The 103,577-nt window shown below is 42.8% G+C and overlaps 2 protein-coding genes across 6 annotated transcripts; one reads left to right on the forward strand and one right to left on the reverse strand.

Annotated features, from left to right (window-relative positions):
- The first annotated feature begins 14,128 nt into the window (after positions 1-14,128).
- Positions 14,129-56,698, forward strand: LOC115470832. Of its 4 annotated transcripts, none has more exons than XM_030204399.1 (6): positions 14,129-14,338; positions 24,495-24,653; positions 31,203-33,143; positions 39,493-39,615; positions 49,073-49,186; positions 56,303-56,698. In XM_030204399.1, exons 2-6 carry the CDS (start codon positions 24,503-24,505, stop codon positions 56,338-56,340), a joined length of 2,367 nt encoding a protein of 788 aa, XP_030060259.1. In that variant the 5' UTR covers positions 14,129-14,338; positions 24,495-24,502; the 3' UTR covers positions 56,341-56,698. The 4 variants fall into 4 exon arrangements, with proteins under 4 accessions (XP_030060259.1, XP_030060267.1, XP_030060276.1 ...); XM_030204407.1 differs by lacking the exon at positions 14,129-14,338 and adding an exon at positions 14,379-14,418; XM_030204416.1 differs by lacking the exon at positions 14,129-14,338 and adding an exon at positions 14,557-14,649.
- A 19,218-nt stretch (positions 56,699-75,916) lies between these two features.
- On the reverse strand, positions 75,917-101,269 carry RP9 (RP9 pre-mRNA splicing factor). 2 transcript variants are annotated; one of them, XM_030204439.1, is made up of 6 exons: positions 100,970-101,269; positions 100,528-100,558; positions 93,456-93,585; positions 81,544-81,635; positions 80,094-80,155; positions 75,917-77,263 (listed from the first exon to the last, which is right to left on the reverse strand). In XM_030204439.1, the coding sequence occupies exons 1-6, from the start codon at positions 101,125-101,127 to the stop codon at positions 77,077-77,079; spliced, it is 660 nt and encodes a 219-aa protein (XP_030060299.1). In that variant the 5' UTR covers positions 101,128-101,269; the 3' UTR covers positions 75,917-77,076. The 2 variants fall into 2 exon arrangements, with proteins under 2 accessions (XP_030060299.1, XP_030060306.1); XM_030204446.1 differs by lacking the exon at positions 75,917-77,263 and adding an exon at positions 77,267-77,346 and having other exon boundaries at positions 100,970-101,267.
- Between the last annotated feature and the right edge of the window lie 2,308 nt (positions 101,270-103,577).

The raw sequence follows: 103,577 nt of genomic DNA on the forward strand, positions 1-103,577 counted from the left end.
GCCATATTGTTATTTTTATATCTATAATAAATAATATATTTCCATTTTTGTCTTTATTCCTTTTATTGGTGCAGCCTGTCAGCAGATCCTAAGGGCCAATTCGGTACTTTCATATTCCTTAGCAAACGAGTGCAGAGTAATTGCTATTTAGTGATCTGATATAGAAGTACGTACATTACCTTGCGGTGCTAAATGTGTCTTATGGAGGCAAATGGCAAATGTATTCTTTATCTATTGAAGCTGGTGATTTTCTCAACACTCTGAAGGCTTCAGAACCACCGCCTACTTGACCCTCCTGCCAATCCCACCTTCTGATTGAGGTTGCCTGTTTCTGCATGGGCAGGACTGGCAGAAGAAAGGACCTGACGCCGCCCACCCTCAAAAAACATCTTTCAAATTCTTTTGTGCCAGCCTCTATGCTGCCTCAAATGTCATACTCAGGTCCATCTCAGCAGTATGCAGGTCCCTGGAGCAGTTTTACTGAGTGCACTGCACTTCAGGCAGGCGGACCCAGGCCCATCCCCCCCCTACCTGTTACACTTGTGGTGATAAATGTGAGCCCTTCAAAACCCACCAGAAACCCACTGTACCCACATCTAGGTGCCCCCTTTCACCTGTAAGGGCTATGGTAGTGGTGTACAGTTGTGGGTAGTGGGTTTTGGGGGGCTCAGCACACAAGGTAAGGGAGCTATGTACCTGGGAGCTTTTTCTGAAGTCCATTGCAGTGCCCCCTAGGGTGCCCAGTTGGTGTCCTGGCATGTCAGGGGGACCAGTGCACTATGAATGCTGGCTCCTCCCACGACCAAAGGGCTTGCATTTGGTAATTTCTGAGATAGGCGTCCTTGGTTTCCATTATCGCCGAAAGTCAGAAACAACCAAGTCTAGGGACTACCATCTCTAAGGACGACCTAAATTTAAAGATTTGGGCATCCCCGACCGTATTATTGAAACGAAAGATGGACGTCCATCTTGTTTTGATAATACGGGTTTCCCCGCCCCTCCACCGGGATGTTTTGCGAGGATGTCCTCAGCAAAACTTGGGCGTCCCTTTCGATTATGCCCCTATTTGGGTTCTAAATTCAGCCCTTTAAGCTTATCCATGAGTCTTCTGTGAGGAACCTTATCAAAGGCTTTGCTGAAATCCAAGTAGATTACATCTAACCCATGTTGTTTCCCTATTCTCACTTTTGTGAAGAGGGACTACATCTGTTCATCTCCAATCCCTTGGAACCTCTCCTGTTTCTAAGGATCTATTAAATAAATCTGTAAGAGGACCCACCGGTATTTCTCTGAGCTCCCTCGTATTCTGGGGTGCATCCATCCGGCCCCATAGCTTTGTCCACGTTTATAAACATTTACTTCCGTGAATGGTGCAATATCCACTCCATTCCCAGATATACCCTCGGCAGCCGACTGTGGTCCTTCTCCAGGATTTTCCTCTGTGAACACCAAAGAGAAGTATTTGTTTACACGTTCACTTTAGCCTTAGCACTCTCCATTCCTAGCCTGTCTCATTGCCCCTCTGAAAAAGGTCTTTTCACCTCTTTTTACATGTTTAGCTATTTTTTTCTTTCGCCTGGGCTTGTGCTAGCTGTATTTCCCTCTTTGTTTCTTTCAGTTTAATCCAGTAATATTTTTTGTGATCCTCTTGTTGCGTTCTTCTGTGTTCTGCCCTTATTTTTTTTAGCCACCTGTCAATGTTGTATAGTAACTAAGTAAATGTAACTAGTTACTGTACTTAAGTAAAAGTTTTGTTACTTTTACTTTTAAAGAAGTATGGGGAAAATGTGTTACTCTATTTTACCAATTTTTACTACTTTTACCTAGTTACTTCTGATGCTTGCAGTTAAAACCATGATTTTCAACCTTTTTCATCTCGTGGCACACTTACAAGGTGCAAACCTTATTGAGGCACACCACTGTAATCTAACTCATACCTTCCTGTCTTTGCGAAGATTCATTCCATCCCCACCCATACCTGTAACCTTCAGAAGTAGTTATTTCAATTAAATATGCTACTGAAATACCATTATCATCAATACTCTTCAACATAATGATGATCCTGTTGGATTATTTGTAGTAAATAATTAGCAGATTTTTATACACACAGCTTCAGCTTTAGAAATGTTAATTTCTTTTCTTCATCTCTCTCACATACACCCCAGAATAATTCACTGCTGAGTCACTTTAAAGTTGAATTAACAAAACATCTGTTTACTCACAGTTTTAGTCAGATTGATATTCAGCAGGCTTATATATACATAATATAATACATTTGGATTATTTGCTCTTTCCATGTGCTTAGATGGTAATGGATGCTCACACCATAGATCCTCAGCTTAGGAGAGACCTTTTGAGCTCCATGTGCTGTTCCTGTTTCCCCACAGGAAGTTGCATGGGTGTGACCTCTCTAGACAATTCACATCAGAGGTCACAGAGTAATCACAGAGAAAAAAAAAAAAAAACATTGCTGACAGACAATGCATGTAAAACACAATACATTATTCCAACAGATCCCACTAGCAAAGTCCCTATCCAACCGAGGCCTCAACCCATTCATCTTTGCAGACGACATCACAATCTACATTCCCTTCAAGCAGGACTTGACAGAAATAACCAAAGAAATCAATGATGGCCTGAACATCATGGACTCCTGGGCAAACTCATTCCAACTAAACTTGAACACTGAAAAAAACACATTGCCTCATCCTCTCATTGCAACATAACAAGTACAAACCACAGCCATAAACACCCCAGAACACACCCTCCCCACCTCAGATAGCCTAAAAATACTCGGCGTCACAATCGACCGCAAACTTACCCTGGAGACACTCCGTAATAAAGAAAATGTTCCATTCAATGTGGAAACTTAAACGAATAAAACCTTTCTTCCCGAGGGAAACTTTCCGAAACCTAATACAGTCAATGGCCCTAAGCCACGCAGACTACTGTAATGGAATTGATGCGGGATGCAAAGAACAACTCGCAAAAAAGCTCCAGACTGCCCAAAACACAGCTGCTGGGCTGATATTTGGCAAAACACACTTCGAAAATGCCAAACCCCTCCGTGAAAAACTACACTGCCTCCCAATCAAAGAACGGATCATCTTCAAAGTCTGTACCTTGGTCCACAAAATCATCTACGGTGTAGTCCCAGGATACATGACAGACCTCATAGATCTACCAACCAGGAACAGAATCAGATCATCACGATCTTACCTGAACCTACATTACCCAAACTGCAAAGGACTCAAATACAAAACAACCCACGCATCCAGCTTCTCCTACATAAGCGCACAACTATGGAATGAACTCACAAAAGCCTTGAAAACAATCCATGACCATATAAACTTCAGGAAATCACTAAAAATCACCCTCTTCAAAAAGGCTTAACTCACCGATCCAATGAAAAGCCCTACACCCAGCAATACAACATAACCAATGATCGTACTGGACAATATACAATCTTCATTCCCTTCGATCCCCATGATGCCTGATACACAACCACTTCATTCGACCACAATATAACCTTGTATCTGTTATCAACCGATTGGCGAACGCCATTACGGTACAATGTAAGCCACATTGAGCCTGCAAATAGGTGGGAAAATGTGGGGTACAAATGAAATAAAATAAATAAATTCTTTTGCCGGCTTCTTGCTTTTAATATACCTAAAAAATTTTTTACTATGCGTTATTGCCTCCAACGCAATCTTTTTTTTCAAAGTCCCTCTTTGCCTTCCTTATCAGCGCATTGCATTTGACTTGACTTTATTTTCAGTCGGTTCCTCCTTCCATTTTCTGAAGGATTTTCTTTTAGCTCTAATAGCTTCCTTCACCTCACTTTTTAACCATACTGGCTGTTGTTTGGTCTTCCTTTCTCCTTTTTTAATACATGGAATATATTTGGCCTGGGCTTCTAGAATAGTATTTTTGAACAGCATCCACGCTTGATGTAAATTTTTGACCCTCGCAGCTGCTCCTCCAAGTTTTTTTTTCACTGTTCTTCTCATTTTATCATAGTCTCCTTTTTGAAAGTTAAATGCTAAGATATTGGATTTCCTGTGTATACTTACTCCAAAGCTAATATCAAATCTGTTCATATTGTGATCAGTTATCAAGTGGACCCAGCACCATTACTTCCCACACCAAATCATGCGCTTCAGTAAGGACTAGGTCTAGAATTTTTCCTTGTCGGCTCCTGTACCAGCTGCTCCATAAAGCAGTCCTTGATTTCATCAAGAAAGTTTACCTCCCTAGCATGCCCTGATGTTACATTTACCCAGTCAATATCAGGGTAATTGAAATCACCCATTATTATTGTGCTGCCTAGCTTGTTAGCCTTCATAATTTCTCATAACATTTCTACATCTGCCTGCACATGGAATTTCAGTCCATAGGGATTCCAAGATGTGTTTTGTTTCCTGCAGAATTTTCAATCTATTTGATTCAAGGCCCTCCTTAACATACAATGCTACCCCTCCACCGATTCGATCCACCCTATCACTACGATATAATTTGTACCCTGGTATGACAGTGTCCCACTGGTTATCCTCCTTCCACCAGGTCTCAGAGATGCCTATTATATCTAATTTTTCATTTAGGATTTTGGCATTCGCATATAGACATTTCAAACTATGTTTGTTGTTCCTATTTACATCATGCTCAGTACTTTACAGTATTAATTTGATGAAGCTGCAAACAAAAAAAAAAAAATCATGCAGTGTCACGAGGATTCCCAAACTCCTGTGGCACACCTTGGGAGCAGCCATGGCACATTGGTTGAAAAACCCTGAGTTAAAAGTAAAAGTGGCAGAGAGCCCTAAATGACGATTCCTCAGTAATCCAAATGAAACAGCTAAACCTGGAACAGGATTTTGCAATTGCAAACCTCCACACCCAAACAGTGGATCATCTCATTTTAAATTTGGGTGTTCAGTGAATACAGCCTATTAGATCAGTAGAGTTGCCTGTGCTTGTCAAACTGGTTTCTAGTCTCCAGCCAAACAGAACAGTGATGAGTTTGGTCACTTTGAAGCGAAGAAGAAGCGGAAGCTGGTTGCAATTCTTGGTGAACAGACATATCTCTCTATCACAACAGACTGCTGGACATCCCATGGAAATTTTTACATTGGCATGACAGTCTATTGGAATGATAGTCTGCTTGTCTGGCTTTAAGACTAAAGAGTTTCCATACATTTAACAATCTTGCATTAGTTCTTGAAGGTATTCAGAATTTGCCATCAGACGAAAAATAGGACAGCAGACAATGATTTAAACTTTGTGAAAGCCTTCTCTGTAATTGGACAGTATGAGAATGATAACAAAAGATGAAGATGAAAATTATGAATTAGCACTACTACTAATGCAGATGATAATGACAATCTAACTATATAAATGACAAGTGACCGACTCACCCGCAAACGCGCAGTAGAGACTTCCCTCTCTGTCCTGCCCTTGCGTCAAGATGTGATGATGTCAGAGGGCGGAACAGAGAGGTCAATGGATGCTGCCGCTGGAGCCTGGAGACGAAGCAACATTGCCGGCACACCAACCTCCACCCCCCTGATGCCGATGCCGCTCCTCCCCCTCCGTATCGGGCCCCCTGCACTGACATAACAGCTCCTCTCACCTCCATGTGGAAGCGCTGCAGCGCTTCCACACGGAGGTGAGAGGCGTTGTCATTTCAGTGCAGGGGGCCCGGCACGGAGGGGGAAGGAAGCGGCGGCGAGGAGGGTAGCTGGACATGGGGGGAGGGCAGGGGGGAGAGAGGAGGGTTGTTGGACATGGGGAGAGAGCAGGGCAGAGACGAGGGTTGCTGGACATGGGGGGAGGGCAGGGGAGAGAGCAGGGTTGGTGGCCGGGGGGGGGGGGGAGAGGCCAAGGGAAAGAGGAGGGTTGCTGGATATGGGGGGAGGCCAAGGGAAAGAGCAGAGCTGCTGGACATGGATCAGGGGAGGGGAGAATTATTACAATTTGCAAAACACAAATCTCGCCCGTTTTAACAGGCTTAACGGCTAGTGATGATAATAAAGCATTCTTTGCTATAAGGAAGTCAATTGTTTCAGACAGAGATTCCTTTGATCAATACCTACAGACCTAGTTAAAAGGCATCAGTCATATTGCTGCCTGGCCTGATTTGAAGGAACTTTTTATCAGACTGAACAATCCACTGCCTGATAGTGCAGTTGTTGAACACCTTTTTACATGTGGTGGATTAAAGAAGACTCACTAGTGCACTCTTTCAAATTTTAGTTTTACTAAGTAGATTGAATTGCAGAGCAATAACATTTTGGGGATAAAAATGTTAACAATAGTTGCATTCACTGTAGTTATGGTACCTTTACTTTTTACTCAAAAAGCATTATATTAGGCAGTAACATTTTTACTTCAGTACATTTTTTAATGTGTTCTTCTTTGCACTTTTTATTTTTACTCAAGTATTAAAATATACATGTATTTTTACTTTTACTTAAGTACTTTGACCTAGTACTTTGAATAACACTGACACTTGTTTGGAAAGTCATATAAGCTTCCTGTTTCTTACTTTCCTTGTATAAAGATCTGTTGCCATATTTATAGCAGTTTTCAACTTGGAACACTGCCCTTCCACTTCTCCTATACCTACCCATGCCATCAGTTCCTTCTTCATGTATTCCCCTATTTTACCAAAATCAGCATGTCTGAAATCCAGTACTTTGAGTTTTGTGCATCTGCAGCAGGGCCAGTTTTAGGCATGCTAGGACCCAGGGCAGAAATTAAGGAGGGGGCCTCTGATCCCCTATCCTCCCTGCCCCTTCCCTGATCTCTCCATCTGCCATTACTACCACACAAAACACAACTTTAAATGACTGTTTCACACACAAAACACAGACCGTCACCAAATACAGAACAAGGGATCACAAACAGAAATAGAAATTGATCTGGGAACCCCAAGAAATTAAACTCAGCAAGTACAACAACACTGGAGAAATAAAAACAGATATGCACTTTTTTTGTACTGAACACACAAGGACCCTGGGCCCAGAGCCCGTCAAAATTAGCCACCTCCCTTGCCGTGGCTGGTGGGGATCCCGAAGCCCTGCCAGCTGAAGACCTCCTCCTCCAGTCTGGCAGTCAGAAATCTCCAAGCTCTTCAGGTAATAACAGTGTCCCCAAGCTGCCACCAGCTGCAGAGTTCTGGCCACCAGACTAGAGGAAGAGGTCTTCAGCTAGTGGGGCTTGGGGATCCTCACCAGCTTAGGTATTTAAATTTTGCATTTGGGTAGGGGGCATGGGGGAGGACAGGGAGAAAATTTGGTGCCCACCCACCTTGGGAGCAAGTCCACTGCCCCCTCCCTCTCCCCTCCCCCTATCAGCTGTCTGACTAAGCCACTGACCACAAAACAAAGATCTGGGCAGAATCTTCTGTGATAATGTGACTAAGCTGGCTCTCCTTACCATCCTGCCTTGTGGCTGCTTTATATACTTTGACTTGCTGCTTTTTTCTCCTGCTGGAGTGTCTTCAGTTGTTATTGTATCTTTGGACTTATCTTCTACTTTTGACTTGGTTGATCACTCACTTCTTCTATGCTGTCTTCACTCGATTGGTATCTGTGACACTGTTCTTCAGTGGTTCCCGTAGTTATCTTTCTGACCGTTTATTCCAAGTTACACATCAGCAAACCTGTTCTCGTACTTTCCCTGTTTATTCCAGTGTTCCTCAATGTTCCACTCTCGCACCGATTCTTTTCAGTATCTTTTTCTTACCATACCTCACTGTTATCCAGTCAAATTACTGTTTGCCCCTTCTGCTATGCTGACGATATCCAAATTCTCTACCACATTCCTCCCTCACAAACAGATTTAACTGAACTTAATCTTTGTCTTTCCAAGGTATTGCACTGGCTCCAGAATCACCATCTGTTTCTTAATCCCCCAAAATATGATGCCATTCATTTTTCTAATCCATTCGCCCAGACTCCATCTTGCTGTGTTCTCACTTGTTGTCATTTTGTAAGTACTTAAGTGCATAAGTGTTGCCATACTGGGATAGACCAAAGGTCCATCAAGCCCAGCATCCTGTTTCCAACAGTGGCCAATCCAGGTTACAAGTACCTGGCAAGATTCCAAAACAGTGCAATACATGTTAAGCTGCTTATCCTAGAAATAAGCAGTGTATTTTCCCTAAGTCTATCTTAATAATGGCGTATGGACTTTTCTTTTAGGAAGATAGCCAAACCTTTTTTAAACCCCGCTAAACTAACTGCTTTTACCACATTCTCTGGCAACAGATTCCAGAGTTAATTACACATTGAGTGAAATAAAATAAAACATTGAAAAGAAAATAAGATGATACCTTTTTTATTGGACTGGCAATACATTTTTTTGATTAGGTTTTGAAGGTAACCTTTCTTCTTCAGATCAGAAGGGTTACCTTCAAAAGCTAATCAAAATATATATTGTTAGTCCAATAAAAAAGGTATCATCTTATTTTCTTTTCTATGTTTTATTTTATTTCTATTGATTACCTTTAAAAGTGGACTAACACACCCACTACATCACTCTACATTGAGTGAAGAAATATGTTCTCTGATTCGATAAATTTTACTACATTGTAGCTTCTTTGAGTACCCCCAAGTCCTAGTATTTTTGGAAAGAGTAAACAAGTGATTCATGTCTACCCGTTCCATTCCACTCATTATTTTATAGACCTCATAGGAGCCAACTTTTCAAAATTATTGGGGGTGCTAAGTCCAATGGAAATAACACTTCCCTGGACACATCCAAGGAATTTTCTTAATATTGGGGGTGCTCAAGCACCCACAGCACCCACAGAGTCGGCTCCAATGATAGACCTCTATCATATTTCCCCTCAGCCATCTTTTCTCCAACCTGAAAAACCCTTGCTGCTTTAGCCTTTCCTCATAGGAAAGTCGTCCCATCCCCTTTATCATTTCATCATCCTTCTCTGTTCCTTTTATAATTCCAGTATATCTTTTTTGAGATGCGGTGACCAGAATTGCACACAGCATTTGAGGTGTGCACCATGGAGTGATGCAAATGCATTATAATGTCCTCATTTTAATTTTTCATTCCTTTCCTAATAATACCTAACATTCTATTTGTTTTCTTAGCCACCGCCACACACTGAGCAGAGGGTTTCAATGTATCATCAACGATGATACCTAGATCCCTTTCCTGGGAGGTGATTCCTAATATGGAACCTTGAATCACGTAGCTATAGTTTGGGTTCCTCTTTCCCATATGCATCACTTTGCATGAATGGTGTCCAGCAAAGAACCCTACTGTAGCTGACTCAATAACTCGCTACACTACAAGAGCAGACTCCAACTTCCCTCCTGCTAGCGGCAAGCTTGCAGCAGCAAGTTGAGCCAATCTTGTTCGCTAAGCATAGAAATGTGACTGCAATATTATAGAATTAGGGGGTTAGTGTTGTATGTGCTTGCTTAGATAGAATCATACTTTCTAATACAACAGTTTATTTGCATATTTTGGTTATGCTAAAACCCAGAACTGTTTGGACCTAAAGGGCTGGAGTTAAGAATGCCTGTCTTCACTAGCGTTTACTAAAATTGGTCCTAAATATCTTGAACCAGGTCTAGCTTTCAGGTGACCCACAATAAATATGCATATAAGCTAATATATCTTTACAGGTGCTCTGGGAACATTGTTTATTTAGGCTTATTGGCTACCCTAAAAAGCAGGTTTGGATGACTGAGCTTGGGAACCACTACCTTAAGTGGAGGATGGGAAGAGGCCCCTAAACCTGTGCTATTGATTCCTACTACTACTACTTATCATTTCTAAAGCGCTACTAGACGTACGCAGCGCTGTACACTTGAACATGAAGAGACAGTCCCTGCTCGCCAGAGCTTATAATCTAATTAGGACAGACAAACAGGACAAACAAAAGATAAGGGAATATTAAAGTGAGGATGATAAAATAAGGGTTCTGAACAAGTGAATAAGGGTTAGGAGTTAAAAGCAGCATCAAAAAGGTGGGCTTTTAGCCTAGATTTGAAGATGGCCAGAGATGGAGCTTGACGTACCGGCTCAGGAAGTCTATTCCAGGCATATGGTGCAGCAAGATAAAAGGAATGGAGTCTGGAGTTAGCAGTGGAGGAGAAGGGTGCAGATAAGAAGATTTGCCCAGTGAACGGAGTTCCCGAGGAGGAATGTAGGGAGAGATGAGAGTAGAGAGGTACTGAGGAGCTGGAGAGTGAATGCACTTATAGGTCAATAAGAGGAGTTTGAATTGAATGCGGAAACGGATAGGAAGCCAGTGAAGTGACTTGAGGAGAGGGCTAATATGAGCATAACGACACTGGCGGAATATTAGTTGTGCAGCAGAATTTTGAACAGATTGAAGAGGAAAGAGATGGCTAAGTGGAAGACCTGTGAGAAGCAAGTTGCAATAGTCTAAGCGAGAGGTGATCAGAGTGTGAATGAGGGTTCTGGTAGTGTGCTCAGAAAGGAAAGGGCGAATTTTGCTGATATTATAGAGAAAGAAACAACATGTTTTAGCAGTCTGCTGAATATGTGCAGAGAAGGAGAAGGAGGAGTCAAAGTTGACCCCAAGGTTACGAGCTGATGAGACAGGAAGGATGAGAGTGTTGTCCACAGAAATAGAGAATGGAGGAGGAGGAGAGGTTGGTTTAGGGGCAGTGCCATAGCGAGGGCAGCTGACACCCAGGGTGGGTCGCCGCTGCGCACCCCCCCGGGTGCAGCACGGCGCACCCGCCCCCCTCCAAAGCGCACCCCCCCAGAGCGCGTACTTACATGGGAAAGCGACGAGGGACAGGTGGGAGGGCTGAACCACCCCAAGTCCATGTCGCTGGGAGCTGCGTCGGCTCCGCTGGTTCCCTGCTCTCTCTGCCCCGGAACAGGAAGTAACCTGTTCCAGGGCAGAGGGAGCAGGGAACCAGCAGACCTGACACCCCCCCCAGCGGCGTGCACCCGGGGCGGACTGCCCCACTGCCCCCCCCTTCCTACGCCACTGTTTAGGGGGAAAGATGAGAAGTTCAGTCTTGGTCATGTTTAGTTTCAGATGGTGCTGAGACATCCAGGCAGCAATGTCAGACAGGCAGGCTGATATTTTGGCCTGGATTACGGCTGAGATTTCTGGAGTGGAGAGGTAGATCTGGGAGTCATCAGCATAAAGATGATACTGAAAACCATGGGATGAGATCACAGTACCAAGGGAAGAAGTATAGATGGAGAAAAGAAGAGGTCCCATAGCCAGCTGACCTTTCAGGATTTCCATAATAAACATGCATGAAATTGAAAGAGTGAGAGCAAACTTGGAACACTGAATTGCGAGCACAGTATGTTAAAGAGCACAGTGAGATTGGCCATCCCCTGAAGAAGCCTTAGCGAAACAGCAGGCCTCAGTTGGAATTGCAGTGCCATGGAAGATAAGTGCTCATGGTGTTTTTAAAGGTGTTTAATGGGGATCACAACATATTAATACACATCTAAACAGGTGCAGCATTAAAGTGAAAATAAGAAAAACATTTGTAAAGAAGGGTTTTTGAGACCTATGAGAGAAAAACGGTCATTAAAGGCAGCTGATAAGAAAGGTCACAAGAAATTTCTAAGTGGCCATATATACAGTTGGCCATTGATTGCTGGGGTCTTTCTCCACCTATTTTAAATCACTCAAGTTTAAATTTATTTACAACAGGGCAACTTTTAACAGTTTTGCTGGTGCAATTGGGTGTTTGCCCTGTAGTTCCAATCCATTCTTTTTGGTGGTTGAAGAGGTCTGTAAACCTGTCCTATTGATTCCATAGCCAACTGGTCTTTCAGTATTGCCATAATAAACATGCATGAAATTATATTTCTATTCTGCCCTTTCACTCTACAATTCTGGTCGCTGTATCAAAAAAAATATAGTGGAATTAGAAAAGGTTCAAAGAGGAGCAACCAAAATGATAAAGGGGATGGAACTCCTGTCATATGAGGAAAGGCTACAGAGGTTAGGGCTCATCAGCTTGGAAAAGAGACAGCTAAGGGGAGATATGATTGAAGTCTACATAATCCTGAGTGGTGTAGAAGGAGTAGAAGTGAATTGATTTTTTACTCTTTCAAAAAGTATAAAGACTAGGGGACACTCAATGAAGTTACATTGAAATACTTTTAAACAAATAGGAGGAAATATTTTTTCACTCAACAAATAGTTAAGTTCTGGAACTCGTTGCCAGAGAATATGGTAATAGTGGTTAGCGTACATGGGTTTTTAAAAGTTTTGGATAAGTTCATGGAGGAAAAGTTCATAGTCTGCTATTGAGATAGACATAGGGAAGTCACTACTTTCCCTGGGATTGGTAGCATGGAATGTTGCTACTATTTGGGTTTCTACCAGGTACTTGTGACCTGGATTGGCCACTGTTAGATACTGGGCTAGATGGACCATTGGTCTGACCCTGTATGGCTTTTCTTATGCTCTTATAAAATATTACCGGGTCAATATTCAGCCCATAAAGGTCAGTGTTTTTTCATACATCAGCTGCCACAAGCTTTATATACCCAGATATTTAGCGCCAGGTCATATCCGGAAATGAGTGCTGAATGGATGCAGCTACCATCTAGGTGCCAGTGATATTCAGACCAGTACCTGGTTAGTTACCTGGATAAAGTTAGAGCAGTATTTTTGCAGTTCTAATGTTATCTGTATAGTTACCCATTGAGCAGACTGAATATTGCAGCTCACCGGGTAATTTCCAGCTCCACCAAGACTCAACTCCTGGTCCACCCCAGCACTGCCCAGATAGTGCCAAGGAGGTCTGACTACATTTTCAGTGGCACTATCTAGGTAAGTGCCACTGAAAGTCCAGGTATGACCTAGTGAGCCAGAGCTGCCAAGTTACAATCCAGGAGGGAGATGTTTAGCCTGTCCTGGTTTCCTACTTACATCCCAAATGAGTGTGATACTTGTAGTCCTTGTTTCTACCCACTGAAATCAGTAGAGTAGACCCATAAAGCATCATGCTACAGTTGACAGAAATCCAGAACTGGCCCAAAATCTCCCTCTTGGAACTGTATAATTTGGCAGCTTTGTGAGGAGGACTTACAAAGATGCCAATTTACATAGTTCCAGACTGGAGATTTTTGGACAGTCCTGGATATCTGACCATCATCCTGATGCATTATAGGACTTGTAGCACTGATGTCAATGGAGAAGATCAGGCACTACAAATCCCACAATGCTTTGGGATATATTTAAAACTAGGACTGGCCAAAAAGTCTCCACCCTCGAACTGGGTAACTTGGCATCTCTGTGACTTATCTGGGTTAGGGTTGCCAACTGGATCCAGATTCGCCCAACACAGTTAATCCAGTCCTGGACTTATCCCAATGCATGCAGGGACTTGTAGCATTGCTTTTCTTAGGGAATCCAGTGGTGAAAAATCAGAACCACAAGTCCCTGCATGCAATGGGGTAAGCCCAGGACTGAATTAACCCTGTCAGGTGAATCTGGATCTTGTTGGAAACCCTAATCTGGGTAGAAGCTGCTCCTACAAGGATAAGTCCCACTGAATATAGAGATGCCAAGTTAGCCAACCTGATTAGCTAACTGTGCCTTCAAGGGAGGGCTGAGTAACCGGGGGGGGGGGGGGGGGGGGGGGGGGAATGGGACTTAATATACTGCCTTTCTGTGTTTTTTCCCACTACATTCAAAGCGGTTTACATATTATATACAGGTACTTATTTGTACCTGGGACAATGGAGGGTTAAATGACTTGCCCAGAGTCACAAGGAGCTGCAGTGGGACTTGAACCCAGTTCCCGGGCCAGGATCAAAGCCCGCTGCACTAACCACTAGGCTACTCCTCCACTCCATTGCCTAATGCAGGTGTTCTCAACCGAGTCCTTGAGACACACCTAGCCAGTCAGGTTTTCAGGTTACCCACAATGAATATGTATGAGATAAATTTGCATACAATGGAGGTAGTGAATGTAAATCTATCTCATGTATATTCATTGTGGGTATCCTGAAAACTCAACTGGCTAGGTATCCCGAGGACTGGGTTGAGAATCACTGGCCTAATGGTTCTCAAGCCAGACCTGAAGCAACCTCTGTCGGATCTGGTTTTCAGGATCACTGCAATGAATGTGCATGACAGATTTGCATTCCAGAGGAGATACTCCATGACACGCTTGAGAAACAGTTCTGAAAATGCTGAAAATTGATGAGTGGAAGCGCCTTATTTTTTCCTCTTTCTCCCATTGGTCTGTTGCAGTGACTGGTAATGCTGAGCAGCTTCCTGCAGTAGTTATAAGTACTCTGCAGGTGGGAAGCCTTTGGAGGTCTGTAGTTGTGTTTCAGAAATAAGGTGAGAAAGTGGAAATAAAGTTGGGTGGGTGTTGGACAGGGTTTAATCAAAGTGAGCACCTGCAATCCAGAAGAAGAAGGGTAAAATGCTTTTCAGTTGATTCACTAAGAAAAGGGCAAAAATGAAAGCTTTAGCAGTCTTTTCCATTTAGTCCAAAGGAATACTGAGAGATGGGGGTGGTTTTCTTTAAGAGCCAGGAGATTTTATTATATTGAGAGAGAGAGAGAGAAAGAGAGAGTTAAATTTTAGGTTTAGGAACTAAAAAAAAAAAAAGAGAGAGAGATACTACAAAGTCATGGACTATTGATGAGGTAATTACTTTCTCTTGTGAGTATCTGGGGTTTCCATGCACTTTTTAGAGGAGGTGTTTCCCATGAAAAAAAAAGAAGATGCCTGTCCAGATCTTGATGCAGTCTGAAAGGGAAGTAAGAAACATTTATTTTTTAAATGTCACAGGTGATGGCATATGCAAGTGATAACCTTTCCTTTTATTTTCCTAGGTTTTAATCTTGAAATTGGCAATGGAAATAAAAATGAAAGGAGGGAGTTATTGTATGAAGCTGAAGAGTATACATTTTTATGGTTTATTTCCTTCTCTGTTTCTTAAGGTAGTGCTTCTCATCCCTCTCCTGGAGGCACACCTTGCCAGTCAGGTTTTCAATATCACCACAATGAATGGCAGAAATGTGTATATAGTAGAGAACCATTAAATGTAAATCTGGCTCCTGCATCTTCATTGTGGTGATATTGAAAACTTGACTGGCAAGGTGTGCCTCCAGGAGAGGGCTGAGAAGCACTAGTGGATAAAAGATGTATCCCAAAACACCAAATAACTTCTCTTAGGCCTATTTATATATCATCTTTGTAACACTTTAATGTTCCTCTGGTTTTTCCAAGGCTTTGGGTGTGGCTTGTTTTTGCTTATACCCTAAGGGAATGGAGAACTTTAGTCCCTCAAGTGCCTTCTGTGACTTTTTTTTTTTTTTTTAATGGAGTGGGGGGTTGAACAGACTGATTTATTCAGTGTTAATCTGGTTTTTATTTAAATGTTTTTTTTCTGTATAAAGCAGCAGTATTGAGATATATTATTCTCACCCATAAGTTTGTAGTGAAAATAACTGTTCATTTTTGTTGTGTTTCTGTGAAGATATTAGCACGTTAACAACCCAAGAGTAACTTTCCAAATCTTAACTCATAAACTGGGGTACTAATGTGTTCATCCTTATTAGCACCCCATGCACAGAGCTGCAAGTTCCCCAGTTCCAGGTGGGAGACTTTTTAGCTAGTCATGGTTTTTAAATCTACATACCAAAGCAGGATGGGATTTGTAGTCCCTAATTCTGCCCATCAAAATTAGTGCTGCAGGTACCATAATGCACTAGAATGAGGCTGTTGAAAATCCAGGACTAATACATCTTTACAGGTGCTCCAGTTCCAGGAGCGAGATCTTAAAAGTGCTGCATGCAAGCATCACACTGATCTATTTGAAATAGGAGCACAGTAATCTCAGCCAGAAGGAGACAGTCAAGGAAGAGGATTTTGTTTTTCCAAAAAGTTTAATCATAATAAAAGGTACTCACTTAATTCTTATAAATATAGATTTATTTAAAAAATAGACTCCAAAGAAGATTGTCAAAAGAAAAATGGGCAAGGTGTGTTGTGTAGCTTTAATTGCTGTGATCTGCCTCATCTCTTGTTCCTCTTGCTTATCTTGTCTTTCTTTACCTCAGACCACACGGACTGGCAGGAATTGGCAGAATATCCACTCCATGCCTATCTGAATGTAGGGATTTGAAGAAGTTGTTTTTTTGGTTTTTTTTTTTAATGTTCAAGTTAACAATCCTTTCTGCTTAGAAAGCTTCATGCTGCTCAGGGTGTATCTTCTGCTCTTGGAGATGGAATGTCCTCTTTCCAGCAGCTATTGCTGGCCAACCCCTCTGGCAAATTTTGAACTGTACTCTGGTTTTGCAGTAGCCTCTTCAGCAGGGGTGAGCAAACGTGGTTCTCTCCAGTTGGTTTTTTTTTTAAGATTTCTACAGTGAATATGCATCTCTTTATGTACAATGGAAGCAGTACATACAAATCAATTTTAGACATATTCATTGTGGAAATTTGAAAACCCAACTGGGCTGTGGCTCTCGAGGACCATGGTTGCCCACTCCTGGCTTTATTCTATAACTACTTTGATGTAGATACTACAACTACTGTAGCCAGTATGAACGCTCATATCGCCATGATCTCATGTGCTCCAGTTCTCCCAAGTAGGACTTCTGAAAGGGATCCTACTTGAGTTCCTCAGGTGTCTGAGACTGCTCTAGTTGCACTGGGCTGGGAAAACTGCTTTGGCAAAGGAAAATCTATGTTAACTGGTGGGTATTCTCCTTCTTGTTGATGTTAACGTAGTGATATTGGCAGCTCCATCTACTGGCACCAGTTTATTTTAGTCTATAGTTGATGCCTTCAGGTGTTGTGTCCTTCTGAATTGCTTCAGTTACCTTCAATTATCTTTTTTTGTGAAGAGGAAACTAGTCTTAGGTCTCTTCTAGTTCCTATTCCAGTTCTTTTGGAATAGCTTGCCAAATGAAGTATGGTTTGAGGGCTATTTGAAATCTAGGGAGTAAAGCCAGAATTGATTTAGGGAGTCTTTTCAGAGAAATGCGATAATTTTATATAGATTTATTACATTGTAAAATTGCTTGGGTTGCAATTGCAATCTGCCAAGTACTGTATAAGGTTTGTGGGATACATCTTTCTTTAATGTGTGTCACTATTTTGGACAAAGGACCTTACTAAGGATGTGGGCCACTGCCTTACACCTGTGTTTCTCAAACCTCTACTGAGACAATCAGTTTTTAAGGATTGCCATGATGATTGTGTGAAGCTTCCATAAAATAGATCTCCAGTATATGTAAATGTATCTCTTTGCATATTTATTGTGGTATCCCCAGTGCATTTTTTCAAGCAAAAAAAGGTGCCGGTACTCAAATGCTAGGACACTCTTCAGGGGTGGGGTGATCACTGAGGGACTCAGTCCACAATAACCAGGTCCCCTGCGACCAGTCACAGAATCTATGACAAGGCAGAATTGGGGTATGGAGCTTGGGGTCCATGGGTCAATTTTAGCAGATAATGGAAAAGGTTCCCGTACTCAGTACTTCCCCCCCCCCCCCCCCCCCCAAAAAAAAAAAAAAAAAAGCCCTGGGTAACCCTTAGAACCCAGCTGGCTAGGTTTGCCTCCAGGCAAGGGTTGAGAAGCACTCCATACACAAAAGACCTTCAGATTTTTAAAGTTCCAAAGTCCTAAAGAATGAGAGAGGAGAATCACTTGGAGCTTGTGAACCAGTAGTTGTCTTATTTTGAAATGCTGGTCTCCTTATTTCCATTTTAAAATTAGATTGCAAGAGACTGTGATGTGTTCTGCTATAATCAGATTCTGGACTAGCAAATGATCTACTGACCCACTTGGTGCCATTTCATATAGTAGCCAAATCGTTTTGACTACTTCACATAGATGAGCCCTCCTTGTGTTTTATAGCCTTAAAAAAAATTCCTATTGAAAATCTTAATACTTCAGAATGAGTTGGAAAAACTTGGCCTAACACAAACATGGTGACCACGTGATTGGTCTGGTTCACACTCAGTGTGTTCTTGCTTGTGTTGACACCCTTTCCCCCTTTAAAATACACCAAGATTTTCAGCAATAGTGGCCAAAATTTGTACAGCAGATGTGTTGGAATGGGTACCGGTGAAGTTGCTGAAGGGCTTCTTTCAGGAAAGAGTGGTTAATACAAATGTATATCCTCTTATTGCAAGGTACCTGTGGATCAAACCAAGGAGGCATTTTTGCAGAAAAGGAAAGGTGATTTAAAAAGGACTACGTTTTTTTTTTCCTTTTATCATATTGCCCAAGATCCTTCTATAACACTAAATGACTATTTTCTATTATATTTCCACTGATCATTATGTATTGTAAGCCACATTGAGCCTGCAAAGAGGTGGGAAAATGTGGGATACAAATGCAATAAATAAATAAATGAATGACAGCAAAAGCTTGAAGTCCTGAACAGCTTCAGTGGCAGCATCTCAGAGCTACCAGGCCTTTATCATGGTCTTTCAAAAGCCTGGTGCTAGCAGTCATTGAGTGTTTGAGACAGTTGTGCTTCCATCTAAAACATTGGACATGCTGTCTGTGCAAAGTACTTTTACTGAAGAGGATGTCTTAGCAGATATCCTTATTTCTGTTTTAGTGCACCAGTTCTGGTTATAGAACAAACTGCCTAATTTACTAAACCATATGGAAAGAGCTGGAACCCAGATTAATTGGAGCTTTTTTTGCACCACTAGGTGCCAATGCATATGGTAGAGTGAACCCATATGCATTGGCACCTAGTGGTGCTGGGGAGTTTTTGAAGCCCATTTGCATAGTCCTCCCAGGTTGTCCTTGAACCATGTGGGCCTCTGCTCCTGCTACAATGTGTGCCCAATTGTGCACATCATATTCTATCTCCATAAGCTTGTATTTTCTGATTTGCTATTGATCCACTATACTTCCTCTTTCTGATTTTAGATCTTCCCAATCTTATTTGCCATCCTAAACCACTGGGCTGTCCATTTCTACTTTCATCATCTCGCCACCAGCCATTTTTTCTTCTACCTTCTTGGATCTCAAGTGTCAACCCTTTTCCCCCCCTTTTGATAAGCCATCTTCATTTTGTCTAAGCACATCTCATCTTTGTTGCTGTATCATGCCTCCCTTATTCTCTTGCTGCTTCTCTTCCTTTCTGCTGGGGATATCAAATATTGGTCCTAATTCTGCCCTCCAAATCAACTCACACCACTGGTACTAGTCAAACCACAATTTCTTCAATCTTATTCCTCTTTCGTCCCTCTTCTCTCCCTTTCTCATGTGCCCTGTGGAAAGCCCTCTATCTCCAACAAGCTGCCCATATGCACTACTTCTATCTTATACTCCTGCATCTTCTTACTTCTAACAGATATTCAGCTTTTCCCCCCTAAAGACTCTTTTTTTTTTTTTTTTTTTTTCAGTTGCTACCTTCTTTCATGAAGTTACCTTTTTTTTCTCATACACCTCGCCCCGTTGGCCACAGCAATGGTATTGGGCTGACTACGTAGTCTGTTACCGTTAGATTGTAAGCTCTCTTGAGCAGGGACTGTCCCTCCCCGTGTTTAAACTTGTACAGCGCTGCGTAACCCTGGCAGCGCTATAGAAATGCTAAGTAGTAGTACTATTCCCCACTTCTTTCTTCCACTTCTGTCTCATTCCTTTTCTTCCTTTGAAATCCACTTGGTCTGTTTATTCAGTCCACTCTCTCCCTAGGTAGCAGTCCTTTATCAACCTCCAATGTCCCCCTCTTCCTTTCTCATTGACATTCCTGGCTTTCCTTCTTTCTTAACCATCCTCACCTTCCCTCATTCTTGGGGTCTTTAGCATTCATGCCAATGACTCCTCTGACTCTTATGCCTCTAAGCTTGATTTAACCTCCTCATTCAATCTCCAGCTATGCTCTACCTTCTCTATTCACGATGATGGCCACTGCCTCTCCAAATGCTCCGATTTCTCCACCCCAGTTCTTCCCCTCTCTGACAGTCATAGGCTAACTTTGATACTTAATCATCCTCCCCCTGAAATTCATCCAAGTATCACTAACACATTTGGGAATCTTCAAGCTGTTGACCTTTGCACACTACCACTTTTACCTCTCCTCTACTATTACCCAAATCTGTCAGTAACGCAGTTCTTCTATAATCCTATTTTACCCCTACTTTGAACACTCTTGTTTTCTGTTCTGTAACCTCCAGAATCCCCTACCTTGATTCCTGTGCTCATTCTGCTAAGCATCTTTTGGTTGAAATCCTGCATCCATGCTGACTTCTTACTTTTACAGATTCTTGCTGATCTTGTTCTAGTCTGCTCTTGCACTTGTCGAACAAGAGTGCTTTGTCCATTTGAAAAATGCTTGCCTTCAACCTTCACCATCTCTGAACTACACTAGTTCCTCTCTGAAAGTGCCTCCACCCCAACCCTTCACTTTCTGCCTAGACTATGGCCAAGTACAACTATGACAAAGACAAGTTTAATTTTGGAGGTGACCTGGTGGAGAAATTATCTACCTTTCCCCTAATTCATCATAACCTTCCTTCAACCCTTGCCATCATTTCTTTTCTAAAATCAAGGAAACTGCATATCTTTCTCCTTCTATAAAATCACCACCTTTTCTCTGATCTCATTACCATCCATTTACTGAGCTCCATCTCCCTACTGTCATCCCTTCTATCTGTCGTATTCTCAATCTATCACTTCTGCTGCAACTTTCCTGATCCTTTCAAATATGTTGTGGTTACATCACTTCACATTTTCACTAGACCCTACCTGCCCTTCCAACTTCCATCCTATCTCCAATTTGGCTTTCCCTTCTACATTCTACAGGAACAGCCCTTAACAAGAGTCTCCAGTGACCTGTTCTGACCAGACCCAAGAACCTTTACTCAATCCTCATTCTTCTTGACCTATCAGCTGCTTTTGACCCTGATCATCACCTACTCAATATGCTATCCTCATTTGGATTCAGGACTCTGTTCTATCTTGGTTTACTTATCTGGTGGATCGTCCTGCACTGCTATCCCATTTTCAGTTAGTGTACCTTGAGGCTCTGTCTGTTTTCTTCTGTATACTTCTTCTCTTGGTGGTCTGGCTATCTTCATGATTTTCAGTACCATCTGTACGCTGATGACTCCCAGATCTACCTCTCTACACCAGACGTGCCACCAGGAATCCAGACCAAGTCTCAAGCTACTTGATTGACATTGCTGCCTGTACGTCCCACTACCATCTGAAACTGAACATGGCCAAGACTGAGCTTCTTTTCTTCCCACAAACCACACCTCTCCTCGTCTCCCGCTACTTGATTGACATTGCTGCCTGTACGTCCCACTACCATCTGAAACTGAACATGGCCAAGACTGAGCTTCTTTTCTTCCCACAAACCACACCTCTCCTCGTCTCCCGCTACTTGATTGACATTGCTGCCTGTACGTCCCACTACCATCTGAAACTGAACATGGCCAAGACTGAGCTTCTTTTCTTCCCACAAACCACACCTCTCCTCGTCTCCCATTCTGTTTCTGAAGATAACACTATCATCCTCTCTCTCCCCAGCTCATAATCTTGATGTCCTCTTTCTCTGTGCCCACATCCAAGAGACTGCTACAACCTGTCACTTTTCTCTAAACATCACTAATATTATCCCTTCCTTTCTGAACACACTACAAAAAACTTTGACCATACTCTCATCACCTCCAGCTTAGATTACTGCAACTTGTCCCTTACAGGTCTCCCACTAAACCATTTCTCTCCCCTTCAATCTGTTCAAAATTCTGCTGCACAACTTAATCTTCTGCATATAACCCCTCTTCAAATCATTTCATTGGCTCCTTATCCATTTCAATATACAGTTCAATCTCCTCTTACTGTCTTACAAGTACATTCATCTGCAGCTCTTCATTTCTCCTTACATCCTCCCCAGAAACTCAGTTCCTCTGGTAAGTCAGTCTTACCAGTACCCTTCTCCTTACCAGTACCCATCAACTCTAGACTCTATTCCTTCTGTCTTGCTGCATTATATACTTGGAACAGACCTGAGTCAATAGGTATGTCATGCTCCATCTCTGGCCCTATTTAAATCCAGGTTAAAGCCCACATTTTTAAGGCTGCTTTTAACTCTTAACCCCTTAATCACCTGTTGGATATTCGTGTTTTAATCATTCCCGTAATTTTACTAAGCTGCAGCAAAACCTAGCCTCAATACATGCCCTTGCATGGGTTTTTCCCATACGCTAAAGCCATTTTTACAGCAGCAATAAAATGGTGCCTTTTTCCCCCCATTTTTTTTGTATTAACAGCCATGTGCCATTAAAAGAAATTACAGCATGAGCACTTACTGACACCTATTTTGTAGGTGATTAGGGTTCACGTAATAATCCTATACTAAAGCACGTGGTAATGTAGCTCCACTAACCAATTAGTGCAGAAACTTCCACTTTCCACCCCCTGACATGCCTACTCAAAAAAAAAAAAAAAAAATCATAAAAATTTGTTAGCGCCCAGATTAGTGCATTCTAAACTGGCACTTAGTGCAGGACACATGAGTGTATCTCACGGTATGCCTTTTTAAGCTGAATTAGGCCCATGATAGCGCCTAATGCAGTTTAGGAAAGGGGTGTCTTAAATCTATTATGTTTTCTGGAAATCAAGCTTTTACTATGCAGGATCTTTAGAATTCATTGCCAATTGAGTTAAGTGGTATTTCCAGCTATTCAGTGTTTTGTAAAGTGATAAAAGCCTGGCTTTCCAAGAACTTATGGGCTGAATGCTGGTCAATTTAGTTTCGGTACATGAGGGATTTCTGTGGGTAGAGTCCTAGAAGAGAGGTAAACGTGAATCACTTGTTTACTCTTTCCAAAAAATACTAGGACTAGGGGGCACGCAATGAAGCTACAAAGTAGTAAATTTAAAACTAATAGAAGAAAATATTTCTTCACTCAACGTGTAATTTAACTCTGGAATTTGTTGCCAGAGAATGTGGTAAAAGCAGTTAGCTTAGCAGGGTTTAAAAAAAGGTTTGGATAGCTTCCTAAAAGAGAAGTCCATAAGCCATTATTAAAATGGACTTGGGAAAAATCTATCCACTGCTTATTTCTAGGATAAGCAGTATAAAATGTATTGTACTGTTTTGGGATCTTGTCAGGTACTTGTGCCCTGGATTGGCCACTGTTGGAAACAGGATACTGGGCATGATGGACCTTCAGTCTGGCCCAGTATGGCAACACTTATGTACTTATGAGGTTTCTTTCTGTTATTGTTATAGGGCTCGGTGAGTAACATAGTAGATGGCGGCAGATAAAGACCAGTATGGTCCATCCAGTCTACCCAATAAGATAAATTTTGTTACATATGGTATGATGTGATACATCATATGTATACCTGGTCTTGATTTATCCTTGCCATTTTTAGCGCATAGACTGTAGAAGTCTGCCCGGCACTGGTCTTGTTCTAAAATTTCTGAAGAAGCTCCACTCCAGACCATCCAAATCTATTCAGCCTCAATCAGGGCACAGACCGTAGAAGTCAGCCCAGCACCGGCTTTCCTACCTAATCTTCGCTAAGCTTCATTGGATCCGATCCTTCTAAACAGAATTCCTTTGTGTTTGTCCCATGCATTTTTGAATTCCGTTACTGTTTTAATCTCTACCACCTCCTGCGGGAAGGCATTGCATTAGCATTTTATTACTTGTCTGTTGCAAGGCACTTTTAACACCTTGGTTTTATTAAGTGGTATATAAAGTTAATAAATCAAATAATTGTACAGTGCTGCATATGTTTAGGACTGGTGTAAAAATGACTAATGATGTATTGGCATCTAGTGCCTCATTGGCTTATCTGCTTATCTCTACTTCTAATCAAGTGTTAATATGTTTATTGCATATTAACCTTAAAGAGTTAAGGGTGGGGAGCTAGTATAGTATTTAAAACTATATTAACACAACGGAATTTTTTTGTTGTAGACTTTGCCTCTTCCTCACCATGTTATTTTCAGACACAGAACAGGGGTGTTCTCATGATATTTCCCCCTTCTTTATCAAGTTACGTTCTTGGTTGATTACGCATATCACGTTCCAGCCCAGGCTGAGTTGAGGAGCAAAAATCCCAAACTGGGAACTTTCTACATAAAAATGCACAGCAATTATCTGGACTGCTCAGCAAATTGAGGGTTTTGTAGAAGGATATACTTTCAAATGCAAGTACAGATCTTGTCACCAGGCTGACAGGGAGATGTTTCGGCATAGAGCTGATGCCCTGTATAACACAGGCTTACACAAGAACTGTTCTGCAGTAGATCTTTACATTGCTCTGATCTGTGAAATGATGATTTTAGAATTTATTTTCATCATTGTGTTACCCATATTGTGACAGGCTTGGTCGGTCGTCAGCTGTTTCAACCAACAGAGAATAGTTGTGAGGCAGTAGCACCAAAAGGCAACTTTTATTTTCAACAAACATCCAATAAATCTGGTTCTCCTGGAAGAAGTGTATAATATGGTAGCTCTTGATCATAACATGAAATCACTTCTCTTTCAGATAAGAAAATGAACACTGCACCTGCTTCTGAAAGTGGATCCTATCCCACAAACCACTCGAGACCCTTTTTTTATGCACAGCCAACAGCACAGCAACCATTCCCAAGCCCATGGTACCTCAGTCAGGTCTACAACCCATACTACCTACCACCTGCACCAGGTAAAGCAATATCATGTGTCTTGGGGAAAATACACATGGCCCTCCTGTGGAGAATGTGCACAGTTTTAAGAGGTGTTGATTGCTTGCACAGCCGGTATACTGCCAAGTTTCTTGGCTCCATTAAATAATCTTTTTAATTTAACAGAAACCAGAGTACAAATATATACTTAAAACAAATAATAATAAAACTATATTTATTTGTAATAAATTGTGCCCAGTTTTTTTGGTGATTTACATCAACCCGAAAGCTGCAAATATATAAAGACACCATTCCAGCATCATTGCACACCCTACCTCCATTCCAATGACAAAATGATCAAAACATGTATAGCTACTTAGCTGTATAGTTGTATCAAAAGCCGATCTTGTAGAGTCTATGAAGGAATGATCTTATCCGTAGGATGGTGTGAGCACTGGTGTCAGATGCAAAAAATGCTGCAAGCCCCGGGGCAATGTAATGCTTATATGTTGCAAAACATTCCGTGATACATCAACCAAACAATCTTCTTTTCTTTTAACATAGGGTCCCTACATGGACCATGTTTCGCCGAAATGTTGGCGTCTTCAGGGGAGCTAATGATTCAGCAACTGCGGGAAGGAGCAACTAATAAAATATAGTTTTATTATTATTTGTTTTAAGAATATAAATAAATATATTTGTACTCTGGTTTCTGTTTAAATTAAAAAGTTCATTTAAAGAAGAAACCGATAATCTTTTGGAAAACCCATTATATTTATTAGCTTTCCATTAAATAATGCCAGCCCCTAAAGTTACACTCTTGCAAGTAGTCAAGATGTACAGCCTTCAGTGGTTTTATCTGAGGTGCAGAGGAGACTTCTGTTGAATGGGTAGTAGACAAGTGGAAGTCGCATGCAAAACACATAGTATTTTGACTGGCTGACTGCCTTTGTCAAGAGCAGAATCTAGGGCAGAGGTACACCCAGCCAGTTGGGGTTTTCAGGATATCCCTATTGAATTCAATGGTGATATCCTGAAAACCCTGACTGGCTGGGTGTGCCTCGAGGCCTGAGGTTGAAACCTTGGTAGTCCCACAATCTGAGTATCTCCATGATTTTGTCACAGGCATTTGGCCGCCGAAATGTGATTTTTGAGTGGGCTATTTATTTTTCTTGAACTGAATAAATAAGTTCTTATGTGTTTGCATTTTTGTGAAGTAAAACAAGAATCTTTGTAGAGATACATATCTGCCATTCTGTCTGTGACTTGATATCAAAAGCCAAACTGCTAGTGAGCTGATATCTGAGTATACAGGAATACCAACCAGTCCTCCAATCTTTTTGCCTACAGCTGCCTATAGCTTTCCATGTTTTTTCACTCCCACCCCGCACTCAGTTCCCTATCAACTGTTGCACTAAATAGTTGCTTTTCTCCCCTACCACCACCCCCCAATCCAGTGTCTTTCTCTTCAATGTTCACCTCTCTCAGCTTCTTAATCTTATCAAGCTGAGCCACCAAGACAGCAATCATAGAAACACACATGGCCTGTCATGAAACCTCTTCTGGCCCTGAGCTGTTGAATTCTCTTGTCTCATCACCTGACAGAAGTGTACATAAGAGGGCTCAATAGCTCAGAGCTGAAAAGATTCCGCAGCAGCCATGCACAATTCCATTTTATTTTATTGATTGTAACACATTTGATATACTGCTCAAGCTTACACATAAGCATAGAGCAGTCCCCACACAAATATCTGTACAGGTACGTTATCACTGTGACCTGGTAAGCTTAAGGAACTGCATAGCAAGGGAGGAGTTGTACCTGGGAGCACTGCAATAAACTGGTGTTTACCCTTTGTAAGTATCCAGCCAGGAGTTTCAGCCTGTGTGTGCATATATTAAATTTAATGTGAATATTCTGTGGGTGCTGCCCCCTCCCCACATACACACACTCCCATCTTTTCATCATCCTGGGGTATCCCTAGAATTCTAATTCTGGCTTAGATGGTACCTTTGTAAAACAAGTATAGAAAGTGTATGCCTATTAAAAGTACATGGGTAAGAGTGCCATTCTTGCATATAGCATTTTTTTTTTTACAGCCATCTTGAGGCACAGACTGCAGCTCCTTGTGACTCGGGGCAAGTTACTTAACCCTCCATTACCCCAGGTACAAAATAAGTACCTGACTATAATATAGTAACTGCTTTGATTATAACCATACAAAAAGGCGGTATATCAAATCCCCATCACCTACGTTAACTTCATTTTTGTGCATGGAGAAATGGTGTTGCACAAGTAATATGGACTGGTTGTTATTCCTGTATACTCAAATATCAGCTCACTGGCAGTTTGGCTTTTGATATCAAATCACAGACAGAATGGCAGACATGTATCTCTACAAAGATTCTTGTTTTACTTCACAAAAATGCAAACACATAAGAACTTATTTATTCGGTTCAAGAAAAATAAATAGCCCACTCAAAAATCACATTTCAGTGGCCAAATGCCTGTGCCAAAATCATGGAGATACTCAGATTGTGGGACTACCAAGGTTTTCAACCTCAGGCCTCGAGGCACACCCAGCCAGTCAGGGTTTTCAGGATATCACCATTGAATTCAATAGGGATATCCTGAAAACCCCAACTGGCTGGGTGTACCTCTGCCCTAGATTCTGCTCTTGACAAAGGCAGTCAGCCAGTCAAAATACTATGTGTTTTGCATGCGACTTCCACTTGTCTACTACCCATTCAACAGGAGCCTCCTCTGCACCTCAGATAAAACCACTGAAGGCGGTACATCTTGACTACTTGCAAGAGTGGAGGAGTGGTCTAGTGGTTAGGGTGGTGGATTCTGGTCCTGAGGAACTGAGTTCAATTCCCACCTCAGGCACAGGCAGCTCCTTGTGACTCTGGGCAAGTCACTTAACCCTCCATTGCCCCAGGTACAAATAAGTACCTGTCTATAATATGTAAGCTGCATTGAGCCTGCCATGAGTGGGAAAGCGCGGGGTACAAATGTAATAAAAATAAAAAATATCAGAGTGTGCTAATGCAACTCAGGGCTGCCACAAAGGGTAGACAAGCCCTTGTGTCTATCTGTAGGGCAGGAGAACCATGGTGCCCTTTTAAGTATGTCTGAGTACATGAGCCCAAAATGGGTGCCCAAAGCAACACTTGCCCCAGATACGTTTTGACCAGGAGACAAAAACTCCACCAAACAAAACCCAATAGCATCTCTGACAAACATTTTAATACTGAAACTTTCTAACAACTTTATTCTGTTTTGGCCATTTCAGGCATGTCGCAAGCACCAAATGGTGCCCTGTGAGAGACGCCCCCAACTGATGTGTTCTTCTGTCCCGCCCACTTGGGTGACAGTGCAAGAGAAGCCAATGGACTGCTTCTCTTTCACCCTGTGCAGCCACACATAGCTTGCTATGGGCCCTGGGCCATTTGCTGCTTGGTACTAGGTCACAGATGCAGATTTTATTTATATATATATTTTTTTTTCTTTTTTTTTTCTTTTAATTCACTTCTACTCTGCCTATATCTAGGCCAGGGGTTCTCAGCCCGACACACCCAGCCAGTCTTGATTTCAGGATACCCACAATGAATTTGTATGCATTGCCTCTGCTGTACCCAAATCAAACTGTCTGGGTGTGTCACAAGGACTGGGTTGAGAACCCCTGATCTAGACAGAAAACGTACATAAAAACAATCAAGACAAACACAATATCAAAGCCTTATTACATCTTAACTTACAAAGCACTGGATCTGTATGTTTCTTTTGCAGTATACTAATATTCATCAAAACGTTGTTTAAATGTGCCTTCAATTGTAATTGGAATAAGTAAACTCGGGTGGGGGGGGGGGATTTTTTTTGTATTGATCAGATGGATAGGCATGACCTTTATATAAGGTACTGTTACTTTATATTAAAAATAAATACATAAAAAACAAACATCACTTGTTGGAAGGGGTCTGCGTATCTGGTTCTAGATAAGTCTTTTCATGTTAGCTGTGTGGGTCAGGACATAGCACTGTGTTCTCAAGTGCAGCAGATTTCAGGTGCTGGACTCTACTCTCCAGAGCTAGCTGTGGTGACACTCTGTCCCAGTGAAAAGAGCTGGTCCCCCTGTCAGTCAAACAACTTTTTTTTTTAAATTTAATTTTTCAAATGCTTTTTATGTAATGTATGGAGAGAGAGAGCCTTGGCACACAAACATTCTTCCAGTTACTTCTCAATGTTGCCCAGGCATGCCGTCAGGGGTTGGGTGGTTTTGCAAATGAGGAGGAAACTTGTCATTTACATTATTTCTTCTCAGTTGCTGATTAAGTTCCCATCACAGCAACTTATTTAGGGCTGGTATATTTTTATTGCTGTAACTGTTTTTGGCACATGACGCTTACTGTGAGCAAGTGCAAAGTGATGCATGTGGTAAAAAGGAACTCGAACTATCTACGTGATGCAAGGTTCCATCTTAGGAGTCACCAACCAGGAAAAGGGATCTAAGTGTCATCGTTGATGATACATTGAAACTCTCTGCTCACTGTGTGGCAGTGGCTAAGAAAGCAAATAGAATGTTAGGTATTATTGGGAAAGAAAAAAAAAAAAGAGGATGTTAATAATGCCTTTGTATTGCTCCAAGGTGTGACCACACCTCAAATATTATGTTCAATTCTGGTCACCGCATCTCAAAAAAAGATATAGTGGAATTAGAAAAGGTACAGAAAAGGGCGATGAAAATGATAAATGGGATGGGACGACTTCCCTGTGAAGAAAGGCTAAAGCGGCTTGGGCTTTTCAGCTTGGTGAAATGGAGATACGATAGAGGTATATAGAATAATGAGTGGAGTGGAATGAGCAGGCGTGAATCACTTGGCTACTCTTTCCAAAAATACTAGGACTAGGGGGCACGCAATGAAGCTACAAAGAATAAATTTAAAACAAATCTGAGAAAATATTTCTTCACTCAATATATATATTTTTTTTAGTTACATTTGTACCCCGCGCTTTGCCACTCATGGCAGGCTCAATGCGGCGGGCAATGGAGGGTTAAGTGACTTGCCCAGAGTCACAAGGAGCTGCCTGTGCCGGGAATCGAACTCAGTTCCTCAGGACCAAAGTCCACCACCCTAACCACTAGGCCACTCCTCCACTAATATGTAATTAAACTCTGGAATTCATTGTCAGAGAATGTAGTAAAAGCAGTTAGCGTAGTGGGGTTTAAAGGTTTGGCTATCATCCTAAAAGAAAAGTCCATAAGCCATTATTAAAATGGACTTGGGGAAAATCCACTGCTTATTTCTAGGATAAGCAGCTTAAAATGTATTGTACTGTTTTGGGATCTTGCAAGGTACTTGTAACCTCCACTGTTGGAAACAGGATGCTGGGCTTGATGGACCTTCGATCTGTCCCAGTATGGCAATACTTATGTTCCTATCTTCTATGTTTGACTTATTCTTGCTGTACACCACTTTGAATGAATTCCTTAAACAATCCTATTAAAATAATTAAATGTCCAATTTTTCTCGTGGATTTCATGATTTCTAGGTAGAGTTCTTCCTCCAAACAAAACAAAATTTTTTTAAAGTGCAACCTTGGCAAATCACGTGTCCTTTAGTGCCATGATGCGAGACCCTTGTATGAAAAAGTATATTGATTACATATGGGGTTAGGGAGAAGAGGGAAGCTTTCCCAATTGCTTAACTGCCATTATCCTTATTCTCAATTGACGGACATACCTGTAAGTTGGTAGCATTCCATTGAACGCATATTAATATCAGCAGCTGTCTGCATTTTGGATTGCAGGTACCCAGTGCATCAGTTTATGATAGTTGCTAATATAATAGCCCTGTTGAATGACAGGGAACACAAAGGTGTTTAGTCCCATCTCATTTTTCCTTGCTGGTTAATGTCCCATTTTTGCAGGCCATATATCCAGTGGTGCATAGACAGAACAGAGATGATCTGGTAGAGGGACTACCAAAATGGTGCAGAATCTGTATCTTAATTTGCCCCCTATATCTCGTAGGACTTATCAATGTGAGCTACCATTAAGCTGGGACCCTGTGCTAAAATAGCACAACTTGTGGTAAAATCACTTGTCTTAACGGTAACCTACTTTGAAACTTCCTCCCTTAAGTACCGAACTATCTGACCTGGATGACAGCAGAACAATTGGATTAGGATAGATAGGCATTATTTATATCCTATAGATGTTTGACCAAATTCAACCATTTTAATGGCCATTGGAGTCATTGTATAACACTGACTTCATAGGTTCAAGTTCACAGAAAGGGTGATGGATGCATAAAATAGCTTCCTAGTGGAGGTAGCAATACCAAAGTAGTAGTAGTAATGAATCTAAAGAAAGCATGGAACAAACAATTCTACTGAAATGTTATGCATGGTCTTGTAGCAGAAGTAAGTTTAAATGTCTTTCACAAAATGATTTTGGAGGTGTTTTCATTATGTAGTTCAGATTTGATTAAAGAATTTCTGCCCCTTTTTTCATTCTTTGGAATGTACAATTTAAGTCATTTTATAAAACAATTACAAAATATAATACATTTTTATATATCTTTTCTAGGCTTTAGAAGTGGGAATTCATATTTTCCATATTATTCTGTTGCATTGCCTGAGTTCCCTGGGTTCTTTGTTCCACATCCTCAACTGCACGCTAGAATGAGTAGAAGACCTTATTTCATTCCACACCCTTCCTCACCTATGTTTTACCAAGCCACACGATTCAGACACTATGGTAGTCCTGGAAAAAGAACAGAGACCAAAGAAACACAGACAGACCCCAGGCAACCAGAAAGCAAGTTGAAAAAGCAGAGCCTGAACACAGACGTGAAGGGATGCAATACTAGCAGTAGGACCAGCTGTTCTAGTATGTGTACAGAAAATGAAAGTAATTTGGAGACCTCTTTATCCCCTGTGATTGCTGGACAAGAAAGAGACTTCCAGAATAAGAATGGTTGTAGTTCTTCCACATATAGAAACATACCTCCAAGAAGCTATTCCTTTGAAAAGGAGGAGGTAAGGATTGAGTACGGAAATGGGCCACCTGCAGCAATACAGCTTTGGAAATCCTACAAGGAAACTATTCCCATCTATGATGTGCCAAATGGCAAAGAAATGCCAGAAAATGTGATACATGTTCACTCTTATGAGGGTGGAATGTATGACTCTCATGCTGAAGGGAAAGAATTGGGCATTCCCAGTGTTGGGCATTCAGGCGACGATGGTCATAGAACTCCACTCCCTCTGACATTATCTCGTGATGAAGTGCAAGAAAAGGAGATTAAAGACTCAGCATGTCCAAATGGTGAAACTAGACCTGGAGTGGATAAGCAGAGAAATGCAATGCCAGTGAAAACCCAGGAGTCCAGCATCTTCAGACCTGCTGAAATACCCACTTCTGGTTATGACTCACTCTCAGCTGAAAGACAGGATATAGACCAAATTCAAAATTCCAGTAGGTCAAAAAACTTTCAAACAGCATTTGACTCTTCAGATATAGTTACATCGACCAAATCCAACCACGAGTTCCTTAACAGCTTTGGTCAACAACAAAACTTAGCAAATCTGTGCCCAACAGAAATTTGTAGCGATGAGCTGAAGTTGGACAACAAAGCTAACCTGTGGTTTGAGGAATCACTAGAAAAATATGTTCCCTCTCCTGGTTGGTTGGCTTGCTTTGACAATATGGATGCAAACTACAACTATGACACATATTTAATGCAGAGGAAACAGAAGCGTCAAATTGTACTTAGTAGTTGTTCGGATGAGCTTTCTTCTGGTGATGAAGAATCTTCATTAGAAAATACACCAGTGCCTTATTTTTTGCCAGATTACATGTATAAAAAAAACATATACTCCTTTCAAAAGAACACAGAGGGCTTGGAAAAAGAAAATATTAAAGGCAGTGGCTCATTAAATGAAGAGATGGTCTTGAGGGAGCAGGCTAGCAAAAGCCCAACTGTTCAGAACTCCTCAGTACTAACAGTTAAGAGCAGAAAATTAGGACTTCCCTTACAAGGTTTTAGTCAAAAAAAGCTTTACTCTGTGAAAAAGAAACCCAGGAAAAGCTCGCCTTTGTTAGAGCCTACAGATTCTGATAAAGTTTGGGTCCTGGGAGAAGAAAATATATGTGACTATGAGGATGAAAGTGAGGATGGTGAGGAAACAGATGAAGCAGAGTGTGTCTTTCAAGACATAGTTCCAATAGAGCAACTGAGTATTGGAACGAGAGGATTCTTCAAGCAGGTTCCTCAAAAGAAGCTGCTTGGCAGACCTGTCAAAATTATGTCCCCAGCTCAACTCCTCAATTGGCCATCTCATGAGCAGTTAAAATCTAAAAAAAAGGCACATGGAAACTCTGGCTCAGTCCGCAAGCCAAAAGAGAGAGAACAACTTGTCGTCTTCAGTGATTATAGGGGTCGTGGAAAGAGGCCTACCACAAAATTAGAGAGAGTCTTCAAAGAGGTGCCCGAATTAAAGAAGACATTGCACAAGTCACTAGGGGGTAAGTTGATCTTGTACAGGTAATTTGATTTAAATATGCAAGGTTCTCCTGTACTTATATTTTTTTCTTCCCCCTCTCCTTTTTAAAATATTTAAAAAATGGTCAGAGGTGTGGTAGCCTACATTTGGTAATCTCAAACATGAAAAAATCATATTTTTGGATGTAGAAGTCCAAGGGCCAGATGGATATGTGTGTGTGGTTTTTTTTTTGTTTTTGTTTTTTTTTACAAATGACACCTATGTCTCTCTCCTATCTGATCACAAGATAGCCAATTGATAGGAATTTGAGGAAACCTTTTTGAATGGCTAAGGGGACAGAATGAGCTAAACCTTATTCACGCTGGTCATTTTCAGCAGCAGCATAGCCTGGGAAACCTCAAAATAGCAGAGTCAACTTGGAGAAGTGGAGAAGGCACTTATCCTAGCAAAGTCTAAAACTATTTGGTTTAGGAAGTAGTCCATTCCTACAGATATCCACCTGAAAAGCTAATGGGCCCCACCTCTAAAATTTAACATCAGTCTTCTAGTTAATAAGAGTTCAAACTTTCTATATATTTCAGCTAGATCTAAGCCAGTTATTTTATTGCATTTTTATTTTTTGTTTTTACATTTTTGTTTTATGACTGTTTAATATGTACTCCACTAAGGTGCAGGTGGCATATTAAGTTTCGTAAACCATAATACTGGAGAGGTTGAATAGGATGTAGTACCAGTGGAATAGTACTTTATATGCATTTTCCACCAGAGAGGCTGTAATAGAGACTGAGAATGTGTTTTCATAAACCCTACACCAATCCTGCTCCCACTCTCAAGTGCTTAAGCTTCCCACCCTCTCTTGCACCCAACAGAGTATAAAGCTTAGAAACGAAGCTGTTCACTCCCTCCCCACTCCCTTAACACACATGTTAAAAATCAGATTCCTTTTCATCTAAATCCTTCCTCAGTCTATTCCCCAGATAACGTGCACTTGTAGATAGCCAGTGTCTTGTGGCTTAGGTTGTACTGGCCTTGCAAAGTCACAAAAGACTGGTTTTTACCCTCTTCTAGAAACTGCCCTCTCCCCCCTCCCTTTCTGTTCCCAATCCTGGAACATGCAATATTGATTTTTCCCCATGTTTAGAATATGGTATCTAAGGAGTGTAAGTCTCAACACCCATTTCCCCTTCCCCAAAGTCTTGCTCCTGCCATAACACTAGTGTGCCTGATGACTGCATTATCCACATGCATACCCCTGCTCCTTCTTCCTCACACTTAGATTTAGTATGGAAGCAGTCTACTGCCCCCCCCCCCCCCCAAATGCCTGTTCAACGTTTACTCATGGCTTACTGGGGCACCATTCCCAATCCATGATTGCACGTAACTGAGAGGCCAAATAAACATCTAAAATAGAGACCCCCAAGCATATTAGGACACATCTTTTATGCCACCTTTGGGAAGTAGTGCCTCCAAATCTCAACACTTCTGCAAAGTCCTATAACTTGCTTTCAGGACTAGGCTTGACAGGTCTCTAAAAAGGTAAATAGTCTAGGAAGGACTACCCTTTTCATCCATGAGACAATGTATCTGTCCCAGGTCCTGATAAGCATGTGGGGAAAACTGATGAGAGGTATGGAACTTTGAAAAATTGCCACATCGGAACAGGAGTCCAGAGAAATACACCCCTGGAAAGAAAAATGGTCCGGTAAACTTGTCTTTAGAGAATTTGCAGGAAGGGTCTAGGTCTTTTAGATTGCTAGGTTATGAGGATTATATTAAGGTCACAAAAAGGGTGTCTAGTTTCAAGAAATGCCCAGCACCCACCTGGGGTTAACCCTAGGCCACCTAAACGGTCAGTCACAGCACTGCTCAGGCCCGCCTGCACCTGTACACATGCTCTACACTGGCATACCCTCCACCCCACCACATTGGGTTTTTCTCACCTCTTGGTGAGTCTCCCACTCTCAAGTTAATTCCCCGGTGGTTTCTAAGGACATTGGGGGCCACAATCCCAGGGGTCCCACCGGGGGCGTATCTGGACTCTGGCGGTAGGGGGGGGGCCAGAGCCAGAGGGAGGGGCACATTTTAACCCCCCCCCTCACCACCAATGACACTCTCCACCCCCTCCCGCCGCCGCCAACCCTCCACCGCTGCTGTCACTTACCTTTGCTGGCGGGGGACCTCAACCCCCCGCCAGCCGAGGTCCTCTCTTCCATGCAGGCTGCAAGTTGCAATGCTTCCTGTTCTTCTGAGTCTGACGTCCTGCACGTACAACGCACAGGACGTCAGACTGAGTTCCAAATTCTGAGTCTGACGTCCTGCACGTTGTACGTGCAGGACATCGGACTCAGAAGAACAGGAAGCGTTGCAACTTGCATCCTGCACGAAAGAGAGGACTTCGGCTGGCGGGGGCTTGGGGTCCCCCGCCAGCAAAGATCGGCGATGGGTTGGTGGTGGGAGGGAGGGGGAGGTGGAGAGGGTAGGTGGTAGGGGGTCCAGGGCGAAATCTGCGGGGGCCCAGGCCCCCGTGGCCCCACGCAGATACGCCCCTGGGTCCCACAGCTCCTAGAAAACACCCATAGACCGAGAACACAAAACACCAGGATTCTTTCAGTCCATGACAACAGAGCTAATACATAGTAACATAGTAGATGACGGCAGAAAAAGACCAGCATGGTCCATCCAGTCTGCCCAACAAGATAAACTCATATGTGTATACCTTACCTTGATTTGTACCTGCCTTTTTCAGGGCACAGACCGTACAAGTCTGCCCAGCAGTATTTCCTGCCTCCCAACCACCAGTCCCACCTCCCATCACTGGCTCTGGCACAGACTGTATAAGTCTGCCCTCCACTATCCTCGCCACCCAATTTTGGCTAAGCTTCTGAGGATTCATTCCTACTGCACAGGATTCCTTTATGCATATCCCACGCCTGTTTGAATTCCGTTACCGTTTTCATCTCCACCACCTCCCGCAGGAGGGCATTCCAAGCATCCACCACCCTCTCCGTGAAAAAATACTTCCTGACATCTTTTTTGAGTCTGCCCCCCTTCAATCTCATTTCATGTCCTCTCGTTCTACCGCCTTCCCATCTCCGGAAAAGATTTTTTTGCGGATTAATACCTTTCAAGTATTTGAACGTCTGTATCATATCACCCCTGTTCCTCCTTTCCTCCAGGGTATACATGTTCAGGTCTACTACTACTACTACTTAACATTTCTAGAGCGCTACTAGGGTTACGCAGCGCTGTACAAAACAAAGAAGGACGGTCCCTGCTCAAAGGAGCTTACAATCTACAGGTCAGCAAGTCTCTGCTCATACGTCTTGGAACGCAAATCCCATACCATTCTCGTAGCTTTTCTTTGCACCGCTTCCATTTTTTTAACATCCTTCGCAAGGTACGGCCTCCAAAACTGAACACAATACTCCAGGTGGGGCCTCACCAACGACTTGTACAGGGGCATCAACACTTCCTTTCTTCTGCTGATCACACCTCTCTCTATACAGCCTAGCAACCTTCTCACTATGGCCACTGCCTTGTCACACTGTTTCGTCGTCTTCAGATCCTCGGATACTATCACCCCAAGATCCCTCTCCTCCTCAGTACCTATCAGACTCTCACCGCCTAACACATAAGTCTCTCGTGGGTTTCTACTCCCTAAATGCATCACTTTGCATTTCTTCGCATTGAATTTTAATTGCCAAACCTTAGACCATTCTTCTAGCTTCCTCAGATCCCTTTTCATGCTTTCCACTCCCTCCTGGGTGTCCACTCTGTTGCAAATCTTAGTATCATCCGCAAATAGGCAAACTTTACCTTCTAACCCTTCAGCGATGTCACTCACAAATATATTGAACAGAATCGGCCCCAGCACCGATCCCTGAGGCACTCCACTACTCACCTTTCCCTCAGAGCGAACGCCATTTACCACCACCCTCTGTCTGTCCGTCAACCAGTTCCTAATCCAGTTCACCACTTCAGGACCTATCTTCAGCCCATCTAGTTTATTTAAGAGCCTCCTGTGGGGAACCGTGTCAAAAGCTTTGCTAAAATCTAAGTAGATTACATCTATAGCATGTCGATGATTCAATTCTCCAGTCACCCAATCAAATAATTCAATGAAATTCGTTTGGCACGATTTCCCTCTGGTAAAACCATGTTGTCTCGGATCTTGCAACTTATTGGCTTCCAGGAAATTCACTATCCTTTCCTCCAGCATCGCTTCCATTACTTTTCCAATAACCGAAGTGAGGCTTACCGGCCTGTATTTCCAGCTTCTTCCCTATCACCACTTTTGTGAAGAGGGACCACCTCCACCGTTCTCCAGTCCCTCGGAACCTCTCCCGTCTCCAAGGATTTATTAAACAAATCTTTAAGAGGACCCGCCAGAACCTCTCTGAGCTCCCTCAATATTCTGGGGTGGATCCCGTCCGGTCCCATGGCTTTGTCCACCTTTAGCTTTCCAAGTTGTTGATACACACTCTCTTCCATGAACGGTGCTATATCCATTCCATTCTCAGGTGTACTTTTGCCAGTCCCTCGCGGTCCTTCTCCAGGATTTTCTTCAGTGAAAACAGAACAAAAGTATCTATTTAGCAAATTGGCTTTTTCTTCATCATTATCTACATAGTGGTTCGCTGTATCTTTTAGTCTCACAATTCCCTTTTTAGTCATTCTCCTTTCACTAATATACCTGAAGAAATTTTTGTCTCCCCTCCTTACATTTCTAGCCATTTTTTCTTCCGCTTGCGCCTTCGCCAGACGTACCTCTCTCTTGGCTTCTTTCAGTTTCATCCGGTGTTCCTCTTCTTGAGATTTTCTATATTTCTGGAACGCTAACTCTTTAGCCTTTATTTTCTCAGCCACTTGCTTGGAGAACCATATCGGTTTCCTTTTTCTCTTGCTTTTATTTACTCTCCTTGCATAAAGGTCTGTGGCCCTATTTATTACTATTTATAAACTAATCGGTTTATTATCTGAGAAGTGGAACAGTGAACGTTGAAAAAAAAGATGAAATTGGCAACAGGTAAAATAACTGGTATCAACAGTAAAATTAGACATTTTATTACTACTTGAGTAGTACCTGGGGAGTTCAAGAAAATAGCTGCTCACAGGTTTTTGAACAGGGTCTTAGTCTTTACCCTCCACTCTCCCTCTCTGAGACTAAAGATTTCCAGCATATTCTGGCTGAACTTTTGAACTACAGTGCCAATCAGAGCCCAGAGCATTAACACTGAGGGGTTTCTGGCCAATAGCAGAACAGGTTACTTTCCCTCAGGGCTTAAGCTGGAAAGAAACAGTCACCTTTGCAAAAGCAGAGGACAGACACCACCTGCCGGCTAAACTAAAGAAATGCACTGGGGGAAAGTCATACAGTGACATAATAAATCACAGACATAAGTCCTCTGTTTCACCACATCAAGCCTCTAGTATTCACTCTCAAGTGAATTAAAGATGTAATTACAATTCAACAATGCTCCTCTGAAAATATGCTGAGCAGCATGTGCTTCCATGTAGACTTCTGCCAAGTGTTATTGATTAGATCAAGGCTTTCTCAAACCTGTCAAGGGACTCCACAGCACAGCAATCAGGTTTTCAGGATGGGCGCAATGAAGCTGCATATATGGAAACCCAGGGTGTCCAAATGACTGCTGGCATAGTCACTGTGCCGATCTTGAAAACACAGCTGACTGTAGGGCCCTGAAATAAGATTTAGGAAGCCCTAGGTTAGGTGGTCAGGCTTTTTCCAATGCATTCTTCAGGAGAAAAATGACTTTTCTGTTATCGGAGCAAATAACTTTCTCCTTGGTGTCTTTGCAAGTTACTGTTGTGTAGTTTGATGGGTCTGGACCCCTGGTGGGATGTTTCAGAAAAGGAATGCTCCTATCACTAACTTGTTTTACTGCACTTCATCTAGAACAGCCTAGTCCAGTGAGTGTTAACCTGGAATAGGGGTGTCAGGGTGCTCAGGTGTGTGTGTGTTAATACTTAGGAAGAACTCTCAACTGAAGAGAATTAGAATAGTCATACTGAGGAGCTCTCTGCCTTAGATCTTTGCCTTGATCTATTGGAGAGAACTCAAGGTCTAGATTCCTCTTGATGGAATAACTGTACCATAATTTTGTTTAAATTTTATTTTTAATATGATATCCTTAAGCTATGATCTGTTTGTCCTCGTATCAACAAATACACTAGCATTTTAAATTAAGGCCCTTCAGAACAAAAGGAGATGTAGTTAACCAGGCCATGAAGGATGTGAACTTGAAAGAAGGGTTTTGAAGTCATTTGGATGACAGAAAAAAGCTAGATACCAGAAGCACAGCTATGTGTACCTTAACTGCTCAGAAAAGATGTTTTCGCTTTTTCATTAGGAAAACCACAAAAGGGAAGCAGTGAAAAGACAATTGAAGAATCCTGGGTTGGAAAAGGTGCTAAACCAAAAGTTTCTGAACAGCTGTATGGTCTGCAACCTCCAACCAAAACAAAGGAATTGGGTATGTTCTTCAGTGGCTACTGTAAATCTTTTCCTTCACCCGTTCATCATCTAGCTATTTATTTGAATTTAGCTTTTGCTTTTTTAGTTTGAAGCTCAGGGCATATTACATTTAGATGCAGTAGGTGGTGTGAGCCCTCGGGGGGGGGGGGGGGGGGGACAGAAAAATCTCTAAGGGCTACGTTTTACTAAGGAAGAGGGAGGGGAAGAATTTTGGATTTAGCATGCCTTTTCTTTTTTCCAGTTGTCACATTCAGGTACAGTAGGTATTTTCTGTCCCCAGAGGGCTTGCAATTTATCTGTACCTGAGGCAATGGAGGGTTACATGACTTGCCTAAGATCCCATGGAGCTGCAATGGGATTTGAACCTAGACTTTTCTGGTTCTCTGCTGCTCTAACTACTAGGCTGCTGCTCATTCCTTTTATGTATCCCTTCGTGGGTCCTCACTATACAGATCTGTTTGTAAGGGTGGAGGCTGGGGGTTTGCACACTGACAAATCACTCCCCACGGTCTCACAGCAGAAAGTTTTAGTAAAACCTTAAGAAGGCAATCAGGAGCACAGTACACTTGCTTGGAGATGAATGTGCCACTTCCTTTTAAAAGTTTACAAGCCACACCAGGTGCTTCTTGGGTTCTCTTAGGCCCAGATGATCAAAAGCCCTGCGCTGTTCCAAATAGCGCCGGGACAGCGCAGGGCTTTTATGCATCGAAGATAATGCATGCAAATCTAAGCAGCGCTATTATCTTTGATTATCATGTTGAAGTGCGGGAGAATTGCGCCCGAGCATGCGCTCAGCACATTCCTCCCACACTTGTTTGACAGCCTGGCCCGAGGCCCCCCCCCCCCCCAAACCCCCAGAAAACGTCGTGGCCGCCGCCGCAGGCCAAACCCTCTCCCACCCTCCCACCCAGCGATGGGGGGGGGCTGGAGGATCGGTGGGTCTCCAGCCCCCGAAACCCCCAGTAATCGTTGCTCCATCGACCGGGGGGGGGGGGGCTGGAGGTCTGGTGGACCTCCAGCCCACCCCAAATCCTCCCCCCAGCGTTGTCCTTCGATTCCCTGGTGGTGTTGGGGGGGGGGGACTGGAGGTCCGGTGGATCTCCAGCCCCCCAAACCCCCAGAAATCGTTCTTCCATCAACCAGGGGGGGTCCTGGAGGTCCGGTGGACCTCCAGCCCACCCCAAATCCTCCCCCCAGCGTTGTCTTTAAATTCCCTGGTGGTCTGTGGTGTCGTGACGGCCCCCCTACCTTTCTGTTGGAGGAGGGACGCAGCCTGCCTGCCTCCCTCCTCTTCCAGTTAGTCGACGCCCAAAATGGCGGCGCCCAGTGCATCCCAGGATGCAGTGGGCGGTGCTGGGTGTCGACTGACTGGAAGAGGAGGGAGGCAGGCAGGCTGCGTCCCTCCTCCAACAGAAAGGTAGGGGGGCCGTCACGACACCACAGACCACCAGGGAATTTAAAGACAACGCTGGGGGGAGGATTTGGGGTGGGCTGGAGGTCCACCGGACCTCCAGCCCCCCCCCCCCCCTGTCGATGGAAGAACGATTTCTGGGGGTTTCGGGGGCTGGAGACCCACCGGACCTCCAGCCCCCCGTTCGAGTTTGCCTTGGGGGGGAAGGGGGCCTGCCAACATGCAACTGCATGCTGGAAAGGGCTCACCATTCCTCCCCAATGATCCGCAAAATCTAACGCCAGCTCGGAGCTGGCGTTGATTTTGCTGCGGCCAGTGACCCAATCTTTGGCACGCTGGTCGCTGATCATTGGGGATGAATGCGTTAAGCACCAATTAGCATGCATTTGCATGCTACTTGCGCTAGAAGCCCTGTTTAGCATGCATTTGCATGCTACTTGCGCTGAAAGCCCTCGAGTGCGATGTTTCAGGCGCTCGAGGGCTCTGATCATGGGTCGGCTGCAAACCCTGGCACTAGTATGGCGTTAACAGCCTCTAGCGCCAGAGTTTGCTTTTGATCATGAGGGCCTTATAGAGGATCCCCTACTACTTGACTTATCTGGTTTTCCAGTACCCCAGGATGTCCTATGTCTCTATCCTGCAAGACAATCGCCTCTCCTACATAAGAACATAAGCTTGCAGATCAGATACCCAAAACCAGTGGAAGTGAGCCTTTCTAGCCCAGTAAGTAAACAAGGAAGCCAATTTGGTTAATGTGTTTTCTCAGCATGACATCCTCACTGCCTTCAGCCCAAACAAAACAAACAAACTTTTGAGCTGCTGCATCCAGGTTGTTCTTGATTGTTGATCCCTAACAAGGCTAAAGCTGTTTCTGTTAATAGGCACGGTATTGCAGCTGGTAGAAAAAGCGATTATAAACTCTGCAGTTTGTGCTTATATATCCTGTTTCTTGAGCTTATACATCCTGTTTCCGTTTCTTGAGAGTTTATCTGAGTTTATCTTAACTGTTGTTGTACTCTGCCTTGGGAAGCTGGAGTTATAAAGATGATAGAATACTGTATATTGTATATTGAAATTAAATGGAAGTAGAATTAAACTCACCTTTCATTGGGGCACATGGAATCACATTTTAACGTCACCTCATTTGTAGGAATTTGCATTTTAGATACACAACTGGATTATTCTGTTTTTAGGCATGTTTCAGGGACAAGTGGTTTTATAGGTCAAAATAAAAAAATATTTTTTAATGCAGATCTCTTTTGTTTAAACATAACTAAATGGGCTATAAGCCCCTAATCGTGTATTAGGTTCTGCCTAGTGTAATATTTTTGGTTCAGTAAGGTTCTAAGTGTGTTTTTGCACAAAGATGTGCATAGTGTTTTGCAGTTGAGCGATTATGGTTAGTATATGCTTTGAGCAACCACTTTATTCTTTGACATATGATACGTATCTAAATTTAATAAAAGGTATTGTGACTTTTATTTTTATTTTCTGTGTGTTATCAGAGAATTATGGATTTAAGCTCCACCCCTGGCCCCGCCCCTAACCCCGCCCCCTTTAGCCTCCCCAAACAGTTGGGCCACCGACTGCCTATGCCAGCCATCAACACTGAGGCACAGAAACCCTGTGTCCAGTCACCCAAAGAGCAGAAGTTGTTGAGATATCCAGGCTCACTGCAAGCCTCTTCTAGAGCACCCGCTGATATCTGAGCAGAGGCTGCGTGTGTCAACTCCAGCCAAGGTGTTGATGAAGAATAAGCAGGGCCAGCACAGATTCTCCTACCAATAAGAGGAGATGGTTGGACTCGCACAGAAGCATCAGTGCAATGCCAGTATTTTCTCTTGAGCTGCTTGATACTGTGAAAGACCTGTTCAATGCAGAACCTCTAAACCACTATGCAATTCTCTGTGCAATAGCCTATGCCTAATAACACTGCCATTGGTCACAGTAGTGAATGAATGTTCCTTAACATCTTTCCCAGCTTCCTGAACATTCTGACTTTTTTTTTCAAAATGTTTATAGACTTTGCGAAGGGATATTTCAAAAGTATTTCTACTACTGTGAAGACAGCAAGCTATTCAGATCCCATTATATCGTTACTGTGTTCTTCAGATATGGAGCATGAGACTGCTCATTTGTTGTTTCGTCCTCTCCAGACTTACCTGCCTAATGTGGAGGGTCTCTTGGATCCCTTTGATATACAGTTTATCGTCTACAGAATGCGAGGAAGGAGGATATACAGGAATTCCATCTGACCCTTCTCTACTACTTAAGAATGAGCTTCCATTATGAGGATAGATTTTCATGTCCAAAGTTTTAGGCTGATGCAGAAAGCTACCACAGGCAGAGTCATGCAATTAGTGAGAGATCTACATGCATATTACTGGCTGAACAATGCAGAAATGGGTTCAGTGCAGAAGTTAACTTGCGCAGTAGATGGCGCCCAGCATATTATAATGAATAGTAATGAAGTTATTTAGCTATTCCACCCCCAAAGCAAAGGATGGCTGCAAAAGACACTAAGTGAACACCAGGCCTGATGAGGTTATAGAAGGGTTGACTTGCCCTTCTGTAGCACTTGCGTCATGGCACAAAAACTAACAGCCAACCCAGGGACCCTTGACCTCCTCCCCCCCTCCAAAAAAAAAAAAAAGAGAGAACAAATATAGAAGAAATTGGCCTGGTGTCTAGTGGCACCACAAACTTTTCCTTCCCCCCCCCCCCCCCCAAAATGTATCTCTGCCATCATAGTCAGATGCCTAATATGGTTCTGAGCTGCTGGCTTGCAGGAAGATGCTAACTCCAAGTTAGCTAGCGCTCCTTGTATTGAAGACACTCTTTGGAGAGAGAGAGAGTGAAAGAAATGGTGAACTTGACTCTTCAGCATCTCTCAGAAGTTTAACTCTCCACATCGACCACTTCTGTCCTGTGTATTTCATTCAACAAATATAGATGTGGTTATTACTACCACAAGAGATTTTGATTACTAGAAACAACCTCAACAAGCTTGCTGTACTGCTGCTCCTAAGCCAAAGCAAAGAGAATAGGGCCAGCTTAAGCAGCAGCCTTCCCTTTGCCTATGCTCCTCCCCTCCAGTGTCTACAACACATTCATTCTCCCCTATCTGTGGGAGGCAAAGTTCAAATTTTCTATCTGGTTGGCAGAACATCACCACAGATGTTGGTCCTTTGTATTATTTGGGATGGATATTGTCTCATATTCACCAGCTATTTCTCAGATTGTCCTCTACCCAAAGGCCAAAGCTCCTTCAACCATCTCGGTATGTTGCAGGAGGAAATCACCTGCTTCTCGAAGGGTCCCTCAGCATATTGGTGGCTAGTTGAATATTCCAGCTTCCCCCTTTTGTTCCAGATCTATGCTCCCAACCATGTAACACCAGATGCCTTCCTGATCCATTGGAGAACGGATCTTATATACACTTTTCCCCCACTGCCTCTCATTGGGAAAGCTTTTCTCAAGCTACATCGAAACCAAGGGACCGTGATGCTAATTGCTTTCTACTGGCCATGACAAATTTGGTTCCCCCTTCTCCTGGAGTTGTCATCTAAGAAACTATTGAGGTTAGATCCTTTTCCACACGGAACAAAGGGTCCCTCCTCCATCCAGACCCATGCTTTCTGGTCCTGACAGCTTGGTTCTTGATGACGTAAACTTAAGGAAACTTTCCAGAAGGCATCTCTAGAATACTTAGTCTCTAGGAAGCTTTCTATGGAGAAATTTTACCATTTCAAGTGGAGAAAATTTCTCTCTGGTGTGCAACCAGAACACTTCACCTTGCTAGGTGTTCTCTTCCTACCCCTATGGAGTACCTCCTTCATCTTTCTGATTCTGGCCTCAAAACTAATTCAGAGTACACCTTGAGTGCCATTAGCGCTTTTCACTCTAAGGTTGATAATAAACTTTCCATTCATCCCTTGACAGATTCATGAAAGGTTTATTTCATACCAAACCTCACCTCCTATCACCTCCAGTGGTGTGGAATCTCAATGTCATCCTCGTAGCTCTCATGGAACCACTCCATTCCTGTTCCCTGAAGTTACTTATGTATAAAGTAGTATTCTTAGAAGCACTATGTATAAAGTAGTATTCTTAGAAGCACTTACTTCTGCCAGAAGAGTAAGCAAACTTCCAAGACCTGGTGGCAGACCCTTCTTAAACCTGTGGTGGTAGAACCTGGGGTGTTCCTCGAATCCACCCAAAATTCCTCCCTAAAGTGATATTGGAGTTCCAAATTAATCCATTGTACTTCCTGTCTTGTTCCTTAAACCACACTCTCTCACCCTGGAGAAGCAGCTCTTCATACCTTACACTGCAAGCATTTTCTAGCCTATTATCTGGAGCATACAAAACCTCATAAGAAGTCCTCCCAGCTTTTTGTATCCTTTGACCATTTCTTCTTGGCTGGCTGGCATCTCCTACATGTATGCTCAAGCTGGGCTGACCCTTCATGACTGTCACTGCTCACAATGTAAGAGCCATGGCGACTTCAGTAGCCCATCTTTGCTCTTGTCTCCATTGAAGAAATTTGCAAGACGGCAATATTGTCTTCTATCCACACCTTCACTGCTCACTACTGTCGAGCAGCATTCTAGGTGGGATAGTCGGTTTAGACAAGCAGTCCTGCAAAATCTTTTTACTAGTCAAGTCAACTCTGCCCTCTGGCCCCACTTTTTCCACCAGGCTCCCTTTCTATTTGATTATTATATTGTGAGCCCGGCAGCTAGTGAGTCCCACATGGTGAGAATATCATGCCTGCTTGTCCTCAGAAAGCAAAGTTCCTTAACTGTTGCAGGTGCTGTCAGAGGACAGAAGGCATATACAGTGGCGTTCCTAGCCTGGTTGGCACCCGGGGCGGATCGCCGATACACCCCCCCTGGGTGCAGGCTGCTGGGGGGGGGGGGGGGTGCCGCGGTGCGTGCCTGTGGGCTCCGACTTCACTAACTTTGCTCGTTCGCTGCAGCTCCCTCTGCCCCGGAACAGGAAGTAACTTGTTCCGGGGCAGAGGGAGCTGCAGCGAATGAGCGAAGTTAGCGAAGTCAGAGCCCACAGGCGCGTGCCGCTGCACCCCCCAGCGGCGTGCACCCGGGGCGGACCGCCCCCACCGCCCCCCCCTTGGTACGCCACTGGGCATATATCCTCGCATCCCTTTGGAGTTGTCTTCTTAGCTTTAGTATTGCACTGCTGGTACTGTGCTTGAGTGTCAGGTGGGAAGTCACCCGCGCATGCACAGTGGGGGCACTGCCTCAAAGTTTAACGTGACAGTGCACTATGGCAGTGTCCGCACCGGGCTCCATGGATGGTGTCACCCACATATGAGACTATATGCCTGCTGTCCTCAAAGAACATCTGCTACAGGTAAGTAACTTTGCTTTTATAGGTGAGCAACATAGTTTTTTCATATTGATGATCTTAGAAATTTTGAGAAGAGAAACTGTAGGGATGATAAACTGGACTTACATTTCCCCTTAGCTTCCTCCCCCCCCACCCCTTCAAAACACCAAAAGAATTCCAGAAGTGGAGCTAGTAATAGCAAGCATTGTATGATACTTTCAAGTTTCTATTCCAGGCAGGAACAGAAACTTAAACTGGCTGTGGCAAATAGTAGTGGAAAACAGAATAAATGTTGCTGTTATTACTATGGAATATTCCTGTGAGCTGCTAACTTGCACAATACAGCAATAATAATGGAAACAACATGATAGCAGGTAGACGGTACAGCCTGTCAAGCCTGTGCAGTTACTCTCCACATTCCCCCACCCCTCCTTAAAGATCCTTACTTGTCCCATGCTTTCTTGAATTCACTTAGTCTCCACCACACACTGGGAAGCTGTTACATACATCTACTATTCTTCCATAGAGAAACTTCCTTAAATTAATCCTGACTGTAGCCCAATTTACTCTCTCATCCTATAACATCTCATTCCAGAGCTTTCTTTCAATTGAAAAAGGCCTGCTTTAAATGGGGTAGAAAGTTCAAACTGGATCCAGAAGATAAGAGAGGGGAAAGAAGATCTTAAGTTGAATACAGTGTTCTTGACACTTAAATTCTACTGGACGGTTGCATAGTGTCTATTCTCATGAGATGCCCCCTTTTTTTTTCAAAAAAGAGATTCTCAAAATGTTGAAATTTTCAAGGGGATGGTATTATAGTAAGGGCTAGTATAGTGGGGTAAAGGAACAGGGAATAGACATAAGGAGCTCAGTTGTATATATTTTTTTCTAGTTCAGTGTGAAACTTCCTAATCAATTTAGAGCTTTAAGTAGAATTAGTTTTAATGATCACTTGGCAAAACCATGCACAATTTCCACTTAGAACATAAAATTTACCATACTGGCTCAGTCCAAAGATTTTTCAAGCGCAGTATTCCAATAGTGGTGAATCCAGGTCACAGGAACCTGGAAGGATCTTATGCTTATTCCAGAGAGAATAGTGGATTTCCCCAAGTCTACATTAATGGCTATAGGGGGGTTTCCCTTAATCAACTTGTCCAAACTTACATCTTCCAACAAATTCCACTTATTGCCACAGCTAATTAAAGAATGGTATCCAAATCTAGTCCTCGCTTACCATCAACAGATCAGTTGGGGGGTGGGGGGGAGAGGTTTCAACATAACCAAGATATTATGTATGTATTAATTTGCTTATCTTATTTATAAGCCCACTTTTATCCAAAGTTACATACATAAAAACATAAAACAGTCAAACAAAAAATCAGACGCTTAACAATCTATTTCATTCTTCAAAAAAGGTCTTTACAAAATAGTGAATCTTTAAAAAAAAAAAATTAAATTGTTGAGTTTTCACAGGTTCTCAAATGTCCCAGTAAAGCATTCCACAATAATGGCCCAGCAATTGACAAGGCTCTCAATTTTTGGCTCCACGTAATATATATGATATGATTTTGGAGAAGGGAAACAAAGCTGTTGAGAAAATCAGATCTCAAAGCACGTCCTGGATTATACATAGACAAATCAATCAAGTTATTTGACTAGATTCATATTAATTTATGAACTTTAATTGTTAGATATCATCCTAAGTAACAAAAAAAACTAAAGGAAACTCACTCAATGAATGTCAAACAACTAAATTCACAAAATAGAGTGAGGAACACCCTCTGTTTAGTCAAACACCATAAAGGAATGGTGGGGGGAAATACCTCAGATGACTGCAGATTCTTATAGATGCCAAATAATATAAAATCACAGCATCCAAGCCACAGTTTACATCGTCTATCACCAGTCATAAAAACCCACAACCACACCGTCCATTTTTAAAGAAAAAAAAATCCTTAATGGTGCAACAAACCCATCAAAAATTGTACAGTGACATTTATGCAACCCAATCAAAAGGAAACAAAAAGTTGAACTTAGCTTATATAGCAGTCAAAAAGTTGAACTTCATTTGTAGGGCCATCTAAAGCAGTAAGATCCTGGTCTCTGATCCTGGGACCAGGATCTTACTGCTTTAGACGGCCCTACATGTGAAGTTCAGCTAGATATCATCCTACAAATAAGAACCGTTTGGAAATACTTGAGGACTGGCCTTGGGAACCATGTTCTATGGTCTTTAAACAAAAGCAATTCTGAGTGTAAAAGGCTCAGATGGCATTACCAGTTGTTTAGAACAGCAGTCACCACCATCCTGATATATTGCCCATGAACGAAACCGCTGCTATTCTAGACCATCGAGCAAATGTGTTACTAGCATAATGCCATGGAAAGGAAAGTCTTTGATTTTTAAAATTTTTCATTTTATAGATGCTTTTGAATTACTTCAAATGTTCTGCTAGTTGCCAGAGATACTTTGACTTTATTTAGGTTTAGATATACTTCTATTGAGGTCATATGTAGAGGAGCCATGCTATTTTAGGGAAGAAAAGGCAGAATGGGGAGAATCTACAAATGCCCGTGTAAGAACAATGGAAAATGTACTGACTTGAGTATGCCATAACTTTGAGCTGAGTTGCATTATGGATGTTAATCTTCAAAGCTTCATTCTTTAATTACTGTTGTTTATATCCAGATAAACCATCAAAGAAGAAAGGGCTGTTAAAGTCTTACCTCAAAAGTAAAATTACAAGAAATGATCCAGAAGATGTGGAATTTTGGGAGGTCCCTAAATCATCTGGGCATAGAGGTTAGCATGACCATCTTTAAACACATTTACACGGCAGTAACATGAAGGAAATTGTGCTGTCTTCCAATAAATAATGGCTTTTCCTTCCATTTCGTGATTGCACACGATTGCCTTTTTAAGATATATGTAATCCACATTCTGTGTTTGCTTTCCTGTCTCCAATTTATCAATATCTAGGCAGATTGCTTTAATATAAAAACATTTCTAGTTTTACTGTAGAATCCATTTACAGTAAGAATTATAGATTCAACTTCTAGGAATATTTAGCTAGACTAAAGTAACTAATGCTACTGAATGTTGCAGATTATACATTTTGTATGTTTATTGATCCATCTATTTTGCCATAATTTGGGCCAGAGTTACCTTTAAGAACATTGAATAAGGGATACTCCTGCCCACGAGTTGGTACCTGAGGCAGTGGAGGGTTAACTGTCTTGCCCCAAATCACGAGGAGCTGAATTTATTAAATTTCAAACAGGCTTCTCTGGTTCTCAGCCCATTCCTCCACTCCTGGAGCCTTATCTTGCACTACCCATAAAGAATGAAATATAAATCTAATAAGGATAATCTTTGGGTAGAGTTCTAAATTTTAAGTGCTTTTAAAGGATTCTTAAAGAACAGGATTTTATATGATTTCTGAGAATGTTGTAAGTTATGGCTATGTTTGCAGTGTAGTAATAGGGCTTTGGGGAATGACAGCCCAATCTGTCCTATTTCACCATAGAGATCAGACTGAAGAATTTGGAATCCAGCTGGTTTGAGGATCTGAGGCAGCGTGATTTTATTGAAGGGAAATGGACCCAAACAAATTTGATCAATTTTTCTTTGAATGGGTGACCACAGAATTAGATCAGGAACCTGCATTGAGGAGCTTAAAGGTAGACCTCAAGACTGGTCAGGCCCAGATTTAGGCATAGGTAATATAAGAAGCTTGAAGAGTAGTAAGCAAATTGGATATGGAATTAGCCAGAAGTGGAGCCAGGTTGATGGCGCGGGGGGAGCGAAAGTGGCGCGAGAGCAGACTTCTGATGGCACCGGCACACATTTTCAATGCAACATGAGAAAAAAAGCAAGCACCGGTGCCGGCAGAACTTCCGTTTGGGGGAGTGGCTGCTCCTCTGGCACCCCACCTAGCTACGCCACTGGAATTAGCTTATGTCTTTTCAGTAGCAGCTTAAGATAAATTATATTCTTGACAGCTACATTTCAATGTAAAGGTATAGCCAGGCATATTTAGTGAGTACAGAAATTGAAGTAAATGGTTCAAGAAGGCAGGTATAAGTGTTGACAAGCAGGGGGGTTTAGTTTATTAGCTGGTGATAATGTTTTAACAGTAGGCATTAAGTATGTAGGAATGGGTTTTAGTAAAAGTTTTTTTTTTTTTCTATATTGAACCATAGAGGAATATAGTCTGTCTCATCTGAGATAATCCATCAAAGGCCTTGTTGTGTAATAAAAGATTTATGGTAGAGTAAGAAATCTTGAAAAAGTAGGTCCACGTGTTGGGAGCTTTAAGTCTTGCAAGTGAATTTTTTTTTATTTTTTTTATTTTTATTTTTTGGGGGGGGGGGGGGGGTTGAACTTCATAGGAAGAAGGATATGAGACAAGTCGCTCTACTTTTTTGTAAAAAGCTGGTGGAAATAAAACAGGAATCATATTAAGTATAAAGTTGATCTTTGGAGAGACTATCATTTTGATCTACCCCACCAAGAGAGATGTAGTGGGTGCCAGGTGGAAGTCAGTTTTTAGGTGTTGTATGATTTCATTATTGTTGAATTGTTTCTTGCAATGTTGTATATAACGGAGTGTAGTGGCCTAGTGGTTAAAGCACTGGTCTTGATATCCAGAGGTGGCAGGTTCGAATCCCACTGCTGCTCCTTGTGATCTTGACCAAGTCACTTAGACCTCTATTGCCTCAGGTACAAACTTAGTTTGTGAGCCCTCCAGGGACAAGGAAATATCCATAACTCACCCTAAGCTACTACTGAAAAAGGTGTGAGCAAATCCAAATAGAGAGACGGCAAGCTATCTATGCTTCATGTGGGATCATACTAGGCCAAATGGGTGAAAACATTTTTTAAACGATTGGCTAGTACTTGTGCATAAATCTTATCATCAGAATTAACAAAGAAATTGGGCAGTAATTTTGAATTTCAGTGGGATTTTTATTTGGTTTGGGTATGACTGTGATTATAGCATCTGTAAAGTGGTTTATTTTGCTTTTAGTGGTTGAAGAAAATTGATAGATGAACTAGGCATTGCACTAAAAAGTGTTGATAGTTTTAAAGATTCCAGAGGGAAACCATCTGGGCTTGTGGATTTCCAAGAAGGTAGTTGCTTTATGGCTTACAACACTTCTTCATGTTCAAATGGCTTACTTAGGGCCAAGATGTCAGTCATAGACCATTGTGGTCCTTCTAATTTTCTGAGGAACAGTTCTATATCTGATTCCTTGCAATGGAATTCAGATTTGTATAAATGGGTGTAAAAATCATGAAAAATGTGAAATATATATTTGTGGGAAGTTTTGATAATGTTATCAAGAGATTTAAGAGCAGGAATTTGTACTTTTTAATTTTTTTAAATAAGTGGCAAGCATTTTGCTGCTTTTGTCATCTTCAAGATAGTATTTGGTTTTATGTACAAGCAGTTTGTGCTGAGCAGTTTTGCTAGCTAACTTGTTATAAGAATATTTTAATAGTTTATTCTTTAAGATATTGTCAGTTTTTGATAACAGTTGTTGTTCAGTTTCTTTTATTTGATGATCTTTTCTTGCAGTTGGGGTTCCTTTTTCTTTATTCGTTCATTCTCAGTGTCCCGCCCTCGGGGCTCAGGAAGAGAGGGGAATTGCTGGATAGGGACGATGAATGGAGGGGGCAGGGGACAGAGAGGAGCATGGATGGGAGGGCAGGGCTCAGGGAGAGAGGGGAATTGCTGGATAGGGATGAATGGAGGGGGCAGGGGAGAGGAGCATGGATGGGAGGGCAGGGCTCAGGGAGAGAGGGGAATTGCTGGACATGGAGGGCAGGGGAGAGGAGAAATGTTGGGCAGGAATGTAAGGAAGGAAAGACCAAAGGAAGGAGATGCACATGGATGGAGGGGAAGGGATAGAGGAGAAATGCTGGACATGGATGTAGGGGAGGGGAGGAAAGTAGATGCACATGGAAGGAGGGGAGTTAGGAGAAATGCTGGATATGCATAGAGGGGAAATTGCTGAATTTAAGGGCTGGATCGGAACACTTTGAAGGCAGATGCTGAAACTGGAGAAAGGATAGGGACAGGGCTACAGATGGTAGACAGGACACATAAGGACACAGGAGGATGGTGGACATGGTGAGAGAAAAAATATCAAATGGAAAGAAGATACTGCATAAAACAGAAGACACTGGGACCAAAGCGAATAGAAAAAAAACCAAATGATCAAACAACAAAGATAGAAAAAAGTATTTTATTCAGAATTTATTAATTGGAATATGTCAGCTTTTGGAAATGTGCATCTGTGATATTTTGCATATAAGTTTCAATTTTTCTAGTATTGCTGCATGCTGAGTCTGAGTTCTTGAGGTAACTTTCCAGTTCAGTATTTTGCCTTCATATCTGTTGTCATGTGTTTTTCATGTGTGATCAAGGTCCAGTATCCTGCTAGTGTGTAGCATTTGCAGCCCTTTTTGTTTTGTTTTTTCACGAGGTAGTGTATTGGTGTTTTAGAGCCTGGTGTAATTACAGTTCTGCCTTTCCTTGCATAAGGTTGTAGCTCGTCCTGCCCTTGGAATTAGTGCTGTTATAAGTGTGTTTTTGCACAAGTTTCTGTATAGTGTTTTGCAGTGGAGAGAGAGTGTGTCCGCACCTCTGACCCCCCCTGGGGTTATGAGAATTGGAAATACTAATTGTAGTGGACTTGAACTGAATAATTTCTGGGGAGGGGGGAGTTCATGATAGCATTGTGCTTATTATTTCAATCAGTTTTTCTGTACAAGTTTAGCTTCATTTGTCTTTATTTGAAATTTCATAAATAAAAAATTTTCTAAAAATTATTATCAATGGGGTGGAGCTGGGGCTAGGATGGGGTCCCACCAAATTGGTCTGCATAGGGCCCCGCATTTGCTAAGACCGGCCCTGAGAGAGAGAGAGCCCTGAAGCAAAGTGCAAAGCAAAATACAAAATAACTTGCTATAAAAATAGATTATCACCAAACTATATACAAAGGAATATGATTATCCAGATCACTATCTGAATCAGCTAAATAACTGTATTAGAGGTTAAAACAAATAATCACAACACTGATATGATAATAATGAGAACTTACACAACCAATATATCTTGTGCAAAATACACTTGGCAGCTATTCACAGACCACTAGTCCTGGAATAAAGCCAATCTGTCACAGATAAAACCGTGAACTAATTAATCCCCTGACCATAGGTAGTATATCCTGTTATCTCACTTAGCCATCTGTTATGGCAGACTTCCGATGGTAAAGAAGTGGATTCCTCCTCTGAGACTTAAGCTGAAGCCTCAGCATGTGTCTCTGTCCAGGAATAAAGTCCAAGGTCGGTATTCTGGATACAGATGGCACAGTCTTTAGAGAGGCCATGTATCCTAGCTGAACTAACCTTTTTATTACAAGGTATGCAGTTCACTGGTGTAGGAAATCAGTCTCTTGCTCTTGCTCTCGTTCTCTCTCTCTCTCTCTCTCAGAGCCTTCTATCCTCCATTTAGTCTTCTGGTCTTTCTCCTTCTGTCCTGCTTCAGTCCAACATTGGCATCCATGGGTCGGATGATACCTGTGGACCAATCACAGACGGTGTAATAATGTCCAGCCAGTGATCATGAAGAGAGGCCTTTGTTATAGCAAAGAACCTGTTATCAGATGAGCATGCAAACCTCCCTGTCGGATACCATACTCCTGGAGCCATCTGTGTCTCTCCCCTCCATTCTTCCTAGGAGATAACTAGGCTAGTTTGCAACAAATATGTCCTTGGATGAAGTCATCATGGTATGCTCAGCAGTAATTTTCCTTTGTAGAAAAGCTGGGTTTTGATGGCTACAGATGTATTCAGGCCACAGGCTGTAGTATCCATATTGTTATAACAGAATGGTTCAGGCTTCTATAGGCCATAGACTAGCAAAGGTGAAATCGCAGGTAAATACTCCTACAACATGAATCAATAAACTATGCATTAGTGCCACGATTTTAACTTGGCAGTAATTTGCATTCTCATTGATTATAGCATGCTGTGGTATTTTTGGTGCAGTATTTTATGGTACAGCTGTGGCTCTACTACAAGACTTACTGCACCTCCCTCTTAGTGTGGTAATCCTGAAAATGTAACTGGCTTGGTGTGCACCCAGGACAGAGCTTGGAAACAGTGGTCTATCAGTAGCTAGCTTAGATAAAAAGGGAGGTTGGCTGAACAATTGAATTAAAACACACTCTCATACTCCAAGGTTCATATCACTAGTTGAGGGCAAGTTCCAATTGCACAGGAAACCCTAAAGCAGCAGGGGGGAAATTGTATTTAAATGTAGTTGCAATCAGGGTTTCTGTGTAAGTTACCGCCACCTGTGTGCTGAAACCTTTCTCCATTGCTATCCCCACGGTAAAACTGAGTTAGCTTCTCATGTGGTTACCATTGTTTGTTCTCCATTGGCCCCTGAATATGCAGGACAGATGTGCATATATCTCATTCCTATTCATTTTGGTATTATTGAACACACCACTGGCTAGGTATGTCTCCAGGAGCAGTCAGGACACACTGGTGTAGAGCACACCTCCTTTAAGGACTGAATAATAGCCCTATTTGTGGGTATGTATAGACTTATGCATGTAAATGGCATATTGTGTAAATGATAGAGGGCATTCACTTGGGAGGGTATGGGCAGGGCTGTCACTCATGCAACTTAACAGAATACAGCAGAAATCTGGACCTCCTGAGAATCCAGCCCCCTAAAAACTGCGGTATCTGGACTGCCTTGGAATCCAGACTACACCTTCTCCCTCTCTCCCTCCCACTGCGCTCTCACTCCCTGGTGTACAATGCTGTACCTTTTCAAAATTGTTCTGTGCTGCAGCGCCAGTGGCAGCCTTACTCACGGGCTGCCTCTGGCCTGTACTGGGCCTTCCCATCTGATCCATCATGCCCTTCCAAAAACAGGAAGTTGCATCAGATGGGATGGATCAGAGAGGAAAGGCCCGGTGCAGATTGGACGCAGCCTGTGTCAATACGGCTGCCGCCAGCACAGCAGCACAGAAAACTTCTGAAAAAGTACAATATTGTACACCAGGGAGTGAAAGAGCCATAGGCAGGCCAGGAGGGGGAGGGAAAGACACCAGCCCATGCTGGAGGGAGAGGGAGGTGTAGTCACGGAGGGGCCTTGGGGGCCTGGGCGCAGTCACCTGAGGGATTGACCCAATCCCTGAGTAGTCTGGATTTTTGGACTTGTATTGTTAAGTTACATATTTAGGCATCCACAGTTATGCCAGGGTATGGGTGATGTAACTGCAGCCCATAAAGATGCATTGATGCAGAGTTACAGTAGTGTTCTATAATGGAATCCGGGCACCCAGATGCTGTTAAGAGTATTTTCACTGTGTTGCAGTGGGCGTCTGAAAAGATGGCATCCACTAACAAAATTGCCCCCATAATGCACAGTATGGCTACTGGGCAAGCAGGTTGTCCTGAGGAGCTGTTATCAATGACAGCACATCTAAAATAGAATAAAATGCTGCAGAATACAATGGTAAAATTGTATTGTAAAAAAAAAAAAATTATAACAAAGATTCTGTAACTTTAACTTTGGCTCGTTGGAGCACCATAGCCTGAACTGACCTAAAAAAAAAAAAAAAGTTAAGCTCAGTTGTATGGCATGTTCTACTTAACAGTTAACTTGGCAGAGGTGAGTTTCCCCCTTACTCCTAAGAAGTGTACTTGTGCGATTTTAAATGCACTGCCAAGTGTGACCTAAATGTGTCCCACACTGACTCTGGGAAATATGTGCAAATGCTTTAGTGCAATGTTTAATGTATTGATTGCAAAATTACTGGTGTCGAGACAAAGATGCAAATTGGACAAACGGATTTAAATTTTAAATCTGATCTTGCTTTTTCCTTCTAGGGCGTGGAATGAAAAGAGGTGCCTACAGAAAGCAATAGGAGGATCCGCATAGTATGTGTTAAGGGGTGGGGGGAGTGAACTTTGCACACACTGAATTTGTACGCTTGAAAAGGAATCTAGCCATTTTTTTGGCAATCCAGTGATTTTGCTGGGCACAGCTGAGGGGAAGAAAAAGGCATTGCATAGTTTGGCAAGCACACCAAGGAAAGCGCAGTCAAATTTGAAAGTTTTATATTAGCACTGTAGAACAAAGCACCTTAATTTAGAAATGTAGTAATCACATTTTGTCACATGCAGTAAAAAAAAAATATGACAAAGTAATGTATTTTAGCATGGCAGTGGTTGCAAATCAAGCTCAATGATTATTGAAATTTATCCTTGTCTGGAATAAAAGCTTGTTGCTCAAAAAGTCTGCTTGTTAACATTTTAATTCTGTTTTGGATTTGGAAAGTCATGAGTAGGGAGGTGACAGTGCACGTTACTAGTTAACCTGATTTTAGCAGATGAACTCTGTTCATAACATAACTGGATTGATGGAGGGGAGGGGGAAGATGTCTGACTAGGAGCAGTTTTCAGAGGCACTGAATAGAGAGGTGTGGTAGCTGTGTTAATCCACTTTTAAAGGTAATCAATAGAAATAAAACATGAAAAAGATTTGGTGTGCAGGGGTAACAATGGGAGTGCTGGCCAGAAGGTGTATATCTCATTATATCCCAATTGCTTCTCCAGTGCAGTCTGGCTTTTCTCTGTATGTAATGTAGTCAAATCCACAGGGGTTTTAACCCAAACATAGTTACCTTATCTCGTAAGCAGTCCTGGTGTAGATGTTGTAAAAACTAGACTGTTTGGGAGCATACACAAGAACCAATTTGAGAACAAGTAATGTAGTCCCATTGTTATGGCCTAAGTTGAACTTGTGTATCTGCTTTTGATCATGGTTAAGGAATGTTCCTGCCTGCCACACCCTTCATCTGCAGAATGGTGACTCAACAGCAGTATATAAAGAATGCAAAGCTGATATAGGACTCCTGCAGGTAAAGGGGACAGGGCTTTGCAATTTGGACACATTTTTCATATTTTACAGTTGAGGATGATTACTCTCCTCCCCCCCCCCCCCCAAAAAAAAAGTATTACTAAAGGATTCTGATTTAGTTATATATATATATATATATATATATAGATAATAAAACACACAGCGCACTCCATTTAAGTGCACGTCGGATATGCGCATGCTCTGTTTAACTGCATGACGTTTTTTGGCACCATCAATTTCTATGGGGACAAACTTCAGTTTAGCATACCACTGATAAGTGCAAGATTCGCTTATATGCATGGTTCAAGACCGCTCCTCTGCAGGAAAGACTCCGCATAAGCGCGCGCATGGAATATGGAAGCCGATTGGTGCGTGACAACCAACGAGATTTCAAATTTACTGCCTCTTTAACTGCCACAGGCAGAATAAGCGAAAGAATGTTGTTAGAGTGTTGGAAATCTCAAACATATTATTTATTCTTGCTCATTTGTTCAAGATTATTGGAACTCTGTATGGAACACAATATCATCTACCTTGAATATTCAAGATGTTTTAACATATAACATAGTCATATTTGGATCCCTAATGATACAATCACCACTAGACAAATATCAAGCACAATTATTAGACATAATGTTACATCAAGCTTTAAGAACCCTTTTCTTTTGTTGGAAAGACCTTACCAAAGTAACGTATTTAACTTGGTGGAATTCTGTGTGTATATTAGCTAAATATGAATATGCTGCGGCTGAAAAACATAACTCACTTGTTAAATACAATAAAATATGGACTTCTTTACTAGATCAACTACATAATAACCTCTCTTAGAGTTGAATTTATGTATGATCATGACTTGTTATAGCAATAATTCTTGTATAATCTTAGTCTGAACATGTATGCTGATGCTTTGTTATTGTTAATCTGTTATGCTGGCTATTTGCTTTTATTTTAGCCATTTGTTATTGACTACAAAACACAATAAAAATATTGGAACAGAAAAAAAAAGAGTGTACACCGGGGTTGTCATCCAGCGGAATTGTAAGACTTTTAACACTGGCTGAACGAATAGAAGTTCTTTAAAAATTAGAAAACAAAAAGTCAAGCATCTATTGCTAAAGAATATGGTGTCAATCCCAGTCAAATTTCACGTCTTGAACCAGAAAGACCAGCTTCTGGAAGACTGGCAAAACAATACAAATCCACAACGAAAATGGGCGGGAAAAGCTGAGGCGGTAGAAAATGCTCTTCTTCAGTGGTTTTCTCGAGTCAGGAGCACACCTGTCAGTGGTCCACTGCTTATGGAGAAAGCTAACCAGCTAGCTGAAAGTCTTGGACTAACTGAATTCAAAGCCACTGTTGGATGGTTGGAAAGATGGAAGGAGAGGAACAGCATAAAATTCAAGAAACAGCATGGTGAGAAACAAGATGCTGATGACTTTAGTGCTGAAAATTGGGTTGTTTCAGTTCTTCCTACCATCTTGAACGAGTTTGCACCTTGTGACATTTTCAATGCTGACAAGAACGGTCTCTACTGGCGAGCGATTCCTGATGAAACACTTGCATTCAAACATGCTGAAACTACTGGAGGTAAAACATCGAAGGACCGACTGACAATCCTCCTTTGCTGCAATATGGATGGGAGTGAGAAGTTGGAACCCCTCGTCATTGGAAAGAGCAAACAGCCCTGATGCTTCAAGAAAGTTAAGCGACTTCCTGTGTCATACAAGGCTAATGCAAATTCATGGATGATTGGGGAAATTTGGAAGCAGTGGCTAAAGAAGTTAGACACTAGAATGCGGGCACAAAAGCGTCAGATTTTGCTGCTTTGTGATAATTGTGCTGTACACAGGGATGATGTCAGGCTGTCTAACGCCAAGGTGGTCTTCCTGCCACCAAACACTACCTCTCTGATCCAACCTATGGATCAGGGCATAATAGCCAATTTCAAACAACATTATCGGGCTCTTGTGCTACGTCATCTCATGAACGTTATGGATGACCAGACTGGCATGGAGAAACGTGCTGTTGAACTGGCTCGTAATCTATCACTGTTGGATTCCCTAAATATGCAGAAAGACACCTGGAATCATGTTACACAGGCAACCATTGTGAACTGCTACAAGTGGGCAAGCTTTGTTAAGGATGTGGAGAGGGACGAAACAGATGCAGCTGTTGCAAACGTGTCAAATGAAGAGGTTATTGACATCCCAGCCGGTGTTCCATTGCTACGTAGCTGTTGATTACGATCTACAAACAGCTGAAGATAGCACTGATGTCGAGATATGCGCCTACACGCAGGCAACAATGGCTGATGATGGAATAGATGAAGAAATGAGCAGCGAGGCAAATGCTGACAAAATTCAACTACCTCCTCCTGTCACTTTTGCAAGAGCGCTGGAGAGTCTCAACACCGTTTGGGCCTATCTGAAGGCCACTGGATGCCAGTGCTATGACAGTTTTTACTGTCTGGAAGACGTAGTCTATGGAACTCACAGACCCAAGAGCGTACAGAGGACTATAACTGATTACTTCAAGTAAGTCTAATGTCAGTTAACTGAGACTGTATACTGTACGTATAATAACAGTACTGTACATATGTTAGATTATTATTATTATTTATTGCATTTGTATCCCACATTATCCCACCTATTTGCAGGCTCAATGTGGCTTACATAGTTTTGTTATGACATTGTCATTCCAGAATATCAAATACAGTTAGTAGTGTGCAGAGATTAAGTAGAGAAAAAAGAGGAAGTGATTAGACAGGTGAGTGTAGAAGTGGATTTTCGTAGCTGGTTGGGAAATTGGATCGGTGAAGCTATTGGTTCTCGTTGTAGGCCTTGTTGAAGTATGTCTTCAGAGATTTGCGAAAGTTATTTGCTTCGACAATTGATTTCAGGTCTGTGGGTAGAGCATTCCATATCTGCGTGCTCGTGTAGGAGAAGGTGGTGGCATGCATCAGCTTGTATTTTAGTCCTTTACAGCTGGGGAACTGCAAATTGAGAAATTTGCGGGATGTTCTTGTGGCGTTTCTGGGAGGTAGGTCCACTAGGTTCAGCATGTAGATCGGGGCGTCAGCGTGAATGATTTTGTGTACCATCGTACATATCTTGAACACAATGCGTTCCTTAAGTGGAAGCCAGTACAGTTTCTCTCTTAGGGGTTTTGCACTTTCATATTTAGTTTTTCCAAATATGAGTCTGGCGGCAGTATTCTGGGCTGTTTGGAGTTTTTTGACAGCTTGTTCTTTGCAGCCTGCATATAGTGCGTTGCAGTAATCCAAATGGCTTATTACCATTGACTGTACCAGGGTGCGGAAGATGTATCTCGGGAAGTATGGTTTCACTCTTTTGAGTTTCCACATGGTGTGGAACATCAAGCTTCTTTGGGTCACAACGGTTAAGTGCACGCTCAGGTTAACTGTATGCATTTCTTTGGTCCCAGACCCTTGCACTTAAGCGGATTGCACTATGTGTATATGTGTGTGTGTGTATGTGTAAATCATTTTTATTAACAGGAAAACAAAATATACAACTGCCACAGTGCCGGCCAGCCACTGTGGAAACGAATATACATAGATTTATCTTGTTTATCTGCTAACAACTTGATCTACCCCCCCCCCCCCCACCCCCCACCTTTTCCCTTCACCCTTATCAGTCCACGGGACTATTTATTAACTATCAGTTCTTCACGGTGTCTGAGGGTTGGCCTGATCTCTTGGTATTCCAGTTCAGTTTTTGGAGTAATCTGCGTTTGGACAATGGTTGGAGTGTGTTCCAAAATCTCTCCCAGACCCCCCGAAAGGGGTCTGAGTCTTTCTCTGTAAAGTTCTCAATTCCACACACCTCAAGATGTAATAGCTCAATCATTTTAGATCTCCACAAGTCTTTGGTGGGAGCCTGGGTTTCCCTCCAGTTAAGCAAAATCACCTTCTTCCCCACTAACAGCGTCTGTTATGTCTGGAATGCCTCAGCTCTTGGGACTTTACCTACTGGAATACTCAGGCTACCCATTCCAAAGGACACACCCTAGACCTCTTCTCTTTTAAATCGGCTTAACACAACAATCAGTGCATAGTTAAAGCCCTGTGGACAGCAGTCCCTTGGTCTGACCACTTTCAGCTCACCTGCTCAATTCTATGGCAGTTAAAAGGACAACGGCGCATGCATTCCCCAACCTCGTACACAACGAGAGGGTATTCAACCCTGCGGTATTCTGGCAGTCTATGTATGAGTCAGATTGGCTCGATCCGGTAGACTCAGACAGCTTCCTACCCAATTGGGATAACCGTTGTAGAACTACCTTAGATGCCATTGTGCCACTCAAGGAGTGTAACACAAAGAGGAAAGTAGCTGCCCCATGGTTCACTGATCACCTCAGAACGCTCAAAGCGAATACCAAAAGGCTTGAAAGAGCCTGGCGAAAGCATCAGGACACTCAGCATCTAACTATGTGGAAGCAGTCTCACAGAAAGTATAACTATGCAATCAGGCAAAAAAAACATTACTTCAAGAAGAAAATTGGCCCGGATTACAACGATGCTAAGAAACTCTTCTTTGTAAACAAGCTAATGGATACCGTAGGTCTTACCACTACGGGAGAAGGTACCCCACCTGCGACCAATTTAGCAAACTTTTTTCAAGACAAACTCAAACTGCAGAGCACCCTTCCGCAACATTCTTCCAGCATCGATGACTTTATTACTGGCTTGGACCCGGGCCCTGACGAGCAACCAGCAGACCGTCTACTCTCCAGCTTTTCCACTCTTTCAGTTTTGATTCTGTCAAGTTGGAGCTTCGTAGATTTATTAGGAAGTACTGCAGGCTGGACATAAGCCCCAACTATCTGCTCCAAAGTGCCCCTGCCTGTTTCTTTGATGACTTGACGCTACATCTTAACTATATGCTTGGCAAAGGCATGTTCCCAGCAAGCCATGGTAACATCTTGCTAACCCCGGTACTTAAAGATGCTAAGAAACAAAGTAGTGATCTATCCAACTACCGGCCTATAGCATCCATTGTAAAATTTATGGAGAGCCTGGTAAGTAAACAACTTAGCACCTGAACAAATTTAATGTTCTACATACTTCACAATCGGGATTTCGACCGCTCCACAGTACTGAGACTGTGCTTGTCACTCTCTTATCTAACTTCAAGAGGGAAATAGTCGAGGGGAAGAGCATTTTACAGTTCCAGTGCCTTTGACATGGTGCACCACGATATACGTCTGTGGCTCCTTGATTACTTCGGAGCCAGCGGTAATGTATTAGCCTGGCTTAGAGATTTTCTTACATCCAGATCCTACCATGTCCAAGCCAACTCTACACTGTCATCTCACTGGAAAGCCATCTGCGGAGTGCCACAGGGCTCCTCACTTTCACCTACCCTCTTCAATGTGATGTTGATCCCCCTGGCAACGGCTCTCTCCAAACTGGGGCTGAACCTGTTCATCTATGCAGATGAACCATGTTGTTTCGGATCTTGCAACTTATTGGCTTCCAGGAAATTCACTATCCTGTCCTTTAGCATCGCTTCCATTACTTTTCCAATAACCGAAGTGAGGCTTACCGGCCTGTAGTTTCCAGCTTCTTCCATATCACCACTTTTGTGAAGAGGGACCACCTCCGCCGTTCTCCAATCGCACGGAACCTCTCCCGTCTCCAAGGATTTATTAAACAAATCTTTAAGAGGACCAGACAGAACCTCTCTGAGCTCCCTCAATATCCTGGGGTGGATCCCGTCCGGTCCCATGGCTTTGTCCACCTTTAGGTTTCCTAGTTATTCATACACACTCTCTTCCGTGAACGGTGTGCTAAATCCACTCCACTCTCACATGTACTTTTGTCAGTCCATCTCGGTCCTTCCCCAGGATTTTCTTCTGTGAAAACAGAACAAAAGTATCTATTTAGCAAATTTGCCTTTTCTTCACCATTTTCTACATAGCGGTTCGCAGCATCTTTCAGTCTCACAATTCCCTTTTTAGTCATTTTCCTTTCACTAATATACCTGAAGAAATTTTTGTCACCCCTCCTTACCTTTCTAGCCATTTGTTCTTCTGCACGCGCCTCTATGTAAGGAGAGTAAATAAAAGCAAGAGAAAAAGGAAACCGATATGGTTCTCCAAGCAAGTGGCTGAGAAAATAAAGGCTAAAGAGTTGGCGTTCCAGAAATACAGAAAAACTCAAAAAGAGGAACATGGAGAGGAATACCGGATGAAACTGAAGGAAGCCAAGAGAGAGAAACCAAGTTTAGTGCAAAAGGACTACCGCCAAGGACAAACATCTTTCCCTCCCCTGAGTTTTAGAAATGTGATCTATACAAATGCCCCCTCCCTCTCCCCCACAGAGCCATTTTAATGAATTTCTTGCTTCATTTTCCCACCAAAATTTAAATTTGTGACCAGCAAACTTTCCTGCCAAAATTGCCTGTCTTTCTGAGAAAGTCACCCACCTCAAACTCCAATCAGATATTTTTTTTGGGTGGTGGTGATGGTAGGGGGGGGGGGGGAGAGAACAATTGGTGCCCACCCACTTCTTGCTTAGTGTCACGTCTGTGGCTGTGACCACCCTCAGCCTTACCTTCTTTCTGGGGGTCAGCAGCTCTGCTGCCTTCTGTTTGTGTTAGTCTTGTCTCTAGTCTCTGCGCTGATTATCTCACTAGACCTCACCTGTGTGGGCTATGCCTCCCTGCCTGGCCAGTTTCCAAGATGGCTTCCATCTGTTCTGTTCCAGCTTCCAAGATGGCTCCTGCTTGTCTTTCCTGTGGGCTCACTTCCTATGTGTGTCAAGCCTCTCTTTGGGGTCAGTGTACTTCCTGCTTCTATCCTGCTGCTGGTGACTCATCAGTGAGAGCCTTCATAAGGAAGTGCTGTGCTTGCAGTCAGGGCCTTTGCATAAGTGTTATGCTCTTAGGCCAGGTCAGGTTAGTAAGTGTCTGCTGCACTACTGCTTAGCCTCTCTCTGGGTTCCAGCCCAGCTTCTTTCTGTGTCTCTGTTGTCCTTCCATGGGGGGTCTTCCCTGCCACTGTCTGTCTGTGGACTGCGGGTCCTTCCTGGCTTGCCCTGTGTTCAGGGTGAAGCCTCTGTTCCTGGCTTGCCATGTGTTTGGGGTGAAGCCTCTGTCCCGGGCTTACCCTGTGCTTGGGGGTGAAGCCTCTGTCTGGGTTAGTGCTCTGTCTGCTCTGTTGTCCGCCCAGAGACCCTGTGTCTGATATTCCTGGTTTACTCTGTTTGCTCTGCTGCCTGCCCAAGACCCTTGGCTTGTTCTTCCTGGTTTACTCTGTTTGCTCTGCTGCCCGCCTACGACCCTTGGCCTGATATTCCTGGTTTGCTCTCTTTACCCTGAATCCTGCCTTGCCTAGTCTCTGTGTCTACCCTGCTTGTATATCCTGAGTGTATGTCCTGAATCCTGTCTCTGTCTTGCTAGTGTGTATTTCCAGGGCATGGTCCCTGTTGCCTGCTGCTACCTAGCTAGTGGGTTTACCCGCTGGGTATTCCCTGATCCTCAGTCTGCCTGACAGAATGCCAAGGCCCTCGAGAACACGACACCTAGGCCCACCCACAATCTGTGATCTGGCTACGCCCATGATTCAGACTGAAAGGTTTCCTTGGTAATGATTTATCACAATCAGGATGCAACAGTCAGCGGTGAAGAGAAACTCCATACTAGCTGAAGTAATAGTCAACCTCTGACGGACAGGAAGGTTCTCAGGAGCACATAATACTGGGTTACTAATACTTTCTGGAGATAGTCTTATGACTATTGACTATCTTGTTGAAGATTCTGCACTTTGATTTTAGCAAGTATGAGAGTATTGTGGATAAAAATAGCATAGTTAATCACAGTTTCTATTACTATATAAAGGTAAGAAATCATGGACCTCTTACAAAGTGAGAATTGATCAGCACATTTGCTGTCAGCATTTGGAGGGTTGTAAAGTACTCATTGATAATAGTTATAGTTTTTCCGTTTGTCTCTAACCAAGTTATTCCCAGAACAAGAAGTGGCAGCTAGTTTTGTCATGGAAATCATTATAGAGTTCAGAAGCTATAAAAAAACCTAATCAAGGGTGGCCTGTGGGGGATGCAGAGGGATTTATTTATTTATTACATTTGTACCCCACATTATCCCACCTATTTGCAGGCTCAATGTGGCTTACAGAGTGTTGTTATGACATATTCATGAGAGGATAATAGATATAGTCGGTGGTAGGACGAAGATATTTGAAGAAAGAGAAGGGGGTATTAAATAGGGTGATGTAGGAGGTGTAATTGGTTGTGTAGGTGGGTTGTGTGGTGATTTGTGTCTTTAGAGGTTCTTTTTGTAGGCTCTGTTGAAGAGATGTGTTTTCAAGGATTTGCGAAAGTTGCTTAGATTGTCCATGGTTTTTAAGGTTGGGGGTCATAAGTGGTTAATCATTACTGGACTTCTTTTGCATAAGTTAGTAGGGGCTGAAAAGCAGAGCCATGTGCAAAAATGCAATTGCTCAATGCTAGGATTGACCATGATTGGCAAGTACAGATGTCCAAGCTGAGGTTGTAAGCCGATCAAATAAGATCTTTATCACATTTTTCCTCATACTGGAGGTAACAGAAAACTGATTTTAGTAGAAATTTTTTTAAAAGCTTTTAAAACTGTATATATGCATACAGTCTAGCATGTATACTGGGTGAAAGAGAATATAGAAATTTAGCAACCTATTTTGGAAAAATCTTGTTCCTTATTGGATCTAATATTGCTTACTTGAACTCTTGATTTATTACTCACATTTTTCAAATTGGACTGCAGGGGTTGGTAAGAGTTATTTCCTTGCTCAAATGGACTCTAAGTTGCACCTAAGGTAGTGGCTCTCAACCTTTCTTCTGCTGTGACAGTGTCCATAGGCACGCCTACCTATTTCATTGTTTTAACTGTACATTTAGTAAGAATTTACCTATCCCATATCAAAAAGCTGTATGCAACACATCAGTCCCCGATTTCTCACTTGCATTCCAACAAAAGAAATACATATTCCCATTTGTCACCTGACACTGGTCAGGTATAGTGAGCCCTTGGGCCACTGCCGAGGGGCGGCAGCAGCAGGCGAATCACCCAAACAGGCGGCAAGGCAGAACAGACTGGTACCACCAGAACTGGAACAGCCGGACTAAAGCTGCCGAACTGGAACAGACGCAATAACCAAGCAGAGTCTTACTGGCAGGCAGCAAAGCAGAAGGGAAATCAGGAACCAAAACAGAGGCTAGAGGCTGGCGGCAATCAGTAGTAAACCAGGAATCAAGCAGGGACTTGGGCAAGCAGCAAACAGGAGAATAAGCCAGGAATCAAGCAGGGTCTTGGGCAGGCAGCAGACAGTAGAATAAACCTGCCAGTGTGTTCAGACCACCACAAACTTATTTACATGTTTCTCATATCTCCCCTCTCCTGCCTTTCTTCTAAAGCAGTTTCCCAGGTCAGTCCTGGAATACCCCCTTGCCAGTCAGGTTTTTAGGATATCCACAATGAATATGCATGAGAGATTTGCATACAATGGAGGTAGGGTCTTCCCTCGCCTGCCTTTCTTCTAAAGCAGTGTTTCCCAAATTGGTCCTGAATACCCCCTTGCCAGTCAGGTTTCCAGGATATCCACAATGAATATGCATAAGAGATTTGCATACAATGGGGAGGTAGTATATGTAAATCAATCTCATACATATTCATTGGGAAACACTGTTCTAAAGTATATATATTGAGATCTGTAAATCTGTTGCCATATGCTTTGGCAAAGACCACGCTCCATTTTAGCAGCTGTCCTCTGGCCCCACTTCTTCCTATTTATATCCTTCTAAAAGTGTAATTGCCAGAAAGCGAATGCTACATACCTGTAGAAGGTATTCTCCGAGGACAGCAGGCTGATTGTTCTCACTGATGGGTGACGTCCACGGCAGCCCCTCCAATCGGAAACTTCACTAGCAAAGGCCTTTGCTAGCTCTCGCACGCCCATGCGCACCGCACATGCGCGGCCGTCTTTCCGCCCGAACCAGCTCGTGTTCGTCAGTCCCGTAAGTAGCAAGACAAAGACAAGGGAAGACACAACTCCAAAGGGAAAGCGGGCGGGTTTGTGAGAACAATCAGCCTGCTGTCCTCGGAGAATACCTTCTACAGGTATGTAGCATTCGCTTTCTCTGAGGACAAGCAGCTGCTTGTTCTCACTGATGGGGTATCCCAAGCCCCCAGGCTCACGCAAAACAACAACCATGGTCAATTGGGCCTCGCAATGGCGAGGACATAACTGAGATTGACCTAAAAACTTATCCAACTAACAGAGAGTGTAGCCTGGAACAGAATAAAACATGGGCCTAGGGGGGTGGAGTTGGATTCTAAACCCCGAACAGATTCTGAAGCACTGACTGCCCGAACCGACTGTCGCGTCGGGTATCCTGCTGCAGGCAGTAATGAGATGTGAATGTGTGGACAAATGACCATGTCGCAGCTTTGCAGATCTCTTCAATAGTGGCTGACTTCAAGTGGGCCACTGACGCAGCCATGGCTCTGACATTGTGAGCCGTGACATGACCCTCAAGGGCCAGCCCAGCCTGGGCGTAAGTGAAGGAAATGCAATCTGCTAGCCAATTGGATATGGTGCGTTTCCCCACAGCCACTCCCCTCCTGTTGGGATCAAAAGAAACAAACAATTGGGCGGACTGTCTGTTGGGCTGTGTCCGCTCCAGATAGAAGGCCAATGCTCTTTTGCAGTCCAATGTGTGCAGCTGACGTTCAGCAGGGCAGGAATGAGGACGGGGAAAAAATGTTGGCAAGACAATTGACTGGTTCAGATGGAACTCTGACACTACCTTCGGCAAGAACTTAGGGTGAGTGCGGAGGACTACTCTATTATGATGAAATTTGGTGTAAGGGGCCTGGGCTACCAGGGCCTGAAGCTCACTGACTCTACGAGCTGAAGTAACTGCCACCAAGAAAATGACCTTCCAGGTCAAGTACTTCAGATGGCAGGAGTTCAGTGGCTCAAAAGGAGGTTTCATCAGCTGGGTGAGAACGACATTGAGATCCCATGACACTGTAGGAGGTTTGACGGGGGGCTTTGACAAAAGCAAACCTCTCATGAAGCGAACAACTAAAGGCTGTCCTGAGATCGGCTTACCTTCCATACGGTAATGGTATGCACTGATTGCGCTAAGGTGAACCCTTACAGAGTTGGTCTTGAGACCAGACTCAGACAAGTGCAGAAGGTAGTCAAGCAGGGTCTGTGTAGGACAAGAGCGAGGATCTAAGGCTTTGCTGACACGGGGCGAGATCCGGTGCCCCCCTGCTTGTTGATGTAATACATGGCAACCTGATTGTCTGTCTGAATTTGGATAATTTGATGGGACAGCCTATCTCTGAAAGCCTTCAGAGCGTTCCAGACCGCTCGTAACTCCAGGAGATTGATCTGCAGATCGCGTTCCTGGAGGGACCAGCTTCCTTGGGTGTGAAGTCCATCGACATTTGCTCCCCACCCCAGGAGAGACGCATCCGTAGTCAGCACCTTTTGTGGCTGAGGAATTTGAAAGGGGCGTCCCAGAGTCAAATTGGCCCAAATCGTCCACCAGTACAGGGATTTGAGAAAACTCGTGGACAGGTGGATCACGTCTTCTAGATCCCCAGCAGCCTGAAACCACTGGGAAGCTAGGGTCCATTGAGCAGATCGCATGTGAAGACGAGCCATGGGAGTCACATGGACTGTGGAGGCCATGTGGCCAAGTAATCTCAACATCTGCCGAGCTGTGATCTTAGGTCTAGGATGGGACGCATCCCCCCTGTTTTCTTTTCCACAAGGAAGTACCTGGAATAGAATCCCAGCCCTTCTTGCCCGGATGGCACGGGCTCGACCGCATTGGCGCTGAGAAGGGCAGAGAGTTCCTCTGCAAGTACCTGCTTGTGCTGGAAGCTGAAGGACTGAGCTCCCGGTGGGCAATTTGGAGGCTTCGAGGCCAAATTGAGGGTGTATCCTTGTCACAGCTGCACCGCTCTGACCTATCAAAGGGAACTGAAACAGGAAAAGGGAGGAGCGTCACACCGAATGATGGACCTATCAGAGGGAAGTCAAATAGAAGAAGGGAGGAGCGTCAGAGGCCAAGGGGACGGCCGTATCTACGTCTCATAGGTTTCCTTGCTTTCTTTTCAGTGTATTGCAGCTGCAGACACTTAGGTAAGTCTAGCAAGCCTGTCAGCTACTGAATACAGAAAGCAAAAGATAGCATGTCGGAACTTGCTCCATTTTGTTCTCTGGAATGCAGTGATTATTATACAAATGGTCTTGCTTTCATTATTTTGGTAGGGGCTGCCTTCATGACTGTCCACAGTCCCCCCAGTCCTGACACCGGGGACAGGGAAGGACACTCCCTGTCTCACATACACACATGCTCTCTCGCACACTCATTCTCACATACACACACGCTCTCTCACACCCACTCTCTGTCACACACACACACACTTGCACATTCTCACTCTCATACAGTCACTCTCACAGACACTCTCTCAAACATACACACTCCGCGCAAAACCTTGCTAGCGCCCGTTTCATTTCAGCCAGAAACGGGCCTTTTTTACTAGTACTCTATATTTAGTAGGACTGCCTCTATATCCTCAAGAGATGGATATTAGTATACAAGCTGCACTTACAAACTGTCAGTTTTTTTCACTATTTATCAGGATTCACAGACTTTCAAACATAGTTTTTATTCATGATTATTGTATAAAGGTCACAAAATATAAGAGATTTTATTTATTGCATATGTATCCCACATTTTCCCACCTCTTTGCAGGCTCAATGTGGCTAACAATACATCATGAATGTTGGAAATGTATAAAAGAATATACATTTAGTATTACATAAGGATCTTGTTTAACATAATGATGAAATAAGATAGTAGAGTGACAAGCAAATGCTGTAAGACAATTCTGGGTATATTTGTACGAGTTCACATTTGTTGATCTTTGTGGTACGCCTTGTTAAAGAGATGGGTCTTCAGTAGTTTGCAGAAGTTAGTTAGTTCATAGATCGTTTTCAGGCTGTGCGGCAGCGCGTTCCAGAATTGTGTGCTCAAGTAGGAAAAGGTAGAGGCATGCGTTAGTTTGTATTTTAGACCTTTACAGTTGGGGAAGTGAAGATTGAGGAAGGTGTGGGATGATTTTTTAGCATTCCTGGGTGGTAAGTCTATCAGGTCTGACATGTAGGCTGGGGCATCTCCGTGAATGATTTTGTGAGCTAGGGTGCATATTTTGAACATAATGCGTTCTTTAAGTGGGAGCCAGTGTACCTTTTCTCATAGGGGTTTCGCACTTTCATATTTTGTTTTACCAAATATGAGTCTAGCTGCTGTGTTCTGAGCTGTCTGAAGTTTGATTATTTGCTCCTTGCAGCCAGCGTAGAGTGCGTTGCAGTAGTCTAGATGACTGAGTACCATTGATTGTACCAGATTGCGGAAGACGGTCCTTGGGAAGAAAGGTCTTACTCTTTTTAGTTTCCACATTGAGTGGAACATCTTCTTAGTTGTGTTTTTCGCGTGACTCTCAAGAGTTAGGTGCCGATCATTGGTAACTCCAAGAATTTTTAGGGTATCCGATATTGGAAGGTTCAGTTTTGATGTGGTAATGGTGGTGAATTTGTTGTGTTGAGAGGTGAGGATTAGGCATTGGGTTTTTTCTGCATTGAGTTTCAGTTGAAATGCATCCGCCCATGATTGCATGATATATAGGCTTTGGTTGATATCATTGGAAATTTCCTTTAAATCTCGTTTAAATGGGATGTAAATATTGCATATATATATATGGGTTGAGGTTTTGGTTTGATAGTAATTTGGCCAAGAGTGTCATCATTAAGTTGAATAAGGTCGGTGAGAGGGGGGATCCCTCTGGAACTCCGTATTCAGGTAGCCATGTGGCTGATGTAGTCGAGTTAGATGTCACATGGTATGACCGTGAGGTTAGGAACCCCTTGAACCAACTGAGAACGCTGCCTCCAATTCCGCAGTACTCGAGGATATGTAATAGTATTCCATGATCAACCATGTCGAAGGCGCTAGACATGTCAAATTGTAGAAGTTGTATGTTCTTGCCAGTTGCAATCGTTTGTTTGAACTTATTCATGAGAGTAACTAGTACTGTTTCGGTACTGTGGTTAGACCGAAATCCTGATTGGGAGTCGTGTAGTATCGAAAATTTAAGTAGTTTGTGAGTTGTTTGGTCACCATCCCTTCTGTTAGTTTGGTTATTAAGGGAATGGATGCTACTGGCCTGTAGTTGGTTAGTTCACTAGCATTTTTTTTTTGGGTATGGGGGTGAGTAGGATGTTTCCTTTGATAGATTCTTAGTTGTCTTTGTAGGATAAAATTGGTGTGATACAGTACATTACATTATAAACAATATTTCACTACAGTCCTAAATTTAGGAGCATAAAGAGTGGGTGGTATGGAGAATATTCAATTCTCCCTTATAAAAGATGTATCCAGCCTAAGAATTAAATTTGGAAAACTACACCAGGAATCAAAATCTACGTTTTATTAACTTTCCCTATATTGCTGTGATATTTTGAAGAGATACTTAGTAAGTGGAGAATTTATGTATACCTGAGAATAATCTACCACCATTTTCAAAGGTCTTTTATCTTCCTCAAAAAATTCCAGAAAAAATTTTACAACAGACTCTGGATATCTCAGCCTTTCTTAAGACTTCAGATTCTCAACAGGCCACACCAGCAACTTTGGTTGCAACGGTGGCCTTAACTCCTGATAAGCAATGGCTTTTCCAGATGTTTTTTAAACATCGAGAGAAGCCATTTCTTGGTTTGCGGATTTCCTTGTTCCCAGATTTCTCACGAGAGACAATTTCTCATAATGAAATCGGCTGTTGTTCAAGCAGGGGGAACCTTTTTTTTGAGGTACCCCTGCAAGTGTATTGTTAGACTTAATAATGTTAAATACTCCTTTACTGATCCATCTCAGCTTTCCAAACTAATTGCTTCTAAGTCAACAACTGGACCAACATAATATTTTTCACCAGAATCCTTCGCGAATAGCAATTTACCTTTAGAATTATGTTAATTAGATTCCTCTAATTTAAGTTTTGGAATCCTATTGAGGACTTGAGTGAATTCTCTATTTTGATATCATGATACTTATGATTTTTCTTCTTTGTTTTAGATATATGTATATCACTTTCTTTCAAGATTGTATGCTTGAAAAGTTAATGTAAAATATTTATACACGTATCCAGTGAGGATCCTAGGTCGGCTGCCACCCGGGGCAAAACACTGTGCGCCCCCCCCCCCCCCGGGTGCATTCTTAGCTGCTGGGAGCAGCCGCAGAAAGTAATCTGTTCCAGGGACGAGGGAGCAGGGAACCAGCGGAGCTGACAGGCACGTGGCTGCTCTCTGCACCCCTCCAGCAGCATGCACCCTCGCTACGCCACTGCACCTATCTTTTAAGCTCTGAAATTTTAAGGTGAAAGTTTCAGCTGTAAACTTATGCTTGTAAGTTTTCTTGCAAATAGGACACTCAGGAGCACAAAACAGCACTGTGTACTTGCACTTCATTTTGTCTGGGCATGTACACAACTGTGCTTACTGCAAAACCCTTGCATGCATGTTCCTCCCCCTACTTTCCACTTTACTAACATGAATTAAGAGTGCATCGCAAGAGCATACTGTTTCCTTCAGTCATACCTGAAGTATGTTTTGGTGGTGTTGCATTGTGGGCTTTAGTGCTAAACTTTGAGAATGGGCCTCTTGCAGTCCAGAAAACCCCTGGCTTGTTTCTCAAATATAGCACCCTTCGTCACATTTCTTACACTGAATGATATATACCACATTGGAAGATAAGCAATTAAACCAACTCCTCTAGGCATTTGTTCTTTTTACTTTCCTATTTTTATTGTAGTTTTCTTTGAAGTTATGTGATTATTGTAAACAGCCTTGATGGGAACCTAACGTGGTATATCAAGTTTTTAATAAACTTGAAACTAATGATGATATAATCACTCATTACAAACTCTGGAACAGTTGCTGGTTCCCCAGCTTGAATAAATGACTGTCCATATAAAAAGAAATACTAAGAAAGCTAATAAATGTTTACATTATCATCAATATTCAAAACACTTTATTAACACTTCAGCAACTGCTAGAAATTTAAATTAGTAGTGTATCTCACTGGCATTTGTCAAAGCTAATTTACATATTTGACAGATGGCCATTTCTGGTCCTGACAGCTAAGGACACACCCAAGCTCTGCCACCTTTGATAACAGCATTGAATGTGGTGTCATAACCTCACACCTTTTCACATAACTCTGCCCCTATCCCCACCTTATTTACACAGTCCCACTCCTTTTTGTATAACCCCAGCCCTTTTATTGACATCGCAGGAAGGGAGGGGTTTGCAGTTGCTACAGTACAAGGAGAAAAAAATCCACAGACAAAATCCCCCTTATAGTGACATACAATCCAGAGCTGGAAAAACTGAGGAAAATCATACTCCAGGAGGATGAATTACTGAAAGAGATATTCCCATCCCCACCAGTACTGGCCTTCTGACAGCCACCCAACTTAAAAACACAAGCTAATCAGAAGTAAGCTTCCATCACAGACTGAAAAGGAACAGAAGGGCACACTTCCCTGTAATTTATCCAGTTGCAAACTATGCCAGAATATTTCACAGGACCCCAAAGTCATCCACAAAGGAAAGATATTCAACATAAAGGGATCTTTCACTTGCTCATCTTCCAATGTGGTATATATCATTCAGTGTAAAAAATGTAACGAACGATGCTATATTGGAGAAACAGGCCAGATGCTTAAGACAAGATTCAATTTACATAGACATCACATGAACAATACTGGTGCCAGTAGGGTTCCCACACCTGTTGGTCAGCATTTTACAGGACCAGGACACTGTACCAGTGACTTCACAGTGAGAATCCTGAAAGGTAACTTTAAAACCATACAAGAACGTAAGACCTTTGAAGTCAGAATGATTGAATATTTTAACACCCAACAGAAAGGACTTAACAAGGATCTGGGGTTCCTAGCCCATTATAAACCATAAAGCTGTATGTCTCTGTTGATCACCCCACCCCTCACCTATCCACACCCATCCTGTTAGAATATCAATGATATGCTTTGATGTCCCCATGCATACCTCCTACCCACCCCCATCCTCCCACCCTGTCAGACTGTCATAGTAATGCTTGAATGTTTTCACTTATATACACTGTCAGCTAGCACATTTGCTTATTTCCGATCTGACGAAGAGGGGCAACCTTCGAAAGCTAATCAAGAAATGTATTAAGTTATGTCCAATAAAAAAGGTATCATATTTTCTTTTCCATGTTTTATTTTGTTTGATTTCTATTGATAACCAGTTGTGATGGCAAACTTACACAAACAAGAAAAGCATGCTTGCAAAGCTAACAGCTCACACAGAGTTGTTAGAAATTTTGTACAGCACATTAGTTCTTCCTGTCATTCTTAAAAGCAGATGGACCTAACTCAATCCTGTTTAAAATAAACAAAAGGTATCCTTTTGAAAGAAAGAAAAAAAAAAAAAGAAACAGTCCAGGGCTAAAAAAAAACCCACCTGTTTTCTTTCCTGTGAGAAAAAAAGTCAAGCTGCGCACATTCCTCTAAGGCTGTAGTGGGCAGTGTTTCTTTTTAATATCACTTCCCATGACGTGACCCCATCTAAGATGGTGGCCAGTAGTGGAAACAGGAAGTAATGTAGTGCATCCAGTGGTAGCCACCAAGCTGGAAAAAAAAGGGCTGGCCTGTCAATGCCTGTGAAGTCACTAAAGGGGTGGGGCTGTGGCATCACATCCACTGACATCAAACAGAACAGGGTGTGGGCTGGGCTTGGGTGTGTCCTTACTTCCAACTGACTTTCAGGACCAGAAGTAGGCATAGCCACTGGTCCAAAATTATGCAAATTAGCTTTGACAAATTCCAGTACAACACTACTTCAGTTATAAGGCATGCTTTCGGCAGCTAACATTGCTTTGGGATTATTATGTATTATGGAACTAACCCTCATCTATATATAAACTTTTTCAGCAACAACAAAAAAACCCAAACTTTTCTATGGCAATGTCATTACTCCTGCCAAAATTCTACACAGACTCTGCACTTCTGCCCTCCCCAGCCCACAGTAGAGACTTTCTGGCATAGTCAACGCCGTCTGCCTGTGCCGCCCCCCCCCCCCCCCCCCACCCCACCCCAAGTATGCACTGGTGGTCTAGAGGCCTCATCGAGTGAAGGAAAGAACCTCACTCTTTCCTGTCCCAAAGAAGTACTCCTATGCTACTCCTGCCTCCAGTCACTGCAAGGTTGGCTAAAAAAAAATATATATATATATGTGCTGGGAGGGGAGCTGTAACACTGTGGATGCTATGGGTGGGAGTTAAAAAAAAAAAAAAGGTGGCTGCTGTGGTGGCAGAAGAGGCTGTAAAAAATAAAAGTGGCTGCTGTGGGGGGGGGGGGGGGGGGGGGTGAAGGGGCTGTAAAAATAAAAACCAAGATGGCTGCTATGGGGTGGAGAGGGGGGGGGGGGGGGAAGGAAAGAAGGAGCTGTAAAAAAAAAAGTGGATGCTATGTGTGGGTGGGTATAAGGAGAGGGTGTATAAAAGTTTCACAAATTACTAAAGACTTTCCCTTTTTTTAAAAAAATATTCTTCTTAATTCAATGATTGTTAGATTGCCATGTCTGATGAATGAGATTTTTGTTGGTTGTAACGGGTTATAAGCACTGGCATAGCTAGGTGGGGCGCCAGGGGAGCGGCTGCGCCCCCAAATGGAGTTCTGCCAGTGCCTATTTTTTTCGTTGTGCAGCACTGCAAATGTGCACCAGCGGAAGTCCGCTCTCGCTCCCCCTGCGCCGTCAACCTGACTGAACCTGGTTACGCTTCTGGCTATAAGATCTTAATGTAACGTGTGTGTGGGTGAATGGAGGCTGTAAAAAAGCTGGATGCTATGCGTAGGTGCAGGAAGGGGCTAGAAAAATATATGGATGCTAGGAAAAATATGGATGGTATCTGTGTACAGGGGGGGGCTGGCTGCCAATTATGACTAATAAACTTGCAGAATTTACAAATTATGTGCACAGAATTTTGATTTTTTGGGGGCACAGAATTCTGGCAACAATAATATATCCTTTATGAGTTCTAGGCCATTCACTCAACATCAACCATTTTCCAAGTGCAGTAAAGTCTTAAACTTCAAGACTCCTAAACTGCTTCTTGGAATGGCTAACTATTTTCAAACCATCATAGGTTTCAATATAACAAAGGGCAAGAAGGTGCAAAAGCAAGGAAACTGCCGACATCAGTTAACAGCAAGCTGATGCTCCTAGAATAACACTTCATTTCTGTCAAGAAAACCCTTTGGCTTCAAATACAAAAATGAGTTGTTTTACACTGCTCCCTCCAGTAATAATAAACAAAGCTCCAATGGACAAGATATAAAAAATGGTTAAAAAAAAAAACACAGAACCTTGAAGGTCGTCTTATCTTGTGGGAAAGGCCTAATCCAGCAGGAACACAGCTGACCTCCCCTGCTTTGCAAGGTGATAAACAATTGGAATGTGCCAACAGGGCCAGAACTGCAAAATGGTGATTTGCATTAGTACCCTTTCACAGATGACAGTTTCCCCATCTTCCACAAAGGAACAAATACTCTTTGCTCTGGGCCTCAGTAGTGCTTAACAGATTATACCAGCACTTCCTTCAATCTGAAGGTGAACCATTGCCTGATGTAGACAATTTATGTTTCCTCTTTTTCTTCTTTTCCTTCTTTTTCTTTTTTTCTTTCTTTCTCCTTTTCTTTTTGTGCCTGTCCTTGGAATCTGAAGAGCTTGAGCTACTGCTGTCTTCAGAGGTAGTGGCTTCCAGCAGCTTCTTCAACTGCTGTATCCTAAAAACAGAAGGCTGTCATCAGCACCGGTAGCTGTGTTTGCCGACACCTATTCCGATCCTTTGTGTTATCTTATGCTATCACTGACATTCTCACCATCAAAAAAAAAAAAAAAATCAGATTAACATTAGCTGCTTTTGCTATCGCGTCTACACACACTAAAACAGCCCTGGATTCCCTGTTCAGGTTATCACGATACACCCCCCCCCCCCCCCCACCCCTAAAAATGCACATACCAGGTCTGCTGGCAAGAAGATATAATCCTCTTATCTGCATGGTCTGGCATGGACAATAAGGAAGACATATTTTGCTATTTTCTCCTGCCATTTTTGAGCTGCTTCTTTCAGGCTGGACGTTTTACATCTGCATCCTTATTGGCCAACAGGCAGTGACAATGTAAACTAATGGTTGGCTGAATTTTTCTTTTAAAATCGCAGCATTTTTGTGCATTGCTCTGTTCAGGTGGAACCTATAGTGGTATTTGCTGTCACTATGCCTTTAAACTACAAATGTCTGCCTCATGTTATATTTTGATTTGCTTTAAATGTTTTTCCTTTCATCGTTTTTCACAATTTTTGGAACCTGTACATACATTTAAAGTAAAATAGTGGAACTATCCCCCCCCCCCACCGGATGAAGTCATGGTGAATATAACATGGAACAATGTAGGAGGCAGGAATGAAGCAATACAAAAAGTAGCCAGTAACACAGAGAGATAAAGTTTTATTAACCACAACATTTAAAAACAACAAAATGTCCGATGTGGCCATGTTTCGCCCATAAAGGCACATCATGCTGTAAGGAAATATACACATACCATTTTTCCCTTTGACCCTTTCCAATATTTCTTTTACAGTTGGGACCTTTTTACAAAAAGGGTGGTAGAGCTACTGCAGCTCTGTCGGTACTAGCACCAACTCACCACAGGAGTTGACGGTAGTGCACTCCCAGCACATGCCATTTCCGTAACGCCAGAAGTTATTTATATTTTTTCCGCCTAGGACTTAACGGCAGTAATTACTACCAGATCAGCACAGGAGCCCCTAAGGAGCAGTAAGTGTTCCCCCAGGAAATGGCCACTCAGAAAACATACACTTACCACACAGTCATTTCCTTTTTTTCACAAAACCCCCGCTGCAGTAAAAGGGGTTCTGCGGTGTCCTTGGCATGTGGATTTGCCCCATGCCAAGGACACCGCAGAACCCCTTTTACCGCAGGACAGTAAAAGGGTCCCTTAGTTTCATTTCATATTTTTCTATTTGAATCCTTCATGCTTGTATATTAGAGGAGTCTTTTACTAAAATTTAGCTCGAGTTACCTGCAGCAGGGACCATAGGAATAAAATGGGCCCTTGCTGCAGATAACTCGAGCTAAACTTTAGTAAAAGACGCCCTTAATTTGTTTTAGTGAAGAAGAAAAAAAGAAGTCTCTCAGACTTTATTTAAAATTGTTAATTTTTCCCCACATTTTAGACAAGTTCTCATGTCTTCAGTGTGTGATAATTTAAAAAATATATTTTCCACTATTTTATCATAAAAGGTCAGTTGACCTGTTGAAAATATACTTTTCCTTATGTTTACACTTTAAAATTTTAATTTTTTTATATTTGAACATCTCGCTCTTTTTTATTATTATTTATGCAATTTTCAAAACACGTTATTGAGAAAATAAGAAAGCACTTGAAGCAAATATCCCAGGAAAGAAGATACAGCCTCCCTATAATCTTGCTCCCTTCAGTACCACCTCTGGTACATCCCATTGTGCTACAATAATCTTGTGGAGGGTCCTGTGGAGAGTGAAGACCCTGGACTTCTGAATGCCCTCCAAGACTGGGTCCCCTTGCCACTCACTGTCTCCATAATCCTAGGGCAATGTCCTCCCACGCTCCCTAAAAGGGAAATTCACTCTCCTCCAGAGAAAGGATTAAAAAAGGGGGGGGGGACTACCTGCCCCCTCCTGCCGCTCAGTGCCCCACTCCTCTGTCACAGAAAAGAGGGATGGGTTTAGGACCCATAGTAGCTGCCTCAAAATCTAAGCCTTTGGGGCTAAAAGAAACAAGAGGGAAAATCTCCCCAGCCTCTAAGGACACCAACAGATGGGCTGCAGGGCTCCAAATGCCTGCTGCAAGCAAACTTAGCTGCTACAAAATCTGCAGCCTTAATAGAGCAGCTGCACCCAAACCTTACTTTTTTGGTCCCCCTACTCTGGGAGAAGCTCCAGAGACCCCACACCACCATGGTTGAGTGCCCTAAACAGATCACAATGCAGGAGACATACAGCTAGCATACAAAATGGCTATTGCTCCCACCAACATGCAGTTCAAATAAGGGAAAGGGGACTGTGTGCTCTGTTTGACTGGCTGCACTCCCACCACTAGGAAAGAGCTGAATGGTGGACTCCACCGCCAACCCCTGATGCTGCCCTGGCAAAAGAAGCCTACCATGCTGGAAATGCTTTGGCTCCCACAGGCCTCACTTCCCCATCCTCCAGCCACCTTGCTCTCATCCCTAGAAAGACACCTCCCCATTTGCCATTCTGGTATTTTCTGTGTCCTTAGATGATATTGTTTTTCCCAGAGTTGTACTTCTGCTGCCGCCACTGTGACTCAGTACTGTTTTTTTTCACCACACACATACTACTGATGCAGGCAATTTACTGAAACATGGTGCAGTGTTGAGTCCTATTTCAGTATTACTTAAAAACTTTTACTACATCATTACGTCTCCTTGGATTTTTGGAAGAGTCCTGTTGATCACGCTACAAATCACTTTTGCCATGTAAACAGTGGCTGTGTTCTAAATATTGCGAAGAACCAGCCAACACCACTTACCTCATTTCTTTTTCATGACGCCGATTTTGCTTTATTAAGTCATACATAGGATCTTCATGGGCCTTAAAAACAGAAAAGGGTAATGGTTACAAAAACAAGGACTAAGATGCAAGGTGCCCCCGATCTGACCCTGCATGCATGTCACCAGATAGTCACACTGTGGTCATTCAGCAAGAAACACAAGCACAAACTAGAATAGTATAGTACAAAATTTTTCCCCATGTGCAAGACTTGTGGGCCAGGTAGAATAGGACAATGTGGATCTCTGCCAGAAACATGTGTAGTCACAAACCTATTCCACTCTGCTATACCTTTACAAAGTAATCCTGAAAGACTAAACACTTTGTTCCCTTTGTATTTCAAATGTTGGCCATTGTGCAGCACCTGCAGTAGTTCCATCTTGCGAACATAGTTCAATGCTTTAAAGCTTGCCACTTGCAGCCTAGCTAATGACAACTTCCAATCCAGAAAAGGAGAACACGGTAATCAAAGAACAGAACGGATCTCATTCAATGTTCAGAAACCATAAAACTTTATTAAAAAATATCCCAATGTGGCCATGTTTCGCCTTCCAAGAGGCTACATCAGGGGACTAACTTTACACTGCTAGGGTCCCTGTGGGCACATACATCTGGTTAGTGTCTAGTAGCATTGAATCACTCTCAGCTGCTGCACATTAACGTGCTAGGAGAAGTTGGGGGGGAGGGGGGTTGAAACTTTGATTATCAAGAATTTGTGCAGCAGCTGAGTGATTCATTGCTACTAGACACTAACCACTGCTAGGTGTATGTGCCCATTGGGACCCTAGTAAAGTAAATCCCTTGATGCATTCTCAGTCTTTTAGTCCTCACAATGTGCCAACACCACCATAAATCTACTCCCACTCCTGCTAGACACATACAGCTCATCTTCAATCTCAGAGACCCTCTGCTCCATTGCTTTTTGCTTCTTCCAACTCCCCCCCCCCCCCCCCCACAGGTTCTTGTGGAGCACCTTTAGTTTGTCTATAACTACATCTAGCTTTTTATCTAGGGTCGTCTCTATGGCTGTTGTCACCTAAATGGTTATCTCTTTCACCAGAGAAAGCCCAGCTGCCAGCATATTTACCCCTTGCATCTCAACCTTCTCCTTCACTGGGCAGATAGATTTTGCATCATATTAAATTTGTGTGTGTTAAAATAGGGCCATATTGGATAAAAGTTTATGATGCACTGCTCTAGTGACCCCTTTTAGTTAACCAGCAGTACTGGGGGAGCTGATCATAATAGATGGTGACTTATATGAGATAACAGAAGGGTGTGATGAGTGAATGCTTTTCCCAACAGCTCACTGCTAAAGCTACAGTGGTTCAAACACAGTAGCCTCTCATTATACTGTAACATTTAACTATTTATGTTTAGAAGAGCAGCATATACAAAAGGCATAAAAGAGTTGCTTCAATTTTACTTACTACTCTGAATTGTTCTATCTTCTGATTGCCCTTTGTGAAGAAGGGGCATTCTCTATCTCCAGTTCTATGACCATACTGCTTACATCGCCAGCCTAGAAACAGAAGTGTGTCTTAGTATCTAAAGATCAGTAAACATAACTTTTTTGACATCCATAGTATCTGCCTGTAAACTTTACCATAAGTATGTGGGGTCCCAGGTTTCAATTCGCAGCATGCCTACCCTTCCTTCCAATTCCCTGGGATTAGGGGAATGGACCTTTACTTGCCCGTCCACCGAGACCAGTGATCTTCATTCCAAGGCCTGTAAGACAGCAGCAGCTCCCAAAGACCCCAAGTATGGTTCCTTTTGAGTTATTCTTTTGTGAGGAGTAGGGCTCTGGCAGCTTGATGAGAAGACAAGAAGAGACCTATCTACAGAACTCTCTTGCATGAACTTTTGTTTCCCTCCAGGCCCTCTTTTCAGTGGCACCCGAGATCTTCTAGGTTCACTCCTACCCCTGGATGTCCACATAGTGCTGCTACCCCCACCATGTGCTACTCTCATCCTTGTTCTGCCTCCCTGGGCCATAGCTATTTTAAGACCAAGTGGCCCTCACTTAAAAATTAGTGAAGACCACCGACCTAGACCAAGCCCCAAATTTATCATATATATTCATCTATAAGTCGAGGGCAGTTTTATGACTAAAAATGGCCAAAAATGTTGTGACCCATGTATAAGTTGAGGCTGGATCAGACATTGCTCCCCTCTCTCTTCCTCCCCTCCAGCTCCAGGTCTAACAGGGGAAAGGTAATGGGATTTGATATACCACCATGCCATGGTACAATCAAAGCACTTTACATTTATTATATTCCCTCTCTCTCTCCCTCCTCTCCCCTGCCTTTTCCAACCCCATCTCCTTCCCATAGCCTATAGCTTCACAGATTTCAACAGTGTCAGAACAGAAAGCCAGAAGGAAACTGCTAAATCATCAGATTTCAGTATGCGAAGATTATATATTTATCCCAAGTTGACTAAAGCAAGAGGGATGTTTTATTCAGGAATCAGTATTTCTCAACACCCACACGGTAAAATTAGTTCTTACCTGATAATTTTCTTTCCATTAGTTCCAACAGATCAATCCAGAGACGAGTGGGTTATGTCCCTCTACCAGCAGGTGGAGATAGAGAGAACCTCAGAGGTTTGCCATATATGGACCTGTGCCTCCATCTTAGCCTCAGTATTGTCGATACCAAAGCAGCGGAAGAAGAAATAAATCCAACACAAAAACCCTCTCCTGCCTGTACATCGGCCAAGTAGGCACCACCTCCACTGCTCCCGCGGGAGGGAAATATCCAAATTGAGAAACGGTAGCTTGACGGCTCGATGAAAATCTGAAGAACCTAAACAAAAGAAAATAGCCCCACAAACAATCAATTACAACACAGGGAGGGCCTCTGGATTGATCTGTTGGGACTAATGGAAAGAAAATTATCAGGTAAGAACTAATTTTACCCTCCATGGCGTCCCACAGATCAATCCAGAGATGAGTGGCATGTACCAGAGAAGTCCACAATTAGGATGGGACAGCACAACCCCTAAAGAGAAGAACGGAGTGAAGAATACCAACGTACCACCAGACAAGCTGCCACCGAGGAAAAAGTACACCCAATGGTACGCAGAACCAGGCCACCAGAGGGAATCGAGACCCGAAACCCCACGGCACGCCGATGAAATAGTATCACCGGGGAAAACACTCTGGTGGCTGTGGAACCCAAGAGCATCCTAAATCAGGAAAGGACCACCAAGGTCTACCGCCTGCACGGTCAAGCCTACTACAAAGAACCCCCTCAGGGAAGATTCCCGAACCAGAACCAACTACCAGCAAGAGTGAACTGCAAAGGTACCAAGTAAGGACATGTATCCAGTCACAGACTCGGATAAAGAAATGGAGCCTGCAAAGATCCAGCGAAATCGAAAGGTATCAGCTGGTAAAGATGGACTCCACCTTGACCATCGGGAAAAGCGCAGAAGAATAAACCCACCTGGCTCAGAGCACCACAGGAGAGCCTTTAGGCCCGTCAAGAACCAAGGAACCAGTAGGGGCTAGCTGCTCAAGAGACAAATATCCTTCAGCAGGAAACCAAGAGTCTCCAACATGTAAACCGGAAGTAGCAGCTGTACGGGAGACCACCCGGAAAGGCCGGAACTAGGTCCACCAACAAAGCGGTAAAGCAGTAGCCAGCCAGAACAATGGGCTATAACTAGATGGCAGAAGGCCCGAAGGGCCATCCAAAGCAGCCCCTAAGTGGTCCTGCTGTACCGGGTCAACACCGGGAAAAAATCCAAGAGGTCAGCCAGAAAAGAAACACCAAGCCCAGCCAAGGGCAGCGCACATGGATCAGACCATCCTGGCAGAGATGGAGCCACGCTCAGCACGATGGCCAAATTTGTCACTCAGCCAGACTCAAATGTCGGAACCAAGGGAAAACACCACCAGACGGACCTCTGGAGACAGCGGAATTCCGGAACAAAGTGCGGAGCCACCACACACCTCCGCTGAGGGGGCCAAGGTGTGCAAGGCCCCCTACCTCTGCCGCAGCTAGAAAGGCTGTACAGACACATTCCAAACCAGACAGGGTCAGGAAAACAAGCTGTAATTAAGCCCGGCTCCACGGATGAACCGGAGCCATGCAATCCTGCCGTGCAGAACTCATAGCTAGACAAAAAGGAACACCGCTGAAACCGAGCTGACCAAGATTGCCCAAACAAGACCGAGACTATGCAAGACTGAACAGGATAAAGGCGGAGCTAGGCAAGCCTGCCCAGCCCTAGTGTCTGAGATATGCAACATTGACGGGAGGCAGACATAGCCTGGCAAGAACCAGGCTAAAGCTAGTTCAGACAATCGTGCTGCATGCCAGCATATTAAGCCGGTCTCCCTGGAAAAGGATGGAGCCAGTCAAGAGCCTACTGTAGTAGCAGAGGACAGACAGGCTCCAGCTGCAGCCGCCTGTTGCAAAACCAAAAGAACTCAAACTGCAAGAGCCAATGCCTGTGAGGTCTTCATAGCCAGCATGCCGGCTGGGTCAGGACCCACATCCGGCGACAAAGCCAGGCAAGGAGAAACCAGCCCTGTCAAGACTCGGCCAGGAGGGACATCCGTAAGGCAGAGCAAGACTCAACGACCGGAGACGCAGCGAAGCCCCGTGTCCGCAGACAGAGTAAGGCTTGGCTCCCGGAAACAGAGCAAGGCTCGGCACCTCAAGATGGAGCCAAGCCCGGAGCTCAAACCCGGAGGAAGGAATGCTGGCAGGAAAGGAGGGCAAAGAAGGGGGGAGGGACCTGGCACCACCAGGTGTACCCCAAAAAGGCAGACTGCAGCCCAAGACCCCCAGCTCAACTAAACCTGAGGGAACAGGCCAGGAGCTGGCTCAATCACAGAGCAGCACAGGATATGTCCAACCACCTGCTGAGATAGAGAGAATACTGAGGCTAAGATGGAGGCACAGGTCCATATATGGTAAACCTTTGAGGTTCTCTATCTCCACCTGCTGGTAGAGGGACATAACCCACTCGTCTCTGGATTGATCTGTGGGACGCTATGGAAACAGCTGTTCTTTATCCAAAAAAAACAAAAAGGCAGAATTTCACTCTCCAACTCTTTCAATACTGTCTCAGCTAAACTTCCATAGGAACCCCACCTCTGGAGTTAGGAGGTCCAGTAATGCCTCATGCTGAGGAGTGGCCTAATGGTTAGTGCCTCAGGTACAAAAACCAAGATTGTGAGCCCTCTAGGGACAGAGATAGGTACCTGCCTATGATTGGATTGAAAGCCACATTGAACCTGAACTCTGGGATAATAAGAGGGATAGAAATGTCATAATAAAATTAAAATAATAAAATAAGGTCAAGTGTAAGCCCCTGAAGCCGCCCGTGTAGAGCAAAACACAGCCATGTCGGGCATTATTTTAATCTACCATAATAAAGATTTTATCTACCTTTATCATATTTATATCCTGCTTGATCTTGCAATTCTTAGCAGGTCACAAAAAAAAAAAACATACATATTCCATCCAATCAAACATAAAAACAAATACAATATTAAACAGTACAAATTTATCCATTCTTTCCATTCAAGACCCATGCAAAGTGGAACACATGATCTTACTCCCAACACCATTAACAGATAAGAGTCTAGAAGGAAAAGCAGGGCCTAGTTCAGTCTTAGAAAAATAAAAATAAAAGAGAAAAAGCAAGCATTGTTAACTAGTTTCCATAGTGCTCAACCCTTTTCCCTATAGTTTTAAACTAAAACTTTCTCTTGAGGCAGAAACTTAACAGTCAAGAGTATTAGAAAGGATAGTAGCAAGGTTCAAACTGTCCTAAAAAAAAGTTATTTTCTATTCTTTTTCTGCTGGAGAGGTAGCACTGCTACTGACCTGAATTAGGTGGTAAGGTGTGAGGAAGTAGAATATTTGCAAAGGTTACTAAGGGCAATCTGAATACTGGGCTAGCTTCAAAGGGTTTGTCTGAAGCAGTCTCCTTAGAATCCAAACTATATAGAGAGGAAAGGTCCCACTTAACTTCCTTTCTGGGAAGTTCTGAAAGAAGAGGACATTTCTCTGGCAAGTGACATTACTTTGCTCTGTGCTTGGTAACTTAAAGATTGGGTTTAAAAGAGGAATTGTAGGATATTGATAAACACAGTTAGAACTTAAAATAAATAAATAAAAGAAGCAAATTTAGTCTCCATACCCTTTTCCCCATAGTTTTAAAACTTGAATTTTCTGCCACAGCATTAACAGATAGACTCTAGAAGGAACAGCAGGGCCTAGTTTAGTCCTTATTCCCACCCACCCTCCCCTAGCTTAATTCTTCCATTTACAGTCAATTATTCTAATTACAACAAGAGAAGAGTTTTCATTAGAGTTTTAATTACATTTAGTTTCTGAGAAGTAAACACTAAATAAATTACATATTACACCATATAATCTTAAGGCTCTTATATTCATCTGATATCCCTAGTACCTTAAGAAGTTTTAATTAAACAAGTCTATATAATACTAAGAAGCAGAAAGAAATCCAGCAGTGAGAGGAGTGCTATCCAGTCTTTTGCACTGAGTGCCACATGTACGATTATCTCCCAGTTGGTGAGAGGTTATGCGTGTGCTCGATGCAAAGAGCTCCTAGCTCTCAGAGGACGAGTCCATTCTCTTGAGGCTAGAGTACCAAACTTGGTGGAGCAGAGGGAGACAGAGAGGTACAGAGGAGGCTTACAGGGATGTTGCAGAGAAGTCCCACCTCCAGACTAGCAGCCCTTGTGCTGCCTTGAAGGAGGGAGGCCTTCTAAAAGGAGAGCATCACTCCGGTGCAGTTGGAAGTAATCCTGTAGCCAGGACCAGCCCACCAAGAGATTCAATATCCTCTCGCACCGAGGATGTGTCTCCAGGAGCTTCTGGACAGGAGGGAAGGGTTAGGACTGCCGTTGTAGTTGGTCATTCGATTATTAGGCACGTAGATAGCTGGGTGGCTGGTGGACATGAGGATCGTCTGGTCACTTTCCTGCCTGGTGTGAAGGTGGTGGACCTCAAGCGTCAACTAGATAAGATTTTAGATAATGCTGGGGAGAAGCAGACTGTCTTGGTAAACATGGATACCAATGACATAGGAAATGTGGGAGAGAGGTACTGGAAGTCAAATTTAGGCTCTTAGGTAGAAAGTTCAAATCCAGAACTTCTAGGGTAGCATTTTCCAAAGTGCTCCTCATTCCACACGCAGGGCCCAAGAGACAGGCAGAGCTCCAGAGTCTCAATGTGTGAATGAGGCGATGGTGCAGGAAGGACGGTTTTAGATTTGTAAGGAACTGGGCAACATTCTGGGGAAGGGGGAGCCTATTCCGGAATGATGGGCTCCACCTTAACCAGGGTGGGACCAGGCTGCTGGCATCAGCATTTAAAAAGGAGATGGAGCAGCTTTTAAACTAGAACCTGAGGGAAGGCCAACAGTCATTCGTAAGTGCATGGTTAGGAACAAGGTATCTTTCAAAGATATCACTAAAACAGGGAAGACAGAGTATCCCGATACTGAGGTTCAAGTAGAGACCATAGTAGACCAGTTGTCTTTAAAATAAAAAGACAACAAAAGATTGCAAATTAACACTGTCAACTGCTGAGCAAGCTGTAACTAGGAACATAGTTTGAAATGTCTATATGCAAATGCCAGAAGCCTAAGAAATAAGACGGGAGAGTTAGAATATATTGCACTAAATGAAAAATTAGATATAATAGACACTCTGTCATACCAAGATACAAATTATGATAGGGTGGATCGAATTGGAGAGGTAGCATTGTATGTTAAGGAGGGCCTTGAATCAAATAGATTGAAAATTCTGCAGGACAAAAATCTTGGAATCCCTATGGATTGAAATTCCATGTGTAAAGAGGAAAGGGATAATGTTAAGAGTGTACTACCGTCCACCTGGCCCGCATAAGCAGATGGATGTAGTAATGTTATCAGAAATTAGGGAGGCTAACAAACTGGGGAACACAATAACTGGTGATTTCAATTACCCCAATATTGACTGGGTAAATATAACATCAGGGCATGCTAGGGAGCTAAAATTCCTTGACGAAATCAAGGACTGCTTCATGGAGCAGCTGGTACAGGAGCCAAAAAGAGGAGAAAAATATTCTAGACCTAGTCCTTAGTAGATTGCATAATCTACTCGGGCCACTTGATAATAGTGATCATAATATGATAAGATCTGATATCAGTTTGGGAGTAAATACACGCAGGAAATCCAATACATTAGCATTTAACTTTCAAAAAGGAGACAATAATAAAAAGAGAATGGGGAAAAAACAAAAACTTAAGAGGAGCAGCAGCAAAAGTCAAAAATTTACATCAGGCATGGATGCTGTTCAAAAATACCATCCTGGAAGGCAAAGCCAAATATATTCTCTGTATTAAAAAGAAGGAAGGAAGACCAAACAACAGCCAGCGTGGTTAGAAAGTGAGGTGAGGGAAGCTATTAGAGCTAAAAGAAAATTCTTCAGAAAATGAAAGAAGGATCTGACTGAAAGTAATAAGAAACAGCAAGTCCAATGCAAAGCACTGATAAGGAAGGCAAAGAGGGACTTGGGAAAAAAAAAAAAAAGACTACGTTGGGGGGGGGGGGGGGGGGGGGGGAACCCCCCACACACAGTAAAACATTTTTTAGGTATATTAAAAGCAAGAAGCCGGCAAAAGAATCAGCTGGACCGCTATGATCAACGGTTAAAAGGAGCACTCAGGGAAGACAAAGCCATAGCGGATAGATTAAATGAATTCTTTGCTTTGGTCTTCACTGAGGAATATTTAAGAGAGATACCGGTGCCAGAAATGGTATTCAAAGCTGAAGAGTCAGAAAAACTGAATGAAATCTCTATAAACCTGGAAGATGTAATGACACAATTTGACAAAGTAAAGAGTAGCAAAACGCCTGGACCGGATGGTTTTCATCCCAGAGTACTGATAGAATTGAAAAATGAACTTGCAGAACTACTGTTAGTATTATGCAATTTATCTTTAAAATCAAGCATGGTACCGGAAGATTGGAGGGTGGCCAATGTAACACCAATTTTTAAAAAAGGTTCCAGAGGTGATAGACAATTATAGACCAGTGAGCCTGACGTCGGTGCCAGGCAAAATGGTAAAGACTATTATAACGAACAAAATTACAGAGCATATTCAAAAGCAAGGTTTAATGAGACAAAGCCAACATGGATTTAGTCAAGGGAAATCTTGCCTCACCAATCTATTACATTTCTTTGAAGGGATGAACAAACGTGGTGAGCCTGTCGATATTGTGTTGTCTGATTTTCAAAAGGCAAAGTACCTCATGAAAGACTCCAGAGAAAACTGGAGAGTTATGGAAGTGTTCTATTTGTGGATTAAAAACTGGTTAAAAGAGAAAACAGAGAGTAGGGTTAAATGCTCAGTATTCTACTACTACTATTTAGCATTTTTATAGCGCTACAGAGCGTACGGAGAAGGGTAGATAGTGGGGTTCCCCAGGGATCTGTGCTGGGACCACTGCTTTTACCATATTTATAATTGATCTAGAGGTGAGAGTAACTAGCAAGGTAATTAAATTTGCTGACAACACAAAGTTATTCAAAATTGTTAAACTGCAAAAGGATTGTGAAAAATTACAAGAGGACCTTACGAAACTGGGAGACTGGGTCTCCAAATGGCAAATGATGTTTAATGTAAGTACAAAGTGATGCATGTGAGAAAGAGGAACCTGAATTATATGTACGTGATGCATGGTTCCACATTAGGTGTCACCGACCAGGAAAGGGATTGTGTCATCGTTGATGATACACTGAAACCCTTTGTCCAGTGAGCGGCGGCAGCGGCTAAGAAAGCAAATAGAATGTTAGGTATTGTTAGGAAAGGAAGGGAAAACAAAATGAGGACATTATAATGCCTTTGTATCACTCCATGGTGCGACCACACCTCAAATATTGTGTGTAATTCTGGTTACCGCATCTCAAAAAAGATATAGTGGAATTAGAAAAAGTACAGAGAAGGGTGACGAAAATGATAAAGGGGATGGGATGACTTCCCTATGAGGAAAGGCTAAAGCGGCTAGGACTCTTCAGCTTGGAGAAAAGACGGCTGAGGGGAGATATGATAGAGATAAATTAATGAGTGGAGTGGAACAAGTAGACATGAATTGCTTATTTACTCTTTCCAAAAATACTAAGACTAGGGGGCACGCAATGAAGCTACAAAGTAGTAAATTTAAAATGAATTGGAGAAATTATTTCTTCACTTAGCATGTAATTAAACTCTGGAATATGGTAAAAGCAGTTAGCTTAGTGGGGTTTAAAAAAAGGTTTGGATAGCTTCCTAAAAGAAAAGTCCATAAACCATTATTAAAACGGACTTGGGGAAAATCCACTGCTTATTTCTAGGATAAGCAGCATAAACTCATTGTATTGTTTTTTCTTCACAACATAACAAGTCCATTCCCAAAGCTCTGGTTACTCCTGATACTAACCTCCCAATCTTAAAACAGCTCGAAAAATCTTCAGGTCACGCTGGACAGCCATCTGTCGCTTGATAGTCACGTTAAGCTAATAACGAAGAAAATGTTCTTGTCTTTGTGGAAGCTTAAACGCATCAAACAACTCCTGCCAAAAGATATTTTTCGAACCCTGATTCATTTTCTGGTCTTAAGCCACATCGACTACTACAGTGGCATTTTCACTGGTTGTACACACTGTATTCTAAAGAAGCTCCAGACAGTTCAAAACACTGCAGCCAGACTGTTCTTTGGTAAATCACGCTTCGACAGTGCGCAGCCTCTTCATGTGAGACTTTACTGGTTTCCCATTAAGGACTGTATTGATTTCAAGATCTGTGCCTTAACTCACAAGATCATTTATGGTGAAGCACCAGTGTACATGTATGATTTGACTGATTTGCCTGCAAGAAATTCCATGGTGTCATCCAGAACTTATCTTAACCTGCACTATCCTTCATGCAGGAATCTGAAATACAAGACGCTCTACGCTTCTTCCTTCTCGTTCATCAGCCCACAAACCTGGAATGCTTTGCCAAGACTCTTGAAAGAGTCATCGGATCATCAAACTTTTAAAAAACTGTTAAAAAAAAAAAAAAACTTGTTTACTTAAGCCTACCCCGAAGTCAGCAATGTTGTTTAACCTATCAACAGAATTTATAATACTGTTCCTACATTTCCTTGTTTTTACTGTATTCTTTACCATGTAAGATGCTTTCTTTTACTATGTAAGCCGCACTGGATCTGCTGTATGTGGGAAAGAGCGGGGTACAAATGTAATAAATAAATAAATAAACTTCCTTTTTTCCCCGTTTTGGTAGTTTACCTGCTCTTTACCCTCTGTCAGCTTCTCCTTGGTTGCTCCTGTTTTCCCATCTGTATTCTCTTATTTTAGATCCTCTGTACTTTTTTGTATCCTATTACTGGAACAATTTTCTCCTGTTGTATTATGTAATTTTCTTGTAACTTTGTTAGCCACATTGAGCCCGCATAAACTGGGAAAATGTGGGATACAAGTGGACCAAATAAATAAATAAACTGTATGATAAAATTATGCCTTACCTGCTGATAATTTGTTTTCCTTTAGTCGCAGCAGATGAATCCAGGAACTAGTGGGATGTACCCAAACAATCCCTAAAGAGGGTGGAAAGCCGCCACTCCAAAAGAAGCATCCAACCGAGTGGCCATGTCCACTCTATAATGCTTCGAAAAAGTATACAACGAAGCCCATGTGGCCTGCCCATGTCCCACCCACTCTCACATTAGGCAGCTAATGTGGAATTTTTTTTTTTTTTAATGCAAAGGCTTCCTTTCTAGCACAGTAGTGTGGGTGCTACAGCCTACCATGTTCAGTACCCCATGTTAGCTGTTTAATGCAGTTTAGTAAAAGAGCCCCTTAGTCAATATTTATTTGTTACATTTGTACCCCACATTTTCCCACCTATTTGCAGGCTCATATCCAGAACAAAGCTAGGGGAAAAAGATTATGGTGTGATTATGCTGCCATCTCTTGATTAGTTGGGTAACTAAACATACTTTATAAAGAAATGGAAAGCTGAATTATTTCTTTTGTAAGCTGAAGGGGCGGAATAAAAAAAATTAAATACTGGATCACAATATCAAGTTATGAGACTTAGCTAAAAAGACAAATTTATTCAAAGAGTACATAATGTAAATGAGAGATGAAACAAACAGTATGTCCATTTGATGATCTATATAAATATTTTATAAATAAATGTGGTCTCAAAACACTCAGGTGCTGTGTACAATTACCAACCACCTGAAAAAAGAATGGGAAGAAAAACATCAAGAGAAAAAGATCCCATCCAAAACAATAGGCAGAAAAACAAACCAACAAACAACATCAAAATGCATAGGACATGAAGTTCCAAACTATCAAAAATCAGAGAACGTGTACAACTCTCAAAAAATATCATTTGAAAAAGAAAAATGAAAGGCAGTTCACAGTTCCAGGAGCGTTTTCAAAGAGCAAATCCTTCAATTGATGTTTGTAATCCAAAAGGCATCAATCACACAGAGATGTATCATATATCCTTTTTACACCTCGACAAGGGCTGCTTGTTTCGCAATTGCTGCTGCATCAGGAGGAAAGGGTCTGTCTCTTTTCTTAGTGTTTCTGAAAGAAGATGTGAGCCATACTAATTTTTAAAAAATTTATTTTCTAAAACGGGGATCTGATAGGACTGGGAACACCAAAAAGCCAGAAACATTCAGCAAAATAGTTAGTCAGCAAAAGCTGCAAACAGTGCTATAATGGAAACAATAAAAATGAAGGAGAGAAACAAATGTTTTAAGAAAGACAGGGCAGAGAACACACTGTGGGAACCAAGGATCTAGAGAATCATATAACCTAGTCAGGAAAAAGAATTTGAGAGTGGAGGAATTTAATATTTAATTGGTGAATTCTGGGGAAGCTAATTTAGGACCTACTTAGCAAGGTCTCCTCTTGGAGACAAGCCAACAGAAGCAAAGAGATAGGGTGCCAGAGGCTACTGGGCTGAGATGTGGGGCAACCCTGGCTTTTCTACATGTGGCAATATCCCCATAAGGCAACTGGTCAACCCTATTACTAGAGATTAGCAGCTTGACGACTATGGACAGTAAAATGGGTTTCTATATGAAATTTAGATCTGTTTATATTTAAATGCACAGTGTACACATCTGAAATTACCCTGGTACCTCAGGGGTGTGGAGACACACACTGATTTCTGAAACAACTGATGTTGGAAAGAACCCCACTGCTACAAGTCACTGGTCACATAACAATAATGATAAAAAGATCAGGAAGATAATGTATACAGACACTGGTCACAAGCTGGAATCAAGCCTTTATCTACTTACATTGCATCACCTTGACTTCTTTTCCCAATGGCATCCATAGCCCTTTAGTTGGTGCGTGAGCCAAGAAGTCCCTGGCATGTTCATTGCCTGGTATATCTGGTATACAATCTTCAGGTTTTGTCTCATTTTCCTACATTAAAAACAAGAAAATTAAAAACAGAAGATGATTATATAAAAGAAAAGAAAAGAAGAACACCCACCCTTTCCAGTCTGCCCATTTATTCCTGTCCACACCATTACAAAGCTACTAAGTTACCTAGCTCCAGGAGGTAGACTTTTTGGCCAGTCCTAGTGTGCGCTTTTTCTGGGGGCTTGGGTTCACATCAGGCTCTACAACTTAGATTAAATAATACACTTTTTGCTTTACAACACAAATGTTTACTGAGTTCTGCTCAGTCTGTGTTGATGCACCAGTCCTCAATTTTACTTTGAGTTTATTTCATTTATTTTGGCTGGAGAAAAGAAACTTATCTTTCCTTCATATTACAAATAACTCTCCTCATGCCCTGTGACTGGTGCTGGATCTATATTTACAGTTAACCCTCCTCCTGGACAACAAAGAAAAAGCCTACAGCAACCTGAATCAATTGGACCATCCAAGGATATCAGAACCAGAAACTATAAAGTTCACACCTAAAATCCGCGAGTTCAAGTTTTATTTTATGTTTCAACGGTTTTTATTTGATAACCAATCAGAAAGTACACTTTCACATTTACCCATTAACTACGGGTCCTTACAGGAACACTTATAACAACAATACAACAGATATATATCTTTATGGAAAGTCATCAAACATTTAACTCCTCCTCCTTCAGCTGTGCGCACTGTTTAACCATTCATTAAAAAAAACTCTACCTGGTTGGTGCAGTGGGGACAATACCATAACCCTGACATGAAATGCAACAGATGAAACCACAACAGCCACCCCCACTTAGCCGATAACATGAACCTGCAAAACAGGAGAATCACATTGTATTGAACCTCTCCCAAACACAGTCTCCCGTATCTCCGAAGTTGTCCGCCATCCGCAGACACTTGTTTTCAAACCATATTATTACAAGAGGCAATCAAAACAAGGCTAACTGTGCTTTATGCTTTGCAATATATGACAGTTGCTCAGTACCCGCCTTAACAACATTAATCCCTTTGCATCTTTATTGCCCCCACCCCTCTACTCCCATCCCATCCAACCCTTCCCTCCCCCCCGCCACCCAACCCTCCCTCTGCCCTATCGGATTGTGGGACCAAAAGTTGAAACTGTGTGCTACATACCCCTTGTGGGACTTCACTCCAGATACCATTCACTCCACTCACTCTCACCACTCTAACCCAGCTTGTTCAGAACTTGACTCCGTGTCCGTGGGGATATTTTGTTCAGAAAGGCCCCCCAAACTCCTATAAATCTTTGCCTTCTTTTCAGTGTGTGCCTAGCATCCCGCAATTCCCATAGCATAAGTTCATGAAGTTTGTTCCTCCAATACCAGTAGGATGGAGCCCGATCCGAAACCCAATGGTTAAGGATGCATTTTTTCCCTAGGATACAGGCCTTACACAAGTCAAGTTTTATTTTAACTACAAAACTATTTCTAAAATTCTGAATCTTACGGATTCCTAAAAAAAAAAATGTCAACCATCAACCCCCTTCTGCCTTTGATCTTTGACTCTTGTTGCTTGTGAAATAAGCTGGATTTACAACTGAAAAACCTTCAGAGATTGCATACAACAGAGGCAGTGCATATAAACTTCTTATGCATATTCATTGTGGGTATCCTGAAAACCTGACTGGCTAGGTGGGTCCAGAGGACTGCCTTAAACTACTACAGACAAGGCATGAACTAAATGCAAAATTCCATCCCTTCTCCAAGACAGGTATTGCTTTCTTCCACCTTTCCCCTAACATACCATCTTAGGCAACTGGAAAATTATAGCTTATTTTGAAAGAAAGATGTTGAAAACCTTTCTGTTTAGGAAATATCTGATTTGATTATTGTTGCTGCAGTCTGTTTGAATTCTGAAATGCTTTGTTGGGCATTAAGAAAACATATATCTTGATTGTAACCCAAACTGAACTGGTTGGTAGCTGTAGGATATAAGACTGTAGTAATAATAATAGATGAACACAGATCTGTTTAGTCTACACCCTGCTCACCTTCACTCACCATAACTTGCCACAAATTTATTACAGAACACTGTGCACCAGGGGAACAGCCATGCAACAGTAAGGTCAACTGGCACTCTCAAGCCTATGTCAGGCCTACTCAATTCTGGTCCTCAAAGTTCATAGGTAGGCCAGGGTTTCAGGATATCCAAAAAGAATATGAGAGAGATTTGCATACCAAGGAGGCAGTGCATGCAAATCTCTCTCATGCATATCATTGTCAATATCCTGAAAAGCTGGCCTGCCTGTGGACCTCAAGGACTGGAATTCAGCAGCCCTGGCCTATGCCACTGCCCTGTTTTTCATATCATCCAGTAATTTCCAAACATGTCCCGGAGGAACGCCAGCCAGTTAATTTTTCAGAATATCCATAATTAATATTCATGAGATTGATTTGCATACACTGCCTCCACTGCATGCACTTTCATTGTGGATATCCTGAAAACCTGACTGGCTGGAGTTTCCCCGGAACAGGTTTGGGAATCACCAATGTAATTTAACACTGCACACTCTTCCCTCTCACCCACCATATTTGCGCCTTGAGTGCTGTATTGACAAGCGTAAGCGCATTCAAATTTAGGTTTCCCAATACATCAAGATCTGTTTAATCTACCAAAGGAGAGGCTACATTCCAGAAATCCACAGTACAAAAACTTACTACTAAGAGTCTACTGTGAGGAACCACAGGAGAAAGGAACAGCCAGTAACAACTTTACCAACAAGTGTTTAATAATCCAACAAAGAAATACAAATTTTGAACTGCTGAGGAAACAGAAGCACCAACTCAACCAAAACTGCAAGAGCACAGCCTTTATAAATGGGAACAGAAAACACAGCTCTGCTTGGGACTGTGGTTATATGGATCTAATCTAGCTAGCCATTCCCAACCCAGTCCTAGCGGCACACCTAACCTTATTGGGTTTTCAGGATATCCACAATGAATATTCATAAGTTATTTGCATGCCATTGAGGCAGTATGTGCAAATCTCTCTGATGCACATTCATTGGAGGAGTGGCCTAGTGGTTAGGGTGGTGGACTTTGGTCCTGGGGAACTGAGTTCAATTCCCGGCACAGGCAGCTCCTTGTGACTCTGGGCAAGTCACTTAACCCTCCATTGCCTGCCGCATTGAGCCTGCCATGAGTGCGAAAAAGCGCGGGGTACAAATGTAACAAAAAAAAAAATTGTGAATATCCTGAAAACTCAATGGGACTAGGTGTACCCCAAGGACTGGGTTGGGGATAGCTAATCTAAATCACTTACCACTTAAACAACTGCCCATTATTGAAATATCCATAACTGTGGATACCACATTTAGCTAACTCAGAAGTTACTACTTTGACAGCTTTGAACCTTTGGATATATGAACTTCTTCTGTTTTCTGCCCTATATATGAGAAGTACAGAGTCTATAAAAACCAGCGTTTCTCAAGCAAATTCTGGAGAACCATAGTACCCCCCACTCGATTTGGTTTTCAGGATAGCCACAATGAATATGAAAGAAGGATTCACACACAGTGGAGGCTGGAGTTTGCAAATCTATTTATGGATATTCACTGTGGATATCCTGAAAACCAGACTCACTAGTGCAGTGCTACTCAACCCTCTTCTGGAGGAGACACATGAAGCCAGTCAGATTTTCAAGACTACCACCATGAATACGCATGAGAAATTTGCATACAATTGGTATTCAATATATAAAAATTTATCTCAAGCATATTCAGGGTGGTGGTAGTCCTGAAGACTGGCTTGGTATGCCTCCAGGAGAGGGTTGAGTACTAAGGGGCCCTTTTACAAAGCCACAGCAAATTGGCCCTGCCACCAGACTCCAATGGTAGTTCTGGTGAGTGCAGCATGCCATTTCTGGAGCTTGAAAATTTTTATTTTTTTAGCGCCAAGGGCTTACCTGGTGATAATTGGGCAGCGTCATGAGCTGTCTGGTTACTGCTAGGTTAGCACAGAAGCCCTTACCACCTCCTAAATAGAAAGTGGTAAGGGCTCTCCCAGGAAATGGCCACACAGCAAGTGCTTAGCTTACCACAAAGCCATTTCCTTTTTTTAACTTCTTTTATCTTTGGGGGAGGGGGTCACGTGACGCGATGCTCGAGGGACGACGCTGAGCTGAGTTCCTCTGAGCCCCCTGGCTATTCCCAGTTGTTTTAAAAACGGCAAACATCATTTGGATTAACTATTAGAGCTCCCCTGGGTGTCGGAACATACCCGCTATGGTTTGAGTGGCGAACCTTTTCGATTATGGCAGCTAGAGCGGCCCACAAAGAGAAGATGTGAGGGAAGACCGTGGAAGATAAAATGGCGACACCCTCAAACCCAGCTGGACCATCAGTCTCCTCAGTGTGGGTAACGGAGATTACTTCCGAAATGACGGTGGTATTGGAAAATCTATTAGAAAGACGCCTGTCCCCGATGAATTCAAAATTGGGATGTATGCAGGCTCAGCTGGAAAAACTATCCAAGGAATGCGGGGCATTTCAGTTGAGAATGGCCGAGGTGGAAGACAGAGTCACGATAGTGGAGGAAACACAGAACACGCTGCAAAAAGAGATAGCTATGTTGGAGGACAAGGTGGAGGGGGGGGCAACACATGTGTATCAGGCCAGCTGAGGGGAGGGAAACAAAAATAGGTAAAATGTTGATGGTTGGGAGGCTTTCTATTTTTCCATTGTGTACAGTCGGCAACTTTATATTGCTAAGTACTTGACTTGATGGTTATATTTGATATGTTGAATCTTCAATAGAAGTGTTGAAACAAACTGTGGTAAAAGGAGGCCTTGGCGCACGGATATTACATGCGCCGACACCACCGCAGGGCTCCTTTTACCACAGCTTAGTAAAAAGACCCCTAAGAGACTGATCTTAACAGCTGCCAGTGCAAGTGTGTCAACTGCCCTGACATTTGGTCTCTTAGCCCCTCTTAGCCAGCTGTCCTTAAGGGGCAATATAGCTTTTCAACCGGGGACAGATAATCCTACTTTTCAATTATGGGAACGGGGCATAGTTAGGCTGGAACATTTATTGTTGAAAGAGGGAAAAGTGATAAAACTTTGTGCCGCTCCAGGAAAGGGTGAGGGTTTCATAGGGTAATCGTTTTGCATTTGCACAGATTAGACATCATATATCTGCCCTAGATAGGTCTGGTCTGCAGGTTCCTTTGGGTTCTCGAGTTCGAAATTTTTTTCAAAAGGTCTTAGATTTAGGATTCTCAGTATCGAACTTGCGTAAGGCCCTTTTAAAGGGAGACCCAGAGAGGGACTTTTCTTATTTGAAAACCAAATGGGCGGAGGAGTTAGGAGTGGCTATAGGGACCTGGGACGTTGGTTAGTGCAGGACTGGAGGGCGATTCAGCTTCCTGCAGCTTGCAGTGTGGTCCAGGTCCCCTGCTGAGTTGCCCGGAGGCTCTCTCTTCACCCTTTTGGGGTTTTTTTTTTTTTTTGTTACTGTGGGTCTGGTGCCTTTTTTTTTCTTTTTTTTTTTTGCACGTGCCAGCAGCCAGTTCCTGCGTTCAGCTGTGTTTGTTGACGTCATTGAGTTCGATGCTGCCTAGCAGACCACCTCCGTGCTGAGGGAGCCACGGTCCCAAGCATTAGAACGTTGGAGGTGAGTTTTATTATATAGGATAATTCCCTTGTTCTAGAACCTCCTTCTGATTAAGTCTACTTGTATAATACGTTCACCAGCCAAACTAGTAGCTAGTGATGTAATTAAATTTGCTGATGACACAAAGTTATTCAAAGTCGTTAAATCGCGGGAGGATTGTGAAAATTTACAAGAGGACCTTACGAGACTGGGCGTCTAAATGGCTGATGACATTTAATGTGAGCAAGTGCAAAAATGATGCATGTGGGAAAGAGGAACCCGAATTATAGCTATGTCATGCAAGGTTCCACGTTAGGAGTCACGGACCAAGAAAGGGATCTAGCTGTTGTCATTGATGATACATTGAAACGTTCTGCTCAGTGTGCTGCTGTGCCTAAGAAAGCAAATAGAATGTTAGGTATTATTAGGAAAGGAATGGAAAACAAAAATGAGGATCTTATAATGCCTTAGTATCGCTCCATGGTGCAACCGCACCTCAAATATTGTGTTCAATTCTGGTCGCCGCATCTCAAAAAAGATATAGTGGAATTAGAAAAGGTGCAGAGAAGGGCGACAAAAATGATAAAGGGGATGGGATGACATCTCTATGAGGAAAGGCTAAAGTGGCTAGGGCTCTTCAGCTTGGAGAAAAGGCGGCTGAGGGGAGATATGATAGAGGTCTATAAAATAATGAGTGCAGTTGAACGGGTAGATGTGAAGCATCTGTTCACGCTTTCCAAAAATACTAGGACTAGGGGGCATGCGATAAAGCTACAATGTAGTAAATTTAAAATGAATCGTTGAAACCTTTTCTTCACTCAACGTGTAATTAAACTCTGGAATTCGTTGCCAAAGAATGTGGTAAAGGCGATTAGCTTAGCGGAGTTTAGAAAATGTTTGGACAGCTTCCTAAAGGAAAAGTCCATAGACCGTTATTAAATGGACTTGGGGAAAATCCACTATTTCTGGGATAAACAGTATAAAATGTTTTGTACTTTTTTGGGATCTTGCCAGGTATTTGTGATTTGGATTGGCCACTGTTGGAAACAGGATGCTGGGCTTGATGGACCTTTGATCTTTCCCAGTATGGCTGTACTTATGTACTTAACATCTTTTGCCAGGTCCAGTCAAGAATTCTCCTGGACACCATTAGCTTCATACTCAGCACACATACCACAGGATACATGCTCCAATGCTTGCTCACAATTTTGGAGGAAGATATTTGTGGACACAACGGCACACACGCACTTCCTGAGGTATAACAGTTCTGTCTTCACAGTACTTCACAAGTTACAGTACATTTAAAAACAGGTTTACTGACCTTAATCAGTCCGGGAGGAGGTTTTTCATAGCTGAAAAACAAATGAGAAACAAGGTACAAGATCACTGTACAACAAAGAGAACAGACTGACTTGTATAAGAAAAAAATGACCCTATTATGTCCCAAGCTATGGTCCATACTCGCTCCCATCCCATGGCCTTTAATGACTCCCTAGTTCAGCAGCTGGGGTGAGCAGTGCCTTGGCAATGAAGGGCAACAATCATCTGTAACGTTTCCACTGCTGGGAAAACATACACCCATTTGTGACAGACTTCTGAAAGTTACAATTACTTTATCGGGTGTGCGCAACGATGGGTTTAAAATAAATACTCAAACCCTGCCCTTCCCCGAAAAAAACCCCATGCGGCTGCTTTGCAATGTTTTTTCTCTAAGGGGGGGGGGGGGGCGTTCGGCCTCCTCCACACTGGTATCCGTCTCTTACAAGGACTCGATGTGCTTGAGCTGCTGAATGTGCTGCTTCTCTTCCTTGTTTCTCTTCCGCTGCGCTTTCTTGCTACCGGATCCACAGGCTTCCGCTGCTGCCTCCTCCTCCTCCTCCTCCTCTTCCTTTTCGTGCCGGTGGTGGTGGTGACGAGGCATAACCGACTCGCCCTAGAAGCCGCGGCCGCAATCCCTCAAAAGTACAATATTTACCCGGCTGCGGACGGACTCGCAATGCACGGGCGCGCATGCGCACTAACCCAGGGCAGCTTGGAGACGGAGTAGGAATTTTGCTGCCTGAGCTGCGGCGCGCGCTGTACTCCTTCCGCTGGGTAGTACTACACTATTTCGGTCATCATGGCAAGGGTCAGATTCCCCGTGGACAGTGAGATCCACATTGGAGAGTTGGGGGGGAGGGGCCAGAAATCCAACCTTTGGGGAATAATCTCATCCCAGCTCCCAGCCCGTCAAACCCTTGCCGTGCTGCAGTCACCTTGACACCCCACCCCAAGAAAGCCAGATTTTATACGCAGTGAAAATACTAGTAAAACTAGTAACATAAATCATTTTCTTAGTACTCTTAGTAACACAGCAGATGTACAGGTCAGCACAGGGCCTAAAGCAGTCCAAATTCCAAAACAAAGTCAGAAACAACGGTTTATACCTAATTGTTCAACCACCCTTAGGGTTCACCTTTGGGATTAAAAAGCAAAACCATGTGCATGTAAGGACTGGATAAATGAATTAAAACAAACATTAAAGACCTTAATATAACAACATAAGAGTAGCCATACTGGGTCAGACCAATGGTCCATTTAGCTCAGTATCCTGTTTTCCAAACTGTGGCCAAGCCAGGACACAAGTTCCTGGCAGAAACCCAGGTTTTTTTTTGTGCTGGTACGCACTGGTATGGTGTACGGGCACCTTTTTTCCCCCCAGCGATTCCTGCACCCTTCCTCTCCTGTCTTCCCCACGACCATCCTTACTTTTTTTTAGCGACTGGGGCGTTCTCTCTGTGAGTCCCGCCTTAGCGGAAACAGGAAGTTGAAACAAAATGGGTGGGACTCGCAAAGGGATCGCTGCACTGGCTGATGCTGGGGGCCCGAACTCTCAAGTAGGCAGGCAGCAAGAGAAGGAGGATGGGTGGAGGGAGAGAGGAGAATCACTGGACATGGATGGCAGGGGAGGACAGGGGACAGAGGCGAATTGCTGGACATGGGAGGAGAGGGCAGGGGAGAGAGGATACATGCTGGACGTGGAGGGAAGGGCAGGGAAGAGAGAATCGCTGGATATGGATGGGAGGGAATGGCAGGGGAGAGAGAAGAAATGCTGGAAATGGATGGAGAGGAGAGCAGGAGAGAGAGGAGAATTGCTGGACATGGATGGATGGAGGGGTGGATGAGGAAAGAGGAGAAATGCTGGACATGGATGGAGGGGAGGAGAAATGCTGGACATGGATAGAGAAAAGAAGAAGATGCACATGGATGGATATGAGGGAAAGGGAACAGAGGAGAAAAACTGCACATGGATGGAGAAAATAAGCAAAAGCTGGATCCACGTTATACCTCCTCTGGTCAATTCCACGGAGGAGGACCTAGCTTTTACTTATGGATGTAGGGCAAGAAATGAAGAAGAAAAAAGGAAAGTAAAGAGATAAATGGAAAGGAAGCCCTGGAAACAGAATTAAGAGAAGAGATAAAGAGCCGCAGAATCAGGGACCAACATGGTCAGAAAAACAAAGTCACCAGACAACAAAGGTTAAAAAAAATCTTTTTATTTTCATTTTAGTGTTTAGAATATGACCAATTTGAGAATTTATATCTGTTGTCTTATTTTGCACTGGGTATACTAGACCACAGTCTGAGTAACGAAGGAGCCTTAGAGGAGACTGAGGGCTTTTCAGTTAAGCTAAGTACCTCTGTTCTTAATATCTGAATAAGCTCAAAGAAGGTGCGAGCTAAGATTTTTGAAAGGTTAGAGACCTTGAACCCCAGGAGGTTTTTCCAATGATGAAGAAGCCCTAGCCCTTTTTGCCTGCCTTGTGAGTGGGAAAAGGTGCTTCTTGAGGTTTTCCTCCTACACACGGGTTGTTTATGCTTACAATATTATCTGTTTCCAACTGTCTATGTATATAGGGTGCACCTTTATAGGAAACTGTTTTCCCGATCTGTACTATAGTTTATATACTAGAGCTGTAACAGCTTACAGAAATTATTTATAATGAAAAAAAAATCCCAAGTTATTTTTTCTCCTATATTGGTATAATATTTTCAATGATGCCTGTTTATATGCGCCATGGCTGGTATAAGGGTGGGGTAATGTGGGTGTGGCTATCATAGGGGCGGAGCCATAGGTGGTGACCCCCGCCCATGAGTACCGGTACCTTTTTTCCTACAAAAAAAGCACTGGTTACAACATAGGTATCCTGTACAGCAAAAACAGAGACAAGATAGTAACATAGTAGATGACGGCAGAAAAAGACCTGCACGGTCCATCCAGTCTGCCCAACAAGATAAACTCATATGAGCTACTTTTTATGTATACCTTACCTTAATTTGTATCTGTCATTTTCAGGGCACAGACCGTATAAGTCTGCCCAGCACTATCCC

The sequence above is a fragment of the Microcaecilia unicolor genome, chromosome 1 (genome assembly GCF_901765095.1).
Source record: "Microcaecilia unicolor chromosome 1, aMicUni1.1, whole genome shotgun sequence".
Classification (NCBI taxonomy): domain Eukaryota; kingdom Metazoa; phylum Chordata; class Amphibia; order Gymnophiona; family Siphonopidae; genus Microcaecilia; species Microcaecilia unicolor.

Coding starts and splice junctions, on each gene's coding strand:
- RP9 (XM_030204439.1), bottom strand. CDS start 101,127: ATGCCTCGTCACCACCACCACCGGCACGAAAAGGAAGAGGAGGAGGAG. Junction 100,559..100,969: donor CTCAAGCACATCGAGTCCTT/GTAAGAGACGGA, acceptor TTTGTTTTTCAG/CTATGAAAAACCTCCTCCCG. Junction 81,636..93,455: donor AGAAGTCAAGGTGATGCAAT/GTAAGTAGATAA, acceptor TTCTGTTTCTAG/GCTGGCGATGTAAGCAGTAT.
- LOC115470832 (XM_030204399.1), top strand. CDS start 24,503: ATGAACACTGCACCTGCTTCTGAAAGTGGATCCTATCCCACAAACCAC. Junction 33,144..39,492: donor ATTGCACAAGTCACTAGGGG/GTAAGTTGATCT, acceptor CTTTTTCATTAG/GAAAACCACAAAAGGGAAGC. Junction 39,616..49,072: donor AACCAAAACAAAGGAATTGG/GTATGTTCTTCA, acceptor GTTTATATCCAG/ATAAACCATCAAAGAAGAAA.